This window comes from Dendronephthya gigantea, unplaced genomic scaffold, assembly GCF_004324835.1.
Source record: "Dendronephthya gigantea isolate DGI-Jeju-01 unplaced genomic scaffold, DenGig_1.0 000072F, whole genome shotgun sequence".
Taxonomy (NCBI): domain Eukaryota; kingdom Metazoa; phylum Cnidaria; class Anthozoa; order Malacalcyonacea; family Nephtheidae; genus Dendronephthya; species Dendronephthya gigantea.
In genome coordinates this window covers 1,062,448-1,178,441 of record NW_021163082.1, presented here as the reverse complement: position 1 = coordinate 1,178,441, position 115,994 = coordinate 1,062,448, and the positions used below count along the sequence as shown (strand labels likewise).

Below are 115,994 nucleotides of genomic sequence, written 5' to 3'. Positions count from 1 at the left end.
GTAACACCAATGTTGACAAATTCGCATATTTAACACGTTTTTGTTGTTAATTTGATTGTTTTGTGCGTTTTTTGCCATTGTGTTAAAAGTGTGTGTAACTGCTGTAAAACTTGGGTGTATTAACACTAATGTCGACAAAATCGTATTTGTCACGTTTTTGTTCCTAATTTACTGTTTTGTGCGTTTTGTACCATCTTGTGGTAACAGGGTGCTTAACTGCTGTAAAACTATGGTGTAGTAACACCAATGTTGACAAATTCGCATATTTGTGACGTTTTTGTTCCCAATTTACTGTTTTGTGCGTATTTGTACCATCTTCTGGTAACAGGGTGCCTAAGTGCTGTAAAACTATGATGTAGTAACACCAATGTCGACAAATTCACATATTTAACACGTTTTTGTTGTTAATGTGTTTGTTTTGTGCGTTTTGTGTCTTATTGTGGCAACAGGGTGCCTAACTGCTGTAAAACAATGATGCAGTAACACCAATGTTGACAAATTCGCATATTTAACACGTTTTTGTTGTTAATTTGATTGTTTTGTGCGTTTTTTGCCATTGTGTGTTAAAGTGTGTGTAACTGCTGTAAAACTTGGGTGTATTAACACTAATGTCGACAAATTCGCATATTTGTCACGTTTTTGTTCTTAATTTACTGTTTTGTGCGTTTTGTGTCATCTTGTGGTAACAGGGTGCTTAACTGCTGTAAAACTATGGTGTAGTAACACCATGTTGACAAATTCGCATATTTGTCACGTTTTTGTTCTTAATTTACTGTTTTGTGCGTTTTTGTGTTATCTTGTGGTAACAGGGTGCTTAACTGTTGTAAAACTATGGTGTAGTAACACCAATGTTGACAAATTCGCATATTTGTGACGTTTTTGTTCCCAATTTACTGTTTTGTGCGTATTTGTACCATCTTCTGGTAACAGGGTGCCTAAGTGCTGTAAAACTATGGTGTAGTAACACCAATGTTGACAAATTCGCATATTTAACACGTTTTTGTTCCTAATTTACTGTTTTGTGCGTTTTTGTGTCATCTTGTGGTAACAGGGTGCTTAACTGCTGTAAAACTATGGTGTAATAACACCTGTTGACAAATTCGCATATTTGTCACGTTTTTGTTCTTAATTTACTTTTGTGCGTTTTTGTTATCTTGTGGTAACAGGGTGCTTAACTGTTGTAAAACTATGGTGTAGTAACACCAATGTTGACAAATTCGCATATTTGTCACGTTTTTGTTCTTAATTTACTGTTTTGTGCGTATTTGTACCATCTTCTGGTAACAGGGTGCCTAAGTGCTGTAAAACTATGGTGTAATAACACCACTGTTGACAAATTCGCATATTTGTCACGTTTTTGTTCTTAATTTACTGTTTTGTGCGTATTTGTACCATCTTCTGGTAACAGGGTGCCTAAGTGCTGTAAAACTATGGTGTAGTAACACCAATGTTGACAAATTCGCATATTTGTGACGTTTTTGTTCCCAATTTACTGTTTTGTGCGTATTTGTACCATCTTCTGGTAACAGGGTGCTTAACTGCTGTAAAACTATGGTGTATAACACCAATGTTGACAAATTCGCATATTTGTCACGTTTTTGTTCCAATTTACTGTTTTGTGCGTATTTGTACCATCTTCTGGTAACAGGGTGCCTAAGTGCTGTAAAACTATGGTGTAGTAACACCAATGTTGACAAATTCGCATATTTGTGACGTTTTTGTTCCCAATTTACTGTTTTGTGCGTTTTTGTGTCATCTTGTGGTAACAGGGTGCTTAACTGCTGTAAAACTAGGGTGTAGTAACACCAATGTCGACAAAATCGCACATTTGTCACGTTTTTGTTCCTAATTTACTGTTTTGTGCGTATTTGTACCATTTTGTGGTAACAGGGTGCTTAACTGCTGTAAAACTATGGTGTAGTAACACCAATGTTGACAAATTCGCATATTTGTGACGTTTTTGTTCCCAATTTACTGTTTTGTGCGTTTTTGTGTCATCTTGTGGTAACAGGGTGCTTAACTGCTGTAAAACTGGTGTAGTAACACCAATGTCGACAAAATCGCACATTTGTCACGTTTTTGTTCCTAATTTACTGTTTTGTGCGTATTTGTACCATTTTGTGGTAACAGGGTGCTTAACTGCTGTAAAACTATGGTGTAGTAACACCAATGTTGACAAATTCGCATATTTGTGACGTTTTTGTTCCCAATTTACTGTTTTGTGCGTTTTTGTGTCATCTTGTGGTAACAGGGTGCTTAACTGCTGTAAAACTATGGTGTAATAACACCACTGTTGACAAATTCGCATATTTGTCACGTTTTTGTTCTTAATTTACTGTTTTGTGCGTTTCTGTGTCATCTTGTGGTAACAGGGTGCCTAAGTGCTGTAAAACTATGGTGTAGTAACACCAATGTTGACAAATTCGCATATTTGTGACGTTTTTGTTCCCAATTTACTGTTTTGTGCGTATTTGTACCATCTTCTGGTAACAGGGTGCTTAACTGCTGTAAAACTATGGTGTAATAACACCAATGTTGACAAATTCGCATATTTGTCACGTTTTTGTTCCTAATTTACTGTTTTGTGCGTATTTGTACCATCATCTGGTAACAGGGTGCCTAAGTGCTGTAAAACTATGGTGTAGTAACACCAATGTTGACAAATTCGCATATTTGTGACGTTTTTGTTCCCAATTTACTGTTTTGTGCGTATTTGTACCATCTTCTGGTAACAGGGTGCCTAAGTGCTGTAAAACTATGATGTAGTAACACCAATGTCGACAAATTCACATATTTAACACGTTTTTGTTGTTAATGTGTTTGTTTTGTGCGTTTTTGTGTCTTATTGTGGCAACAGGGTGCCCTAACTGCTGTAAAACAATGATGCAGTAACACCAATGTTGACAAATTCGCATATTTGTCACGTTTTTGTTCTTAATTTACTGTTTTGTGCGTTTTTGTGTTATCTTTCGGTAACAGGGTGCTTAACTGTTGTAAAACTAGGGTGTATTAAAACCAATGTTTTTTCCCTTAGTTAACTAACCTGAATGTCAGGCCTTTATTTTTTCCGCCTTAACGTTAAAAGGGGGAAACCAATAGACCCTTTCGATAATTACATCCCAACATTACCGTTTTACCAATCCCAACATTACCGTTTTAAATTTAGAACCAACTTAAATGAGATGTATTTCAAGTTTTACTCTCACAAGCTATGTCGAAAGATGCAAAACATCCTTCTTCAAGACATGCATGAAAAACAATTCTTCTTTTTGGCAAACAAGTGTGAAAATAAACCGTAACACAAGAACGAGGCTGCTGGTCGTTGCCTGGTAGTCTCGTTTTAATGTTACGACTTATTTCCACATTTATTGGTCAAAATTAAAAATTATTTTTCATGCATGTTTTGAAGAAGGATGTTTTGCATCTTTCCACGTAGCTTGTGAGAGTAAAACTTTAAATCCATCTAAAACTTTAAATCCATTTAAAACGGTAATGTTGTGACGTAATTATCGAAAGGCTCTATTATATATTGAGTTTAAGGAAATGTAAGGAAATATAATATTTTTATCACTGAAATTGGAAGTTCTAATTTTGGTACTGCTTGGCCGGCCTAAATTAATCCAAGTGAACTTCGTCGTTTTGTAATACCTGATTTGTTTCTCTGTGAAACTTTATTTATTTTTTAGATGGTGAGTTTTTCAAATTATAAATTGATTGTTATAAAGACAGCTATAAGATAAAGATGTCGTTGTTTCTGTATTGCCGTATATCTTATTTATTAAAATATGCACAGTTCTTTGCATATATATTGAATATTGCTCTGTCCTCATTGGACAATGTCAATTTTGCTTTAATATTGAATTCACAGGGAATTAAAAGATATATCCCTAAAGGAGAGTTCTATAAATTATATATTATATTGAAGCAACATCTATGGGGACTATGGCTTCTTTGCCTTCAATTAGAAGTTGTGTGAAGTAGCTTCACACACAGATTTGAATATCTAGTTACACATCTATAATAATGACTAGGGTCTTGCAGTATTGAATCAATTGATGTGAGCAGGAATGAGCAATGTTGTCTTGCCCTGTTGCCCACATTATTCAGTAAACTGAATGAAATCCCTGAGTAATTGCATGGATAATGAAACATTTAATTAGCTTATTATTGAGCTTTCATATATCTTTTAAATTGAGCTTTAGATATAGCCTTTCGTATAATACATTCTGCAAACCTTTTAGTTCATATTTATGACCACCATTATCTAGTGTTATATTTGTAGTTTTTGCCTATAATTGCATGCAAAATGGATATAAATTTTCATCTACATTTAATTGTTCTATAATGTGTTTTGCAGGCTAAAGGAGGAATTTGCAAAGTAAAGAGTTGCCAAAAATATGGGAGTTATCTCAAACGACTAGATGTACATCTAAAAAGAATTCACCCAACTTTATCAGCAAAAATGCACAGATATTTACCTTTGCCACCTACAATGACTGGTACACCAAATCATATGAAATACCGAAAGAAGGAGACTTGTAAACTATGTCAAAAAACACTGTTATTGTTACCACATCTGAAGAGGTGTCATAAAATATATTCAATGGAGGATTACAACAAACTACCATGTGCTAAAAAATGCAAATCAGATAGCAAGGTAACTAAAAAGAAAATAATCAAAGAAAACCCCCTCACTCCAGCAATACTACCTCATGTGAATACAGAAAATTCCAATAAAATGCAAAGAAGACTGGGTAAAGCATGGCAACATTTGAAGGGTGAGACCTCACTAAGGGATAAACATGTCATAATGGGAAAACAAACCACAAGTGAGCAATATTGTTGTACTGGTGGTGGAGTTCTGCCTAAATTGAAGTCAAAGCTAAAAAGAAATGAGACATCCTATAGCAAAAAAGAAATGCACTCTTTAAAAGAAATGGTTAGATACTTTGTCCATAAAATGTACCCTTACCAAGTTATAGCATTGGGATTGGTGGCAAGAAAGAATGGTTACAAAAGTAAATCTACTATTGCTTCTTATATGCATAAGACATGCATGAATAATATAGACATAGATGACTGCAAGCTTGCAATTGACTACCTGCAATATCTTTGTCCCTATTTTCGCTTTTGTGCATTGTTCAATTATCCTAAGTTTAAATGCATTTGCAATGGTGGTAGTTCATGCAAACCTCTCCCTAAAGACTTCAGGCTTTATTGCAAAAGAACATGTGCAAATTCTATGAACTGTGGATGTAAATTATTGGACAATTCCGCACATGCATGCATTGACTTTTTCTCTTGTAAAGTATGTGACAGATACTACAAAAGTACGGCAAAAGAAAGTTTTGTGAAACTTTAAGCTAATAACTTAATAACAATAGAGATGTTATGTTCGTATATTGTACTATATTTGTCCCTGTTTGCCACGATCAAACACTGTCTTTCATGAAAATGTGTATTGCAGACATCATTTATTGTGAAGGCAAAACTTCGATAATGGTATCGTTGAAAATTGGGGGTATCTTCCAAATGGAACCAGAGGAAAGCTTTGAATCACAAATATAGTACAATGGTCCATGTTCAGTTTTAACAATATTTTTCCCAAATATTTTGGTCTCATTTGACATCAATTGGTACACATGTTTTTGTGCACCACAACTATCCAACCAAAAGCCAGTTTTTTTGTAGTAGATTTTGAAGTCATTACAATATCCAACTTTCCAGGAAAATAGAAGAGCCAATACGGGTCTTTCGTTGCATTGTAAACAGGAAGAATAATTCCAGTGGCATCTAATCTATGTTGTATATTGGAACCAACAGCACACCAGGCATCTTGATCGAAATAACTTTTACAAGAAAGATACAAAATTAACCTTTCATTTTGATTTAAGGTTAAATCGATAACCTCAACATTTTCCTCTGAAGCTACCATTCCACCATAGAGAACATTATTTGCTTCTTTTTTACCCAGAATCTTGGAGAGAACCTGGCTTTTCCATTGCAGCTTTTTGGACATCATGAGAGTAGTTGTTCTTCCTCTGGTTGGCAGTCATGTTGTGGTGGTGGTTGTTGTTGTTGTTGTTCTTCTTCTTGTCGTCGTTGTTGTTGCTCTTGTTGTTCATGTGGAAATTGTTCATGTGGAAGTTGTTCATGTGGATGCTGTTCTTCTGACTGCTGCTGTGGTTGTTCTTGTTGCTGTTTTTCAGGCAGTTGTTGCAAGCCTTCTTTTTCTTTATACTCTAAAATACATAGAAAATCCCCCAAATTTTAGGTAAAAATAATAACATCTGTTAAAAGCACATATACTAATTATACTTAGGCTCTTAGCAACTAAAGGGAGATTTTGAATGGTTGATTGGTTGATTATAACAGCGCACTATACGTTGTGTCCGGCGCTGTCCGCCCTAAAAGTACCCCCTATCGAAGTGAAGCTTTTGTTGCAATTTGAATGCATGGTCACGCACTGGTTTGTACTTTAAATATAACATAGTATACAGGGTGTCCCCAAAAAAGTAATTCTGTAAATATAAAGTTTGTTGGCTAAAAACAAGCCGGAAATTGGTAGACAGAGTGAGCTTCTGAAAAGTTGTCGCCTATAGAAAATCTGCCCTTCTGACTTCTGTAACCTACTAGAGTAACACACATTGTTTTTTTGTTTCTTGGCGATTGACTTCCAGTTTAATTTAGCTTCGTGGGTTACGAACAATAATACCCAAGATACAACAACGTCACTTAAATCTTTATGTTGACAAATATATAACTATCTACAGCGAAGACCTGATTAATACCAAATAAACAAATGCAAATACAAATTTGTCACAATTTGGGAAGGCTACCATACGTAGTGAAATCACTTGCATGATGAACAGTTTATATATTCTAACAACCATGCAGTGATTTTGGTGGAAAACACATTAAATTAACCAGCAATTTGTCTCTTAAAGCATCATTTTCGCCTCTTAAGTTTGGCGCAGAAATTACCTTCAACCCATTTTATAGAAATGACCTTCTATCCATTTTCTTCCACGTTGAAAGAAAATTTAGAAGAAATGTTTAACATTGTTTTTGTTGAAAAAAAGAAGTCAAAAATCTTCAAAAGGAATCACACATAGATTTATTCACCCTTGCGTACTCCCGGGCGCTCTCAGGCTCTCAGCTGCTCCCGGGCACTCTCGGGCGGTATTAAGGACTTTCACAGGAAACTCGAAAGGGGTGCAAAAATTAAAAATGCACAAAATAACCTAAGAGGACCATTGTTCATCACAAGCTGTCTGACAATGTAGTTTTTGCTCCAAAGCCAAGGAATTTTTGAATTTACTTTATCTTTGGTGTGAGGTGCTAGCAAATAGAATAGGAATAATATTGTATTGCACATATGCTTGTCCGTCATAACATTTCGTATTTACCTTCAATGAATTTTCTAAATAAATTGAGTGCTACTCGACCACCTTCGGAAGTCTCTATGGTACTTTTGTTTCCGATGAAAGAAACTCCAGCTCCTTCCGTTCCATAGAAAGTTAACGTATCGCCACTTCCATGCTTGTGATGCATTAAAATGACAATATCACAGTTGTTGTGGATGTTCAGAATATCAGCCTAAATGAAAAACAGCGAAATGTGATTTTGCTTTATATAGTAACACAATAATACTCTACACTATATACTGTATAGCTATGTAAATTGTTCAAATTTGATTAGATATAACTACAGTGGAATTAGTTTTTAACAACAGGAGAAATTGCAATTATCACTCGTTCTTCGGATTCGTACCCTTTTATAGCCTTCGAGACACTAAGGGGCTGTTTACATGGTCCCACTTAGCCGGGATTTAACGAAGCATGAGACGACATTGAGGCATTGAAATGAGTATATAACATAATATCATGTGCTTGTTTGGTTTCATAAAGACTTATTTCAATACCTCATAACAATCTCACACTTCGTTGAATCTCGGGTAACCAGGCTCATGTAAACAGCCCCTAAAAAATAGAGGATCTGCACAGTCATGTGACAACTTCCTAAACTCTTGGAAGTGAAACCGATAAAACTGGCTGTTCAACTTATTTTGCATGTGCGTCATACGCAATATCCTCACTACAATCATTCTTCACAGCTTCACTTCCAGGACATGACTGTGCAAAAATTCTAAATTGCACTCAAATCATACTTTGAGATATCCCAGCTTGGACGCTGTACTGTAAACATACTCGTTTTTCCATGTGCTTCCTTTGTTGCGTAATGTTCGGATTGCTCATATTTTTTAAAGCATCCAAATTCTTCTCTTTTGTTGGAAACCTCAAAGAACAACCTTGGTTCTTGCAAACCTTTTTTGCAATCCCTTGTTCCAGTCCACACCCAGAGCATCTCTAGGTATATATAAATTCAATTATGATTCTTTTATTTTAATTAGTTGGCAAGTGTAGTAAGAGAGGGGGTTTAAATACCACATCTATTTATTTTATTTTTGGGTTAGCTAAAAACTTACAAATAAGGAACTGCATGTTACCTAAGAACTATTTGATAAAAAACACTGTTCATTTTCAGGTAATGTTGGCAAACTGAGCACAATAATCACGTGCCACTAAATGGTTTTACACAACATTTGCTGTTAGTCATTAGATAAAATCACAGCCCTTGTATATGAAACATGAGTGGTAAAGAATTACTTCATTTCAGGTAAGAATGCCAATGGCAGTTGCAGGTGACTTAACACACTAATTTGCATTGCTCAATGATATGCCTAATTGTACTTTAGTTGTTACAGCTAAATTCATCAAAACCTAAGTCTGTCTGATCATGATTTTGAAAAAAACCCCACTCTTGTTCATATCTTGTAAAATACTCTTGTGTTAGACAGAGTCAATAAGTAGCTGCATGTATTTTAAAAGCCAATAAACTTGATAATGCATACATAGGTTTTGGGGGCAATGGTACATGTTGTGCTATACTAAATTTACTTGGGTAATTTTAAATTGGGTAATACTCAATTTTACCCAATGCAAATCTGAGAAAGACTGCACACACTGTACAGTTGCATACTAGACTTGCTTGGCACTTAGCTGGATTTCATCAGTCGTAGCAAATTAACATAATAAAAACTTACTTTCATCCCTTTTTTAAGACAGGTGTTGACTGTAATTGAATCTAAAAAAACATTTATATTTAATGTGGAAAATAAGTTTGTTATGAACGATTAGTGTAGATTCACCATTTTGCTTCAAAAAAGATTATTGGGGTCTTAGGGATCATATATAAAGTTATTTATGAAATTATTTTCCATTTGCATGCAAAATATAAAAAGTTCATAGTAGCCGTAACATTTTTAAGCTTAATTGCTCGGTAGTAGCTGTAACATTTTAAGCTTAATTGCTCTTCAGTAATTTGTCTTTTGCTTATCCCTTAAATTGCAAATAACAAGGGAATCTTAATCTAATATATTAATTGCCATTACATTCAGAAACCGTAAATTAAGAAAAATTTGATGGTCAAATAATTTATATTGTCATTGATAACTTAGGAAGGAACAGTATATACATAATAGAGGATCATATGTTTGCTAAACATCCACAAATTTGAAATTTCTGATCGCAGTCATTCACAGAGGTATTGGTATAAACGTATAAAAAATATCTGTGGCGTTACTACACGAAAATTGCACTTGGCACCACGGAACACAGTATATAAGTGCTGACATTCTGCGTTAAGACTGAACTTCTATCTACTAAAACGAATGCTAATAACGATATTAAATTATATAAAATCATCAGCTGTTAATAAATGGGCTTTTCTGACACTTCGCCGAGGATAGCCATCAATGATCAATCCATGCATTATTGTCTTAAAAATAACAACGTTTTATATCAGAAAGCTGAGTTAATATCACAATCTCGCTTTGTCACTCGTTAAAATACAAACAGCGGAATTAAAATGATAATGCTAAAATATTCAAATATGCAAATAAACGATAACTTACCCACGCACAGTGAACTTCCCGCGCATTCCTCGCTTTCCGCCATCTTGCTCGCGCTACATTAATTTAATCACCAGGCTGTATCGCCAATGGGCGCACTCGGCCACGCGTCGCGAAATTATTGTTTTAGTAATTTCGGATGTGTTTAAGAATTTATTGATATAATAAATTTAGAAGTGGAGCTCATGTTGGGGATTCAAGGAAAGGAACCATTCAGGAACAAAAGAACAAACAATGAGAAGAGGCGGAACTTCCACGAATCTTGAACTCCTGTTTCTTATATTCCTATAGCTTCTGAGATTCTGGCTAAATTCATTCCTAATATTGAAGATTGCATGACTCGCTCATTAAAATTTCCTAGATTTGCCATTCTACGAATTCTAGTTCATATAGAAAACATTTTCCGTGTATCTATATAGTTATAATAGAAACACGCGTGGGAGTTTGGGAGAACGAGAAATAATCAGTGCACGTTATTTCTAGTTCCCCCAAACTCCCACAAGTGTTTCTATAACTGTATAGAAACATAGGAAAAAAATTTCTATTTCTTTTATAATGTAACTCAATAAAAAGATTTTGTAGAAATATTATAATTCGACTCAATTACAAATTCTCATTACATTCGGCTTCGCTTGTCAAGTTCGGCGGGAAAATTCCCGAGTCTCAATACAGTTATTGAAACACGCTTCTCGATCAATTAGCACGCGCGTACTAAAATATAATGTTATATTATAATATAATATTTTAAATATTATTATACGGACGGGGATATTTTACTGAGAACTAAAACACCCGTAGAACTCATAGGCCACTACATCCGGGGTACAATGCGCGTATTTTCCGTATGTCACGTATATAAGTGACATAACGAGTTTCAAAAATTTTCCCGCCATTTTCATTGTTGTTGTTGTAAAAATACAAATGGCCTTTGTTCGTATATAAAGCGAAATTAATGTTGGAAAAGCAAACGAAAACACTCAAAAGACATATCTTTAGATGTTTAGGCTATAAGTTTAAGTTCCCTTCTTTCAGCCCTTATGTTATAATCTCAAATTTTCAATTCTCATTTTGTTTGATTGGTTCATTCCAAACACAATGTGCCGACTTACATAATTAAAATATAGAAGCGGTACTTGTTAGGTATATCAGATAATTTTTGTTGTTCTAATATTATTTATTATTATTATTAACATTATAGTAGTAAAAGCAATTTGATTGGCTAATTGTTGACAGATAAATCGCGCAATCACGCAAAATTCGCTTATATTGCTTACCTCGACCTTGATAACTCTGCATATCACAAAAACCTCATCCAATAATTGTTTATTATAGCACCGAAATTTATAATTTTACCGGGATCCGGACACAACCAAATCAGCAACAAAACAATAAAACCTCTAGAATGAAGTATATATGCGTTAAGACTTAAAAGAAAAACAACAGTCCGCGTATTACCGTTGAAGTTTCCACGCACAAATCAATGTCCACATAAATTATTATCATTGAGATTTCCACGCACATTATCAATCGCCCCAGTTGCAAAACAATACATAATTAACTTGAAGACCTTTAGTCTGTAGCTTTAAACGTGATCACGTATTATACGTATTATATCAAATATGATCACGTATTTACAGCTCAGACAGCGCTCTCGCCTACGCCGGGTGGTGTTTCCAAGTGGCAGTTACACTCCTTTTGCACCATTAGCATACGTAATAATTATATATGTCTCACGTACCAACTATTAATGTCACGTTTCTTTTCTACGCATGCTAAATTTTAGTTTATGCGCCAGCGAGATTGGTTAGAGTTAACGTTTGCCAAACCTAGAATACTTGGATATTGTCCTATCATAAACAAACCTTAATACCTTGGTATAGTCTTAGACACAACTGGTATTAATATTGTTTAAGTTAATATGCTAATTTAGTTTTGTTTGAGTGCACAGAATGTTTGTGGGGCGTCGTTTGGCTTTGATAGCGTACGCAGAATATGCGTGCAGTGTCGTTCAACTTTGAAGGAGCACGCATGCAGAATATGCCTACACTCGTTTAGTTTTGAATTTTGGTCGATTGCACAGAATATGCGTGTGGTGTCGCTTAGTTTTATATATTATAAACAATGCGTACATTCGTTTAGTTATGATCGAGTAGACATGCAGAATATGCGTGCAGTGTTTGCTTCGATCGAGTACAAAGAATATGCGTGAAAAAAGTCATGCGCGAAAAAAATTCATTGAATCGCGCGTTGAATTCGTTATTTAATGTTATTAAAACTGTAAGCAAAGGAATATGAGTTTATTTTTTATGTCATTAACAGAAACCTCTTAAAACTCCTAAATCGCGCCCCGCTCGACAATAGCTGAATGCTGATCGATACGATATGAGGATACGAGGCTGATGCAATAGCACAATGTCCGTGTATTCTCCAAAATGGTAAAATATGAGTCACATTTTTTAAAATGGTAAAATATTGACTCAAACTTTGTATCCCCAAGTTTATCCTGCATTGTTATATATGTGTTGTATATTTTGATTGTGCATGATTGGTTCATTCGTGGTCACATGACTTTAAATAAATTCAATGTTTTGCGTCAGGGAAACACGTGAAAAATTGTTGCCCGCATCATAGCAAATAAAAAACAACGTTTCTCAAGCTTGTCAATCGATGAAATTCAACTTTTGATAGAAACAAAAGGATTCATGCAGAAAACACTCGGAACACTTGCTGTGGCCACCTAGGTTTATAGCATTTTGCAAAGAAATTTCTCCAGACGAATCTCCACCCAACGACCTTGATGACCTTGAAGGATTGTCGAAAGAAGAACTCGACAAACGTTTAGCTGCTTTTTACCAAAATGTCAGGAAAAAGAATAGCGAAAACTACAAAAAACTGCTCTTATGGGTTTAAGGTTTGGTCTTCAGAGGCATTTTTTACTTTAAAAGAATATCAACATTTGCTAAATCAAATCATGACCAAGTTTATGAAGTAGCAATTGTTGAACTGAAACGGCAAGTTTTTGGCAATGTCGAACATCACAACTCCATTTCGCGCAAGGATCCCCAAAAAATACAGTTGTCCTATAATTCTGCTGTTCCAGACCCAAAAAAGTCTTCAAAGATTAGTTTGGCTCAACGTTATGCTTCGTCTAATACGTAGAGGACCTTCCTCTACGTGACTACGTATCTCGCCGACGATCGTTGTATTAGGGCGACAGCTGCCTCTTTACTTGACGACTGTATTTTTTATGCGTGTCTCTGGGCGTAAGTCTGAGAGTAGCATTCGTTCGTATTCAAGACGACGCTCAGAGATGAAACAAAAACAAATTTCACATTCGCTCAGTAGCGCTTGCTTCACAGAAGCTAGTACTGCAAGTGAAATTGCACTAAACAAAGCAGACGAAATTGTTTGTAACTAAATTACAAACAGCTGACAGCCACCTATATTGACTATATTTGCCTTCCACAGCCAAGAAACGGTCAATTTTAACTCTGGGGCTTTTGCCGGAGCAAATATGACCATTAACTTCTACAAAAACTGACATTTAAAGGCCAAAATATTGTTTGTAATTTAATTTCATCGTTGGCTGCATGCTAATTAAGGTTTGAGAACGCTTGTTGTTTCATTATGAAGTCACATAGGCTTTGTTGATAGTAATGTGTTTATGAATTATGATATAAAATTAAAGTGTAATCGTTCCAAACTGACATTATATTTATATTGGAGTCAGTTTGAAACCGTTAGACAATCATTCCACGTCGCGCTTCTTCGTCTGCTTCGGTAATAGAACGCCGCTGAAAACCATCAACAACGACAGGTTTGGCATGTGACGTTGTAAATAGACGGTAAATAAAACAAACAGTGAATAACAGAGAGTCGGATTTATTTAGTTCGGCGACATAGGCTGCCTTCAGACTGAGTGCCCGGCAACGGTGCCCAAAGTAAAAACTGGTTCATAAAACGTCCTGAGCACAGTGCCCTTGTTGAGTACTACGTCTGGAGGTAGTGCCCTTTCTTGGGCTCCGTGCTCAAATTCATTTGGAAGCGTCGTATTCAACTTAGGCGCCAGAAAAAGCGACGGGCTCCAGCTCAGTCTGAACGCAGCCTTATATACCCACTAGCTCGTCGCATGGCTTCGACGTATCCATCATTCCCTCAATTGGTATGGTATAGTTTCACTTTCATTTGCTCTGCATTTGCAGAGATGTAATGTAAGTAAAATTTGGCAAGTAAAATCGCAAGTACAGCAATACTGATGCCGGAACGTGTTGATCGCTTTGAGTAAGAAAACAATAAAATATATAATAATTAACTAAAGAAATTCCCTCGTACCTTTTCTTGTTTGAATATGAATATGTAGTGTTCGTTCTTGCACAGAGATTCCGAGAGAAGTAAGTTTTATATAGCTCTGATAGATAACAATGTATATAATTCAGCTTAATTCAGTATTCCAGCTAAATTTGAGTGTATTCAATTTCTAAGAAATTAGCCGGAAGTGAAGGAACGTGTTTGTTAGTCATAAATTTTGTAGCTATATAATGGGGGCCTCTTTGAGTAAGATATTCCAATTTTTACGTGCTGTATTCTACAGGAAATGATCGTCGGGGTAAAGCGCGAAGCACGATAAAATCTTTTGAAATACTGCTAGATCGAAGCAACGTACTTCTGGTATGACATGGACGCAGAGACGTAATGATCAGGTACCACGCGAATCAACCTCGCAACCCCCATACCCTAATGCCCCCTAACTACTCTCCCTCCCCCCCCTTACTCACTCCCAACTTCTTCTCGGACAAAACGTTTTGGTTTGAAATTAGGGCAATAAAGTATGTTCTTGCCCCCGCTTTTAAACATGGAGGAACTGCGATTCCTGTTTAACAGCACTGCTCCGGGTAACAAATGAATATTACCTTATGTGCACTCGTGCAGCGATGCAATAAGCGCACAATATTTCAATATTGATATTTGCCATAAAACCTGCTTGTTAGCCAAAAACACTCGAGACACTCAAGAACATTCAGAAAAAATTTATAGCTGCAGACATTTTGTCCTTAAATATTAGAGAAGAAATTATTGGTCTGCAATATAGTAACTAAGGAAGAACAACATCATTCTAATCTGTCAGTTTTTCCGTAAATGACAAAGTTAAAGAACAGGATGAAAATTTTGTTCATAACGTTAATATATTTACTGCATGGTATTTGCACCGAATGGCAATGCTCTGTTGAAATCATGCCTTCCCTTTTATTTCATCAAAATTCACAAAGGCTAGCGTGTGTATAAAAATTAAATTGTGATTATAAGCAAATATTTTTAAAAGAACTCATATTGAAAACAAAAATTGCAGTTTATACATTTGCACAACCTTACAGTTTCGATTAAGATGATTAATATCGAAAACTTTGAAATGCATGTATAAACCAATTTCAGATTCAACAAAATTACGGGAATGCAATGGACCGCTCAAAATTCTTCTCAGCCAATCACTGAGCTCCATTTCACCGGAAATGACATTTTCCATATATTAAGAATTTATTATTAAATTGCTTAAATTCATCACCGCCCTATCTATAAGCGCCCTGCATAATACATACTACTTGCTTGCATGCCTGGCGGGCTACTGTAGAAACACATATACCTGCGCAATCAAATATCAAATATGTTCTGAGCCCCCTTCTGACGTGCGCCCCCTTCCTAGCCTCAATACCTTCCAAGGTATAGCGTCTTCTCCCGATTTGCGCTTTTTTCTCTCTTTGTACCGTCAGAATTTCGGGGCTATACTCAATAACTCCTGGGCCGAGGCTAATTATTTTTGTCTGTTAAATTATTGGAAAACTGCAGTTTGAAAAACTCCTAACTTCCTGTTCATTGACCCATCAGGATGGCTCGAGAAATAAATTCAAATTTGGAATGGACAATTTGTTGCCCAATAAGAATTGCTCAATAACAACGGCAAAAATTGATTGGTCACTGAAAATACGGTTACATGCAATAAATAAGGAGCTCAAGGAGTTTACTGAAAAATTTGATGAACTCCGTCAACAGACAGCCGTAAGCCAATGAATTGCTCAATATTTTTTGGAGCACGTCTATTGCCGCGACAGGTAGGGGTTTAAATTGTTTATCCCGGTTTTTCTGTTACGAGACATTTTATTTTTTATGAGCTTAGTATTTTGCAAAGACATAACGGACTAAGAAGAGCTATCACAGCATCCCGTCTACGGCTAAGTAAAAATGCGCAGAATATTGTCGAAAAGAAATTAATTTGAATATCTTTGTGAGTATAGACACCGGAATGCCGTCAAGCGCTTGAAAGTGCAATATATTCGGGTTATTGGATGAATGGTTATAAAGGGATTGCATGATATACGAGTAAATGTGTTAAGGTGTTTCGTAATCTCAAATTGCCCACCATAGCAACTGCATGTATGCTTCATGAAGTTTTCCGTTTTCCCTTTTTGTACTCTGTTATCGTTCAAATTGTATGAATTTTGCAATTGCATCTCATATTTCTGCCGCCATTCTGGGTATTGGGCAGGATACACAGAGGAGGAATCAGAGTAAAAACTTTTTAGGCATGAATGACAAGCGTTGCTAAGTGCGTGCTTAGCGTGTGATTGGAATGCTGTTACGCGGTTAAAAATATGTTAAAGAAGTCGCTGAACCCATCTCCTAGGAAATATTTGACTGCAAAATTAATTCCTGACGTAAAATTGGTTGATATTTGTTGGCATTATTGTGAAAGTTTGTACAGTAATACATTATGTAATAGGCGTGTTGTGAACGTTTATGTAAAAAATTACAATGCTGCATTTTCAAGCAAGATATCAAAATAATCAAAAAGCTGAATGAATGTATTGGTTTCTTTTGAGGTTTTAAGTAATATTCAAACTTAGGCTTCTTTGAGATTATATATTGAATATCTCATAGAGTATATATTGAAAATATTAAATAATTAATAGCTAAATCGCGTGTTGAAATAGTTATTATCGAAAATTGCGCTGTGGGGTGGACATATAGTCACATCAGTATTCGTATTCACAAGGCGTGAAACAACAATTTGAATCATGTAAATAAGCTCCCCCCCGCAGTTATCAACCTGCGACGTACGCCACTAGCAAATTGGCAGGGTAACGGGCAAACCAAACTGTGTATCTAGATATTGAGGGATTTTGTCTTCGAAAAGGCCAAGCAATTTTTAATAAAATCACCGGTTACAATGAGCCATGCAAACATTTTTATCAAACGTTATTGAACTCGACAACCATTAGTTTTAAGGTGTAGATGCTTATCTTTTCTTCTAGATCTCTTTCTCTATTCCGTAAGAAAGCTTTCAGGTAGTAAATGTATACGTTTTTTATTGCCTTTATTTTCGACAACGTTACAGGTTTCGTAAATTTTTCTTCGAACAAAAAAATAAAATTAGATGTAATAATGCTTTAGACACTAAAGACGTAAACTTCATCCAGACACAATTTCGTTGGAGCCAATTAACTTCTGATGGATGTTTCACAGTCTGTTGTCTTGTAATGTATATCAGCATCAAATCCACGGAAGCCGATGCACTACAGCTTCATCAATAGCCGACTATATTTCATACGTCAAAAGTGAATTGGATCCAACAAAATTGGATCGTGTGAACGGATCTTTACGGAATATCAATTCATTCGTTTTAATAACATGCACATGCAGCTGTATCAGTGTAGACTGATCTGATCATTATTATTAATTTTTATACTATAATAGTAAAGGTCATTAATAAATAATTACATGTATTCGTCAAACTAATCAATTCTATATCTAAACAAACCGTACGTAATTGTTTTTATTCTACGTAAATTCATTATAGTGCGAACATTCAGCTGCTTTCGAAACGTAGCGACAATTTTTCTGCGCATGCGCGGGATTGTCGGAAACAAGATGACAGTGAAAAAGTTTGAATTATATAAGACGGACAGGACTAAAAAAGTTTGAAAAATTTTAGAAAAATATCCACATCATATTGTAGATTAAAAAAAACAGCACGAATGAATGGCATTCATTTTATTACAATAAATTTGTTTAACTGAATGTTTTCATAAACGTTTCACTAGCTTTTCCGGCGAGATCCAGGCAATCAGTATCTCAACTGTTTATTCTTCTCCTAGCCGGTTTATTTATGCCAATGCCAAACAAAAGGATATTAATTTATGAATACATGCCATAAAAATTCCAAATATTTATGCTCAAAAATGGGTGGATGCAAATTACCGCCAACCTCTATATACACAGCAATTAAATCGCAAATCGCCAGTTTTCTCCATATAATATATCAGCTACTTTAATTAATTGCAATGTGCATAATTGCTAGCGGAGGTTTAGGGTAGAGGTGGGTTCAACTTTATACCAGCCGTGTCTTCTGCGATGTCACGCTGAATCTGACAGTTTCTGGTATTCATTCTTGCTAGTTTTCAAATTGTTGCTAGCCATTGACCACCTTCCTATATTATCATCATCATACCATATTATATCATCTTCGGCAAGGCGTACCCCCTCTGGGGTTACACCTTGCCTTGGTTGTCTATTTATAAAATCACATTACATAAATTTCCTATTTTTTTGCAAATATTTTGTTTTACTTGTCATCTTCGCGTATATTTTTGTTATCATAAGTTTAGTCCGTATAACACATAGTTGTCCATATAACATATATTTGTCCATATTTCACTTCCACCTACTGAACTTCTCTAAAAAGCCACTCATTGAAATATTGTTTTTTGCCATTCGAACATAAATTCCATAATTTATTTTCTCGCATGCAACTATATACTATCCCATATTTTCTCAGCCTTAAATAAGTACGAATTGAAAATTATTGCTCTTCAGAAAAGCTCGAAAAAAAGAGAAACTGCAGGTCAGGGTGTATGCATTTCTTTTTTCAAGGAAAAGCAATCACTCAGGTGAATTACTGGATTGAACAAAAAAAAAACAGAATGAAGATCAGTTTGCTGATAACATTATCCTGTGGACTGGCATTCTTGCCGAATCGTAACGCTCAAATTATCACATCTCTCTACTTCATCAAAATGCGTAAAGGTTAGTGCATAAATACAAAAGTGATCATCGAAACCTGAGGCCACTGATTGGTCGAACGACCTCGGATTATTACGCAATAATCAACTGTGGCCACATGTCAAAAAAGCAGTGTAATTGAATTAAATATGCCAGTGTGTGTGAAAACATTTTGCAACAGGTTCGTTTTCTTACATTATTTGCCTCTAGCTCAGTGAATATCACAAGAAACGATAGTAATTCTCAGTTAAACTGGAAATCATCACTAGTTGTCTAGACTTAAAAGCCTGCATAGGTTTCTAGCCTAACATTATTAAAAAAAACCTTTGTAATAATTACAAAGCTGTGCATTGGGGAAAAACAAATAAATAAATAAATATAATTACAGAAGTAATTAATGAATACTCATTAATGGACACTCCTTGGTTGAACCATTGGGATTATTAACTTTTTATTAACCAAGGCACAGACCGCACAGTGGCCTGCGTGCGGCCTGACTTTTAGGGGAGAGGAGGGAATAAGATTCTGGCTGCACGCATGCAGGTTAGGTCAGAGTCTCATACAAAATTTCGACAACAAAAGTGAAAATTTTTAACGCCCGTATCCTTGTTATAACGAACAATATGAGAGTCCTACAATATTTATAGTTTTAATCAATCGAAAGGTAAAACGCTAAAAATCAAGACTTTAATTATACTAGTGGAACCGTCTTAAAATTGTTAATAATATGTGTCTGATTAAGATTTCGCAGTCAATTAATTGTTTGACACATAGTTAGTAAACTCTTAGGATGTAACCGGTGTATGTTTCGATATCTATAAAGTTTGTACTAACTTTTTGAAGCGTTTTGTTCTGCACTTAAATCTACAGCTTAGCCAAAAATTATCTAGATTTAGGTATAAACAATAAATTAATTTCCCTCATCACTATAATATTGAATATAAAGTGTGTCTCGAATTTCAATATGCAGCTTTTAAGAATGTAGCTTTCGCGTAAATTGTGTTGTTTCATTTAATTATTTAGGTGGTCAATTGGCAAAATCTGCTGTTCTATCAGCACGAATTGTTTACTGTGTGGAAGAATCCACTAAAGCATGCCTTGAAGAACCGTGTTGTTTTGGGTTTAACTACAACACAAGGATAACAAACTCTTACAAAGAGAACTGTCAACTCAGTCATTTGAGCTTGAAATATATTGGAATTTTTGAAGGAAATGATTGGACATTTTATCAGACAATTTCAGCAGTAAGTAAAAATTAAATATCGTCAATTTTTTTTGCCATGTTTTTTCATGTTTTATTATAGCCACAATATCACATGCAGTATTACAATAATATCTAGAGAATGCAAAGTTTCATGAAACTGGATAATTTTCAGAGAGATATTTTTTGCGTCTTCCGACAAATATTATTACTAGTGGACACTTCTGTGAAAAACTAAGAATTACCGAAACAAAAGGCACTGCATTCACCCAGCGTACACCGTGAGTGTTTACAAGAAACTATATTAAGCATTGAAATAACAAGTTCAATTTTGTTATTTTTTGGGTGCTAAATCTGTCAATCATCAGCGTTAATTACTAAAAAATGAATAGCAAAGTGGGAAAAAGACACTTTTGACCACTTTTTCTTCAGACGTTTGTTTCCCCGCGAATTTTAATGAGGGCGAAATGAAGGTCTGTGTTCAAGCTGAGATAACCTGTATATCCTGACGCTAAAACTCAAATAATTGAACTACATAAAATAAATATTCATATCCTAAAGCTTGAGAATCCGTATACCTATAACTTAATACATAAAATTTCAAATTTTTACAGGGTGGACAAACTGACACACCGAACAAAGTTTCAGATCAATCGGAATTATGTAAGCCAAATACCATGAGTTTATTGTTATTTTTTCTTACAATCGGAAACCCAATGTTATCTTCCTCACCTCGAGGAAATAATTTCATTAAAATTCAATTCGAGACAATTAATTTTTAGCTTTTCTGATTTACGGAAATTCTCACCAATATCCCTATATTTTTCATTGCATCGCGTTTACAATATCCAAATAGTAAACTGTTTCAAAAACTTTCTCAGGCTCAAATTGTCCTTCCAATTGGGAGAAATTTGAGGGTCGCTGTTACTACTTCAGCCATGAGGCAGTTATTTCTTGGTCTGCTGGACAAACTGAATGTCAAACACGAGGTGGAGACTTGGTGGTACCCACGAGCATGACTGTTCATCAATACCTTTACAACGTTATGAAGAAGAGAAATATACACAGAGCTTGGGTCGGGGTACGAAGAGGCGCTGGCAGTCAAAGTAATACGTTTTATACCGTGCATGGTGACAATCTGTCATTTACCAGGTGGTTTTTGGGCGAACCAAGTAATGGTTACGGGCAAGAAGACTGCGTAGAAATGTGGTACAAAGTAGAATGGGCTGGGTATCCTGACGATCTTCTAGGACAGTGGAATGACGCTCAGTGTGATTATCAAAATCTACATTATATTTGTGAAATGGGCTATTGATTATACAAATTTATAAGTTTATACCTGGTTAATTTCTTAAACCTTAAAGTTATTATACAATTATTGGATGAGCTTGAGCATGAGGTCAACGTTATCAAAGAGGTAAAAGGTGATTCCTGTGAAAATAAAGATTCTCAATAAATTATATACCTACATACAACCAGAGAAATTTTACTAAGATAAAGAGACCTTCGTGCTCTACCTTGAAGTAGTAATAGTGGGACAATGACATGAACACCATCGTTGAGCATTGACCGTAGCTTCTTTTCTGTTCATTAAAAACTGAGCCAACTTTATTATGTAAAATGTCCACTTGTTATTGAGTAAAAAGTATTTTTATCGAGTAATTTCGATTTTCATAAGTATAGTCTGACTATAGTGTTTTTTATGTCTTTACTACAAGCAAAATATACAAAGATTTCAATAATATGAATGCTTACGGGTCAACTTATGTCGTTCTCTTGCAAAGCTGGAAGAGATTGCTTTGCCCTGTGAAGCGAAGAGATCGTTTGGATTTCTTCAGCTGAATATCATAGCATCATCGTAATTAATTTACACAGCTGAATATCATGGAATTCATGATTAAACACTTCTATAACAGAAGAAACCCTACAGTTAAAACTGTAAAGAAATAACGTTAAAATAAAATTGACACGGTTAAAAACAATCTTTCTGCCCGTGTACGGGTGTTTACTTTTCAGCCTGCGAAAGGGAATGGTAGTATTCCTGACGTAACCTTTTATAATACTGTTCGGTACATCAATTTTTACTCAGATTGACAATGATTCGATTTATTGGTTTTGACTGGGTAAAAATACCCATTCAGACCACCTGGCTTCTTGATTGTTCCATTCACCTTTGCATTAAATTTGTCTATTGATCGGGCACTGAACCTTGGGTATTATATGCAATTTTGCTCAGACTGCATGAAGAGAAGTTATCAGCATTAGACCGTGGTGTCTAGTCATCAGTGCTAGGTTTTATGATACAGGAAAGTGAAAACCTGCTTAAACACCTGATTGGACAGGCCTATTCTCTGGAAAACGCGAAGTACTTCGCTTATTTCTTTTGAATTGTTGAAATTTGAATACATAACAATTTCTTATTTGTACTTGATTGCTCAAAAATCAAAAGAAGAAGGGAAATATTTAGTAAAAACTTTCGGTGGAACCAGGGCTTGACACGGCTTACGCCATTCGTACGTTTGCTGCAACTCGGATATAAAAGCACGGCAGGTTTTTAGAACCTCGGAATGGCATTGATTTTGTACTGATTAAACACTGCATGATTGTTTGATATTCCCACTCGTATTAAATGGGTTGTCGGCAAGGGACCGTCTGATAATCGTTAATGAGATTTATTGTATATAATATAATGACGCCTGAATTAAATCTCCTTCTTAATTGAGCGTTGATATTTACTTGTAGTGAAATAGTTTTCTTATCAACCCGCCTAAATGAGCTCCTGTTACACGAGCATATTAATTTTCCTTTCGAAGTTTAATTTGAAACTGAAAATTAACAATGGCCTTGCATTCGATCCAAATTATCGTTTCCACAATGGAATCTGATCGGAACTTACGTTATATGATTTAAGACATTATAGCCTAGATGCATGTAAGTTGTAGCCGGCAATAATGATGTGTAAAGTCGCGTTTACACTACGTGCTTTCACCTGGCCTGGACCAGGCCTTTATGTGATCGCTGTTTACAATTAATTTTGGTTATGTGAACAGGCTTTACATAATCCTGACAAATTTTTAAATTAATAGTATGATTTGTTCGGCGTGTTTTTGGCTCTTTTTCCAAGTACTTTGTTAAAGACAATGTGAACGTAGCACGTATTACCTGGACTTGGCCTAGACCTGGTCCAGATCAGGTCTAGGCGTGAAGTGTAAACGCGGCTTAAGTTTGCAAACATAATGTACAAATACAATGCTATCAGTCAAACCCGATCTCGTATTACGTTTTAACTATTGAACTTCTTAAGCCATAAAAAATCATATTAACATTATTTATATCAGCTCACAACCTTAACAAACAATTATGCCATGCAAACCTCATCATATTTAATTCCTTGTGACGATTAGTAATCTTCACTTTTTTCGATTCTTCTGTGCTTATCATAAATAGATAGATAGGCAGATAGATAAAATTTTATTTAACCAGGACAAGATCCTGCATGGTCAGCACGAACTACATGCTGGAATTCAGTAGGGGTCATGCAAAGTTTAAAAGACTTATACATACAAATACAATTTTAATACATTTTTTTCATGCTTTATTAGTTTTTAATCTAATTCAGCCATAACGAATGGCGATTCCGTTTACCCAAAGTTTCCTTTTTTTGGCGAATTCAGTATTTTTATCTTCAGATCTGTGCTACTATAACCATAGTTATTGTTCAATTATTTTCACCCAACGATCTCTTTTCAGTTCCTCGGCGCATAATGTATGCAATTATGCATAGCAATTCCCTACCTCGAAGTTATTTTTTTATGGCGAATTTATTTTGTCTTTAGACTCTTTTCTGCTAACAATGGTTAATACTTATTTAATTTATTCTCTTCAGCAACATTCGCAATATCCAGAGTTTATAATCTGCCTTTTTAACATTTTCAGTGACGAACGAAAACCTTTACTTCGAAAATAATACACAACCGGATCAATAATTGTGTTCATAACTATCAAGGGCGAAGAAAAGCAGAATGCGCGAAAAAATAAAACAGCATCCTTCTTCCTATCAAGGATTATAGTTGTCATTGTCATTGGCAACCAACATGCCCCAAAACTTCCAGCGATCATGAACAACGAACGTAATGTTCTAAACTCGTGCGAGGCCGACTGTAGTTGACCGGTGACAGCAAATGCCTGTTGAGCCATGCGTTTGGCGTGTTTCCTGCCCAAATTGTACATGTACACACTCAATATGATAGTTGATGCAATGTAGAATGCGATAATGTACCGCGAAATCAATAGAACAGGTATCTCGTCGAGGATTAAGCTCACTGAATCGATGACAGGGACAGTGATGGCGATCAACCATGTAACTCCGACCATGATAATAGATCGTTGGAAGGTAACAATGTTAGGATATCTCAACGACCTTACTATAGAGATGTAACGGTTGAGGGTGAGAAGAAAAATGCTTCCTGTTGTTGCTAATGCGAAAACCTTGCTAACTGTAAAAGAGATAGTAAAGGAGGAATAATAGGTATTGTAAGCATACAAAAAGGCGCACACACAGTCAGTCAAGACATCTGCCACAGCCAGACTCAATACAAATATATTAGCTGGACTTTCTGAAAAGCCATCGGTCAAGATAATTGAAAAAATCAGGAGGACATTTAACATCAATCCAACGAATCCAAATGTTACGACGACAGCAACCATGCTTATAGTTTCTTCACTTAAATATTGGGACAGCATTCTACGTGGCTTGAGACAGGTTAAATGTATTTATTTCAAATCAGAATGTTTTTTTTAAGTTTATCCCCTGGAGATGTAAATGTTCTTATAACGAAACTCTATGTGCACCTTGAAAGTGTTGGAAACTGTATTTAAGGACAAATAATGCCCACGACGCCAATTAACTCTCAAAGGAAACAATTAGGTAAACATACGTCACCTTTAGTAGCTAACAAACTGCCTTATACAAGTTTACTATGAAGAAAGACTTAATAAAATTGCAAAAAATCAATCGTGGGCAAGTTTATGCGCCAGAAAAAGCTACAATGATCGTATAGTATTTTTGAATTGCATAATTTAATTTAGTTTCAAACAGGATTCCACAAGAGGTTTTTACTTTTTTTTAGCAGTCCGTCTTCAGGATACAACTTGTTAAGAAAAAAAAGTGCTGTAATAGTGTTTTTCGTTTGAAGTATTTTTCGCCTATGAAGGAACACTAAGGCTGCGGTCTAAGAAATTTTTAACCGCATAGTATATATAGCTTTAATTAGTACTATAATACTATATTCTTAATATTTTCTACTTTTCATATTGGTTTCGTTTAGAAGAAAAAAATTACAGTCACCGAGGTTTCTCATACCAAAACAATCACAACATTAAAGTTGCAAAGAAATAGCAAAAAGTTAATGCAATGAAAATTCTAAAACCGTTGCGGCAAAGCGTTATATTTGTGCCAGAGGTTGGCAACAATTTCTGGAAGTATCTCTTCATGTCTGCATATTGTGCACGAAAGCAAAGAGTCTATGAATAAAGTTATTTGTCTTTTAAACAACGTGCCCCGGATTCAATGTCCAACATTTACGTGATAGTGGAAAAGCGTTAAAAATCTATCCTATCAGAATTTCCTTTGCCTTCTCTGTTACTTCACTGACATAGCGGGAGCTTTCGACAAAGAGTTCAAAATGACAAAGCAATCATGTTATTGAAGTTTTAAAGAGAAAGCGTGGTCGTGAGCACTTCGAAAAACAAATGAAACGAAAACAGGTGAGCACATCGTAAACTTGCGGCAGACGTTGGATCCTTAAAGCAAGACATCAAAACGATAAAAATGTCTATGAAGAGTTGTCGAACGTTCGAATAACAGGCTCCAGTTCAAACAACACCTGTTTCCAAAGGACATTTACATGAAAGAGAAATTAATTTTTCGGCAAGCAACCCCGTAATGAGCACTTTATAAGAAAAATTAGGTAATTCCGCACTGAATGAGTTATATTCTACTTTGTCGGCAAAGGATCGCGCTCAGTAATCACTGACAAGGTTTATTATCATATATTGGGCTCGCAATTGAATTTACCGTCAAATGTGCACTTCATGTTTCATATTATACTTATTGCGAAGTGATTTTCTTAGCAAAGGACTGCCGATAGTCATCAATAAGTAGGTCATCATTAAGACATATTGTGTTGAATCAAGCTTGTATTGTTAAAGCAATGTGTCTGTTTGAAAATTTTTCTCACGTTTATAGCAAAGTGATTTTGCCGACTTATAGGATCGCCTATTTTAGTCATCATGCATGCATGCATTGAAATTTTTATTTGATATTGAGCTCTGAATTAATATTGAGCTCTTGAGCATAATTTTCATAATTCTATTGATCGCGGTTTTGCGTTGAATGTTTCATATTTTATATTACTCGAAATGAAATGTCTTTGCCTCGAAGGGACAGCGTGAGCGACGCGTGAGCGACAGGATTACTCCGAAAATTCGGCTAGGTTTTGTTTTGTTTTTGTTTCTTATTTTTTTTATTATTTTTCGTCGTCCCAAGTATGTTTTGGCGCGAAATACACTAGTATTTGAAAAGCGTATAATTTTATGACCGTATTTATATACGTCACAGTTTTGTCTCCCAAGAGTTGTGGTGAACAGCTTTGGCTAATTTTTCGATGGGCAATTTGATTTCGCTCGCATGATACGGCAATTCCTCCAAGAACAAATGAACCGTTCTTTTGCTGTTGTTCGATTAAGTTCAGATTTAATTGGGGTCAGAATATATTTAATACATGTAGATTTTGGTCCTATTTGAATAATATCGCAGCTATTTCGCCGTTTAACAAGATGATGTGGTCGTGTATGGGCGCGTTGACATGTCGTAGTTTGTACACTGAGGATTGGAGATTTAATATAACTATATAAGCGCGAATTTCAAAGGCAAAGTGTAAGACAAAGCGAATGTATCATGCGGTTTATTTACATTTTTGAACAATTGAACTTCTATACTTTTTAAAGTACGATGTTCTTTCTGAATTTTGCGATCGAATAACATTTAGGCAAGGAATCTAAATTAGTATGAACTGTATTATGCTCAGAAGCTTTATATTGAGGACTGGTACGGCGCGGCACGCCGGAGTTAACTCCAGGGGCCGGTTGTATCAAGCCCGTTTAGCTTAAACGGTGGTTAAGTTCAAAATAGAAAGCAAGTCTATCGTTTTATTCAACAAGCGAACTAAATGTTTTTAACCTTAATGCAAAGATACTGTTTACAACTACATATTTAGTGCATAATATTCAAGTTAACTCATTCAAGAGAGGTGTAAGAGTGTTATTTAATTTTGACTTATCCACCGTTTAAGCTAAACGGGCTTGATACAACCGGCCCCAGAACAGGAGTCTTGTTACTTTTAGCCAACTCGTTCTTCATATTCTAGAGACTTTACTTACGTTGCGCCAGCAACAGGTATAAAACAATAATTAGCTATATACAGTTTGATGTCCTACGTCATAGCTGTATAACGATGATGTCTCGTTATTTCAAACTTTATTTACTGCTTGTCCGAGACAAGTCCGAGTCACAGTTTTAGGGACCTTTGATGCGTTGCGTCTCCAGTCCGAACGAGTTTTAACAGTGAAATCTCCATCACCAGAAATTCAGGACATTTAAATTATCATAATGCCAGGATTTCGCAATCAAAGATGACTGCCATGTTATAATAGAATTATATAAGGCACGAGACAAAATTTGAAGTTAAAGCAAGTTGAGGAGTTCGATTTAAAACGGGCAGAATTCTTTTTATTTGAAGAATATGGAAAAATTGTCATAAAAGTACTGAGTTTCTGCCCGTCAACTGCAATATGTAAGATGGAAGTTGCTTTAATTTCAATCTCGTGCCTTATATAATTCTATTATAACAAGGCAGCCATCTTTAATTGTGAAATCCTTGCATTATGAACTTTTATGGTCTAAAATTGAAATTAGTAGTTTTAACTATAGTTAGTGGCAGAATTAGCCGATTAGAACCGTGTATTTTCTAGTTAACTACGATTTAACTACTTAAAATTCAGTTAAGAGTTTTATACAGTCGGCCCCTGAATTTCTAGTTATGATGCATTCACGGCTCAGTCGGTTCATGACTAGTACTAATCCGACACACAACTTAACATGAGCAAAATTGAATGCTTTCACTGCACATTCCTAACTAGTCCGAGACAAAGTTCAATAGTGATATCTCATGCTTTCACCCTCATTCACGACTAGTGCGAGGCACACTTCGATAGTGACGCCTCACGCCTCGTTCATGCAATATTAGTTCGAATTACAGTTTAACAATGGAATTTCATACTTCACGCCTTATTCAATATAGTCGAGTCACAGTTTAACATGGAATGCATGTTCACGCCTCATTCAATACCAGCCCGAGTTTCGAGATAGTTTAACAATGGAGTTTTATGCTTTTACGCCTCATTCATTACTAGTGAGAATCACAATTAAACATTGAAATGTTATGTTTTCACACTTAATTGATGGCTAATCCCAGTTATGGCTTAACAGTAAAATGTCATGCCTTCACGCTCCAAATACGTCATAAATTAACGAGAACCCCCCATGTATTGCAATAAGTAATGCATGTATACAAATATATTTTCATAGCCCAGAAAAGTAAGCAACAAACTACATGCAAAGAGGAGAGTGCGCCATGGGGAAACGCAAACATTTTGATGTCTGGCCAAGACACATGCATAAACGAAATCAATACCTCTAGTTCGCCCTACTGATGCAAGTGGATTGGTGGCGTAGCTTGATCTTGAACTTACGGGGCGTTCAATGCCGTGGCTTTCATGCCATTACTCCATGCAGGTTCAGCTACCTTTGGATATTCTACATCTTGCTGTTCGTTATCCATTGATTCGTGCAATGGTTTGACTATGCATGAAACCGGCCTCTGATAAGCCCTTAGTTATTAATTCCTAGTATTCGCTGAAGAGAAGACTACTATTCACAACACTCATAATGAGATGCGAAGCGGAATTAAGGCTAAGTGCACATGAGCGTCGTTTTTCGAGCAAATTCAAAATCGTTTCTGTCTATTTTATTGTTTGGACTCCCTGTCCACACAATCCAAGGAAAAATATGCTTAATATTTTATATTAACTTTAAATTCTATCGGTAAATTGACGGTGTTTGAAACCGTTTTGGCATGAAAACAAATGGGAAAACGCTCGAAAATGTTAACCTAAAGGTCCAGGAGCCGGTTCTTCGAAAGGCGTTTAGCTTAAACCGCGGACAAGTTCAAAATGGAAAACAAAATGATCCATTCATTGAATAACTGAACTGATATATTTCAATATAAATAGATTAATTGTCAATAGAAGTACATATTTGATGCATAAGATGGAGATAGTCATGCATGCTTCACAAGATCTATGAGGGTAATTTAAACTTGGCTATTCACCGCTTTTTAAGCTAAACGCCTTTCGAACAACCGGCCCCAGAGAGCTAGGAAATGCGATCATAATTATTTAAAGGCATATGTATGAAGGCATACGTAGAAGATATATAAAAGCGGTACACGCCCGATCATACTTGATCAATTCAAGAGTCTTTCCACCCTGAGCAGACTAGAGCGGGTACGATCATCGTAAAATAGACGGCGGATGCACCGGTTTATTCTACGGTTTCTACTATTTCATTAGCAGCTTATAACTTTCATTTCAGAATACTATTAGTAAATCTGATGGTCACGGCTCGGTCTTATCTCCGGACCTCTCATTGGTCACTTGCGGGTACGAGTATACTCCGATGCGCAGAACATACTTGATTTCCACTTTAAAATATTTGAGTGACATTTTTACTATTGATATAGATTCTTATCTTGATATAAAAGTATAAATTTTTTTCGGTATTGGTAGTTAGTTTATTACCATTTGTGTTCAAGTATGAAGCGTGAACTATTTAACGGGTTTGTCTATACGTTTAAAACAAAACGTATATATAAGGGTTGCACAACAAGTATATGCTAAAGTAATGTTTTATTTACTTAACGTTTAAAACATGCATAGGCACATATTAGTTTCCTTTAGTGCAGTAAGCGCGCTATTATAGTGCATTTAGTGCACTATAATAGCGCGTCGAGCATCGCTATAGTTACACACAAAATCAATGAGTTAAAAGTAAACCGTTTCGGAAGAAGGTATCATGCATGCAGGGAAACGTTTTGAGCCAAAATTTAAGCTCACGTTTTTTGACAAAATCATTATTGAAGGATGTGATGGCAGGGGTACATTCTTGTGAGTTATGCACGCACACAAGATTGAAATTGCCCGATTTATACCACAGACGGATTATCCGTCCAGACAAATGCCCGTCTGACAGGTAATAATCAGATCTAAACAGATCTGAATATAAACACAAGACAAACTATATAGACGAACCACATATAGAATCGCGCGTTTAGAAATTGGACGAACACACCGACGAATCTTTTCCTTGCCAAAGTTCGTCTAACGGATGTATGATCTGTCTCTAGTTTAGAGCAATTTACAGATTGGATTTTGTGTATCGATCTCTCTTCTAATGGCATATTATGATTCGGGTTAATTGTTCCATGGGAAACGGCCGAATCAGTCAAAGCAACTTGATTTTAATATTAGCATTATTTTATGAATATATAGGTTTATTAATAAATTGATTTTTAAATTCCGGCATTTCAGGTCAGATTTTTAACAAGTGCTTGTCATTGACGTCATAGAAGTTATTTCTAGTACACGTAATTCAAATTAAAAATGTCTGCATTTCGAAGAATTTCTTTTTTTGTAAACCACAATTACCAAGACATGTTTTCTTAAAAATATGTTATCAACTAAATATAAATATTTACTTCAGAATGAAGTAATTACACCCATCTATATTTATATTCCCCGAGCGGGCGCGGAGCGCCTGCGAGGGTACTAATTCCGCTCGGAGATTAGGAATTACACCCGGAACCCGGTAGAACATAGGCGAATCCAAAGTTGTCCAAATTCTATGTCATGGACAGTCGACGTTGGGTGATTTTGTAAGTTATGCGCATGCGCGAGTAATCAACGAACGTTCTGATTGGCTAAGACAGAAAGTTTGTATTTCAATGAGAACGTCAGCAATTTAACTGTCATTTCGTAAACATTTTTGTAAAAGCGTTTCTTAAACTTTGTGCAAAGAAAGTAAAAGGAGAAGAAACAAGATATATGAAGCATGACAGATAGCAAAGATGAACGTGGATACAGTCAAGACAAAGCCGTGTAAGAGGAATAATTCATAATCTGCAAGCTTATAAATGTTTTCAAAGACAAAGGGTTTAAGGGTACGTGTTTACTTTCTTTATTTCGTATTTGTTTCGCGGTAAGAATGAGCCGTATTTGTATACTTTTCAGCTTTGTATGCCGTTTATTTGTTAAATTTTCAGCTTTTTATGCAACTCATAAACCTGTCAAAGGCTATTACACCTTTGCTTTAACTTCAAAAAGTGTTTTTGAAAGTGTATTTGAATTTTGGTATAAAAAATACACACTATTATAAAGTATGAAACTTTTAGCCGCCGGCGTCGACTGCAATTACAGAATAAAGTAACATTTGAAGTTTTTTCTTTGTCTGTGAAGATTTTGTACTGTTTTATTGGTTTGAAACTTCGATTTTAAACCGTTACTTAATTGCTGGCAAGGTATAATGCAGCAAAATTAAACGGGCAATGTTTACGCTAGCTTTATGATTATTTTTGTATTGAATGATGGAAACATTAGCTATAATATACTCGGTAAAATATAATTTGATATAATTTAAAAGACTGATTTGAGTTTTGTGTCATTTCATAATATAAGTTTAGGTCAGGTTAACTCAGGAAATTGTGTGTATTTAGTTTAAAATAGCGAGGGGTTGCTGCATGCATGTATTTCTAGTTATTCCAAGAAGTTTTAGATGTTTCAAGCACGCCATATTCAGGCGAACATTTCGATACCATATTTACGTGCTTTGATAGAAAACGTTTTGCAAAATTCGATTATGTCCGCCCGCTAACGAACAGAAATTGTTGGCGCATTTACGCGTTGATACATCGCCAGCTTGGCTGCTTTGTTAGAATTTCCGCGCGTTTTCGAAGGAACATTATAATGGCTAAGGCCCTGTTTACACTAGTGCGTTTTCGTTTGAAAACGCATACATTTCGATGCGTTTAGGCCTTAATTCCGTTCACACTAATACGCTCGAATACGCTCAGCGTATTGACCGAAAACGCATCGATTTGAATACGCTGTTGAAAGTGAATACAAATGAAAACGCATACGTATCGTATTAAGGCCGATCTACACGTATGAAAAAGATTGGTAACGTCACTCTGTCTGTTCATCAGTTTATAACGAAATTTAAAATGTGACGTATTTACACGCCTTTATTCGAATACATACGCCAGCATACGAATCGTATGCGACTAATCGCATCGTGTAGATCGGCCTTTAGTGTACTACGATACTTTTGAAAACGATTACGTCACACGCATCGATTGCCACCAGTGATTGGCACTCATTTCCAGGTCTTAAGTCGTTATCCGCGGCATAATTCCAACCAAACCAAGGCGGACGAGCACGATATGGAGTCTCTCATGCTTCTAGCAAACATAATTGTTTGTTTGCAGTTAAATGTTGCGTTGTATAACGCCATGATGGCTTCACACCGAAGACAAATAGCTGTCTTACGAACATACATTTTATCTGGGCCTTCTACCATATGAACGCATGCTTGTTGTTATTAGCATTCTTTTCAGGTTTATTTTGCTGCGAAGAACTAGCCATAATCGACAATGAGCATCGGGAAAATCAGGCCTGGTTGCTAAACAAATGCCGAGCATGCGCAAATTACCGTTTTACGTCAGACTACGATTCGATCATCGTATTCAACGAAAACGGTAGTGTGAACGCGAATCAATCGATGCGTTTTCGGTCTTGCGAAACCGCATACAAACGAAAACGCACTAGTGTAGACAGGGTCTAATTCTTTATTCTGAAGTACACTTCTCGCGTTTGCAACGCCACCAATTTCTTCAAGAATAATAAATTTGTTGGGATATTTAGCGCGCAAACCAAGGTATAGCTATAGCTTTGTTGTGATGTGTTATGAAGTATAATGTTTCGTTTGTACAGTAGTCACCCGCTAACTCAAACTCGCTTAACACGAACTCCTCGCTAACTCGAACTAAATCAAAATATTATGCCGTCTATGTTTTCAAAATATTATGCCGTCTATGTTTTCAAAATATTATGCCGTCTATGTTTTCAAAATATTATGCCGTCTATGTTTTCCGGCAAAATATTATGCCGTCTATGTTTTCAAAATATTATGCCGTCAGTATCCGACCGCATTGTACGCAGCGTTCTTTGAATGCATAATTTAGTGCCTGTCATGACACTTTATGCAAGTTCCTGGCACAAATTGCGTTCCAAGAATTATTGTTGTCGTTAACCATAATTAACAAGCTATATTTTTCAAGCCAACTTATCTTTTAATACACACCAAGTTCAAATTCTAATCAGAAAAAGATTCTAATCCTTCGACCCAGTCGTCTGCTCCGAACTATAGAAATTATAGTCGAAGTCTGGATTTGTGTCCGTTCCGTCAAATGGATGACTGTCCATTTCCGAGGCAAAAGGTCGATAGTCAAGTACTTTTAAAATTTGAGGGAGTGAACAAAATAATACTGTATATGGGTGTATTAAATTATCACAGAAGATATAAATTTTCGGAACAGGGATATATTAATTTTCTTTCCGTTTTTACACAGAACATATACATCAGGTGATTAATCTTTATTGTTCAATCTCGACACTAAATAAGTCCGATAAAGGATTCCACACACTGGCGCTCAAATACAGATTTAGCAACCGAAATAGCGCGGAGATTATTAAAAGCATATAGTCTACAACTAAACGAAAGTTTTCACACACTAGATAAACACCAAAAAATGAGGCCGTCGACAACTAAATCCCTAGTCTGTGGAGGCCCTTAGAAATTTTGCCCGTCATTCGGCGCATCATTGTTTATCAAACGTAAAAACTGATATTCTTGAAACGTTCAAGTATTTCCATAGCTAATCATTGAATCAGTATAATACATTACATGTAGATTTAATTCTGTTTATTAAAAGTCGAGAATATCGGGAATTTCTTCCAGGAACCAGCAAGGATCATGTGCAGATCAGTATTATCGAAACTAATAAATAGCCGTTTCTGTTCAGCTATATATACTAGGAATTAAGGGCTTACCAAGCACGCATTTCCTGTTTAATTAAGTAAGGTCCCGACGTAATATATAAACTTTGTTTGTTGTCATAAGTTGATCATGCATATACATGATCAATTCATTGAATCTGGAGCAGACTAGAGGCAGGTAGGATCATCGTAAAGGCGGATTTCCACTTACAGCGAAATCGTTCGCTAGCGAAATATTTGCATATTTTCTTTTGAATTTTAGCAGTATAAATAAGTTCGACTTGACTGTTCTCAATTCAAAAGAAAATATGCAAATATTTCGCTAGCGAACGATTTCACTGTAAGTGGAAATCCGCCTTAAGATAGACGAGTGCGCCAGTTTTTTTTTGTGGTTTATACTATATATATTTTTCATTAGTATATGTTCTTTTTATTTCAGATTAACTTTTCGTAAATCTGGTCGTCACGGCTCGGTCTGATGGTCTGATCGCCCGCTAACTGGTTTCCTTGCGTCGTTGGATTTTCGACTGTGTCTTCAGCCGGATCTTATATCAACACAGAACTTCGTAGTCTCAATAAAGCAAGTAATATCCGAGGTAAAATAATTTTCTAGCACAATCATATTTTCCATGAAGACCTTTTAGTTGTCTCACGCACATGAATATATAAGAGTAACTAGCACGCAAGGCGTGTTAAAATGAAAACGCATCTTGAGACGAGTTAAGTTTCCCTACATGTGTACATTGTGTAATATTGAAATATTGTGTATCAGATATCAGTGGTGGAGCGAGTCAAAATAAATTACAAGAACGTAAGATGGGTATACAAGCTTTTTAATTCCATACGTGGTAGATTTCTATCGACTTGTAGGTACACCACGTAAGTATTAAATACTGCAATATTGCAGTATTTAATACTTACGTGGTGTTAAAATTTTCAAGCAGTCATAAATTCTCATCCAAGAAACTCATACTATTAAACACCTTACCTATTGTCTATTGACCGATTACGTAAGACGATCAAAGTTATATTTTCATACAAGGTCGATCTCACGATGTGCATTGTTATCTTGTCTTAAAACCAGTTTGCTATTATATTTCCGAGTGTAATCATTTGTATGCCCTGTATGCCGGTTATGTTACTTCCCCGAAAAAACATACAAGGCTCCGAGTAGTTTTGGTGGTATTTTGGGCGAAATAAATAACAACACTTATCAATTGGGTACGCAAACATTTCAAAATTTCTTTGAGAAAATGCCATAATTTGTAAATGCAAACCGGATACTTATTCGGTGCTAAATTTGATCTGAATTTCATCAAAGAAACACCATTATGAAGAGCAATAAGGTGATATACTGTAGTCAGTGCACAATCATGCAAGCTGGACTTGATTTGAGTTATATTTTTAAGAAGATATTGAAGGTGCTCACAAATTATGAAATTATTTTTTTATAAGAGATCGGTTAGGATCGACCCTAAAGAAACCCAATGGCTTTTGTTTTAGGCCCCTACATGTAGGTAGGTACCAGCATAGGTCTATTTGAATTGGAGATTTATAGCCGCTGCCCCGGTTTAAATAGGGACCTTAAGCATGTAGAACCCGAACGCGACGACGATGGGTCATTGAAAAGAAATGAATAATTAAAGACTTTGTCAGCTGATCAGATGACCTTTAAAAATGGTTGGCTCACTTTAACTTGCATTTTCTGTGCAAATACTTGGCCGATTTTAATAAAAATTAAACCATTTAAAAGAGGACATTGTCCTCAGCAGATAGATGTTTTTTTAGTTCTATATGTTTCAAATTCGCTAGGATATTTGTTTTAGAATGCATGCGATTTGGCTAATTTTCGATATTATACCTCAAAGCGGCCTAATCCTTAGAATATTGCCCAAAACGCAAACAAAAACTGGTTACCGTGATTTAGTTCACATTTCTAGGATCATTTTGATATATTTAGCTTCAAAATCGTGCCTTTAGACGATTTTTGCCGATTTTTTACAGAAACATTCATAATCTGCATCATGGTATGTATTATCGCATCGCTCACGGCAAGCATTTCACAATAATAAAAAGATTCACCAAAAATTTCGGGCAAAAAAAGCCAAAAAACGAACCCCTTGGTCCAATTTTACGCCAGAAATCGATTTTTGGAGTTAAAATTAGCCTAGGGGGTGGGCATCACAGACTTTTGTCACATTTTTGAACCGCGTGACAACATTCCGAGCAAGCGCTAAACACGCGCTTAGCAACGCTCATCAAGGCTCATCGCTTAGATCTTAAAATCAATAAAATGGCTTATTTCTCCGATTCTCTTGGACATCCTAAACCAAAAATACATCGAAGTTATAACAGAATGATAATAGGCAAAATTAAGACAGTCTAAAGCCAAAAGAAAAAAAAATAAATTGACAAACATGGAATTTCGAAAAGTTTATGGTTGCCATGGGCAAGTAATTTGATATAACAACACAAGCTAGTATTTTGGCTTATATTACAAGTGCGGCTTATAACTATCTGCCTATTTGAATATAGCATTTATATGATCTCTTCAAGCGGTATTGTTTGGTGGTATTCCGGTATCTTTAGCCTAAATACTTGCGGAGATATTCAATTTAAGCAAAGGTCCCTTCTATGAGACCCGACATTAGGACCATTCCATAATGAGTTAAATAGGGACCTTAAGCATGTAGAACGCGAACGCGACGACCACGGCTATCAATACACTGGGTCATTGAAAAGAAATGAATAATTAAAGACCCATCATGGGTTTTAGACGTCGTCTTGGTTCTGTTTACAACGGGAAAACGTCGTTTTTTACGTCTTGCCTAGAACGGTTGCATTTCAGGCCCTACCTCGAATTAGGCTCTATAGAATTGGCCTTAAACATAAACACAATGTTTTTAACGCTTTATATCTCACTGAATTGGTACAATTAATAATATAAAACAACAACTTTGCCATAGCATTTATTTAAAGGAGAATTTCAGCCGTGTCGTCGTCGTGTTGCCGTCCTACATGCTTAAGGTCCCTAATATCCATAACGGCGGCTCATACGATGCAATTCACTCTCTCGGATTCAGCTTCTGGTGGATGTTTTATAGACACGGACAGGCCAATTTCTAAAAGTTTAGAATTCTGAAAGTATTAATCGATGCGCGTTTTATTTTTTTTTGTAATCAGATTCAAGTCATCATCAGATCATGTTAAACGTTCATCAATTGCAATTGTTTTAAAGTAAATGTAAACGTAAATATATAAATATACACCGCACATAATTAAGCGGTCTAGCTAAGGCACTGATTATATATGCTAAAATTTTATAAAAAAATTATAGCCCCCCTTGAAATGTTCAATACCATACTCCTTTAAAACATTCCTAGATACACGGATACATTTTTAGACACGTTTAGATTGCACTGATACAACCGCCCCCAGGTACTGATCAAACCTTAAGTATTACAAGAATAAAGATATATAGATTTTAATACACCTGCATCTTACTGAAACGTGTTTTTCTGAATGTCATACACTAAAGTAGCCCGGCCTTAATGCCATAGACTGGGAAAACCCTACGATCGAGTTTCAGGCCCTCCAATTGTTATGCCCTAGTGAGGGTCTCTTGTCTAACATACAAGCAAAAAGGCAACAACTACTTCAGAAAAGTGCTTCAATACAATCTTATGACCCATTTCATGTCCAGGGGGTATTGAAGCGCTCCAAACCCGAAGGTTTGATTTGTTTTCCTCATTTTATTTGTGCTGTAAATACATCTGCCTATGTACCATATAATACCCACATTGCCTGAACATTTAAAGGAAAGCTCAAGTTGATTTTCCATCCCGACCAATATGGCCAATGTAGGACCTTCTTTTCAAGAGTCACGATCGGAAAATGAGGTAAATAAATATAATATTCCTTACTAGAAAAATTCGTTCAATTCGCGCAAGGGCTTGGGTCTATCTTGGGTATCCGCCCTATGTTCAGATTGTTGCGTTTGACTTCCAACCTAAGGTAGAGGGGAAAAAAGACTGATTTTCACGAGAAATCATGCAAGGGCCAAACATGATAATTATAATAATTGCAGCAAATCAATATAAATCAAGGTTCTATTTTCTAGCGATCCCCACGTTACGATATGTATTACTGTTTAAGTGTTTAGAACTTCTCATTTTGTAAAGCCCAGTTACCCATATCAAATATAGTTTCATGTAATCGTAATTCAAAAGTCACCACTATCTATCTCTCTTTCCGATTATATTCAATCTAGTTTGATGTCCAGGATAGGAATTACAAAAGTTTTAAATTGACGGGGACGTAGCCAAAAGGGGCAAGAAGGGGCGTCGACCCCTAAATCGTTTGAGAAACCATTTTTTCAAAACGTTGAAACGTGGGTACAAACGTTTTGTGGAGGGGAACGGTTTGTGGTGAAAAAAATGTATGCTGATGAGATTGTCGTCGCCTAAACACCCCTCCCCCCTCTTTAAAGTCAGGAGCATGGTGACGTCCCTATTTAAACAATACATTTCCTCTTAAAAGGAGTGTTTTTTAATTCAAAGGAAGAACCTAACAAAGCAGAAGTCAACATTCTTATCCTTGGAGAGACTGGCGTGGGAAAGTCAACTTGGATTAATGGCATGGCCAACTACGCGAAGCATAGCTCTCTCCATGATGCCATGGATGATCCTGAATTTACTGTTTTGATTCCCTCAAGGTACAAACAATTTTCGAACCTTTTATTTTCCAACATGAATATAAAGATTGCAAGGTGCTGGGAAATGAGTACATTTTCTTCTTCAGATAAAGCTATCAAAATTGCGGTTTTAAAATTTGTCCGTAATAATGTACGCTGCTGGAAACAGCCTTGCAATAAATTATAGATTACTTCATGGTTGGCAAAAAAATCGAATGTTGCATGATAAAAATCGTATAAAGATAAACCATGAAGTGATTTGCTTATTAATGGTATAGAGATCAATTAGACAACGAAACGCTTTTTACATACAAAAATAAGATGTCAAACAATCCTTTGATGTGCTAATTAAAGAGTTTACTATTTCGGCGTAAGAACAGCAAAAGTCCTTTCCAATACGATCTATTTCTTTGTCAACATATTAACACATCAAAATATTTTAGAGATTTTGAGAAGGTAGGGTTGGGCAGTGAACTCTATATAAATATATGGAAGGCTCGCTCTAGTACATTGCGTAATCTAAAAGTGAAGCCAAACATGGCGGATCATGAAGGCTGCTTGGGTACCGAACCAGACCTTCGCACACGCACGGTTAAAATTCAATGTGGCGGCAACGTGTAGGAGTTGAACTCGGTCAGTTTTGTAAACACAACACAAATATACGGCATAAGTTACCTCTCTAGAAAGAATAACATTGCTAGGTAAGGTTGTAAAAAATTGTATGTATTCATTTTTAAAAACGTCGTATTATCGAAACCATTAGAGTGGTAAATTGATCTCTCGAGATTTGAACGCGCGGGATAGATATTATGTACCACGTGATCATGTTTTTAGCGCCTTCGCGATAAGAATTTATGTACCACGTGATAAGAATTTTTGCAAGCGGCATCGAACAATTTCGACATGGCATTTAACTCGAAGGGACGGTTCTTTACAAGAGGGAAATGTGTCGAGGAATCTATACGAGGCAGTATTATTGATGATATTTTGAAAGGGGGGGGGGTTGTAGTGATACAGGACATTTTCCCGGGCAGTGGACTACAATTGGTGCCAAGTACAGAGTTCATGGGAAAACTGTCAAAGACATTTGGGAAAAATTTGTCGCCAGTCATTCTGTTAGTCCAAGGAAACGAATCTCGGGCAACCCTGCTAAATTAGGAGCGGGTGAGTTGATGCTCGTTGAAGCTATTAAAACGCAAAAGCCTTCCACTTCTTACAAGATCATTAAAAACGACTTGTTAGAACACGGAAATTTACCTGGCGGAACCTCAATCTCAGCCATTGGGCGAGCTGTTCGAGGTTCTATGAGTGAAGGTGTTTGGACGTGGAGACGAATGTGTCGAACTGTAAAAAACAAATTTAATCCTGAGAATATAGACTATTCTCAAGACTACTTGAATTTTATCAGTCAAATTGATCCGTACAGGCTCAAATTTTTTGATGAAATGGGCGTCAATCTGTCCGACTGCAACAAACGGTACGGCCATTCCCTAAAGAACACGCCGTGCATCGAAGTTGGTGGATTTCGTAAGTCCCAAAATATTACATTAAACTTTCTTGGTGGTCTGGACGGTGTTATGTATGCAAATACCGTTGACGGTTCCTCCGATACTGTTGAATTTTTAAACTTCTTCGCCGAAGCGAGCAGAAGCTTTCAGCCAAACGGAAATCCAGTATTAATAGCGGGCGATATTATTGTGCTGGACAACTGTGCTACACATCACAATGCAGGCGGATTTGCCCTCGGACAGTGGCTTGATACTCTAGGAGTTGACGTTGTCTATTTGCCAACCTACTCACCTGAAATGAACCCCGTTGAACTTGTCTTTCAGAAGTTAAAGATTAAAGAGGGAAGAGCTAGAGCCTTTAGTATCCGCTAATCTGCATGCGGCCGTTTATCAGGCCATGGAAGAAATTTCACCAAATGACATGCTTGGATTTTATAGACACACTAAATACATATTTGTTTGACTGTTTAATGAAAACAATATAACTAAAATTGAACTTCAAATTTTACGTCAATGTAAAAACACAACTGCGATTTTAAAGCTGGGTTGAACAGCGAAATATACATAAAATGTTTAACATGTCAATGTCAACAAAACTAAATATAAACCTGTTTGTGAGTACTATAAATAACTTTTAGTTTGCGAAAAAGTATTTGCACAGTTTACAAAATATTGAACACATTAAAACGATATTAGCTAATCGTCGGAATCTAACATTTCCAACGCAGCTTCTGCAAGGGCGTACAAATTTAATGTTGACTTACGACTCTGGGTTTCGCCGAAATTTCCCACGCATGATGCAGACGCTTCCGTATTTCTATTTGTGAAAGCTTCATCGTTTGGTAATTGATTAGGCATTTGCTGTGTCTCATTCGGATCGACAGTCTCATTCGGATCGACAGTCTCATTCGGATCGACAGTTTCATTCGGATCGACAGTCTCATTCGGATCGACAGTCTCATTCGGATCGACAGTCTCATTCGGATCGACAGTCTCATTCGGATCGACAGTCTCATCCTGATCGAAGTCTGCAGAGCTTTCGACGTTTGCAGAGATTTCTGCGGATTCAAAGGCGTCTAAATCAAACGAATCTGGCAATGTGTCATAACTCTTTTGCATTCCTAAAGCAAGCTGGTAATCGTCTTTAACGTATGAACTATTGCTTGCTAACGCGGCTTTTTTTCTTTGTGGAGAGCAAAGTGCAGGATCGTGCGTTTCCTTTGAAACATCACAGGCACGAGCACTGGTGAATGTACTACCAATTTTCGAGGACTTAAAATCACGGTTAAAGTCACGGGATTTGGGCCACGAAACCCCATGTGATTCCCACAACTTTTTATACGGCTCATGAACGGACGTTTTTCCTCTCGTATTGTGTGGAACCAGAGTTTCGACTGACATTATTGCCTTTCTAGCCTCCTCGGGAGTGGGAATCTTACCCTTGAATTCTTGTTCAAGTATTTTACTGTCCTTATTTATCATACGCCAGTTCTCGATAAATACACCGTCAATTTCAGTCGTGTATTTTTCAGGATTGCTCGCAATTAGTGTTTCTCTTGCTCGCGTAACATACCGATTTTTAACACTTTCATACGAGTGTTCTCTGCTTTTGAGGTCTTCTTTCAAAGACGATAAACGTTTACCCTCTTCGCTGATTCTCTTGTTAAACTCCTTTAGGGTTTGCTTTTCCTGCGGATGTTTGTCAATATTTTTGCAAAACGTTGACGATGAACAGAGATTAGGATATGGACAATTTAGTCTATTGTGACCCTCTTTCAAGTGACACTTGCTACAGGTTGGCATAGTCAGGGTAGACAACTTATTTTCATTTGGCGTTCGTTCTCGAACGAAATTATCGCGCTCTTTCTCGATGGAAGACAGATTTCTCTCCTGATCTTCAATCGCACTTTTTTGATGTAAAATATAAGACTGTAAAGGACTAACTGCGGATAAAGATGGACTCTCACAGCAGTGGTAAGTAAGTCCTTTTCTGGCTGTTGTCACACGCTTACTTGACCGATCAGAAGCTTTGTTTGAGGCTTCGCCTTTGGCTTTTGCAACATTTTGTTCGGCAGTATCAAACATATTTTCGACAGAGCACGAAGTACCCAATGACTACAAAACATACATAAAATCCAAATCAGCGTGTTTACACCAGATAGAGACAGTAATATTTTAAAGTTCAGTACCTTCGTTTTTAACATTTTGATTTGTTTTTCCAGCAATTTTCGCTCTCCAAGCTTTAGGCCATCCGGTTCAAAAATCACGTCAATGTCTCCATAATCCATTGCTGCAATCGCCCCCACAGTATCAAAACCATTATTCTCAAAGGCGAAGGATAAATGCTCTAAATTAAGATTTTTAAGCCATTTTTGTCGGCGTACGCCTGAAATCCATGCTTGTTGTTTGTCAGAGCCGCTTGCAAAAATTCTTATCACGTGGTACATAAATTCTTATCGCAAAGGCGCTAAAAACATGATCACGTGGTACATAATATCTATCCCGCGCGTTCAAATCTCGAGAGATCAATTTACCACTCTAATGGTTTCGATAATATTTTAAAAACTTTTTAACGTCCGAAATGTGAGTTTTTTTATTTTTTGTCAAGTTTTATAATTCGTGTTTTGAATTTCCACGCGCGGTTCGCGCATTTTACGCTTCGTGGGGGACTGGTTCCGTACCCAAGCAGCCTTCATGATCCGCCATGTTTGGCTTCACACTTTGAACTGGAGCGCGCCTTCCAAATATATAGAGTTCACTGGGGTTGGGTAATTTAACTGTTTGTGCATGCTTGTAATTTAAGCATGGCAAGTTCTAAAAAAAATAATCGTAATTGAAAACTTTCTAGATTCATTTTTACAAATGAGCAAGGTGAAGGAATTGACATCGCATTTGGCGCTGATTCAAACGAAGTTTTAAGTGCTGGACAATCCGCGACCCAGTCCCCCCAAGAGTACATGATTGAGACTAACACTACCAGGTTCCATCTCATTGATACTCCAGGAATTGGGGACTGTAGGGGTATTGAAAAAATAAGGAAAATTTTGAAAACATCCTGGCCTTTCTCACCTGTTATGAGAAGATTAATGCTGTTGTTGTACTCCTCAAGCCAAACAACGCTAGAATGACGGTGGCATTCAAGTTCTGCGTGTTGGAGTTGTTAACACATCTCCACAAATCTCTGGTAGCTAACATCATCTTTGCCTTCACCAATTCCCGAGGAACCTTCTATAGGCCAGGCGACAGCCTCCCTGTTCTAAAACACCTTCTTCAAAATCATAGCATTGAAATCGACCTATCTCCCTCAAATTATTTCTGCTTTGATAATGAAGCGTTCAGGTATATATTATATTAATAGTATTTAAGGATATTGGGTTCGGATTTCTTCTCAATGGATAAATTTTTTTAATTAATATATAGCAAGTTTTAATTAAAAGTTCTATTTGCTAAAAACTACGTTTCAGAATCTAATCGGTTAAAACTACGTCACGTGAAAGAAGAGAAATCCGAATGTTAACCGTAAAATCGTGTTTGAATTTCTTGTTGTTGAACCAGTTTGATCCCGGGTTAATACATTAACCACCGGGGTTTATTAAAAGCAGTAGTCGTTTTGCTACGCCACAGCACGCGTAATATGACCTTTGAACTGCAGTCGAATTATTAGTTTTTATTTTCTTAAAATTAAACTGAATTTGTCTGTTAGTTTTGCTTACTTCTTTGTTGCCTTAGAAACGTAATTGCTATAGTTATAATAAAGCATTTATTGACTGATCCTGGTCTGATTGGTGGTCTCGAGTTCACAAAACGTGGTGTTTCCCACGGATAAGTGAATAAGTCTTAATTAAACAGTGACTCTTGACCTCGTGACCATGCAAGTAATTTGCATAAGAAGATATATGTGTTGCTAATATGTTTGTTTTATATCATTTATATCATTTTTAGGTTCCTGGCTTGCCATAAAAGTGGAATTCAGTTCACGGCTGAAGAAGTTGACCTTTACTCAAAGAGCTGGATAAAGTCGTGTGATACAACTTGCCAAATGTTTGACCTCATTAAGAAAAAGAAGCCTCATGAGACCAAAAAGACCTTGAGTCTCAACGAAGCCAGAAATTGCATAATAGCCATGAGTAAACCAATGGGTCAAGCCGTTGAATTGATTTAAATGAATTTGAAAAAGATAAAAGTTGCCAAAGATCAATGTCAGGTATATAACGCTGACATTAAATCCTTTCAAAAAGAGCTTAATTTCAATGGCTATCAGTTGGAAGTAAATCAACTCAATTATCCCATGACGGTATGCGCACATATAGATTGCAAAAGGTATGTAACTATTGGGACTACAGGAGAAAAAAATACAGTCTATGATCAGATCTGCCATCATAGATGCAGTATATCAGGAGTTCCTGTTGAGACTACCAACAATGAACAGCTTCGTGGCTGTGCTGCTATGGGCGACACTGAGACTTGCAGGCGTTGTAATCACGACTACAGAGTTCATATGCATATGACCTACACTGTCAAAGTGGTGGAGAAGAAATTCCTGTCAAAAGAAGCCCGGGTTAAAATTAAAGAAAAGACTGACCTAGTCTCTCAGAAAAAGCTGTTCATGTCGGAAATGGAGAAAAGCATCAAGGAGCTTGAAGATGAAAAGAAGTACATCTTTGAGTGTGCTAGCTTTTTTGGTGCTTTTCTCAAACAAAATGCCATGATCGCTTACAATGATTCGTTTAGCGAGTACCTCGACATGTTGATTAAAGACGAGAAGACCAAAGAGAATGAAATCAGAGACGACAAGAAGATCGGACAGATGGAGAAAGACAAGCAAACGTACAGGGAAAAGAAGGAAATCATATTGAATAGCATTGGCGCAGAAACCGACAAAGATGAAATTCTCCCCATAGAAAAGATTTTTGAAATGAGGCAAAAGCTTTGCTCTTTGATACACAATGGGAAATCTCTTAAAGAAGCTCTAGGTATTTTAAAATGATTTGCGTTTGATATATATTAAACATTTGTTTGAATATGCATACTGAACAACCAATTTGCAAATAATGCTATCACTTTTTTCCTAATAACCACAAACAGACAACACAATGTCATATAGCTATAACTAATTACTTATTAACTTTGAAATGTTTCTTCAGTTGAGGACATGCAGTTGATTGTTTTTAAGTTGTTGGGAGTTCCAACATCAAAACTACAAGGTCAATTTTCTTTACCCGTTCAATGATCATTTTTATATATGAATCTTACTCTAATATACCGAACCGAATTAGTTTTATAAGCATTCACGTCAATAAGTTGCGCACAAGGAATCGAATTCATTCTGTCAATATACGATTCAAATAAACGCGTTGTGCAAACCACTATTACCGTGGTTAAAAGCCGCCGTAAACTGTGCTGTCTTATACTTCATATTTCTTACAATTTTTCCCGCTTGAATATTCTCAGCAATGTATTAATTTGTCATAAAATTTCAATTTTTGTGTATAGATGGCGTCATCTCAGCGAGGAAAAGAAAACACAGAGTAGAAAGGTAATGATCACCACTGGTAACCTGATAGTTGGTTGCTTTTAGTTGTAACGAATCGTAATTGAATAAATTTAAGTTTACGACCCTTCTGCCCAAATAGGATAGACAGGGTTCATTAATTCAATTTAGTTCATCACTGCTTGCAATAACTGAAAGCTTAATTAGTTTTTGTTGCGCACTAATAAGAACTTTAACAACAAGTAAAGTAAGCTCTTGCAGAAAATGTCCCTTTTATCGCCGAGGTAAGAAATTAGTCTAAAGCGCAAGTCGTCCAAACGGGCTGCAAACTCATATGAGAAAAATCTCCGTGCATGGTTTGCTCTGCACGGTTTGCTTCTATTTATACGCGCATGCACAGAAAGGTTGTTGAGAGGAGGCCTTCTGAAGAGTTTTCCGCCCAATCAAGTTGAGCTGCTTCTTAAATAAGCACTTAACAATTCAATTTAGTTTAAATGCAGGTAAGGATAATAATAAGCAAATACTCAATATCTTAGTTTATTACTTAAAAGGAGATAAAATGAAAAATATTTTTTCAATTTAGAAAGACCTGCGTACGTGCCACAACGGAAAAATGCTGGGACGTCAGGAACATGTTATCAAGTTGGAATCCATTCGGCAAAAGGAATGCCAAAAGCACCGACCGCATTTCCAACTACTAGAACTGGAGAAATTTCGCATTTCTTCAATTATTACATAATTTCGTTAATTGTTAAAACATAATTATTAATTATTCGTTATCATGAAGTCATTAGGTGAACGGTTGACTGTTGATTTTTAATGGAACAGTTGTCTATTAGGATAAAGACAGAATTTATTTTGTATTAATCGACGACGTATGCGTTTATTGTTATTAGTGTCTTACTCTTCAGGTACATTATTGTTATCTTTATATTCTTTAATAATTATATGTTAATCTTTTTGCGCATTTTTAACTACGACTTCACTGCGTCCTTCTATAACTATGGTAATCCACCTGCTATTTTCTGTACCCCGGATCACTATATTACAGTCTACAGACCTTTAGCTTGATGTTTACGACAACCCTTTAAAACGGCAAAGAGAAAAATTCATTTCGAATTTTCAAAACAAATGCTAGGTTTCCGAGGCCGAGAAAATTGGTGCATTATTTTCAAACATATAGAGTACTTTCTGAGACAAATTGTGGCCGAGAAAGTGCCAAAAATTTAATTTTAAATGTTATTTCAAATTAGCTGTTTGCTGTTCGCGGTTTGTCATTTTAGTTAAGCTAAAGGTATCTATTATTTACTTTCAAACGTGAGAGAACACTTCATGTATCTTGCGCATGCTCCTTTGTACTTTTCACTGCATGCCCACAGCTCGTTGATAATTAATTGCCTAAAAAAAGTCTCATGTTCGGGAGAAGCGTCTTTGAAATTATTGCTATCTAAACCTTTTTCCTGTTTTATATTTTGTATGATTATATCTATGAAAAATATTGTACAAATACGGCCTACATCACAACCCCGCCTCGCTAGGCAGCCTAGATTTCCTTCTCAAACAGATCTAAGCATCTAAAGCCGAAAAACGTGTCAGGAGTAAGGAGCGTAGGAACAGGGTGTGGGGCACATACTTTTCAAGAGACCAAAAGTTCCCTTTTTGTGTTGAAAAATGCCCTTTTGGAAAAGCTAATGTACACAGAAACGACATTCTGTAGAGTAAAATTAATATAAACCACAGTAGTGGTATCCTTGCAGCTTTTGCAATCAAACTGTTTCTGTGCATATTTTGCTGCTCTTTTTATTAACCGAAAGTGCCCTTGGAAGTTTGTGCCCCCCCCCCTCCCATCTCTGGATGCGCCCTACGCCCCTCTTAGGAGTTATGAAAATGTTGGGGCTTTAATCTTTTCTCCATAGGCGTACGGGACAGGGGGTACGGGGGGACACTTGCCCCCCCCCCAAAAAAAAAAAAATTCGAGTATCAAGACATTCGGGCAAAGTTCAGCCGAAAATTCGGGCAAACTGAAAAAGGGTTGCATAGCTAAAATTTTTCAAACCAAATTATTTATTTTGGTGCGATATATATAACCTATGTGTATTCTATTTGGCCATTTTGTGACACTTTCTTCTAAGCTTGGCCAAGTTTATTGTGACAAATCTGGCTAAAATTAAAATGCGGGCACACTGTATTATTAAAAAATTCGGGCTATTTTTTTTGCCTCCCCAAACAAAGTTGCGCCCGTACACCTATGCTTTTCTCCCGAACTCTACGGGAGAATACAATGATGCATCTGTTACGTTTCCATCACTCTGTCCTCAACTGACCGTTCGCAATTGGTTTACCGATTAAAGCTTGAAAAGAAAACATTGGATCAATTTAAACATTTTACAGTACTTTCAAAAAGTAGCTATTTTGAAATTTAAACCTCATGTTGTAACCGTACATTTACCTGTGCTTCTGAATAGCCACTTCCCAGGTCTGTAGAGCAATCAAATTTTTAAAACTATTGTTTGGCACCAACCATAATGGCGCTCGCCCAATCTTCAGCATCTTCCTACATCACGTTTTAAGCGATATGGTGCATAATTTAGTGCTTGTCATTTTATGTCATAGAAGTTATTTCTAGTACACGTAATTCAAAAATGTTTCTATTTCGAAGAATTCCTGTTCTGTAAAACACAATTAACAAGATATGCTTTCTTAGAAATATGTTATCCACTAAACCAAATATTTATTTCTAAATTAATTACACCCTTCTAGAATATTTGTTCCAAGAATGAATAATTCACACAATAAGTCACATGAATAATTCACTTGTGCATTTTATAACAAATTCGACATACGCTCTGAATTACAAAGTGACTACGAAATTGGCGCTAATTTACTCCATTAATGCACTGACGCCAATAGTTACCCTAAAACGGCAACATCATATCGAAATTGAGGCCTTGAGGGGACACAATATGTATTTCAGAAAGTCAAAGTGCAGATGCAGCGTATTTATACAGTGCTTTATCTTTCATTGCAACATTCTTGGAACAATAATGCATCTCCAAATAGTTTTCGCCGAATATGACACATTAGGAGTCTGCTTTTATTTGAAATCATCATTAATTGTTTCTCAGAACCAGATAAGGTCATATGCAGGCCAGTAATATTAATTTCAACCATTTCATTAATGATCAGCCATTTCTGTGTTAGATACTACCAGGAATGTACTGTAGGCCTTCCTTATCTTCAGTTATAAACGTCGCTTTTGTTATATATATCTGCTTGATCATACAGGAAGCAGGTAAGATCCTAACCTTTATAATATTTCATTTGTTCTAGCATATAATATAAGTTCACTCGTTGGCGAGCTGCATGCCGGGGAGGGGGTTTCCCCTTAATTATTATTTTATACTATAATACATATGCTTCTGAAATCTTGGATTTGCTTTCAATATTGGTATGCTTATGCAGTCCAACAAGAAAAGTGTCCCGTAAGTTTAGCACTTCATCTTTTAAAGGCGTTTGGGCAAGTGCCAGTGCATGTAATTTTATATGCATAAACGAATTTCTTACAAAACGTCTGCGCCATATAGTTTAGCGCATTAATGAATTTTAAATTTTAGATAAAACTATTCTTGTTTTCGTTGTACTTCAACATCTACAGTTTTCGTGTACATTCACGTCCACATCTACAATATTGTCCTACTATATTTTTGGTTTGGCTGGAATATTTACTACGAAAATAGTAACTATATAGGCATTTTTCAATTTTCAAAGCGACAACAACAACAGCCTTATCTGATAACAGTCTTCCATTATAGTCTACACTATATATGTCGTATACATATAGAGAGTAGAATTTTTTCAATATAATGTTTCTGCTACATACCCATCCTACGAAAGTTCAAAACAGTGTTATTATAAAAAATGAGCTTTAATCATGAAATGTTCAAGAAAGTAGTGAACAGATTCATTCAACAGTGCTGCATAACTTTGCAATATAATAATTATTTGACATAAACAAGACGCCTGCTCTACCTTTGGCATATTTATGTGACTTGGCGTGCGTGCCAGTCTTCGCAATTGCAAAGCTCCTGAACATAAAGACTAGTTTATATCAATTTAAAAACGTTGCAAATGTAAGATGTTGTTGGATATTCAGACAGCACGTCGAATTTTAAAAGGTATAGAAGTTCAAATATATAACAAAACCATTTGTTTACATACGCGGACATAACTAAACGTTAGCATTACCATTAATGTATGAATGTAACCACATTCAGTCCCGCCATATTTTAATCACAAAGTGGTACAACTGAGCATTAGTACAATGTAGAAGTCATTAGGTATGCTTCTCACTCACACTTCACTCAAAACCTGCATGAGCTTCCCTAGCCTTACTGAGTGCGAGTGCTGTCTTTGAACAGTTGCATGTCGTGTGAGTCTAGCATTATATCAGTGTGAGTGTGAGTGAGTGGACACTCATTGAGTGGTGCATGTGTTACGCCCGTTGCATGAGAATGAGCGTCCATATATACGTTGAGTGTGAGTCAGTGAGCTAGTTTATTGATGAATCACATGCAAAATTTGACTAGCAATATACTTACAAGATATCAATTTACAAAGGTAAAAAAAGGCAGGAAAACGTAAGGGAAAAACAGTATAATTATAGGAGGACAAGGGACAGTATGACATCGCGACACGATGCCAGTACGACATAGGTAGGAAAATGAAACTATAGTAAGATCTTCAAGTATCTGAGGTTAGCCTAGTGTCATGCACCAGCGTGGTGCCACGAAGCCTTTGTGTGGGAGTGTATACCGGACATAACAGGGTTGGAGGTCTGTTTTCCGGTTATGGGAAATTTTGCAAGTGTTATGATATTTTGATATGTAGCTATATAGATGACGCGTGGTGATGACCCCCGTACGACGCGGAGCAGCATCACCGACACTTGAAGAAATAAACTACACCAGATCTCTGGTACTTAGGAGCTATATCCTATGAATGGAAAGAGTAAGGAGAGCAGAAAATGATTTCAACATGTAAACATCCAAATGAATTATACAATTATATGATTATTCAATATAATCAATTCTATTACATGAATTAGATTCAGGTTTTTACAGCATTGAACATTTCATGTTACAATATCCGATAAGTATATCACGTATGGAATCAATTTATTTTAAATTCGAGTTGTTCCCATTTCGGGTGGAATTAATCATGAATATGTTATTAACCTGTAAACAAATTATGGATGGAATGTTAGTTTATCTTTTATAGAAACATTAATATGTTGCAAATGTGTAGCTTTTCCCACTAGTAAAATTAATATTTTAAACAAAATGTAAATACGGAAGGCAATGTACTCAACGACAAGTTCTACGATAAAGTCACTCTGACGGAATATATTCGAATATAAGTACCTTCAAATGATTCTTCGCCAAAGGAAACGTTCATAATACTTACTAGCCCATCGACGGTCGATTGCAGTAATAAAATAATATAAATCACAAAAAAAAATGAAATCGGTCAAGATTGTCAGAAATCGGTGATTTTCAGCCAGAAATCGGTTATTTTCTGCGTTAACTCGCTAAACAAAACCACCCCATGCATATGTTGGATTTGAGTTTGTTGTCATTCTCTTGCTTTCGATAACACACACCGCATATAACTTTTATATTATCTTTATTTGCTCTTCATACACTTAGACCGTGCGGACACACGACATCTATTAACACACACACAGGATGGTACCGTTATTTACATAATGAACGCTAATCTATGATTTGTAAGATCTTGACCAAATGTGTTAATCAGTTTTGTCTTCTTTCTTTGTGCCACTAGCAACATAACAATTATTCTTTGCCTATATTTACACGTGTTTCCTGATTATGAAATTGAAACATACATGACTGACATGGCTGACACCTTTATAATTTTACTTCCTTATTATTTTAGTTTGGCAGTTTAGGCAACACTCTAGTTTGCGTTCGGTACTTTGCATAACATTAAAATTTAAACATGCAGGGAAAATTTGGTGAAATTTGATGGGGAATCATGGATAACGCGGAAATTGATAAGACTTTCCACAATATTTAATTAATACTTAGACTTCCAATTTTGTGAGCAAAAAGATTTATAAAAACGCTGAAGCTTGCGCGCGGTAAAAGCGAATCGTCTGAATTAATATAACCTTGCGTCTACTTTAAGCCTCGAAATGGCCATTTCACAGCATTGAACACCAATTTCTGTGATCTTTTGTACAATACGTGTACAAAACATACCCAATAATACAGTACTTTCAAAAAGTAGCCATTTTGAAATTAAAACCTCTTGTTGTAACACATTTACCTGTGCTTCTGAATAGCCATTTCCCAGGTCTATATAGAGCAATCCAATTTTTAAAACTTTAGTTTCGCACCAACCATAATGGCGCTCGCCCCATAGAATCCTCAGCATCTTCCCTACATCGCTATGATACGTTTCAAGCGAGATGGTGCATAATTTAGTGTTTGTCATTATACGTACTGTCATAGACTTTATTTCTAGTACACGTAATTCAAAAATGTTTCTATTTCGAAGAATTCCTGTTCTTGTAAACCACAATTAATAAGACATGCTTTCTTGGAAATATTTATTTAAAAAGTAATCACACCCTTCTGGAATATTTGTTCCAAGAAGTTTTAGATGCCTCAAGGTCGACATATTACAAGTACATAAATCATGATTGTCACATGAATAATTCACTTTTGCATTTTATAACAAATTCGACATAGGCTCTGAAATACAAAGTGACTAGGAAATTGCCGCTAATTTACTCCATTAATGCACTGACGCTAATAGTTACCCTACATACATACATACATAGACTTTATTTCGTCACGCTAGCCTCAACAGTCATTAAGCTGACTGATTTCAATGAGGGGCATGATATTTTAAAAAAAATGAAGCGACAAAATTACATGGACGTAGGACAGTGAAATTAAGGACATGAAACAGAAACAGATACAGTTACAAACAAAATACAGGAGTATAAGTATGAAACATAGGCAAGTCAGTTTCAACTCATTCTTTGTAGTATAGATTTAAAGGAAATCACAGATTCCGCAATTTTAGCCTGAGGTGGAAGATTATTCCAAAGCAGGGCACCATTATAACTAAAGCACCTCTTGCCAAATTCCTTTTTTGGCATAGGTGGTGCTAAATCAGTTTCTCTATTCCTGAGATTGTATGAAATGGCTCTATCACTATTAGGACGAAAGAGTTCTTTAAGATTGGGAGCGGTGTGGCCATTAAGAATTTTGTAAATAAAGATGGATTTTAGGTAGTTTCGCCTAGATTCAAGAGGTTTCCAATTCAGTTAAACTTCTAAGTAGATCAACTGATCGAATATCGTAAGTGGCCCCAGTGATTACTCTTGCCGCTCTATTCTGAAATCTTTGCAGTTTATCTTTAAGACCAATGCCGCAATTGTCCCATAATGGGCTGCAGTAATCAAAATAAGGCTGTACAGCAGCATTACATAACAATTTTAACGTCGGCAGTGGTACAAAAGGTTTAACTCGTCTTATTGCACCAATACCAGCACTAACTTTAGAGCAGATAGATTCAATGTGTATTTCCCACGATAACCTTTCGTCAATGTTCACACCAAGGCACGAAAATTTATCCGTTCTTGGAATTGACTTATTATTAATTAAAATGGGGTTACAAATTACTTTATTTTGAAGGTTATAGGAAGATCCAATGAACATATGTTTAGATTTGCTAGGATGACCCTAAAGCGGCAACATCATATTGAAATTAAGGGGACACAATATGAATTTCAGAAAGTCAAAGTGCAGATGCATAATATTTATACAGTGTTTTATCTTTAAATGTGAAATATGGCACATCAGTTGTCTGTTTTTACTAGGAGCCATTATTTGTTTCTTAGAACCAGCAAGAGTCAGGTCGCCAGTAATTTCAATTTATAGCCATTTCTGTGTCAGGAAATACTGGGAAGTGGGAATGCACTATACGCCTTCCCTGTAGTATAACTTATCAATATCAGTTTGATCATACTGAAGGCAGGTAAGATCCTCGTAGAGTAGACATTTTGCGCCATTTTTTATTTCATTCAGTTGTATTATTATTATTTCAATTTTAGAATACTGCACGGCTTGAGACCGCAAACTGATTTCCTTGGGTCGATGAAATTTTGTAAAAACACAGTTGAACTTCGAATAGTCAATCTCAGTAAAGCAGGCGACATCCGAGGTAAAACGCGTACGTATTGAATCATTTGATGAACACGATCAGACTTCTTTATAGTTAAAACGGGAGAATAACACACCTCTTCAAAATCTTACAAGGCTATACTCATTTATATTATAGAAGTAAGTGCGTAACTGGCACGTTTTTTAGTAATAACACATAAGACAAACTGTTTTGCCCTGTATGGCTGTCTGTACGCGTATATTGTTTATTGTGTGTGAATGCATGTATCAGATATCAGAGGCGCAGCCGGATTTGTCAAAATGAATTACAGCAAATTCTTGCAATTTATTCGTCTCATTGCCTACGTTCTTCTAGCGTTTCCCAACCTAACTTTTATAATATTTCATTTGTTCTAGCATCAACTAATCTATCTTGCAATTATAAATTCATTCGCGGGCGAGCTGCTTGCGGAGGAGGGGGTTTCCCCTGAATTAGTATTTTATACTAGAAATACATGCATGAAAAGTTCCCTCGCCTGAAGCAATAAACATATATTTCCATCACTGAAATTCTATAATACTCGTTTCTGCCGAATGTTCGAAGTTGTAAAGTATAAATCCGATATCTTCGTACAATTATTAGCTATCCAACTCGACTATAATCAAAATTGTGCTTTGAATTGTTTTAAATACTACAATTTTACGAAACTTCAATTGCTTTTTAAACAGATTCACCTTAAAAGATAAATACTTTCTAAATCAAAATTATTTTAACGAAATTGATGAATAAATTCAAAGAGGTATACATGCATTTGTTTATCTAATATTAGAGTTCCATTCCGACAACGAGATATCTGTCGTTGAAGGAATGTTTAAAGTTCTCCAGGAACGACTACCACGAACACACAAAACCCTAGCGCGAAGAAGAGCGAAAGCTATCTTCTTACGTAACCAGTTGAGAACGATGGAGGTACTAAAGTTCTGTTTCTCAGCCAGTTTGCCTGCTAGGAACGAAAGGAAGTGAGAAGTCTCCCTTCCACATCCACCATAGGCACTAAAAACGACTGAGGTGAAGGAGCCATGTTCACACATGTCCAATACTGTCAAATAGACACGACCCGTACGACTCGTAAAATTGGACGAATTGAATGAATGTCTTTTCGACCCGTACGATTTGTCAAATCGTACGAGTCGTTACGACCCGGAGAAATGCGTCATTGATCCCACCAAATTCGGTTGGTCCGTAGCTACTATTGTTAGTGGGGAAATGCGTCATGCTGTGTTGCCCGATAGAGGAGTCTAACTCTATTCGTCGACCCGTACGATTTGTCAAATTGGACGAGTCGATTCGACCTGTACAAGTGGAGAAATTAGTCGTGAGTCGATTCGATCCGTATAAGTGGAGAAATGAATCGTGCTGGGCTGGACGCACAACTCAACAAATATAAATACATATTCGATTGCCTCGTTCTTTAAAAACCACACAGACACATGCAGAGTTCCACATGGCACATGCGAAATATTTCAATTACCAACGCACAACTCAGCGAATATAAATACATATTGAATTGCCTCGTTCTTTAAAAACCACACAGACACATGATTCCACATGCGAGATATTTTAATTAGCAACGCACAACTCAACAAATATAAAACATATTGAATTGCCTCGTTCTTTAAAAACCACACAGACACATGCAGAGTTCCACATGCGAGGTATTTCAATTACCAACGCACAACTCAGCGAGTATAAATACATATTGAATTGCCTCGTTCTTTAAAAACCACACAGACACAGGATTCTACATGCGAAATATTTCAATTAGCAACGCACAACTCAGCGAATATAAATACATATTGAATTGCCTCGTTCTTTAAAAACCACATATTATTCAACATAGGGAGTATTGTCTTTCAGTTAGCAATGCACATGCAACTCAACAAATATAAATACATATTGAATTGCCTCGTTCTTTTAAAACCACATCGGCAAATATAAATACACAGTTAGTTATAAAGCCACTACAGGCCACTAGCGATATTTTTCGCGCAAAGTGACATTCTATTTATGTCAGAGCTCCCAACTTTCATGTATTATAGGAAATTAGTGTTATTACTGATGGTCGATCTCAAAAAATTGATCTCTTTCATGACACGTGATTAAGTCATTTTATTTATCTGTGAAACGTGTTGCTAACAATTAACCTTCATTATTTATAAGTCATAACTCGCCTATTCACTTTGCCCGCTTGGTTATGCACTTATCGCTAGCAATTCAATATCTGTTACTCGTGCCGGAGACCCGCACTGATCATATCATAACATTGACATAATTACCGCTTCCGCAAGGCACCAAGCGGTGCATTCCGCACGCCAACCAACAAATATAAACTATACCCCGGCCGCCGTTTAAACAGAAAGAAGTTATTAAAACCATTTATGGCGACACAACAATTCCTTTTGCAATGTTCAAAAGCGCAAATTTCAAAATGGTAGAAGAAGCTAGCTTTATGGCATATACATGACATGCAAAGTTAAACCAATTCAAAGACGTCTTACTTTGTTTAACGCGTTAACGGCGATTTGTTTTACCCCATTTCCTTATGGCTTCACCATATGAAAAAGATCTTCTGGAGAAAACCGATTGGTGACCAACATACCTTTCAATTAACTCTTTTCTTGGTTGAAAATGGGTGTCCACCTTGGTTGGCAACAGATTGGATACTGACCTCAACTTTTTGGGACAAAACAAAGACAATCGCAAGATTTCATCAAATAAAATGGATTGTTGAAAATCGCGTGAAACACAACAAAAATTGGTTCTACTTCGACCTACATTTTAATAAATACGTCTACCTGGATGGAACAGACAGGCTCTTGCCTTAATATATAGGAGATTATATACAATTTAACATATACAGGGTGAGTAAAAAAAAACTGACACCTTTGAAATTAAAATTAGCCGCGAACTTATGGCTGGAATTTGACAATTCCCATTGTGTACAATCAACAAGACGTGGTTAATGAATGCGAAAGTGTTTATACCAATTGAACTAATTCCACGTTCTTTTTTATTACAGAGCTTAGAATGCATTTTAACAGGGAACAACTGACTTTATGTTCTACTTAATTAATTCACTCATTTGATATGCTTCGTATACCCATAAGATATTTTAGGCAACCTCTGTCTCATTACAGCCTATTACAGACTCATTGCAGCTAATTTGAATTTCAAAGATGTCAGTTTTTTTTTACTCACCCTGTATACTTATGTAATTAACAATTTAATAGCGCGTGAACGCTCTTCCGGCATTAAAGACAGTTCCTGCATGATCAAAACCGAGATATACTAACAACATTCCCGTCCCACAAAAGCCACTGTATATTTCAGAGAAGTTCATGGCGTCAATCTGTTATTGTGAAGAAAAAGACCTGGGTCAGTTGTACAAAAGCTGGATAGCGCTATCCACCGAATAGTGATTTTTTCAATCGCTTCAAAATTGCCAGTTGTTTGCTATAACTTTGATTAAATCTTATAATAGTATTTCCAAAACAGAGGATCCTCTTTAATAATTTTTGCTCCCAAAGCTGAAATTTGATTGCTATTCGAGGCTTTCGAGCATTTTTAGAACGGTTGAAAAACCACTATCCAGTGGATAGCGCTATCCGCCATTCACACAAGCAACCCCAGACAACACTTGCAACATGCCACGCACATATTGACAGAATATTTAACAGTCAAACGTTGTTTCGCGTAAACCGTTAGTTATAATCCTTATCCTTATACATCTTGTAATAATATGATTATAATAAAACAGTTTCGATACTATTATCCGCTCTTTTTACCCTATACCAAATGAAATTCATTGTGCGCGATAGTCGTAGAACAAAGTGGTAGCATTAGACTTTTCAAAAACTCTTTAAAAATATTTTTCTACAGCCACAAAACCTTTAAAAGGCCCGTTTTATACGTCAAAATATTCTTTATCTCTAATTGCTAACTGGGGTCGGCACATGAAAAGACGGAGTTATATGAAACGGGCCATACAATTACTTCATGATTGGTTCCGGTCATATACTGATGACAATACTCATTCTCATTATACTCAAGACACAAAAAAAACACCTCAATATGTATGGCAGCGCATACAAAATATAGGTCAGAACAGTTTTCTAAACTCGTCGCAAATTGTTTTAAATATTTACGGAATTCTTATGGGCCGAAATTTCCAATCAGTTACCCATATTTTTCAGCCCACAACACTCACTTTGTCACTCGTGACTCGATCTACGAGAAACGCATTCAAGTCCAGTTACGCGCACTTCACTTGTAATCATATGCCTTCGTTCCTCTAAAGCCCTGATTCCACGGGCGGAATTTTTAAGCGAAATGCGAAATATTTCGCCTGCTTCTTTTGAATTATGAGCAATGAAGCAGAAGTGATTTTTTAAGTGGTAGAAATTCAAAAGAAACAAGCGAAATATTTCGCATTTCGCCGAGAAAATGCGCCCGTGGAATCAGGGCCTAAGAAAAAATCTTAAGGCATATAATTAGCAGAAATCGTTCCACCGCGAAATACTGCAATTTAATTTTTTACTCTTATATGCCAACACATATAAACCGAGCAAGATACCGCGGTGCTTTTGTCGGAAATCTGACCACCTCACACTAATAAATAACACTTGCTACATCCTACAAATCAACGTTGACACGTGTATTATATCACAACTCACATGCACATAAAAGCGGAATAGCAAATACCTTCGACTCATTCCCAGTCGGAAGTTGATCTTAAAGTGCAGTGGTTCGCAAATAAAAATAACTGAAATGGCTAATCGCGTTCAAATGATGGACACTTCTTTGAAGACAAACAAAACTCGTGAAAAACATAGAACTTTTCCTTTACAGGAGTTGCAACAAAACCGTTCAAAAACAACAGACTTTTCCCATAGCTCACGAACCGCGCATTTTCGACTTCGATACTCTCACTACTCTGATTACCCATTTCACAATCATTAGCACGTTTTCTGGTCCCGGATAAACTGGAGAACTGGGAAACTTGCAAAAAGGTTTCCCCAATAACCTCAAATACAAAAAGAAACTTGGCCAACGCTGAAAAATCTTCTAAATAGCCGGCCATCTTGTAAACACAATTACTGACATGGCCATGCATAAACTCGTTCCCAGTAAAACTTGCGAATCGTACGGGTCGTCGAATAGAGTTAGCCCCTCTATTTCTAAACACATCAGGGTGCATTTCTCCACTTGTACGGGTCGAAACGACTCGCACGATTTGACAAATCTTACGGGTCGACGAATAGAGTTAGCCCTCTATCTCCAAACACATCATGATGCATTTCTCCACTTGTACGGGTCGAAACGACTCGTACGATTTGACAAATCGTACGGGTCGTCGAATAGAGTTAGCCCCTCTATCTTTAAACACATCAGGGTGCATTTCTCCACTTGTACGGGTCGAAACGACTCGCACGATTTGACAAATCGTACGGGTCGTCGAATAGAGTTAGCCCCTCTATCTCTAAACACATCAGGGTGCATTTCTCCACTTGTATGGGTCGAAACGACTCGCACGATTTGACAAATCGTACGGGTCGACGAATAGAGTTAGACTCCTCTATCTCTAAACTCATCATGATGCATTTCTCCACTTGTACGGGTCGAAACGACTCGCACGATTTGACAAATCGTACGGGTCGTCGAATAGATTTAGCCCCTCTAGCTATCTCTAAACACATCATGATGCATTTCTCCACTTGTACGGGTCGACGAATAGAGTTACATGATGCATTTCTCCACTTGTACGGGTCGATAAGACATTCATTCAACTCAACCAATTTTACGGGTCGTACGGGTCGTGTCTATTTGACAGTATTGGACAACCCTCGCCATGTTCAACTTCAACTATTCTTTGATTATAATGACGTTTCTTCTCACGTTCGTTGGCGTTAAACGAGCTGGTAAGAGTCTGGCGTCGATGTGTCAAAGCGTAAGGATTAAACACCCTGACATCAAAAAACGCTTTTTCACATCTCTGCCAGAAACCTCTCGCAGCTATATCCACTCTGGCGTCGTCGGCGGAATTAGCACTGGATGGAAGTACTTCGCCAGTTAAAGAAGCAAGAGCAGGTTCAGTAGAAACGTCATAGGCCACGTCATCTAAGGCAGAAGCGAGAAGGTCACGGATTTCGTCATATCGTCGATGAATAAAACCTCCTTTCAGGCACGACAAGGCATGGTCCACGGTGAAAGATTTTCCACAAGCGCAGAAGGATGGAAGGCGCTTCAATGGCCACCGATAACGCATATAGATTGCGTCAAAGAACTCTCGTTTCGTGAGAACATACCCTTCATTAGCAAGTGGCAGTGCTGTCAGCCAAGCTGAGGATCCCTTCAACTGGGCTAGATCATTTCCTCGAATTTGCTCTTCACTCATACTTGATCTCAAGTTCTGCAACACTAGCTTGTTTTGGGCATGTCGATGATTAATTATCTCACGGCGCAAATCGTATATGGATGCTCCATTTTCATTTGCTGGAGCGTCATCATTCTGATGGATGATCTTGCTTGAGAGATTTTGACAGATGGTCTTTGAGTTCTCATTTTCTTCATCGCACAGGTCGGAGAAGATAGGTATTCCAAAACCCACCATTCTCGTCGGCAGTGACAGTAACTTCCTCTCATAGATGGAAACACTACGGTGGTCTAGGAGTGCTGGCAGGAGCTTCAGGCTGATGGAATCATCCACCACTCGCATCGCAGTCTTGATACCTGGAACAGTGCGTATATGGTAAGTAAATCTGTGCCGAAACCCTGATACAAATGCAAGATATGCAGCTTTGGGCTCAAATTTGGCAATTTTACTTAAAACGTTGAGTTGCTGACACCATTTACTAACTAAAGACGAAATGTACTTATCTTTCCCATCTTCAAAGCCAAGATATCCTCCAAGGTACTTATGTCCTTCAGTTGTTATACGAGCACCAGTTCCAGCGAACATCTCTTTGGCAGTCTGCTCCAGCTTCACAATCAACCAGGATTTGTCAGCACGCGGATAGTAACCAAGACGGGGACCATAGATAGCAATGTTCTTCCACCAGGAACGCAAATGAGCAAGTCTACCAGCACCACTAAGGTCATTAGCAAAGGCAACATGTCGAACATCACTAGCTTCATCAGATTTAATCAACTGCAGCAAGGGTGTAATGGCAACAGCATACAGCGGCATGGCTAATGGGTCACCCTGTGTGGTACCTTCTGCAGAAGTAATTTCTTTCCCTCCTTGGACAAACAATCTTGATGCTGTGACACAACAGTTAAAGGTGTAAATTGCCATGGCAGGACAAATGTACTGAATGTTGTGCAACATGATTCTCCGGCTAATTGAGTTGAATGCGTTTGTAGCATCCACCAATAACACAGCATCCGTCGCATCTCCTGCATAATTTCTGACATGGCATGAACTGCCACCTCACAGCCAACTGGTTGTCCAGCACAAAGCTGAACATCACCTGCACTTTCCATGATTTGAGGCTTGATTGCAAAGATAATTGACTTTCTGATGATCCTACGATGCACTTCACCAATTCCGATGGGACGAACACCTGGGTTCTTATCCAGTGGTATTAGGCGACACACCAAAAACGCCTCCAAACTTGTGGTCTGATCTGGTTCAATATCAACATTTCGTGTTGCAAGTGTTCTCGCCATTAACGCAATCTTCGAAGATCTCTTCCAGCGTCCCCATAATTGCGAGACACTAAAATATGCCGCCAGCCAAGTGCATCAAGACCAGAAGGACCAGCAGCACCATGCGTTCTCAATGCTGCCTTCGATATGGCTGCTTCATCAATGTGGGCAAACAATACTGGATCAATAAAGGGTATCTCACCATCAAACATGATGGAAGAGTCCTCGGGTTGTGCAGCTGGATGTTTTTGCTGAAGGTCCTTATACACAACGTCATTTAGGGGTAGAACTCCACCAGAAGATTACTCATCCAACAAACACAGGGCTGCATTCACTTTACCACGGAGCATTAGACTAGCGAAGGTCTTGGAAAGTTGTTCAATGGAGACGGAAAGTTGTTCAATGGAGACCTTCCTAGAAGCAATCAGCGTTGATTGGATGGTCTTGCATTCCCGAAGCAGCTCATCAAAATCCCCCATATAATTCAATCATCCAACGTTTGCTAGTTACCAGTTTTAACTCATCTTAAACTCGTGCATGCGCATAACCTACAAAAACGCCCAACGTCCATGACATAATGGCGGACAACTTTTATTTCGCAGGCGTAATTATAATCTTCGGGCGGAATTAGTACCCTCGCCCGGCTCGGGGACTATTATAGCTACAACTGTTACCGAAATCTTGGATTTGCTTTCAATATTGGTATCCTTATGCAGTCTAGCGAGAAAGGTGTCCCGCAAATTTAGTACTTTACCTCTGCGTCAACATGCATATGTAATTTTTAGCGCATTAGTAAATTTTAAATTCTGGACATAACAAATTTTTTTTTTCGTTCTTCTTTTTCTATAAGAAAAACTTCGCCATGTCTAATTTCCCTACTATATTTTTGGTTTGGCTAGAATATTTTGTGCTAAAGTAGTAACTATATATGGTAGGCATTTCTAAGATCGGCAAAAACAACAGCTGTATCTGATTACAGTCTGGCAATACAGCCCATATGAGTATCTCAGACTAAATCTCTCTCAGAGTGCAAGTATCTCAGATTACAATTGTCTAATTTTAATGTTTCTGCGACTTGCTCAACCCACGAAGGCCCCAGACAATGGTATGATTAAGCAGTAGGTACGCAACGCTTACATGTGGGTAGCCTCTAATTTTATATAAAGCACTGGCTGCAATAAAGCTAAGCCTTGGCAAAAAATTTGTGTTTATTGTGATATAACTTTACTATAATTATTATGACAATTATTGCACTTCACACCTCTTGGCAATACAGCTTCACTTGATCTTGAAGTTAATTCAAAATAATGTGTAAGTTTCTGTATTCCTTTCACTGATATTAAACCAGAGTAACCCAATGCTTAGGGTCCTTAACTCTAGGTTATAGTTAAACGTAGGTTAAAACTGTGTTGTTCAAAGCACGTAGGGTTAGCGTTTTCAACCCTGAGTTAAAATTAATAAAAAAATTAACCTTGCTAGCTATAGGTGGTTTAACTTTTTAATCCTGCATGGGTTAACTTCGATTCCAAATGGATGATAAGGAACGGGAACACGTATAATTCTTTATGAATTAAACACTTTAAAAAAGTTTTAGGAAAAGTTTCGGACAGGATGCGCAAAAATTATTTAAGTTTGACTTCGTTCTGTTTCAGCTAATGTATTGATTTATTTATCTTCGATTCAATGCAATACAAGATAAATACTTACAACCGTACAAATAAGTAAAACATCGTAATGAAAATATTTGTTTCAGATGCCATTGGATCAAGTATCTTAGCTGATCATTGTATTTCAAACTTCAAAATCTCGATTCTCAGTGTGATTGATTGGCAGTGGTAAGAATACGTTTTTTGAATTTATTATTCAAACATTGCCTGAAATTCTTAAATCGATGGTTTATAATTTGCTTAATTTTATTTCATATCGTTTAACATACAAAAGCTAGTGTCTTTCGTTTTGAAACTTGCCAAAATTCCACGCACGGAAATTGCATTTCAATTCCAGTTCAATACAACGTTACTGACCTCACGACATATAATTTTTCGATTGACAATATTCCCTCCTCGGTTAAAGTTTTGACGCTCGTTTATTGACCAAACGAAAGCGTTCGTATATTCAATTTAGTCGTCGAAATACATGTAATCCTAGGTTTAATCCTGGGTTAAATAACCCTACCGCTAACTGGGCTTTCTGCAACGCAAATCAAAACTGAGGTTTAAAATTTAACCCTGGGTTAAGCATTTTTAACCCTGGGTTTGCGTTAACCGGCTTTTGAACAACCAACCGGCCAGAGGAAAGGGCATTACAATTGCAACAGTTCTCATACCAATTGTAAGCAAACAGCCTTTGAATCGCTGTATTGCGACTTAAAGGTGTAATTATTTATGTTTCAATCTCAGGGATATCAGTTAACAATAAATAACTTTGATTTACTGGCTGATAATACCATACAAACTGCTTACACTAGTACTGACTTTACTGTTTAGAATTGACTGACCTCAAAATTAATATTCAATATTTAATTTCTTTGTAAACAATCGCATACAATGACATTGTTACACCCTGTTTACCAGTACTTATACCAAATAATCACCCTGATTAAAATCTTATAGTCCTGTCCTGGAGCCTAGATTTTCCTCCACGTCATTTAACAATCTTAGTAAGTTACTAAAAATACATGCATGCAGCAAACCCCTTGCCATTTCAAACGAAGCAAAATATTTCCTGAGCTAGCCAGGCCTAACCTTCAATATTATGAAATGTAAATTCCTAAATGTAAAGCCAATAGCTGATGTTTCAAATATTTTGGAAACAAACACAGTCGTAAAGGTGAAGTGAAATCACCCGTTTTCCTGCTGCTTTCCGTTGAATTAAGTTATAGACTTTCACAGTTTAAGTGAGAGTTAATACTTCATTATAGCTAAACCTTCAAAACATCAAAACAGCCCAAATAATATAAATAACCAACCAGTGAACGTCGAATGTTGTTTTTCGATCATTAGATTCATGCAGTGATTGCAGTCGACTATATACAAACCTTTTAAGTGATATTTGTTATATTAAAACTCCGAATTACACTTTTAAGGACCCTTTGGGAGTTAAAACGATGATGTAAAGCCTTAAATAGTCGGTCACGTCTTTGCAAAACCGAGCAAAACGACATTCTGTACCAAGGTCATAAAATGTATTCGTACAGCAAACACGAAATAAACCTCAAACAAAATAGACTCCAACCATTTCAAGGATTATAATCGAGTTGTTCCTTTTCACCGCTAATTCCTCCAGTTCTGATAATATTTTAAACTCTTCCCAGTGTTCTATATCTTTTATTTGATTCCACATTTCATATTTTGTTTTCGAAACATTTTTTAAAAAAATAGTTAGCAAAATGACAGTTAAATACTTAAATTGCTGACGTTTTTCACTGAAACACAAACGTTTCGTCTTAGCCAATTAAGAAGTTGCTGATTACCAGTCTACACTCGTTCACATTTCGCGCATGCGTACAAGTACCATGATCATTGAACGTCGATGACATTTGAGCAACTTTGGATTCCGCTATGTTCTCCCGGGTCCCGGGTATAATTCCTAATCTCCGGGCGGAATTAGTACCCTCGCACGGTGCTCCGCACCGGCTCGGGGATGATAGTGATTTGAACATACCACAAGTACAATTCACTGTTTATTAATTGATGCAAATAGAATACATAGAACAATAGTAGAACAATAGTATTTGATTCCAAAGCCATTAATATGGCACAGCTTGTTTCGGCAGTCCTGGAGCGATAAACTTGAATAGTAACGGCCATGCAGTCGCCCATATTTGTTTATCAAATCGTCTTTACAATCGCCGTTCGTTCGACTACAATGGACAATTGAGCGATTGAAATAAACAAATATCGCAAAAAAATCTTATAAAGTCCATTTACTGATATTTTCAAAATCAGAATTTGGTTGTCATGGGAGAAGCAGCTTTAAACTCTCTGGCAAATCATGATCATTCAACATTATGGCAGAAACAGCAAGGGACCTAGAATAGAATCCTGGGGAACTATGCTTAATATTTCTTTTGGCCACAATACTGCTGCTCGCGGTTTACAGATATGAAGCAAACCGGCAAGCACGTTGAGAGTGACATATTGCCAGAGGCCGCGGAAGATCGTAGGGTTAGGGAGGCGGAGGGGGATACTCATATTGTCATGTTAGCAGACCGTAAAAGCAATCAATTTAAAAATAAACTAATAAACTGAACGCGGAGCTAAACGAAGCATAATTTGGAATTTATGTCTTTCTTTATGGAATTGAAGTTAAAGGTCTTGAAGAAACGATCATTTCTGCTGAGCTGCGCAAAATATTTTCAATTATAGCTCTTTTGATGGAACAAAATCTAGTACTTTGGACTTGATCTAACCCAAAATCTGTTCCAAAACTGCCTTGCGCCTGAAAAACCATGGCTAATTTATGTGCTCCTAAATTTTAGGTTTGCTTACAATTACAGCATTTACACCCCACACAATAATAGCATTCGAAAAAAACAACTCGAGTTCAGAATATGTTCGTATTCCTGATGTTTTCAAGTTTCAACTAATGTTGCGATACATCAACACTCGAAAAAGATTCGCGTAAGTTTAACATTGAACTTTTTAAGAAGTGTTTTTCGAAAATGAAAGTATATAGATTATAGTTCTAATCGTTAGTAAACATACTACTTCGATCACCACCTGCAGCGCAGAGCTACATTGTCATTGAAATTTCACTTCCTGTTGAATGTCTACATGCATTATGGGACTTATGAATTAGGCTCTACAGAATTAGAATATAAACTCAAAGTTTACAACGTCTCATGACTCGTTAAATTTGTACGACTCTTCACCATAGCATTTATTTAAAGCAGTATTTCAGACGCGTCATCGTCGTCGTCATGTTGCCGTGCTGCATCCTTTTAAGGCGGATTTCCACTTACAGCGAAATCGTTCGCTAGCGAAATATTTGCATATTTTCTTTTGAATTCGAAACAGTCAAGTCGAACTAATTTATTTATGCTGTTAAAATTCAAAAGAAAGTATGCAAATATTTCGCTAGCGAACGATTTCGCTGTAAGTGGAAATCCGCTTTTAAGGCCCACACAGACCGAACGCGATTTGCCAACCCGGCACGATTTTTAAAAGTTTCTCTTTTTCCAAAAGCAGATAAAATTGAAACGTTATATTCTTGTAGATTACTTAACGATAATACATTTTGACTACTCCGGCGTCCATAGATTCCAAGTTTTGCTTCCGGAAATTAATTTATATGCTTGTGAAAACTGAGAATTCGCGTCGCGTTGCCGCATCGCGTCCCGTCTGTGTAAGCCTTAACTGTCCAGCAGCGATGACGCTTGGATCAAAGGGTCAAGCTGCGTCTGACCGGTTTTCGATAATATTCTCAATACGCGTTTCTGTTCAATTATACTGAAAAGTTTAAAAAATATTATACCGTAAAATATTTATGCGATGTTTTCTCAATTACTTTACATCTCCATGAATGCATGTTCGTAATTCTGTTCACATGTGCACACAAGTGCATATTTTACAAGTTTATGTCTTACAAGGCTATTGAGAATAGGGACAACTCCGGACCAAAAAAGGTTCTAGAATCTAGACAAAAGTCAAAGAGGTCAATTACGATTTATGAAGGCGGTGATTATTAACCGGTTGCTTAACTCGAGTTACCCGACTCTTAGCTGATAAAGTCGTCTTTTGTCGTTGTCATTTTTATTTTTGGATTCATGTCTTTTCAAGTTCAGGATTTTGAATCTGTAAGTAATTCAATGTATACGTATATGCTTGCATGAGACTATTAAATCGAGTTGTTAGTTGTCAAATAAACGGGAAGCTTAGTATAATATTCTTAAATTACTATGAAATTCATTTACTATATACCGGCTGTGAAAGAGTATTATAAGGCCCTCGCTTATCACATACATTTACGTCATCCTCAGCATGTACGTTGATTATATATGTTGTACAATTTATTCATTCAAAGTCAGATTAGACTTTTCATTGGCATGATCTATAATACAGGAAGCATGCATGTCTAGATCTTTCAATAATATTGGCTTTGTTATTTACGGAATGGATGGATGTTAATCTGTTACGTTGTTATTGTGTTGTGAGTTATATTTTCGAAGAAATAAAGGTTTCACTGAATAAGAACGAGTATTTGTAACAGATTATTTGATTTGCTCAATTTAACTCAAAGAGTCAGTGTCAGTCTATAATATAGCATGATTTGGTATTCGCTCGACATAAATATGGATGCTTGTGGATATTATATTTATGATCCCACGCATGCATGTATTGCTTATAAGGGTATTGTTTCAGTTTCCTGCACATGTTACTTTAAAGTGCTGATGATCGCAAATCAGTTTTTAGTCACATAAAGATTATTTAATAACTTATTTTACTCTTCGACGTGGACTTCTGGTTAGGAAACATGCAAAATTTATGTGGGGCCGGAACAAATCAATTCAAAATGTTAAAAAAAATGCAAGAACCGCTTGAGTTGTCGTATTTAAATCTCAAGCCCCGCTCTGAAGTCCACTAAAAACGTTGCTGCCCCGCTACCGTCAGTGTACAAAGAAAGCTTAATATTTCTGTTGAAAACATGTGAACTAGTGCACTTTTTATATAATTTAATAGCTACGTTTTTATGCAACATCAAACGAAATCGCTAAAGTATGCAAGAAGTCTAACACTGCGACCTCTGCGGGTCTGAACTTCTCCTAAAGAGAATAATCCTTGTGCTGGCCTTTCACTTATAGTAGTTTTATCTCCTTCGTCACATAAAAATTCTGGAAATGACGAAGATGTGACGAAGATCTTATGCATATAGATTGGCCCCATAAAAATATATAAAATTTTATTGAATTTTTTAAGAAGTTGATTTAAGAGAATAGCCTGCATTAGGCTAATCTATACATACTCATATGAGAAGATTTTATTTTTGGTGGACATCTGTTAAGAGATACTATTTAAATAAAATTACCGGGGTATGGTAAACTAAAAAGTATGTGCCCCGCTGTGCCCAGCCTGAAAGCTGTTATACGGTTTCCAATTAAATATGACGTTATTAGATCGTGAATTGGTTGATACGCATGCAGTTTAAATAAAGTATAATTAAGTGAATAGTAAAACAATACACTTTTTCATTTTATAGTTTTGAAGTCGAATAAAATACAGAAAATTAGTTGCTCCTTCGGTTAGTGAAGAGGTAAAGGTCGTAAAATTAACTTTACTAATGCATGTACGCGACAGTTTTTGCAATCTTTCATCACTAAAATTATTGTCTTCCAAGTGTTGAGCAACTGATCTCCACAATGTGCCGAATACCTGCACTGACATTTTAAAATATTTTGTAGTAAAAATTTTCACGTCGATGTACTATTGAGAATTGGGGTAAATTTTTAACATTTTTATAGCTCAGGAAGCTTGCACACTGTGAGGAAATGTTCACTCGTGCACAAAATAGAAGCAGAATACAACACCGCGCACACTTGAGGAAACAGCTCAGCTAACAGTCAAGAGTGACTTGTTGTATTGCATGTATTGTACGCTCAGCTCAGCTGTTTCCTCCACTGTGCACCGGGCTGTAGGGAAGCGTTGGATCTTAATCCCCGAGCCAGTGCAGAGCACCGTGCGAGGGTACTAAGCCCGGAGATTAAGAATTACACCTGGGTATTGTGACAGAACATAGCGGAATCCAAAGTTGTCAAAATACTATGTCAAGAACATTTGGTGGTTTTGTTAGTTATGCGCATGCGCGAAATTTAAATGAGTTGAAACCGTTAATCAGCAACTTTCTCATTTGGCTGAAATTTGTATTTCAATAATAATGTCACCTGCAAAACAAGGAGGAATTTCGTTTTGAACAAATCATTTCTTCTGAGGCAAGAGCATTTCTCACGTTGACGTATGACGCATATATCACGTCGACGTAGCAAATTTGGGTCCTATATATATGGCAGAGCCATAGGAAACATTATTCTATTGCAAGGGAACTGGTAACTACTGACAGGAATATACTGGATATCAGGATTCTTTAGGAAATCTCTGGATATTTGCAGGCCCGACTGATAAAATTGCATTTAGCAGCTCTTGTTACGTTTAACAAACAGTTGAAATTAAAAAGAACAGTCGTATGACTGCATGATGATGTCGCTTCGCAGCAATGAAGGTCAGTGACAGTGTATCGATTGGAAAATCCCGTTTGCTTGTGAACAGAACTGGAGATGATTGAGGGACATTCTTTCAGTGATAAGGTATAAAGAGATTGCAAGGAGTCACTATTAGGAGTCACTAAGGCAAATTTAGTTTTACAGCAAAGGCCAAACATAGCTGTACGTAAAAATTCTTACACGAGCGCGACCGAATATTAATATAAACATATTCCCACTTACTATGGGGATGATTCCAATTTACATTAGCAATACTAGAAGGTATATATGTATAAAACATTTCGAAATCACCAGAACAATCGAATTCATCATTTAGGTCGAATAATATTGGTTTAAACGTGTTTGAAATTGGTTTAAAATAGATACGTCTCAGTATGTGACGAATGACGGACGGAAGCAAACAATTTCTGTTCACAGTTGTTCAGGACTAAGACTCTGCCTACACCGTTTCGGATTCACGTGCCAAAGACATCAGTTTAAGTTGTTTTACTGTATAGCTTTATTCTTCGCCTAGACTTTGCCAATTTCGATCTCGTCACCAAGTGCTGCAATGACAGACAAAAGCTTCATAATAATAATGATGATGAATGTCTTTATAGGGCATTTTCATTGGATAAATTTTAATGGAGATAGGGAAATCCCCTCTGGCTCTGTATAAAAATTGTTTGTGAGCTTATTATAGATTTAAAATATGCGGATATATTTGCCAATCAACAATATTGTGCTTGAAGCGATCTAAAAGAAATTGTATGCATGTTGATGGCTGTACGGCGCTATAGAGGAAACCGCAGATGCATTCAGAAAAATGTGTCATGCTTTCTGAAATTTTCTGCATAAACGTGCCACAACATGTTAATGTCCATGAGTTGCATTGTCTCAGCTAGTCTAGCCTGCAAGTCATGTATTCCGCTATTAACTTTCTTGTCTTGTTTTGTTTCAACCTGCTTTTGGTTTTTAAAACTCTATTAATTTATTATTGTAAGGGTGAACTTGAAAACTAGGATCTCACCAGCTTTAACTTGTTTTGTACGATCACCCTAATTTGGGTAATGCTATAGTTTCTGTTTAGTTGCGTGTGTCGTGAGCATGTCTAGGGCTGATATGATGAAATTAGGTGTGTGCAATCAACATTGACCAATTTGAAAATACAGAATTAAACATAAATTTACATTTGACTGACGTGAACTGACTTGTTCATAACTGGATGTAAAGAAACCAAGCTTAACCTCTAAAGAATCACCATACGATCTTTCTATGCTTTGGTTATGTTGTGAAGAGTTCACCACCAGGCACCAACATGCATTAGTATAACATTTTACATGTTAATTGTGCATCTGGTCAGGTATATACTACATCAGTATTGAATTACAGAATTCCAATGAGAAATAAATATTTTAATCGGTTTTCTCTCCTTTATAACCCAGTATATTTATAGTTTGTTTGCTTTACTGATTCTAATCCAGTTGCAGCATTGAAGGTTACTATTAGTTGTTTATTAATTTCTCCTTTCTAGGGCAATATCTTTGCGATCATGCCTGGAATAAAGATTACGAATGAAGATCGTAATAAAATTAATCCTAAATTCTTCTGCACGTCTTGTAACCTGCTGCTGTCAATTCCAACGCAGACTATTTGTGGTCACCTGATGTGTTCTTCTTGCATCAACACACTGCTAACGTATGTACCTAAATCAATTTCAATCCTATATAAATCCTAAATTCTGCCGGTGCTTACATCGCTGTGCTCGCATGCAGATTATGTCCATAGTTTGATTTTCAGTTCATTATCAGCTGTGTTTCCCTTGGGCTAAACGTAATAACAAAATAAACAGGGAGACATCGTTTTGTGCTTTAATTGTGAGTTCGAACACGCGAGAAAGCATTAAAACATCGTCTATCCTCACTTCCTTGTTATGGCTAAACGGCTCTTATACATTCCTTCCTGTACTTCCTGTATTAAGAATAAGGAGCGTCCATATTCTTCCTGCATGTACAACAAATACATTCACTTCCACAAAAATAAATTATTTCTAGATGTATCTAATTATAAATTTCTTTGCTCATGTCGAGGCAGTATGCGAAGATTCAGGCAGTATCGTCTCAGAGTAATTATTGAAGTGGTCATATATATACACACGGAAATAAAGTTTTCGTCGATTAGCGCCGGATATTTAGACAGCACATAGTTGTAAGTTACAGTAAAAATGCATGCAAGCCATTTGTTTACATACAGATTAGACTTTCACTTTGAGCACTTAGGACAAAATATTAATGGTTTGGGGCATGTTTAATCGGGATAGACGTTGCAACAAAATCGTAATTAAATAGAGACCGTGGGTAAAAAATCACGCCATTTCCGTATATGCAAAAAAAAAGGAACTGTTTTTATATTATAGTTTTCCTGAGTTGTATGACAAAACCGATGAAATTTAGTACTGACTCTCTCAAGACGCATTGAAAGGAATTGTGAAATTTATATAATTTTTTTCGATCTAAACTGGAACTTTACTTCGAGAAATATTGCATCATTTAATATTGATCGTTATTCAAAACTACAAGGCTGACAAATGGCTGACTCACAGTCAAATTACCTATTAAATGAGAGACCTTAAATCACGTCGTCGTCGTAACGATTGCTCTACAGTGTTTCTACACGAATAAGAGCTTCGTTTTCGGTGTTCACCTTTTTGTCTCTGAAATTATATGATTATGAGAGAGTGAGGTTTTTGAATACAGGCAATATAGTCATGTTGAAATCAGATTTTACAAAGCGAGCTTTCTGGAAACTAGCTAGGGTCAAGTGTTTTAAGCAACGACGACGAAATATACGTGTCTCTACACATGCAGTAGAGGTTGTAAGGGGCGGATAAAAGCCAATGTGGGAGCATTGGGCATCGTAAAAATCCAGTGACCATACAGCCATTGTTGCTGGTGGGAGATGATAATTTTAATAAATAAAGATTTCATTACAAACAATGCACGACCTTGATGAAAGGCTGCGGTGCAACCTCGCAGGCCAGGCTGTTCTTCCTACGCTTCACGGCCCTCCCTGCGGCAAAGACCCTGGTTAAGGCTGGTCACGTGATTCTTTTGTTACGCTTCTCCCGTGTGGGGATGGGTGGGACACAAGTAGCGCGTATAAATCACATCCGTTTAAACAGCGTGTTTCTAAGGACTGAAAACGAATATCGAGCGTTGTTGTACCGCAAAGCGAAATAACCTGTGTCGTTATTGTTATTTGAACTCTAAATTTGCTCATCAACGCTCAAATTCAGAAGATAGTTAGGACGGCCTTCGAGTTTCTGGATTTCATGTCAACTGAACTTGTAACGATCCTAAAACCGATTCTATCGACAATGATACAGTACTAATAGTAGCGAGTTGGCTGCGGTGCGCGGAGAACAAAATTAATGAGAAGCGTTTTAAGGTAAAACAACTTCAACATTCTGACACTCCTGACTTTCAAACTCTTTGGATACAAGTAAGACTTCCACGAGGTTTCTGCAACTGTTTACCGCCCTCCGAACGCAAATGACGGGAAAATGCTTAACATTTTATCACGGGATGTTGCAAAACTATCACTGACAGGATATTTAAACCAACCAGAAGTCGACAATTTGCCCCACCAGTTTTAGCTAAAGCAGTTAGCGCACCAAATCTTCTCCTTGCGTGAATACATTGGATCTCATTTTAACAAATCAGTTTGTCTATTATGAACCAAACTCCGTCATAATGCGCCCATCTCTTGGTCTTTCTGGCAACTGTTTCACCGCATTATATCTGAAGCAAAGAAAACACAACCCAAATACCGTAAATGATCGATTAATCGAATTAATAAAAGAGATACTGCGGACACAAATGCTTGGCAACTACCTAAGCCAAATTGACCGGCTGAAGACAAATTGGGCATTCAGGGAAGGTGAATCCTAATTAGTGGTGTAGGGAGTTGTCTCTAAGCTTACATATTTGGTCTCTCAGCTCCAACCAAAGATAATTATTTTGCCACAACTGTAATCAACAACTCTTTACTGGAGTTTATGCAAGATTTTCATGCCCCCAGCTATACCACATCTGGAGCAGCCTTATCGGTTGTTGACGTATCGTCAGTTGTATTAATAAAGAAGAAGAAAGAGTTAAAAAAGGAAATTAAGTAGCTACTATATGTATTCATTTTATATCAATATTCATTCATTATGGATCCTAGCCAGTTAATCTGCAATATAACACTCGCAATTCAGTTCGTGTAAAGTTTAACTGCAAACTGCAAATGTATGCTTTTTCTTGATAACCCTATCTGGTCTAACTGCTATATTAATTTCAGGAGCCCAGACCCTCGTTGTCCTAAAGATGGCACAGTACTAAGGAAGGAAGATGTGAGTTTAAACGCCTTGTGCATATGTGTACTCATACAACGCAAATTTGAGCTATTCACGTTGATAAAATTAATTTTAGATTTAAGAAAAGGCTGAATAACCATTATACACGTCCATCCAGTCCAACATTAACTCATTGTGTCATTATTGTGTTTTCTTAACAAACATTCCAATCAGAGTGTATAGTCCAGTGACCAATTTTCAAACTGGAATGGAGCTAACAAGCCTCTGTGGAAAAGGCATGCAATGGAGACTGTATAGATTTCAACTACATACCTGAAACAGTGACTGAATAAATTTAGCTGTCTTACATAGCATATTTTTTTTGAAGAATATTGAGATCAAAAGAACAAGTCAAAAGGTGGTTGACACTTTAGATGGTTACTGATTTCAAAGACACAGACTAAGGAATAAACAAAAGGATATTACGGATTCCTATATACCTAACTGAAAATAAGTCAGACTGGTTTTTTACTTCCTCAGTGCAATTTCAGTATCGACTTTAGAAAAGAGACTGTTTTTGCATAAGTTGACTCTGAATTTAAATTCTGTAGTTAACCTAAGAAGTGGCTAGGAATTTAAAAAATGATAAAAAACGAAAAAGTGAAGGAAACTTACGTAAAAAACAATCACAGAAAACTCGCGTACATTGGTTTTGCGATTTTTTGCTGGAATTTTTCTAGATATTCCAGGACAAGTTCACTGGCCGTGAGCTAGGAGCCTTGAAATTGCACTGCCCTAATGCAGGCTGTCGTTGGTGCGGTGTTTATATTGAGATTGAGGTGAGATTTCGGTTAATAGGTGATATAGAGAATTATTATAATTATAGTAGCACATATATTTATCCTTTATATCTCGATTTATTATGACCCGGAAATTAAGAGCGATACAATATTAATATTATAGTAGAAAGCTTCGTAAAGCATTTCTATAGATCAGTTGGACAGGCGTAAAACAAATTACTGTCAAATTAACGTATTTAACATTACTTCAACTTTTTTCAGTTTTTGTTTCTCGTCGAGCAAACGGTTATATCCTAACACTGCAAGTTAATTATAGTTACTCGATAAAGGCCGTCATTGTAAAAATCATCGGCATAGACAGATGTTGACTAGTTTGGCTGATGTTCGGAAAATTACGAAGGATTATTCAATAAAGAAGATATTTCGTCGTAATTTTTTGAACATTTAACAGCCAATCAGAAATATGCCGACGAATTTCCCATGATGATGTTTGTCGAGTAAGTTACATCTCGCGTATGTTTTTACCACTGGTTATATCATGTAATCCTTTTTTAATACAGAACCATTTCCAGGTCTGTGGGTATGCTATGATAAAATGCGTGAATTCTCAATGTCAAATGGAGTTCCAGCGGCTGCAACTAGATGAACATTTGAAAAATGAATGTGAATATCGTAAAGTTATTTGCAATTATTGCCCACAGAATGTCTCTCTTGCTTCACTTCAGGTAATACAATATGAGATTTAAGCATGGAATGTTTTTAGCAACACCGACGTCACACCACAGAATACGTAGGCTTATAATCAGAAATGTAACTGAGAATGTTTCCATGTTCTCAAATAGTTTTAAAATAAATATACAAAAATATTTAGCAATGTTTTTTGATGGAATGGAAAGGGAGTGGTTGCGTTTTTCTTACACAGCCTATATTGTTGGAGGCCGATCGCCGATGACGAAGAAAATTTATTCAAAATAACAAAAGACTCTTCTCCATTGATAATTGGAATGGCAATCACGGTCTGTCAGTGATTAAAGACAATCAGGCTTAAATTCTGTCTAGTCTGCAGTCCGTATACGTTGTCTCACGTGAGTTTGCCTGAGAATATAGTACTTCATATCTGCACTTATTTGTCATTTGTGTAGGACCATATTAGTACAAGCTGTGATGGTGCACCAGTAACATGTAAATTCTGCAAAACAGAGGTTGTGAGAAGGGATATTGAGAGACATGAACAAGTTGTGTGTGAAGAGGTTCCTGGGGAATGCGAATTCCACCATGTGGGTTGCAATCATGACAAGGTAATAGTTTGTTGTTTGTTTCGGTAGTAACTAGCAATTAATGAATTAAATAATATTCTTGTTTTCATTTCGTAAAATAAGAAAGCTGCCTTACGTTTTATGCCTTCCAATGCTGTCAGATTATCTATTGATATTTGACACCCTAGCTTATAGTAATACTAAGTATGAAGAAACGAACCCCATTCTGTGGGTATAAAAAAACTGATTCTAAACTGGGTTATAGCTAGACCGCTTAATTGGGGGGTGCATATTCATATATTTATGTTTATATACCGTATGAACAATAGCGTATACAAAAGGAACCAGTCAGCCACACCTAAGACGAATATATAAATATACACACCCCTCAAAAGCACTGTACTTTCTAAAGTAAACTCAAAGACCAGTTTAGGGCTTAGTCTGAAGAGCATTTTAAGTGAGGGACCTAAAGATTTACTGGACTAGTGTTTGAGTAATATTACTGATCTTTTATATTCAGGAATGTCTCTAATTTTGTGATTTGCAGACTGTGAAGCGAAGAGAGATGCGTCGGCACATGCATGATTCTGTGATCGACCATGTCCGATTACTTCTGCATTTTGTCCTTAATTTCGTCAGCCAACTAAGCAGCTACATTCCACGACCTGAATTTACTGGAATAATTCAGAAAGTTCGCAATGATATCTCCGAAGTTCGTTCAGGCCTGGCTGAAAACTTTGTCACCGTTGTCGGAAAATTGACTGGATTGGAGCGAAGAATCGAAGATTTGGAGTCCAATCGTGGTGGTAATACCCGGATGAGAGATGAGCTTGTTGAGTTTCGAAGTAAAATAGAGCAACTTAAAACAGAAATCAACGTTTTACGTGAACAGAATAGGACCTCCGAGAGACAATTGCGAGAGAGGGAATTGCAACTGGAACGGATGCGAAGCAGGATGGATCAAATTGACGAGTCTCTTGCTCTGAATACGGTGAAGATTGCCGATTTGGAGACCCAAAAAGGTCCACGTGCACAACAGTCTATTCACAGTTACAACGGAACCTTGCTGTGGAAGATTGAGGATTACCAGAAGAAACGACAAGATGCCATAAATGGGGTAAAAACATCCTTGTATAGTCAACCCTTCTACAGCGCTCAGTATGGTTATAAGATGTGCGCTAAAATCTACATGAATGGCGATGGATTTGGAAAAGGATCTCATTTATCACTTTTCTTTGTTGTCATGAAAGGTAAGTTGACTTGTATTATAATAGTTGTTCTAACTTCTAACTGATGCGTATAGTGTCGTAAAAGTGTTTTCAAAGTTCAGTTTGAAAGCAAAGAATGCAAGGACAAAAATTACGGGGGGTATGGGAGGCGACCCAAAAAAAATCGTTATTTAGTGGAAGTGGGCTAATATCAACGATCTTCCGCCGTCTATTTAACAAATAGATAACATTGAGCCGTTGTCTGTTCAGTTATTGATACACGCACGGTATGGCCACATACAAAAGATTGACCCGCAAAAAAATGTTTAAATGGAAATGTAAAACATGCCTTTAGACCAGAAAACTGTTATTCAAATGTGAATGGTAAAAAAATGTACGATTTAATAATATCAAAAAAATATACGGAAAACCCTTTGGAATTTATTCATCAATTTCGTTTAAATTAATTGGAATTGGAAAAAAGCAGTGACTGGTTTAAAGTGGTTTAAAAAATAGTTGAAATTTCGCTATTCGTAGCGCATTTTAATTTATTAGTTGAATTTCACAGCTCGAATTAATTGTACTTAATTTAATTTGCTTATGACTGGAATCATATGACTGGAGAAGTTGATCTTTCAGTAGTTACAAGTACAACAAAACTTCATTGTTGGAAATATCTCTTCGAGTGGCAGCACCCTGAGTGAGGAGATAGGTGAGCCAATTGTCGTTGTGGATGGACAAAAATCAATGAAGGGATGGACTCGTATGCAGTTGCGAAAAAGCAGTTTTCTGAGAACATGTCGGTACTAATGACATGGCAGAATTTGAAGCTTAAGCACTGTCGTATGGAGACGATAATTGGGGGGGACACATATTCATAATTATATTCATGTTAACAGACCTGTAAAGACAATGGATTTGAAAAGAAATCTATCTTGCACAACATTAATTATATGAATATGTTCTCCCCCCCCCCCCCATTATCGTCTCCCGTACGCCTCTGAGCTTAAGGATGAAGAAATCAACGAAGAAGTGGAACTATGGCTGTGTGTAGCTCTGGATGAGCCTACTAATTGTGCACGAGGTCATTAATTTCCATCACTCGTGACACTGCGGGGATTGAAGCGCATGGAAAATAATTGTTTGCTGAGTGAAGATAATTTACATGCACAGATAGAAAGTTAGCTATACCTAATAATACATGTTATCCATGTTCTATTAATCTTTTAATTATTATTCATTGATCTATTGCAAGAAGATTTCTTCTATTCCTGGTTCATTTCATTTAAGTAATAATAAATTCATATGAAGCAACGACTCATCCGACTTGTGATGATTAAAAAACGTCCAGTCATATTGATGTTATGATGAATGCAAAAATGTAGGAAAATTGATCCAAGAGAAAGCGGATGAAGAAAAAAACAAAGAAATTATTCTTATTTCTTTGATGTGGCGCGAACTCTGGCAAGGCCGCCTCAGATTGAAAATCCTCTCTCCCTACTGAAAGTACCTCAGCTGTCGCTTCTTCCATGACACCGCATACATCGAACCTAGACAAGCTTGCCGATGCTGCAAGATACTTCAACTCATCAGAATTTCTCGCGAGAGAGTTGTTGAAACGAAGGATCATAAGCTCTTTAAATGAAAACGAAATCGACGCAGATATGCTCGCATTTCAAACTCAGCAAGAATATTGGAAGAAATGCAAACAGAGCTCAATCAAACTTATTGAAGAAAGTTGCAAAGATCTAGAAAATAATTTAAAGTTTCGAAACTTTACAATTCAGAGTCCATCGATGTTGTTGTCTGGAGAAGTTAGGAGGTAATAACAAATGCGATTGTGAAACTTGTCTTTTCCCATTACGATATTGAATCAAAAGTGAAAACAAACGGCGAAGAAGTTCTTAAAATATTTTTACTTTTGTGTTTCTCTTTCCTCTTATGTTCATGGGAGTTGTTATGACGAAAACCAAGATTTTAACGAAACATCTTTACAAAGGGAAGCTTAACATTGTAAATGCACTCATTCTGATCGATGCTTCAAAGGAAAACCGTAGACATATCCGAAGTGACGAAAAAGCAAAAACATTTAAATGAAGAGTTTACACACTTTACAGTCACTAGACGCAAGTCCCAGGCAATTTAGTGAACACGGAGTCCCACCCAATCTTCCAAACCTGCACTTTTTTGCTGTTTTAGTTTGAACCAATCTTTGGAATTGCTGCCCTCATGCACCTTCTATGTTATTTATGTCTTTTCAATTTATTAACAAGAATCACCTTAATAATCCATAAGGGCCAATATTATTCACCCTTTTATCTCGTTAGACAAAAGCTAGTCAGATGATTGGATAAACCAAACAGGGAACCTTGTTCAAAATCATGAATTTTGCAAGATTAAAAAGGTCGAGGAAAGACACAAATATAATCTCAGATTTTCTCCTTTAAATAGCGTGCGTTTACAGACGTTTCGACATGAAATTTTTTTTCTTTGGGTACGAGACCAATTTCTTTCGAGTTTTAAATAATTTTAAAAAATTACGAAACTTAGTTTATTCACTTTATTTCACATCTCAATTTTTCGCGTAAGTTGTATAGAAAGATCACACTATATAAGTATCTGCATAATTTTATTATCTCAGTGTATATGAGAACTGATAAAAAATTATTGGATAAGGTTGAGCGTGATATACAATCTCTGTCTTGATAATTCTCAAAATCGCGCGAAAACCGAATTTAATAATTATTTTATTATTCATCCCAACTAAAATATAGATAAAATAATCGTAATATTTATTTTATTTAGTTAATAATTGTTTTATTATCATTTATATTTAAAAAACCGACTCTTGCTGTCGTGAACTATTAGAGAAACTTTCATTTGTTGATATGACGTCACAATTACAGAGTACGGCCATACTGAATATTAAATTGCACATCATGATTACAAATACCAGGGATTAATTGTAAGTGGCTAATAATAATAATAATTATTTTTAAAGGTGACTATGATGCTCTTCAAACTTGGCCATTTCAAAAGAAAATTACTATGATGCTCTTGGATCAAGGTAATGGAGATCACATGGTTGATGCATTCCACTCTGATCCTCAAAGTTCGTCTTTTCAACGCCCGAAATCTGATATGAACATCGCATCGGGATCTCCCTTGTTCATGCCTATCGACAGTTTGAGTAATCGTCAATACATCAAAGATAACGTTTTGTTCATCAAGATCATCGTTGATTAGTTAAATGAAATTAGAACGGCACAAAAGTTATCGATCAAAATCAACTTATGTTCAGAGAATATTACTGGTTTCGCTATAGCAACAATAATTATTACATTAACTTCCTAGGATATCCACACCACGTCGGATGAAGTAAAGTTTAATTATTTTCCTTAAACAGGCGAAGACAATTATTCCTAACATATTCTTGATGTGGTGGATATATCTAAAGGGTAAATCAGTTATGATTTTGTGGCACTTCACTCGTTGTAGGTAAATTCTGAAGGTTTTTAAAGGGTCTTAATTTCGAGTGTAATCATACACAACTTATCAATTCAAGCCAGAAATAAATACTTTTTAATAAATACTTTGTCATTATTTAAAAAAAAAATTCAAGCCAGGAACAGTTGAGAAAAATTAGTGAACTATCACCGGTCCACCGAGTAATACTGAATTTAATGAAGAACAGTTGCAATTTTTTCTACAAAAATGCACAAACTTTAACAGAGTATTGAAACGAATCAGCCGGATCATATAAGGGATATAATAAACAATTGTAAAAATTTGTAAAATATAGCCTAGAGAGGTATCGTATATAAGAGGATATAATGAATGTAAACCTTGTAAAAATAACGTATATATTTTGCTCGCACATTGTGTTTTAAGATCTATATCTATTATTATAAATACGCTTTTAGATGAAGAAACATTTCATCAATCTAATTAGTGAACATTTCTTGAATGATTGAATTAATTTTAAATCCCATTGAAATGACGAAATACAGAGCGAGTTATAATTCTGTTCTTGCAAACGCATAGACGCATTTAGATGATGAATATAAATCAAATATTTACACAATTTACAATAGCCTCTGAAAGTAGTATACTAACTTTTAGCACATAATGTATATAATGCATAATTGATAAAATCACAAAATGTGTCTTCCTATGTGAGTGTTCCTATGTCATTTTTACATAAGTGCATGATCAATATTCATTATTATCCCAAACACCTTTAAACTTGACCTTTACGGGTATAACCGCTAACATGCATCAACCTGCAAAACCACAGTTTTAGTTTTTAGTGCCTGTGTCGTGTTCTGCATCTAATTGCTGTTACCTACCCCCGTAAACATCAAGTTGAAGGATTTTAATGCCTACGTTTATAAATCCTATAGTAATAGTTGGCGACATTCCAATTACCTACTGAAGTATCTCATATTAAATTTTTGATTCCTCAAACTTAACATTAGCATATAATGCGCGTTTAGACATCTTTCTACCTGACGACGGCGATCGCGACTTCGCGAAATGAGTTTGAAGGCATTTTACGCAAGGAATTTGCCAGAATTTTTCTCTAAATTCAGTCGACACGATGATGTACAAATAAGGATTACAGGCGCTATTTGTTACTAAAAGAACATCAATACTGTGTAAAAAGAATAATGGTATATCATCTTCACCTCCCTTGATCCATTGCCACGTCCGACCAACTGCAAGGGGCAACATACAGATGAATAACGCAATCACAACAGGCCATAATAGTTTCAAAGCTTTCATATTCTTCATCAATCTGTTCACATGAAAGAGTTTTGAATGAATATCTTCAACAAAAACATTTACACGCGTCTAAATAGGGCGAGTAGTTTGTTAAGTTTTTCAATACGTAAACTATAGATGTGTGCACTCAGCATTCTTGAAATAAATAAACCCATCATAGTAAAATAAAATTTGAACAATTATTATTATATATAAGAGACGGGCCCTCGGGGGAAGCATTAATAAAAAACGGACACCTGTTTGTAACGCTATGAGTGTCATTATATTATTTTAGTCGGGTTCCATCTCATGTGTACTCATTAAATTTCTTTGTAATTTGATCAACCACACCGCTGTACGTACATTGTACGTTGTAATTTGTGAAGCAGCTTCTTTAAACGCCCACCTTTACCTTTCTCATCTTAAAGAAGAGCTCAGAATGCACCAAAAGCATAGAAAAGATAATTTCTACGTTGTCAATATCTTTTCGCATTTTCGGAATTCTCGCGTGAGTGCACGAGCAAGCAAATAGTTAATTTGTTAATCGCGCCAAACCTATCTACGCACGAATTTAGGGGCTGTTTACATGAGCCCGGTTACACGAGATTCAACGAAGCGTGATTTTGGGGCATTGAAATGAGCAGATAACATGAGCTTGGCAGTCGTATAATCACCACAACAATAGCATGTGTTTGTTTGGTGTCATAAAGATTTATTTCAATACCTCAAAGTTCTCTCACGCTTCGTTGAATCTCGGATAACCGGGCTCATGTAAACAACCCCTAAGTGATGTCGGCTACCGTTTGTGTCTGCAAGAAAAAAAATCACCCCATGCATTCTTCCTGCACACCAGGGGCCAGTTGTTCAAAGCTGGGTTAGCGCTAACCTGGGTTAAATTTTAATCAACTGTTTTTGTTTAAGTGCTTCTGAACCACTGTTCATTTTAAAACCGTTACAAAATAGGCTTTTGTCGGTCCATAAAATATTTATGTAAAATTATACTCCACTTTGTAAACGAGCGATTAAAATTATGTAAAATTATACATGTAAAGGTTTGCAGGGTTAAGCTAACCACCGGCTTTTGAACAACCGGCCCCAGCAATTTATGTGGACAAGTGTGTATATTTTTACATGCAAAGGATAACAAACACCTTAAAGTTTTGTATTCCTGCCAACCGGAAATGAAGACTATTTTATTTGGAATTTATCTAAGCAAAAACCAAGAGTTAGTTGGAGCTGAGAGACACGTTAAACATGCCCGTCTGGGCACGCCGTACTTCATGACGAATCTACTGGATCTTGGTCGAAAAACTGCATTTTGGTCGAAAAACCCTAAGAGGAAATTCTGGTTTTTGTCAGGCAATTTTAGGTTCTCGACACGAAATGTACTTTAATGGCGTCGCATTAAAGTAAATTCTCGCCACGAAATATTTCTAGGATCGAACAAGCACAGTGATAGTGTGCATATGTAGAGAATATTATACGCATGGTTTTGCGGAAATATGGAATTTATTTCGAGTGTTGAAGAGAATATTGCTCACGAGCGAGCGCAGGGAACGAGTCAGCAATTTTCTCTTCAACACGAGAAATAAATCAATATTTCCAAGCAACCATGTAGAATATTCTGTTTATTATATGAACAAATTATAACAACAAATTCAAAAACTGGAACGTTTTACAAGAGATTTTTTGATTGGTCAAACCTATTTCCTACGCGGTTTTTGATTGGCTTGCGAAAATGACATTTTTACACGAAAAAAATATCGCAGTATATAAATATTAAATGACGATTTTTCTCCGTGGCGTAAAATTCTATGTAACACTCATGTTCATATAATAAAATGCATTAGTCCTGACATGATTACGCCCCCAATATCAATTTATGCATGTTTTTATCAGTTTTGTCGAATTTGCAGGATATGATAGTTATCTAAACAATCGCGTGGCGTGGAATCATAAAAAAATATGCGAAACGTGGTGAAGGCTTAAACCATTAGAATTAAACTATTATAGTTCATCATATTTACACAGTTAAATGCATGGTTCTGTATTTTAGGGGCCATATGGCTTCAGGATAAACCACTTGTCCACATCTTGTATAAATCATCGGCTAAATATACATGTCTAATTAATTTTAATATTTTCAGCGTGTAACAAACATAAAGTCAAAGACAACAATATAAAAAAGTGTTTACCTTTTAACAATTATATCATCGCTGTAGACTTTCGAGAAACTAAGCAGAGATCTTCTCATTCGAATAAACATGATTATTATTACCAAGAATGCGGCGACAAAGTACAAATCCTCAAGTGCATAAAGTGTATATGAAACTGGTTTCGAAATTGCCAATTCACAAGACTCAGCCGTCGTGTTTACATTTCGCAATGGAATTTCGATAATGGGATAATATACAGCAACAAATGCCCAAATAGAAATCACCGTGAACCAAGCAGATCTGACCGATATTTCATTCAACTGCTTGATGTTTACAATCGCATTGCATCTTGAATACCATATCGCAACCAGTGTTAAAACAGAAGCAGGCATAAACATCAGCGAAACAGGCAGCAATATTTTGCAAGCAAATTCACCAAAGAGCCAACGATTGTGAGAAAATATCAACAGAAAATAGAAAGGATTGCGGATAACAAGGACTCCCATATCAGCGACGGCCAAATTGATAAACAATATTTTATTTGAGGTTCTCTTTATGGCCCTGTAGCGTAAAATAGCCAAGATAACCCAGCAATTACCCAAAATACCGATGAATGCAAACAGCCACTGTAAAATGAACAATGTAGTATGGCTGTTCATGATAATGTACGCTTGATAATATCGTTTAAAATGTATTTAGGGAACAAAGCGCACGACTATTACGATTATCCTCGTACTATAGTCTATACTGCAATATAGCTTTGATTTTGATTTCCGTTATAAAAAGTAGTACACTTCCTTCAGTTAGCCACAGGTATACACACGACAGCTTTAAGGAGAAAGTAAACCAATTTCTTTGAATTTCAAAGCCACTAAAGCAGGATTCAGTGAATGCAATTCATGTAATTTAGAAATATTTGGCCTCTTTGTTTGCTTTTGGCGCATTTGATGTAGGGTTTCAATCTGTAGACCATTAAACCTGGAATGCCAGCTTTGCTTCTTGCGTATCGTAAATGAAAAAAGTTTTAGATACAAAATTTTCCATCAGCTTCAATATATTTTAGCTTGATCTCGTGCTCTTCAACGAAACCAAATGTCAAGCAGACGTCTTCCGTTGCGTGTAATATTGAGTCCCGTCGATCCTTATTAATTTGTTCGACCACTCAGCGAGATGCCAAAAAGCGATACGACTCTAAAGTGGTGTGATTAAATTTTGGCTGTGAAATCCAAAAACGGATTAACTAGTTGAGAAGAATGTGCGGTGGGGAGTAACTACCTAGCTGTTGCTTTAGGAAATGTTTAACATTATATTGACATTGTTCTTAATAGATTGCCATGCAAATATGGCAGATACGAGGCTACTTGGTTGCCACGCGCTGTGGCAGTCTGCTCACGCGGCCAGTGACAATGTAAGCGACAAACGTAAGAGGCACGCTTTGATGGAATACTGGATTTGTCTTACCTCGGTTCGCTGTAAGCTTGCTTCTTCATCACTGAGTATTCGTTGAAATTGCAAAACGGGGCCAGCGTAAACAGGAACGGTGCGAAAATAGAATGTGTAACTTAGACGTTTCTAACTGAATAGCAGAAGTAGCCAGCGATGCAGACTGTCAACTTGAAGTATCTTAACTCAATCAAAAGCATACCACATGCTGAATCATTAATTCTCCGTGAGAATAGCCCGCAGCAAATTTTTGTATTCTAATAGTCGGCATACTTCTTAATATTTAACATTATCTCATGTATATTGTCGGTTTTTTATGTACAAAATACTTAAAAACCGGCAGCGATCGATCCATATCGTTGTCAGGAAGAAAATATTGGACAACCTGTCGCATTTTAAGATAACGATCATATAACAGCAGGCGTGGATGGAATAATAATACACTAAAGTATGTGACGTCAGCCAATCATATTGGAGCATAACGTGTATAAATTACACTTAGCGAGACACCTGCAGACAAAGTGGGAATCAATTTTAGTGAAATTTAAATTACAATGAATTATTTAACATCAAAGAAGACACGTTCAGTGTGTGTCTTCGTTGTCTCGATATACGTATTGCTAAAAAATTCGATCACTAATGCAAATAGCATATACAAAAGAAACATTTCTAAGACTGGGCTACGTGATTAACTAAATAATTATAACGTTTCATTGGCTTGTGTATCGCGCATAGAACAAAACATTTTAAAACAATATTAGTAAGAGTTACCTGCTCTTATAATTTGCATTTTTCCCCCTCCAAACTATAATAGTCTATACGCGAGAATATCTTTCGATGTTGTATATTGTAAATATTAATAGCATTTAAAGAATTGTGGGAATTAGATAACTTGGGAAATTCATAACTATAATATATACAAAGTTCATGTACGTAGTTTATAAATCTATGACTATAAATAAGACCGAACATATAAATTATGTACTCTTTCGCAATTCACGGGATGCAGTATTAATAAAAAAGTTAAAAGAAAATTAGCCCATTATATTTAAGAAATTCCCATCCCAAGTTCATATTTTCATTTCACTACTGCCATTCTTTGCGCGTTAAAAACTTGTCTTCGCGGGCATTCCCGAAAAAAAGGGAAATATTTAATGCCAAATTAGCACAGAGCACTACCATTATTATAATTTATTCTTGTCGCTGCTATACTGCATGATGCATCGCGTTTTTTATACACTTTAGATACTAGATATTCTGGAATTTTGAGGCCAACAAAAGTTCACAACCGCCGGTGTATGTGATTGAATAAAAATAACTTGAAAAGAGTATATGTGACGAAAATATCGATACAGCAGCCATCAATCATAGAACGTATCATTTTATCATACATAGATTAAGGACTATTTGAAGGAATTCTTATCTAAATGAGGATTAACTCTTATCACATTGTCATCCCTCGTAGTTATAAATGAATCATAGTCAATACGTGGGATTATTCTCAGCATTTTGACATTAAAATTTTTGCTGCAGGTGTTTATATAGAAAATAACCCATCTAAAATTTAATAATTATAACGAAACAACGCATCACAATATTTTTTTTTGAATGAATGGTAACTTTTGTTTAGATACTGTATTAGTCTACGTGCTTATATATATAACCAGCGTACCCAGCATACAGCAACTATTTAATCCCGCTTTGTGTGAGAAATTAAATTAATATATAATCTTATAAAACTTAAAATCTGCATAGCAAGACGTATAATAGCTTTTTACAATTGGTTCATCGCTACCTGCAAGATGAATTCCATTCTATACAATAAATTTGCCCCCTTATTAAAACAATTCAATTTATCTTAGGACCTTTTTCAATTGTATTTCTAGCAAAAGAAAAAAATATATATATTTGGGACAGCGGGTTTTTTTGACTAGATGCACTTATTCTTTCCCACTGCATAGAGATATCAGAGCTGAGAGCTGCTATATAAAGTTTTGCATATTTGATTTTTTACGCAAAACATTACGCTGATGCAAATTTTTTTGAAAATATGAAAGATATTCTTTGACACTTCACACGCTGATTGAGTTTTTTCACCACTTCAAATTTTCGATTCCGTTTTGTGCGGGGAAATGAATCCATTCAAACCATTCAAAACATCTTTCTCAAATTCTCCTTTAAAGAATCTGCTTAATTTCAGTTTTATCATTAGACTGGTACGATTTCCCTCTTTCGTACTAAAGATGATTATGATCTTCAGCATAAAAAAAATTAAATTTCGCGTGGAAATTTGACCGGCATCATTTACGAATTCATCACGACCAAAATGGATGGTTGGTGAAAAATATTTCGTAAATAACTCAACAGCAGATTCTCTCTTGAGGTTCTTCATAGAAAGGAATTGTATAATTCTTCCTTCATTATACCATTAATCAGGCTCAAAACCTGCAAGGGTGGGCAAACGAGCTCTCATATCTTCAACGTTGCGCAGTTTTTGTTGAGCCATCCTTAAGTCCCTCTGCTCCCGTAATGTGTGATCCCGACCAATCAGGAGTTCACTAAAAATATATCCAGAAGCTTTATACACAGGAATAAATGGTCAAATCATTTCAAGGAATTCATGTGTTAGCATAATTTAAATTATGGCTTAACAGAGATGCGTTGAGTGCGTTGACAGATATATCTGACAGGAATTTCCGAGTATTTTGATAATGTCCAAAATAAAGCTAAAAATAAAGTATATATTTCTAGAAAAATTCGTAACATGCAAATCCGCACTGGAGGTTATCATTAATGTACGTGAGCCAATAACTAGCGTAATAAAAAGCTTGAAATGTTTTATAATGCGTATGTTAAACGGGAGCACACGTTTGCATTCAATAATACGAAATATAAAACAGCACAATACCAACAGGTAAAGTGCATAAACAGGGCCGTAGCTGGACCGCTTAATGCACAGGTAAAGTGCATGAACAGGGCCATAGCTGGACCACTTATTTTCATATATTCATGTTTATATATCGTAGGAACAATAGCATACAAAAGAAATCAGTCGGACAGTAAGACGAATATACACATGCACCGCCCACAATGAACAATCAAATAACTCGGCAATAAGACGAATTGTGATCATGATTATTCATTAAAAGCATCCCCTTGTATGCAGGCAATATCAAAGCAAAAACAATTAAAACTAACCTGTACTCGATTTTTCCATTGTTATCAACGTCCAAATACTCGATTAAAGTGTCCAATTGTTTCTATATTAACACGTAGTCGGTTTTTGTCAGATTACACTTCCTTCACAATTTTCTTATAATTTATACTATCACATGCCTTGTGTAAAAGCGGCTTTCTCATTGGTTCTCGAGCAGGAATAAGCTTTTCTCGGGTCCTCATGCTAGTCCGAACTCACTAGCGAGTTCGGCTTTTTCAACGATGGCCGAAAAAAATATTTCGGCAAAATCCGTAATCTTTACGCTATCCATCTTAGACAGTGTGCATTTTCTCTTTCAAAAATAAGGGAGTAATTTGGAGTTTTAAATCTTTTCTTGGAACCTAAATTTGTTTGTTTACGTTGTATATTGTGCGCCCAAAAATGCCTGTCTGCATGAACAAAAAAAGGTAAGAGATAAGCGTAACTTTCTGAACACTTTTTCCGAAATGGTGTGAGATAATAACTATATAAACAAACTCGATATGCGCTGGGTGAGTTCGGGAAACTTCCAGCCTTCCTCGATGCGCAAAACCTGCACAAACCTATCTGCAACTATCTTTATACCTTTAACACAGAATTGGCCAATCAGAATTTATTTCGTATCTATATATATATATTTTAGAATCAAATACCTGTGTCATCTTCAATCCAATTTCTTTTAGGCCAACCTTAAATTCTTCTCTACTAATATCGCCACTCCTGTCTTTGTCAAAGCGGAAGAACCAATCAACTAACCGCAGGCGATTTACTTTGATAAAGTCCAACAGTATGGCCATTTGATGAGGCATTTGCTGTGGAATTAATTAACAAAAATGATGACACTGAGTTGTACAAATCGTCCAATCATGCAGAAGACTTCATATGTGCCACGTAACCGGGGTAAGAATTGTTTTGAGAAAACCACTGAATCTGTTGAAGAAAATAATTTCTCACAAATGAATAAGAAATAGCTTGGGTGTACGGAATTTCAAATAGAACGATGTTTCAATTCGAAACAGGGATACGCAGTATTCTAGAACTTTAGTTAGTTTACCAGTTACCACGGAATAATTTTAGGCCATTTTCTGCTTCAATTTGTTCTTCTATAGGGAGTAATTTCATTAGATTTACAAAACGACTCGCTCCATTTTAAGAAATCCGCTTGAATAATTATTGCGTAAAAAACGCAAGGTAATCCACCTGAGGTCGCTTGTGCCGAAATGTTCAAAACTAATTCGCTTCATTGAGAACGCAGTGTTTGATCTGCTCTGTGTTTTTGAAGTCTCTGAGGGCAACGATTTTGACGTTATGTATGTTTAGGTAAGGCAAACGTGATCAATACAAATTATATCGTTATTCGGTCGATCAAACTTAATTTATATACCTCTGGTTTCCTAAAGCTCCCCAGACCCCCAGTGATGATTTTAATTGCACGATTTTTCTCCAACTGTTGAATTTCACGAAATGCGTTCAATGATACCGGGATGTTCTGGAACAAAAATGAACCAAAAGTATAAGTAACAGCGATACGTTCAAAATAATGAACTGTTCTCTAACCAGCAAATTACCCATTGACAGGCTAAGGTTGATATATGAGAGAATTTGGCCTCTATCATGCTGAAGATTAAATGCTCAAATTTACAATACCAAAAGCAAATTAAAATACCATACACAGTTAACCAGGGTCGGTTGTATAAGGCGTACATTATTTTATTGTGTCATGCTAAGAAGAGTTATTTTCTCAACTGTAGTAAAATCCTTGATAGAACCACATGCAGATATTAATTGTGCAACAATTATGAAGTCTCAGTTAAGGCCTATAATTCTAGAGAAATACAGACACAAAAATCACAATCCGATCGATAATGCTAACCACCTTCTGTACAAACGACCAGCGTACAATATTGTTGGTAGAGGTGATATTGGTATAAAGTTGCAATATTATTGAAACCTGTATTAATTTTACCGTTTTTCCTGAAATTTGTTGGCCTATTCAAATTATATCGCTATTTCATTCAAATTATTTACTGTACGTCAATTTCCGCTATTCCGCAGACGTCGACTTCATTAACTCATCATCTGTACCGGCAAAATATAGGCTATAGATAGGTTTGCCCAACCATGCTTAATAGGTAAAACCTGTCGTAAGTTCATAAAAGGCATTCTTTCAAATCGCAATGCATCCTACCTCCAAATTAAGAATTTTCAAATTCTTATTAATTTTAACGGCCTTTAGTAGAGCCACAACACCATCGTCCCCCAGTGGATTGAGCCCAAGCTGTGCGGAAAAATAAAGTATACTTTTACAATCCTGCAGTTCATAAAGAATAATAATAACTAAAACTGCTTTTCCGAGCGGTGGGACGTGATTGATTGCTTTTCCAATGCACTATACCATTTGGGTCGCAAGGTAAATTAGCTCAAAAAAAATCCGACCTTTCGAAAAAATTTTCCCCTTGAATATCAAGTCAGGCAATATCAAAGTCTCTCTATGCTATTAAACTTGTGGCCAAGATTGTATTAATCCTTACCTTGATAGTTTCCAGTGAGGTATTTTTAGCAATTCCAGGACAGATTCTTTGAGCGCCAAGATAACCAATCCGATTGTTCCTGCATGAAACATTAGAAAGTGGAGGTGAAGCCTATATAAAAGCAAACTGACAAATCTCGTTTTTAATACCTCTCTCAGCTCAAAAACAATAAGAAATGCCCAGTATTCTATGAGAGAAACGCTGGGCCCTCCCTCAAAAAGATCACACCATATACTGTATATATATAGGCCACTTGATGAAAATGAAGTTACTGTATTGCCAGAACCTTCCCTCCCTGGATTATTCTGGGGGATGTAGATTAAAAAAGAGCGGAAGACGTATGGCGAGTCGCGTAAGAACGAGAGTCGAAAGATTTTCCCAAGGATTATGTTCCTTTATTTGGGAACTGAAAAGTTTTCTCTATAGTAGAGAAAAAAATATGATTTTCGAAACTTTGGAAAGTGAACATCTGAATAGCCATGTTTTCTCCCCTCTTAGGACTGACGTATTAATAATAGGATATATAACAGGATGATGAAAACAGGTTCATATCATGAAAAAATGGAAAAGAAATTTCTAGTACGATTTAATCCATAATACCTGAGATCGAGTTCTTTTAAGTTTTCGTTCCTGCGAAGGAATTTCCCAAGTGCCACACAACCAAGAAAAGACACGCCGTTCCACGAAAGATTCAGTGTAGTAAGCGAGTCATTTGTCTAAATTTTCAGGAAATATCATTATTATTATAAGTGTTGCAAAATAGGTCCCTATATATGAATATTAGCCCCCCCTCTTTAACGATCTTCCGCCCCCCAGGATATGATTACGGCAGGATATATTTCATTTTTCGCAAATTTTCAAATTTTCGTTGAAAATCTAGACAAAAGTACAATTTGAAAGTGGACGTTTGACATAATAATTATATCCTCAAAGCCAAATTTATATAAGTCAAGCATGTGTACATACATCATTACAGTTAATTCGTTACAATTCAACTTACAAATAACATTTAATTTTCTCAAAAATTATATGTTTTCACTAGACTTGTTTAAATGCAATATCTACCTTCATAGCTTGAGCCAGCGCTACTCCTCCCTTCCCACGAAGACAGTTCCAGCTAAGATCAAGATGTTTTAAACCGTAGTTTATTGCCTGAAATGCATGTATACATACATATTTAAAATTCGAAAATCTGTATATATCATATAAATGTCGGCAAATGTCGGCATATCATGACGTATATAGCTCAGATGAATATCATGACGCATATAGATTGGGTAAGTTGATAGAATTTTTCCCAAATATGAAACAAATATCTATGGCTTTATATACTTTTAAAAACAAAAGATCAACAGCATGTGACAGGTTTTTTACTTAGTGCATGGTTACCGATCATGGTGTACCCTGCAAGGGCCGTCGCTAGGGGGCGGGGGTGTGGGGGAGTGACACCCCCTGAAAACTAGTTGTTGGCAAATAATCAATATACACGTAAAGTACAGATGTCGAATTTCAAAAATTTAATTACGTGTAATAATGTAGTCAATTTAGAAAAACCACACCTATTGACCACGCCCATTTTGTCGGCTAATTCGTTACCCACACCACCACCCCCCCCCCTACTTAAACAGCTTAGCGACGGCCCTGGTACCCTGCATGTCATAATTTGCATATCTCAATCTGAGCCAATCATGGAAATTATTTTTTTAATTTTTTTGCAATTTACGAAACAAGGAATTCATCAGACAGTACCAGGCCTGCTCCAAGAAACACGCCTCCCTGTTCTCCAATTTCATTATGACTGAGATCTAAATGCCACAACGTTCTATTTTCACGAAGAGATTCAGCAAAACGTCTTGCAACTCGATCAGTTAAATGATTTGCTGAAACAAATGCAATATGACTATGATTGTAGAGCGGAAGACGCAAAGGGAAGAAACGGGGGTTAAGTAAGCTTAATCTTTTCGGTATTTTTTTTCACGCCCATGGCACAAAGAACATTGGCCACGGTAGATGAAAAATCTAAAAACACAAATGAGTTCGACATAAAAATGCGCATTCGTTTCATTTGCAAAGGCAAAGAGAAACCTGGCTTAAGCGCGTACGTATTAGAACGCGTATCTGTGCGTTTACGTACACGAACAGCAAAATATCTGGGACCTTAATCGATTACTTTAAAGGTATAAATGTATAAGCATTTCGACAATTCACAAGTGACTTGTGCGAAGTGTGCCCACACCCTACCATTGGAGAAGAATTTTCTAATAATTGCTTAAGGATTTCTTGTACAATAAAGCAACAATTTATTTACACCACAACCCCCTATACCACGTTGTTACACTTTTGAAGTATTAATTCATTATTTGCGCCCGCGCTGAGAGATCTGAGGTCAACATCTCAGCGTAGTGCTTATAATTATATAGGGCTGTCAAAATTGGCCGAACATCTCTCCAATTCATTGTGAATGTAGAAGATGTGAAAAAGTGAAATTAGATGAAACGTGTTTACTTACAACGTAAAGTTAGCTTGCGAAGAATTTGGTTTCTCATCAGCATTTCAGCCAGGACGATGCCTCCATCAGCACCAATAGAATTTTCTGAAAGATCCTACACCAATAATAACAGAAATTAAAAGGTAAAATCTTTTTCAGAAAAATTGTTCAACTCTCTTTGAATACATCGACGTATATGTAGGCTTGTAGACGTAGTTGATACGTCGTATTTTGGTCGCGTCAAAAAGGCCTAGATCCAACGTTGCTCTTCTCATGCATACAGCGAATCTAACGCAAATGACTTAATGTCTTTGTTTGAGCTCATTTACATTACGTTCGGCGCATGAGAAAGGCAACGTTTCATCTAGGCATATAAATAATGCATAAGATGACAAGCCTTATTTTTATCTCATTATCTGTTGTTTTACAATGCATTCGACGTGACTAAAATGGGACGTAAAATTGAACTAGGCCTAAGCTAACCCTATCTCACATGCATATCATCCTTACCAGTTGTGTTATATAACAGTTATCACCAAGCATTGATGCAATCAATGATGCTCCAATGTCCTCAATGCCATTATCAGACAGGTCCAACTTTTCAACATAAATGTTTTTCTAAAATATGCATACTCATTTTAGCAAATAATAAAAGATAATTAGACAATGTACTGCATTTATTGCATGGATAAGGGCTGTTTACACTTCAATTCGTAGCGTAACGTAGCGTATTTCAATGTTTCCGGAGTCTTTGACCAGAACTAATTATTTAAAGCAATAAGATACGCTATACGTTTCGTTTGAAGTGGAGAACAGGCCTAAGGCTGGAGCCGCTGGGTTTCCACTTGCTGAGAGATGGTTCGCTAGCGTAAATATTTGCATTTTTTCTTCTGAAATGTGGACAGTCAAGCTGAACTAATTTATTTTTTCTGTTAAAATTCAAAAGAAAATATATTAATATTTCGCAAGGAAACTCTTTCTCTGCAAGTGGAAGTCCATCCTAACTCTCGTTATCAACATTATGTCGAGGCGCTGCATATGACGTCATGATGAACTAGACGTTTACAGCTTAACTCAAATTTCAAAATTATAACTGGCAATAATGTAAAAGTTGTGTAATCTTCTTGTATAGTACTGCGAGATTGAAGCAGAATTGCTTTTTAAAACTGAATTAAATTCTTTACCAACAATGATTTGGCCAGAGGCAGGGTTCCCTTTGATCCAAGGCTTCGATGTTTGATTTCCATCACCTTTTCCTCAAACTTTGCTTGTAAGGACGACACTGGAAGAACATCTGCATGAAAAATAATATATAAGGAATGTTGATAACTTGTAACTATACAGTGATATAGTTTTATCATCAATTTGTAGAGAACGCTACCGTGAATTTTTTATATATACATTATGTATGCAGAGCTTTTGGTTAGTTAACCCGCGGACCTTCAACATACAGTGAAATACTGATATGGACAGGTTAACGGACTGAAAGCTCCTCATATGACCTGCATGCACCTGCATGATGTTTTCCAAAAATTGACGATTTAGTATTAATTCACCATGCAAAATTTCAGAGTATAGAGATATGGTATGGTGTTGGTTAAATACTTTTCACCATTTCTGGCACCTGCTAGCCGTAATACAAATCTGAAATGAAGCTAAAAGGGAGCTGAAACCTATAGATTTATACATAAAGATTATAGTTGGAACGAGGCGGCAATTTTTCCCATTTCAAGACTCCAGGAATTTCAAGTGTATAGTGAAACATAACTAAACGTTAAAATCTAAACATAATCATCATGCCTGATAATTAATACCTTCTTGCTTGCACACTTTAAGGTATGTGTACTTTCCTGACGTATCATATTGTTTCGGAGCAGCTAAAAACGAGAAACAAAATCTATTTAATCTGGAAATATCGTAATTGTTACTTCTGATGTGTATAATTGTTGCAGAGTCGTAAGGCATAATAATTCTTCATGTTGGATCACAGAATAAACAAACATGCACTTGTATGCAGGCAGAGCCCCCGGGAACATTGTGAAAGGAAAGGTATGCAATTTCGTATGCATGTATATTATATAGAAATGATATTTACACCCTGCATCTAAAGCTTAGTTATTTCTTCGTTTAATCAACAGTAATTTAGCTTGTAGGTACACCAAGTAAGCCGGCCTATTTAGACTACACGATAAGCTGTATGCAATCATCATTCTGACGAATGCAAAAGAGTGCTTATGCCACAATCTTCATTCAATTTTGTTCAGGTTATTATTTCACATACGCCAGGGTACGAATCGTATACGACAAATGGGCATAGGGTAAATAGGCCTAAAGTATTTAATACTGCAAATAAGCTTTCGGTCCGTTAACCGCCCGGGTCTTCATCACTGCAATACAATATACAGAATCATATTCTATTTAACAAATATAGCTACAGAATTCTGTTTGCTAACGAGAAGAGTCTGATGTAGATATTTCAAAAGAATATTTTCGCTAAAATTGCACTTACTTGGACGTTCTGTTTCAAGGTCGGTTTCATATTCACTGCCGCTGTCTTCAATGGAAATCATGGGTGATTGAAAGCTATCCCTGAGCGTTTCCACTTTCTGCCCCTGGTTCCGAGGATCATCATCATCATCCGATAAAGTATCTATGAGATCTTTATCTGACTGCCACGCAACTTTACGTTGAACTGGATTAAAATTTGATGGGCCAGCAGTGGTGTGTGGTCTTATGGAGGATTTACTTTGCTTGATATTGACTTTTGAATCTAAGGTGCATAGTTATTACGGTATAAGGGCCGTATAGACGCAGCGAAAGCAAATAATCTGTCGTATGTGTTTTGTTATTTAGATATCCATGGCTGAATGTTCTGTCAGAACTTGCGTATAAATCTATTATAATTTCAACTTGAACTAAAATTAGGAGTATTACAGTCTAGCCAAAACAAAATAGTTTCCTACGAAAAATATCCGCGAAAAATTTACTCGCTGGCCTCCTTTTTTCCATCGCGACGCTGGAATAGAACTGGCACTGGGTCATTGAAAAGAATAAGGATCGATAGACCTAGGCATATCAAGTTGATCATTGGGAGTGGCCATGCATACTCTTAGTTCGTGCCCTTAGATTGTCGCATTCTATTGTTTTCAAATTGAATATAAAAAATACAAGCCTCGATCGTCGAACCATGACTTGATTCAAGTCAACTGAAAGTTATTTCTCACAGTCCCATGTCAAAAACCTTTCCTCAATTAGTGTAAAAAAGATCGTAGGCAAAAAGAGTGCCTCTGCCACAGCGCGTGTTTCCTAATCAACTAAAATCTCATCGAAAAATTTAAAGCCCCCTGCCAATAAGCTAGTAGTAATTGTTTTTATAAAGAAACAAATTATCACGACTAACAACTTGCAGTTAAATTCGCTAAATTGTGTATTGGCTGCGCTCACTAAAACTACATTGACTTAAAAATGCATATACTCCAAAAGGAGGATTTTCCCATTCCTCGCCCAGAATCAGCAATTTGGTGTATGTTTCTCAAACATCAACAATTGGCGGGAATATTTTTCTTCGAATGGCGAATAATTGCATGGTTTAATTCAATCACAGTTGGAAGGTTGGTTTTCAAAACCGGTCAACAACAACATCAAAACCATTGACAAAGGTTAGGTAAGGTATTTATACATATTGGCTACATTTTACGGTAGAACAATTAGGATTTCTTCGAAAAGTTTCCGTTTAAACTATTTTCCAATAAATCTTAAACATTAACTGACGTGTTTTTTTATTAAAAGCATAAAACGTGTTCTAAATAAAACATGAAATGCATAGATTATTGACAGTAAAAAAAATTGACATCCAGCTCCACCTAGTTGTCCAAATAAACAGGGATTATTCAGAATAATTTTGTACCCGAATTGCTCTCATATTATACAAAACATGCAGTTTACCTTTGTTGGGTTTGCTATATTCACTCCGTTTTCCTGTCACTGAGGAGTCACTGCCACTACCAAAGGAAATACTTCTGTCCCTCGGCGCATGAAGACGGATAGCACTACTTGATGAAGATCTGTCATTCCGTTTAACATTTGCTTCAATATTATCCAACTTTCGACTATTATCGTTGATCTGACTCTCGTTTTGAGTGACATTTCTAAAAAAGGGTAAAAACTTTTTTTTTCATGCGTTTGATTTCAAACACAATTGCACTCCACTCAGTGCAATTACCAATATTAATAGCACTCCTATTCGTTCTATTACCATCATTTATAATGATTGAGTTGTGAAATTTTCAGCATGATTTTTTATTTAACTTGTAATTATTTCATTTTTTCTCAATAAGGTACAAAGAATGTGTAATATTATAAAAAGCCTGCCCTGATCTACAACTATGTTTATATATGTTCTAATTAAAATTGCCCCAGTTGATCAGATGATTTGCTTAGCACAATTAAGTGATTAATTTGGATCATATTTATATAGTGTGCCATTTTTAATCTAATATTAAAAATGTCTGCCAGTCTTACTGTTCTTCGATATCTGTTGTTTCACTTGTTCGATTACGAAGAAGAGCTTGAGATGTTTTAGGTCTTGTAATTAACTGCTTTGTATCAACTGATGATGAAAGAGTATTTCTTCCTGGGCCTTTTGATGTGAATGGTCGTACTTTGGAATCCGATGTTACCTAAAGAAGAAAATCAAAATATCTTAAAATAAAACATTTTTGTTTATATATCTTGTTTGCCTTGCTATATATGTAGCTGTGTATATGGCAACTCATGGATAGGCTACATATTATAAATGCTCAATTAATATTATGTATTCAATTTTAGAAGTAAATTGTATAGTAAATTGCATGAATTTAAACACAGAGTATATTTACAATACAGAATGTACCCTGTTATGAAGGTAGCTGTAAGTCAATTAATTTTGTAAGGGAAGTTTGCTGACGCAAATACGTATATATACAGCCCTTTCTACCATATCAATTGAATTATACATTTTGTTGTCATGTAAGAGGCATAACTTTGTGCTAACTGTGCATAGTAAGTTCACACTTCACACAGCCCTCTCAACCAGTAATCATAATTGCACAATGATTGTGACTGCTCACTTATTAGAGCAGCCCACCCTATTGCATGCCCTAAGGGCTTCCTAGCTAAGCTAGCTGTTCCTTGTTGTCTGGAAAACCAATTGCATACATAGGCGAAGAGGATGCTAGGGAGTGCGTATTCTTAACTAATCAAAGTAATTATACAATCTGTTGTCATTTGTCTTGAAAATATATATAATCATCAATATAAATGTAGTAAATCGTGCGAATGATAATTTTGGAGAAGATTTAACCTTATAGTCCACATTTGCATTTCTGCACATTGCAAAAATAATAATCAAATAACTTTAAACCAGCTGCCACACAAGAATGTAATTCAGAATATAACTTGTTTACTTAAAAGCGATATATTTCATCGCGCGTCTATAGTATATTTGAAAGTAATTAATAAAATATGTAATACGATATTCTATAAGAAATTTCGCCAAACAATCGCTAGACTCGCTATCCATAGCGAGTCTTTTGCACAATCGAAAAGAATTCCTTTTCTGATGAACTAAAATAATATAGAATAAAAATTCGTTCTATATTTGTATGCTTTGGAATGTTAAACAATTACTAATATTCTAATCCGTTGCCATGTAGCAAATTAGCAAAAGAACAAACCTTTCTCGATCTGGCAACACTGAAATTCCCTGGGGACGACTTTTTACTCTTTCTCATCGTCAGTATTTCTATCAATCATGTTACGACTGTGTGTTGCGTTTGTTTTACATTGTTTCGACGTGTTTACAATCCGTTATAACGGAGTTTTACACATTCAACCAACTCGTTGCTTTGGCCCATTGTTTACGATGTTGCTAATCCCGATTATTATTCTAATCTGTAGTACCATGAAGTATACAAGATAAAGGGAAATCACCCAAATATTTTCATTAATTGTGCGGGCGCAGGGTGATTATGCACTAATGGAGTAAGTAATGGTTTGTAACCTGGATCGCCATAAGTCAGCGCTGTACTTGGTTAAAGACAAAAATTGAAGCAATTTTTGACTTAAAAATTATCAAAAATAATTTGTATTTTACATGGTTCTAGACATTACTAGATAATTATTCTCTACGTCTGTCCAAAAATTCAAAAACTCAGCAAAACTACCTTCAAATTTGGCTTCAGAGATGGCGGCCAAGTTAGTGTTCACCGCCGAAGTGATTGTCATGGGGTGAAAACTAGAAGAGCCATATAGTTAAAATAGCAAGTCATGTCACATCAATTAGCATTCTTCCATTGATGGATTAGGGCACCTTCGCCTCTTGAACTGAACGGAGTGCAATTTGGTATGAAATCAAAAGCGTGATCACAAAATTCTCCTTTAGATGCAGAAATTTTATTTTTTGAGCTACCTTCCTATTTTTACATGTCGCCCGTAGTTTCTGTCAAAAAGTTATTTGTGTTTCTTTACTTTATTCATTTGGTGTTTATTCTTTTTAAATTTGATTTTCTAGTCAAGACTTGTTCGTGTTTAAATTGATTGGTTACCTCTCTTCTCAGCATCGTAAACATGTGACAGGAAGGCGCCGATCGAGTTTAGCTTAATGTCAGCTGAGCCTAATTATAGCCATTATAGCTACATTTCGTAAAATAATATTCCTTTATCTCCAAAAATGTTCCGCCCCTAAAAGCGCAATTACCAACGTTTGCCATTTTGAGAGTTAAAGAAAATAAGCCATCATTCAATATATGGCATCGCCCAAACGAGCAAGAAAACAATTTTGACAGAAAAATCTCTTAATTTTATTAATTAAAAACAATAAGTAGAACTGCGAGTAGAATGGCCATAATGCATTCCATGCAAAATGCCCAAGCAAATGCGAATACTTCAACATATGGCCGAGAAATGTTCGAGGCTAAGAGAAAGTTTACAGCACGCTATGCGTTAAATGAAAGTTTCTTCATGATTTTCTACCTTTCGTGGCCCCGTTCATACGATACTGGACGAATTTGGAACCGACCTGAAATTCCTCTGCGAGGGAACTTGAAGAATTTGGAGCTCCTGATGGAAGGCATTATTTAGAGGCTGTTTACATGAGCCCGGTTACCGAGATTCAACGAAGCATAAAATGGACTTAATTTGAGGTACTGAAAAGTCTTTTTGAAACAGAACCCAGCTCACATGCTATTGTTAGGATGATCACACGACTACCAGAATCACGTTATTTACTTATTTCAATACCTCAAAGTCCATTTTACGCCTCTTTAAGTCAGGTACGTGGAAACAGCGGAAAAGACTTCAAAATCCTTCCAAGTTCCAACCTCGTGTAAACGTTCTCGAGGAAGTACTTTTGATTATAAAGTGAAACCAGAGGCCCAGTTTACACTATACCGGATTACTTCCAGAGTGGGGAAAAATTTGTGGAAATTAAAATTTTACTGTCAGATATCGAAATAAATATACCAAATCTATCAAACTAATAAACATTTGCTACTAACCAAACAAAGATATCGTTACAAGCGAATCCGGTATAGTGTAAACGGAGCCTTATAGTAATACTTGTACCAATTTGATACCAGTAATTAAGGCCCATTTACACTGTACGATTAGTCGTATTGGATCGTGTAAATAAGCCTTGAAGGATCCTCCAAAAAATAGGCCTTTCCAGGAAAAATATACTTCACTGTATAGAAAATAAAAATCCTTTTAACCCCTAAGCACTGAGAACGTATTCCTTTAATGTCCATGATTTACTGCAGATACATATAGAAGAGGGCCAATGCCAATGGTAGCCTCGTGAGGGACGAAGTCTGAGTGATTGATATATCATCTCTTACTGTACACCGCTGTGGCGCATCTTGTTCGTCTCTAATATAAAGTTTATCTCATTTTGTACTTTGTTTCCTCCTCAACCTCGCTCAATTCTCCTTGAAACTTCACTGAAATATTGAAGTCAAGATCACGCTAAAAACAGAGAAGGAAATTAGGTTTCAAACGACGTTTGTTCTATGGACGTCTAGATGTTGTAACGTTAGTTCATCGATTCGATATTCGTAATAAGTGTTTTTCAAACAAATGAGAATGATTCAATCAACTTTCAATCGATTGCTAGACAGAATTAAGGGACGTCACTTCCACATAGTCTCAAACTTTCAATCGATTGCTAGACGAGAAGTCACCTCCATATAGTCTCAAACTTTCAATCGATTTCTAGACGGAGGGTCACTTCCACATAGTCTCAAACCTTCAATCGATTGCTAGACGAGAAGTCACCTCCATATAGTCTCAAACTTTCAACCGATTGCTAGACGGGGGGTAACTTCCACATAGTCTCAATCTCTTAATCGATAACTAGACGGGGGGCATTGCAAGTTGTTTACGATAATTTTATAATACTCACATTATTTCTAGTGTTTTGTTTTAATGCGAATGTTCCATTAATCTGTTCGCCATGTTTGACGGTTAAATAGTCATTAAGATAAAACACAGTCTGTTTCCAATGAGTATATCTTGCGTCAGGACCTAGGAAACAAGGTATGTATACGTTAATACTACATATGTATGTAACAGCACAAAGCAGGTTCTTGTAGATAGTTTTCTAGACAACTAGGTCTATAAAGTACTGTAATGCGGTTAACCAATCTATATACAGAAAATGTCGCTATAACCTGCGTTTAAACAGGCTTGTGCCTGCATGCAAGTGCTTATCGAGAAATTGTTACTGGTATATGTAAGTCCTAGAACCGAATGACACTTGATCAAACAACAAAATATCCGTTGAATACCAACGTCTGCTAACGATATAGCGAAGATACAATGTAATTAATACGAGAATGAATCATCGCGTCATTTATGCGAGAGAGAATAAATGAGATGCACGTATGTCAATGACTTGATGGAGAATAATCCTGAGAAAAATCCAATTCGTAGCAATCTACAGTACGTCAGTATCAACATTTTTGCTAGTACCTGTTGAAAACCCTGTTCTCTTATGACAATGAGAAAATTCGATGGTGAAATACGAGACCAAAGCTTGAATATAATCATCTCTCTGAGAGAATAGCTGATATGGTACATCAAATTCTAAGTCTTCCTTAGTCACTGTTTCAATGTTGATTTCCTAAACCAAGACCATTGAAATTAGCAATAGTGCTACGTTTAAAACCGAAGTAATAAGTAATCTTTGTATTTAGCTATAGCATACCTTTAGAAGACAAGAATTAGTCACGATCTGTTTTGCCTCCACAACATCAACTAGAGGTTCAGTAATTGCAACCTTTCTGATACAACTCATGTCAAATCCATACACGTTGTCCCACCCTGGAAAAAGGTTCAACTAAATCACTGCAATGTGAAAGGCTTAACTTTGGGCTTTAAAATAGACCATCTTCATGTGACAATATGTTTGAGATCAAATATGATTAAAGACAAGAAAAATATTCGAAAATATTGAAATCTACCGCACGTTTTCAGTAACGATTGGCCTTTGCGTACAAGATAAACCTCGTACTCAATGCTGCCAGGGATAGATTTACTTGGGGAGGGCATATTATTATATACCGATGTGTTAAGCCCCGTTTACACAGTACGAACTTAAACCGGTTTAAATCGAACTCGTCTAACTGGCACCATAGCTACGTTTACATGACCACTTTAAGAAATTTAAAATTAATCCGCGTAATTTAATCCACCTCGTACAGGTAGTGCAAAGTAATCCAGCTTAATTTACACTGACTCGAAAAATCAAAGATCAAGTTAAACCAGATTAACTGTGAACGTGTAAACAAGCCTTTACATTAAATTTTTTGCATGTATTAAATTCATCAAACATTTCTTTGGCAATCAGAATAATCTTGACAATGAACTTACAATAAATCTTTTCTTCCTTATACTGTCTGTCTTCAATGCCACAGATATACAAACTTGCTTTATCAGGAAACATTATTCCATCTTCGCCCTGAAATACATCTTATAATTACGAGACAGCATATGTACACTAGATAGCGTTTTCCACAGAGTTAGAAATCAACCTCATGCAAAAAAGGCAACTGTAGAGGTTTTACGTTTCGTATAAAAATATTTAAGATCTAGTTGATGAAGCTGAGCAAGATATAAGAAAATCTTGAAAGGCTGACGTTCACACTTAAATAAACGAGAGAATCAGTTACAGGTGTTCAAAAAAGTCTTATGCAGCAGAACATTGAAACTACTCTTTCACATCCATCAAAAGAAGAAAATCTCAAAGAGAAAAAAAAATTAGACATGCCTTATTAGTGGCAGCCACGTGTCCTAAGGCCTGCTTAGATACACTTGCAATTTTTGCTGCAATTTTCCTTCTTTGATAGTTGTAAATGAGTAATAAGTTACGACTAATCTGATGTAAAAGAGCTCTTATTTGAACATTAGAAACTAATTCACAATCTAGTTCACATCAAAACAAGTACATATTTTAATGTTATAAAAACTTTTACAAAATATTTATTCACTTACCAGCCATTTATCTCGAGCAAAGAGTACGCTATTCAACATGGATTCGTAAAATAGACAATATCCCATCCATTCACTTATAATTATATCAACTTTCTCCACTGGCAGCGCCACCTCCTCAATTTTTCCTCTTATAAGTGTTATGGCTATAATAAATGGCATGAAATAAAATTATTGTGTAAAATAAAAATAGCATTATTTGATTGTAAATGTACAATTTAGCAAATATATACAAAAATTAGCGAAATTTTCTCTTATTTTTTTTGTCGGTGGTTTCAAAAAATCGAAATATAAACTTAGCCTTTGAAATTGTTTCTGGATTTTACATGACCCCACATAAAAATGTACAAAAAATTACTAAATTTTGTTGTTTTAGGTATACTTTAAGTTTGCTTGTTAGGCTAATTCTTAATTAATATACTCTTTCTAGCTGAGGTGGTTTATTACCATCTTCATGACAAAATAAAAAATAGTACAATGATACTATACCAAGTACGTACAATTCTTCATGTGGTTTGACTCAATTATGGTTTGAGCATGTTCAATAATTGATGAAAAATCAACCTGCAAAAATATCAATAATCAGGCTAAGAAACAGATGTTGAAGCAACCTCACCTAAAATACTATAAAACAAGACTACCAGTCACACGACTATTGAAAAGTTTATAAAAGCTGTTATATGTACAAATTAGAGATTTCCAACAAGGCCCCTGCTTGTTTTAAGACACCAAACATTCTCAAGTAAAAATTTTCAAAACAGACAAGTGAGACAACCCTGAATGGCAATGTTAATAAATTATAAAGAAAACTAAAATTTTGTTAACGAGCAAAAATAAGATTGAGGAGGAGTAGGCTGGTTGCTACCCAGAAAACCACCAGCTGTTTGTTCAAAAAAACACTACTAAAATGAGATGCTAAGGTGCTGTTTAGACTACAAAATAACATAGAAATGTGACAGTTATGTGCAAATGTGACAGTGCATTACCCCGTAAACATGTTTTGCACCAGCTTTGACAGCAAACATGGATAATATTCCTGTCCCACAACCAACATCAAGAACAACTTTGCCTCGGAAGAGATGTTTATTGTGATACATTGCATTTCTGTATGTAAGTGTCCGCACTTCATCCTTCAACATTTCCTGCAAAGTTATATCACCACATTAGTTGCCAAATACCACAAAATGACCATTTTATTATAAGCTGAAATTTGTAAGGTAAGGAACCAATAAATTATATATTGTAAACCAAATTAATAAGTAAAAGTGCAGGGCTACAAGTTCAAATCATACAAATCTTTTGAAGAACCTTTTTCTCAATGCATGCTTACTCAATTTTTAGTTATATATAGTAAGAAAAGGTTTAGATCGCTCTTAAGGTTAACTTGTTTACTTACCTCATGTATTCCTTCATTATTCAGCAAATATAAAAAAGAAAACATTTGACATTAGTTTTAATTGCTTTCTATCATCACATATGCTGATGCAAGCTGGTAAGCCAACAGAATATAAGCAAGCAATGGTGTGCATTAAATGTTTGGGAGCAATTATAGAATACCCTGCCAACCCAACTCTTAACAGTGAATGCCACATAGTCTTATTGGACCTTAATGCATGAATTGGACTTCCAGAGAACAAGAATAAACAGTATTTTTAAAAAACGGGGCATTTTTATACTCTAAAATTGATCTTTAAAATAATGCACTATTGGCAGGGTATTCTATAATTGTACCAATGTTTGTATCCAGAAAATTAAGAATTTTGTAAATCAGCAGGTCACCATTTCATTATGAAAAGAATTGATGCACAGTAGCAATAGCATTGTTCTATCAACATATTATGTGTTTAATAAGCAAGCATTCAAGTGGTGGTATTCATGATATGTAGTTCTAATTTAGATACAGTATATTATATATTTATGTATTTATGGTTTATTTTGCGGCTTTGGGGTTGCACCTTTCACAGGACTTCGCATCATATTTGTGCACATTTCATTTGATTTAGTTACTAACTTCAGAAACGTGTTATAAAATACTAATTATATATGTACCAGGTGATTCTCTGGTCACAAATGTGACACTGCTATTCTTTTTTGTTACAAGTAATACATGAAGCCTGAAGAAACAGCAATGTCACATGTGTGATCAGAGAATCACCGTACTGCAGTCAAAAATATTTTCATATAAATAAGATTGATAAGCAAACTATGCTGATAGTAAATATGCTTTTCAGAGTGAGAAAAGTTTAAGAAGTTGTGGCAACGGCACTATTGATCATGATTACATTAAGAAGCCATCTTTCCCAATGATATATAAAAACATACCATAAGTATATAAAATACCTGTTCTTGATAAATTTTGCATGAATAAGAGGGTAAACTTACAACTTAATAGAGTACTGGATACTATTAATAAAACCAAAAAGGAATTTACTATATAAGATATGAAATTTCTTTACCAAAATGAGCGTATGAATCAAAGTAATAATCAGCACTTGTCATTTGATCAGGTGCCAAACTTTCATCTTTATCAGTCAAATTTTCACATTCCCCATTAACTTTAGCCTCAGATTTTGCCTCCTGTCATAGAACATTAACAAACAGAAAAAATGTTGATAACTTTCGCATCATATATGAAATTATTTTCAAATTACTTACGTCTAAGCGCGGAAATTTTGTTTCAACTGGCTCCATTTTGCGTTTCATACTTTGTTGTGCACGTGCCAAGATTTTGAGCCCGCAAAATTCGAGGGAATTTCATGACAATACGTCATGTAGAGGTTCGAAGGGTCTTAAATTCGAGTTGAATTATACACATTTAAAATTCAAGCCAGAGGAACAGTTGAAGGAAAAATGGGTAATAATTCCATCTTCAGTATACACCAATATACATACGACACCCTTTTTTAAACATCTATTGCATCCTATCATATCATTTAGCATGGAGAGTTTTCCAGTTCATTGAAAAGGCATCTATTTTTATGGCCTGGGGATCTGGTTTCCAGATGACAAATTGCGGAAGTTGGTGCGTGAGACGAGACGCAAATAGGTCTATCTCTAACGGACCCCATATTCCTAAGATTATTTGGAACAGAGAAGGATTGAGTTTCCAATCGCTGGAGTCGATCAGAACTCTTGATTCCCTGTCTGCTCGTACATTCAAACTTCCTGGGAGATATTGAGCTGAAACAACCAACTGGTTCTCTAGACACCACTCCCATAAGACAATAGCTAGGTTGGCTAACACCTGAGAGCGTGTGCCCCCCATCTTGTTTATGTATGTATGCCACTGCTGCTGCATTGTCCATCATAAGTCGTACATGAACACAAGCCTTGGTCTTCGTGAATGTGTTGAGTGCGAAGAATCCGACAAGCAGTTCGAGGCAATTTATATGTATCCTTTCTCTTCTCAGCACCATGGGCCCCCTGTGCTGACTCCCTCGCAGCATGCCCCCCAACCCTCGCGAGAAGCATCTGTGTCGATTAAAAGGTGATTTTTTATTATGTCGCGTATTTTGGCGGGAAAACGCTCAAAACCTAAAATCTTTTCGGCGTACCGCTCAAAATTAATTTTTTTTTTACCTTTATTCTTTAGATTGTGTTGTGAATTAAGTTTTGAACTGTATTTGGTGAATGCAAAACACCAAACAACAGAGTTATTACAAAATATAATGCGGCTATCAACAATGTTATAATGTCAACTCCATTATAACTGAAATGAATAAAATGAATACAAAAGAAGCTTCGATTCAAGTGTCATTTTCTTCTCGGCGTATCCCGAGAAATCTTTTCATTTTCACAATATTTTGAGATTATACACAGTAAACATACCTTGTGGATGCTTTTCAGGTTTGCAAAACATTTTTAATGCTGAAAATTTTAGTGCTGTTGCATGAAGATATAGCTGAGGTCTTGAAGCATTATTATATTACGCGACATAGAAAAATATCTCCTCTTAATAAGTCTATCGTGTGTTGGAACAACGCTCTGCCATTCCAGACTTGGAGATGATCTCTCCACCACATCACCTCGTCCCTGGCTACTGTATCCAATGTCACTGGAGCCTCGTAAGATTGATTTGTGCTCAGAGTTACATTTTTCAGCCTTTGAAGGTGTCTGTAGTGGAGAGGGGCTGGGAATACGGCCTGAATAGAGGAGGTTAGGAAGCCCAGGAATTTTGACAACTCTCGGACTGAGATATCTACTGCATCTGGTATGCTTTGACATTTCTTCCGAATTTTTTGAAGTTTCTCCCTTGGTAGTTGCAGAGTTAAATTTGTGGAGTCCCTTTCCAGAGAAACCTCAGATACTTCTGATGGTCCCTTAATATTGGCACCATGAGGTACGCATCCTTGAGATCGGTCTTTGTGAGACAGTCGTCCCGTTTCCAAAGATCTCTCAGCATGCGAATGCCCTCCATTTTGAAATGCTCGTAAATGAGAAACTTCAAACTGGTTTAGTGGTTTCAAATTTATAATTGGACGATTTCCCCACAAAAAATCAAAGATGAATAAATATAATATTCACATGTACCAAATAATGCTCTTCTTCGTCCATTCTCCGTCGACATTTTTCGTGTCAAAAATAATTAAAAGTGCAAGCTTGTTTTTGTTAAAAAATATGAGAGTTGGACCTTTACTACGGCAACGGTCTAATACTGCGGGATTCCAGACCTGCAAAGAACCAATCAGCGCACGCCATTTCAGTCACGAGACCGCGTACCATATAATAAATTACGATACTATATGATGCAATATGATAGAGTATGATACGGTATGATACAGTATGATACTATATCTATATAATGCTATATGATACAATATGATACGGTATGATATGATATGATACGGTATGATATAGTATGATGCAATATGATACAGTATGATACGGTATGATACAGTATGATATAGTATGATACGGTATGATGCAATATGATACAGTATGATATAGTATGATGCAATATGATACGGTATGATATAGTATGATGCCATATGATACAGTATGATACCGTATGATAAAGTATGTACGGTATATAGTATGATGCTATATGATGCAAATATGATACAGTATGATACGGTATGATATAGTATGACGCAATATGATACAGTATGATATAGTACGATACAATATGATGCTATATGATGCTATATGATGCGGTGTGATATAGTATGATGCTAAATGATATATTATGATACAATAGATGTTTAAAAAAGGGGGTCGTATGTATATTGGTGTATACTGGAACATGGAATTATTACCGCAAATTGCTTTTTCTGCAAAAATGTTTGCATATTGCCTTAAACTCACAATTTAAAATACTCCAAAATTCCCGTCGGAAGAGCTCCTAATCCCTAATCAATAACGTCTGGTTCCGTCGAAAGAGCTCATAAATCGAAAATAAATCAAAATTCATGTCGGAAGAGCTCCATAACCCCTGATGAATAACGTCTGCATCGTTCCAAAGAAGCTCAAATTGCTTGTTCTGCAAAAATGTTGGCATCTTCCCCAAAACTTACAATTTTTAACTCAAAGGGCTCCGGTAGAATGTTTTGATGTGTTTCAAAACGCTTATAATCGTCTTCTATATGCTGCAAAAAATAGTTCAAGATTCTTCTCGCAGAAAATTCAGGATGATACAACAACATAAATGAAATTGGACAGCTATCAACCAATATTGCCATGCTGGATGAAATGGAGTTTCAGTCCAAACTTTTTATGTCCCAATCTAACAGCTGTGCGAGTACTCTTTTTGGATTTAAACTACCTTGCAACATTTAGTCCATATCGTAAAAAAAATGGAAAATATTCTGTCCTAAAAAATAGTAAATTCCGCATGAAAGGCCCGACCCTTTGGTCTTCCGTAGTCGCAAAACGCATTCTGGCATTGCTAAAGCATGGCTTGGTTCATGCTTGGCTTTTCGTGACAAATAAGGGTTCCGGTAAAATATTTTGATGTGTTTCAAAACGCTTATAATCGTCTTCTATATGCTGAAAAAAATAATGAAAGATTCTTTTCGCAACCCCAGAAAATTCAGGATGATACAACACCATAAATGAAATTGGACAGCGATCAACAATTATTGCCAGGATGAAATGGAGTTTCAGTCCAAACTTTTTATGTTCCCAATCTAAGAGATTCGCGAATCCTTTTTCGGATTTGAAAATACCTTACAACAATTTAGCCCATATCGTAAAAATGGAAAATATTCTGTCATAAAAAAAAAATTCACATGAAAGGCCCGACTCTTTTTTCTTCGGAAGCCGTAAAATACATCGTGGCATTGATTAAAGCATGGCTTTCTTTATGCTTGGCTTTTCATGATATATCAAGGTTCCGGTAAAATATTTTGATGTGTTTCAAAACGCTTAGTATAATCGTCTTTTATATGCTGAAAAAAATAGTTAAAGATTCTTTTCGCAACACCAGAAAATTCAGGTTGATACAATTATTATAAATGAAATTGGACAGCGATCAACCATTATTGCCAGGATGAAATGGAGTTTCAGTCCAAACTTTTTATGTTCCTAATCTAATCAAATCGCGAATACCTTTTTTAAATTGGAAAACACCTTACAACAGTTACTCCATTTCGTAAAAAAGTTGGAAATTATTCTGTCCTATAAAAAATAATAAATTCCGCATGAAAGACCCGACCCTTTGGTTGCGAAATACATCCTGGTATTGATTAAAGCATGGCTTTCTTCATGCTTGGCTTTTTGTGACATACCAGGGTTCCGGCAAAATATTTTGATGTTTTTCAAAACGCTTATTATAATCGTCTTCTATATCTGGCCTTTCAAGAAGAATCTGGGCTTTCAAGCGGAATTTATTATTTAGGACAGAATATTTTCCATTTTTCTCCACCATATGGACTAACTGATGCAAGGTATTTTCAAATCCAAAAGAAGTATTCGCGAATCTCTTAGCTTGGTACATAAAAAATTTGGAATGAAACTCCATTTCATCCTAGCAATGTTTCAATGTTGGCTGTCCCATTTTATTTATGGTCTTTTAACAACCTGAATTTTCTAGTTTTGCGAAAAGAATCTATAACAATTTTGTTCAGCGGATCGAAGAGGGTTATATAAGAATTTTGAAACGCATCAAAATATTTTACCGGAACCATCATGTATCAAGAAAACGTGCATGCAGCAAGACATGCTTTTAAACAATACAATCAACTGCAGAGAGATTATTTGAAAATCATTAGTCAAGAGGAACCGGTGTACCCGTGTTAAACCCTCTCATGCACAAAAAAATTAAACACGCGATTCCCGTAGGGTACGTCACTGCTGAAACAATGACATATTCATATAATATAGTCCTCAGAATTTAACTTAGGCTTCATGACAGATTTCGTCCACGAAGACTAGCATGGCAAGCAACAGAGATCGAGAACATAAGAAAATAAGATGCCATATACCAGTACAAAATATCATCAGTTTAAAAAAAAAAATTACCGTCCAGTTTTCCTGCGGTCATAGTTGACTACATAAATAAAGACAAAATTTTATCTGACAAAAATGTAATCTCAGTGAATCATGCGCTGGTTCTAGAAGGAAGCCCCTTCACAGTAGGTGCAGTATAGGTATAAGGAAAGGATCTAACAAAGCTCTCATGATTTTGTCGCTAAGGAATTTCCAGCATCACTTTATAGCCATTGGGATTGTCTCTTCGTTCTCATTGATATTCAACTATCTCGTCTTCATCTTGAGAATTAGCCAAATGATACGGATGAGGTGGTGAATAAGAGAACGTCTTGAAGTCTTGAAGAACACTTATTCCACGTCTGAAGTCACGTATCTAGAGAATGTGGTCGTTCTTTTATAAGCACCAGGATGAGGAAGGTCTGTATTGAATTTCCATCGGTGGCTGTATCACGTCTTTCAAAATCAGGGAAGTGGTCATCAACTATTATAGTACTCGTCAAGTGAAATTATAATCTAAAGACGAAGAAGCTTTGCAAGAGCAGTTCATCGTGAGAAAGAACAGTGTTCCGGGAATTGAACCCAGTAACCGTGTGTACAGCCAGCTTCCATTAAGTTTTCTAGTCTGAGAGCGTTTACTTCAGACATTAAATAGTCTACTGGGTTGCGAAAATATTGTCTACTTTTTATCGAGTATAACGAGACTTACCAAATATACGGATATAAATTGTCAATAGAAAATGTTTAGCTTTCAAGCATGCAATTTTACTCGTGAAAAGTTAAATTTTCGTATGGAAAACCAACCGTAAACGCGGTTCCGAACACACGGACACTGTTTTTTTACGAGGGAAACCAGAGTGCCTGGAGAAAAACCCTCACCGAAAGCCGGAATCAACGACACAAAGTACACAAGTTTGAGATTTTATTAAAACAAAGTCATGTATTACAACAAAGTGCATGTGTTAATTAAAGATATTGAAATCAAGAGAGCGGATAATTTTGGTCTTATTTTTATTAATACTTCACCGAACATGTATTACAAAGCGTGTGTGTTTTTTTTTTACATATAGTACATCATTAATATATACGAAGACATTAAATTATATCTAAAACCGGTTACAAAGTAGGTGCTTTTAAGATCATGACATTTAAATTTATAGAACAGTGCAGGTTAAATGTTTGGCATATTTAAGTATAAATTTTGCATGTCTTTTTACAGTGTACCATTGTGTTTCTAAGTTATCGTGTATTTTTTTTGTTCAATATAGACTTAACCTACTAACTCTGGTAGAGAGCTGAATAAAGCTTATGAGATCGATGACCTAATATAGTAATACATAAAAATGCCTGAGTTCAGAGCACTTAGATTCAAGTTACGTTCGTCAAAAAACTAAAATAATTTTGCTGACAATCATAGGCAGTGTTCCTAATAGTTTCGTTTTAAGCTGTCAAACTGTGCACATATATTTCAAGGATCGAGTTAACTAGAAGATATTTCATGAGCCCTTATAGAAACAGCATGAAGATATACACAATTGTCCTTGAAAACTTCATTGCACATTATAGAGCTGAGGCATATAGCCAGAGCATGCTGCCCTTGCAGAAACAAGGTTTAGAAAAAAAATACCACAAGAAATTGACTTTATATTTTTGAGGCTGAGGCATATAGCCAAAGCAACAAAGTGTCGAAACCAAGGGCAGCATCAAGTGTTAATAGTTTTTTTCAAAAGATTCAGTGAACATTTTTTGAACCATGCAAGGGATATTCCCAAAGCAAGCTGCCCTTATATAAACAGCCATATGCGGGAGTACATTTTTTTCTTTGAAAAACTGGTTTAAAAGCTTTTAGAGCTAAGGCATACAGCCAAAGCAAGCTGCTCTTATAGAGACAGCAATGAAAATAACACTGCAATGTTATTAGATATCCCAAGATACCTGCTAACACTTCGAACCACATAGCAAAGTCAAACAGTACAGACAAAAAGTGGCGCCTCACTTTTTATAAGCACTGCTCGACGAAGCTAAATGATTGGAAATCTCACAGAGACCTTGGAAAAATAATAAAGTTACAATGCCACTGCCAATGTTTGTCTCGTAATTGGTTTCTAACTATAGTAGAAATAGGGCATGTATATATCGTTTCAAGATAACAGCATGCACCCCCCCCCCCATTCCCTATTTTTTTGAAGTAAATTCAAATTCATTAATTGAGAGCATGCATGTGTGTGTTAACTTTGATTGCATAAATTCATGTATTTCAGAATAGCAAGACCGTATAAGACATGCCGTAAAATCAATGTTTCTGGCTTGAATATTAACTGTATATAGCCTTAAGTGAATGCAAGAGATAAGAGAGATATAACTTGAATTAGAAGCCATTATATAGGCCATGGTTTGCATCAATGTATTTACTCGTGTGCGTGTCTATTTTATGTGCAGCTACAAGATCATGAGGTATAGTGCATGATGTTTTGTATCTGTTGATTTTTTGATATAAATCATGTTTTTTCATAAATACACTACACACAATATTACATGTTCAATTACAAAATATAGTAAGGCAAGATATAATCGTATATTTACAATGTTTGCCGAGAAATCAAAAACGTATTTACATACACAAATAATTTTACAACCAGACTGAATAGTGACCCCATAATTATCAATTTTTATAAAGTTGATTCCGAAAGCCGCAATTGACCGAATTTTAAGAGCCGAAGATGATTCCATGCAATCAGGACAAGATAGTGAAAGAGGAAAGAACCTATGGGATTATGTCTGCCATTTGTGCATGGCTATGGTTTGTGTTATTGTGTGTGCATGGCTTTTTAGCCATTTCTTAGGTGAAATATGGGTATATATAACAGTTGTGATATGTTTTCAAGTTTTAACAGACAAATTATCAACCTAAACCTTAGCGCAGCCCTAAGCACAAGCGAGCAGTCCTAAGCGCAAAACCGATTAAAATATTTAACCGAATTTAAGAAACGTTTGCTCACATGCATCATGCATTAGCTATGTTCCTGGTGGCCAGAACTTAGTTAACTGAATTTAAAACTTTATTTAACTTAAGTTCGTTAACTAAATTAGTTAACTTCGTTAAGTTAATCATGCACAGACTAACCCCTGCATGCACATTTTTTGACCACCAGGCTACTCTAACCTGTACGATGCTCGGGCATCGCTGATGCGTTGCTGTTTGGCGTCGATTTGGCGTAGTTATGGCGTCCAATTGGCCTACATTAGGCGTAGATTTGCCGTCGAGGTTGCCTACATTAGGCGTAGATTTGCCGTCGAGGTTGCCTACATTAGGCGTAGATTTGCCGTCGAGTTGGCCTACATTAGGCGTAGATTTGCCGTCGAGGTTGCCTACATTAGGCGTAGATTTGCCGTCGAATTGGCCTACATTAGGCGTAGATTTGCCGTCGAGTTGGCCCACATTAGGCGTAGATTTGCCGTCGAGGTTGCCTACATTAGGCGTAGATTTGCCGTCGAGGTTGCCTACATTAGGCGTAGATTTGCCGTCGAGGTTGCCCCACATTATAGGCGTGGATTTGCCGTCGTTTTGGCTATTACTCATCAACCTGAAATAAGATTACAGAAATAAGCAAACTATATTTTTTA

At 36.3% G+C, this 115,994-nt stretch overlaps 6 protein-coding genes and 1 pseudogene across 10 annotated transcripts; 3 read left to right on the top strand and 4 right to left on the bottom strand.

Annotated features, from left to right (window-relative positions):
- The first annotated feature begins 3,605 nt into the window (after positions 1-3,605).
- Positions 3,606-5,514, top strand: LOC114531465. The gene is made up of 2 exons (XM_028553074.1): positions 3,606-3,689; positions 4,358-5,514. Exons 1-2 carry the CDS (start codon positions 3,687-3,689, stop codon positions 5,360-5,362), a joined length of 1,008 nt encoding a protein of 335 aa, XP_028408875.1. The 5' UTR covers positions 3,606-3,686; the 3' UTR covers positions 5,363-5,514.
- A 504-nt stretch (positions 5,515-6,018) lies between these two features.
- LOC114531492 (regulator of nonsense transcripts 1-like) lies at positions 6,019-10,154 on the bottom strand. Its single transcript, XM_028553094.1, has 5 exons — positions 9,977-10,154; positions 9,107-9,147; positions 8,211-8,369; positions 7,410-7,599; positions 6,019-6,242 (listed from the first exon to the last, which is right to left on the bottom strand). Exons 1-5 carry the CDS (start codon positions 10,017-10,019, stop codon positions 6,019-6,021), a joined length of 657 nt encoding a protein of 218 aa, XP_028408895.1. The 5' UTR covers positions 10,020-10,154.
- A 24,839-nt stretch (positions 10,155-34,993) lies between these two features.
- Positions 34,994-46,847, top strand: LOC114531491 (annotated as a pseudogene).
- Positions 46,848-67,619: 20,772 nt separating this feature from the next.
- Positions 67,620-81,629, top strand: LOC114531436 (TNF receptor-associated factor 3-like). 4 transcript variants are annotated; one of them, XM_028553042.1, is made up of 9 exons: positions 67,620-67,846; positions 69,247-70,348; positions 71,778-71,941; positions 74,585-74,636; positions 75,320-75,418; positions 75,940-76,104; positions 76,522-76,677; positions 77,183-77,885; positions 78,486-78,729. In XM_028553042.1, the coding sequence occupies exons 2-9, from the start codon at positions 70,319-70,321 to the stop codon at positions 78,545-78,547; spliced, it is 1,431 nt and encodes a 476-aa protein (XP_028408843.1). In that variant the 5' UTR covers positions 67,620-67,846; positions 69,247-70,318; the 3' UTR covers positions 78,548-78,729. The 4 variants fall into 4 exon arrangements, with proteins under 4 accessions (XP_028408843.1, XP_028408842.1, XP_028408844.1 ...); XM_028553041.1 differs by having other exon boundaries at positions 78,483-78,729; XM_028553043.1 differs by lacking the exon at positions 78,486-78,729 and adding an exon at positions 80,171-80,214 and having other exon boundaries at positions 67,621-67,846.
- Positions 81,630-81,709: 80 nt separating this feature from the next.
- Positions 81,710-86,635, bottom strand: LOC114531437 (neuropeptide receptor 15-like). The gene is made up of 3 exons (XM_028553044.1): positions 86,225-86,635; positions 84,803-85,954; positions 81,710-82,641 (listed from the first exon to the last, which is right to left on the bottom strand). The coding sequence occupies exons 2-3, from the start codon at positions 85,420-85,422 to the stop codon at positions 82,290-82,292; spliced, it is 972 nt and encodes a 323-aa protein (XP_028408845.1). The 5' UTR covers positions 85,423-85,954; positions 86,225-86,635; the 3' UTR covers positions 81,710-82,289.
- A 99-nt stretch (positions 86,636-86,734) lies between these two features.
- Positions 86,735-100,324, bottom strand: LOC114531435 (leucine-rich repeat-containing protein 74A-like). 2 transcript variants are annotated; one of them, XM_028553038.1, is made up of 17 exons: positions 100,136-100,324; positions 98,943-99,100; positions 98,367-98,569; positions 96,931-97,191; positions 96,236-96,298; positions 95,606-95,715; positions 94,932-95,039; positions 94,443-94,536; positions 93,683-93,813; positions 92,999-93,085; positions 92,534-92,649; positions 91,934-92,012; positions 91,591-91,680; positions 90,787-90,891; positions 90,056-90,214; positions 89,405-89,466; positions 86,735-88,764 (listed from the first exon to the last, which is right to left on the bottom strand). In XM_028553038.1, exons 1-17 carry the CDS (start codon positions 100,190-100,192, stop codon positions 88,635-88,637), a joined length of 2,013 nt encoding a protein of 670 aa, XP_028408839.1. In that variant the 5' UTR covers positions 100,193-100,324; the 3' UTR covers positions 86,735-88,634. The 2 variants fall into 2 exon arrangements, with proteins under 2 accessions (XP_028408839.1, XP_028408840.1); XM_028553039.1 differs by having other exon boundaries at positions 96,931-97,193; positions 98,372-98,569.
- A 571-nt stretch (positions 100,325-100,895) lies between these two features.
- LOC114531499 (protein arginine N-methyltransferase 1-like) lies at positions 100,896-107,681 on the bottom strand. Its single transcript, XM_028553104.1, has 11 exons — positions 107,601-107,681; positions 107,402-107,522; positions 106,342-106,352; positions 105,932-106,087; positions 105,446-105,509; positions 104,949-105,091; positions 104,328-104,415; positions 103,663-103,778; positions 103,428-103,578; positions 102,859-102,980; positions 100,896-102,422 (listed from the first exon to the last, which is right to left on the bottom strand). The coding sequence occupies exons 1-11, from the start codon at positions 107,646-107,648 to the stop codon at positions 102,339-102,341; spliced, it is 1,104 nt and encodes a 367-aa protein (XP_028408905.1). The 5' UTR covers positions 107,649-107,681; the 3' UTR covers positions 100,896-102,338.
- Positions 107,682-115,994: the final 8,313 nt, after the last annotated feature.

Excerpts from the sequence above, each read along its gene's own strand:
- LOC114531499 (XM_028553104.1), bottom strand. The coding sequence starts at position 107,648 with ATGAAACGCAAAATGGAGCCAGTTGAAACAAAATTTCCGCGCTTAGAC. Across the intron at positions 105,092-105,445 it reads GTCAAACCACATGAAGAATT|CCATAACACTTATAAGAGGA; the intron begins GTACGTACTTGG and ends CATTTATTATAG. Across the intron at positions 104,416-104,948 it reads TTGCTCGAGATAAATGGCTG|GGCGAAGATGGAATAATGTT; the intron begins GTAAGTGAATAA and ends GATGTATTTCAG.
- LOC114531436 (XM_028553040.1), top strand. The coding sequence starts at position 70,319 with ATGATTGAGGGACATTCTTTCAGTGATAAG. Across the intron at positions 71,942-74,584 it reads TGCATCAACACACTGCTAAC|GAGCCCAGACCCTCGTTGTC; the intron begins GTATGTACCTAA and ends TATTAATTTCAG. Across the intron at positions 74,637-75,319 it reads CAGTACTAAGGAAGGAAGAT|ATATTCCAGGACAAGTTCAC; the intron begins GTGAGTTTAAAC and ends GAATTTTTCTAG.
- LOC114531437 (XM_028553044.1), bottom strand. The coding sequence starts at position 85,422 with ATGAACAGCCATACTACATTGTTCATTTTACAGTGGCTGTTTGCATTC. Across the intron at positions 82,642-84,802 it reads GATGATATAATTGTTAAAAG|ATTGATGAAGAATATGAAAG; the intron begins GTAAACACTTTT and ends TCATGTGAACAG.
- LOC114531435 (XM_028553038.1), bottom strand. The coding sequence starts at position 100,192 with ATGAGAAAGAGTAAAAAGTCGTCCCCAGGGAATTTCAGTGTTGCCAGA. Across the intron at positions 93,086-93,682 it reads TGTTTCTTGGAGCAGGCCTG|GCAATAAACTACGGTTTAAA; the intron begins GTACTGTCTGAT and ends CATGCATTTCAG. Across the intron at positions 92,013-92,533 it reads TTAAAAGAACTCGATCTCAG|GAACAATCGGATTGGTTATC; the intron begins GTATTATGGATT and ends TGTTTCATGCAG.
- LOC114531492 (XM_028553094.1), bottom strand. The coding sequence starts at position 10,019 with ATGGCGGAAAGCGAGGAATGCGCGGGAAGTTCACTGTGCGTGG. Across the intron at positions 9,148-9,976 it reads GGGAAGTTCACTGTGCGTGG|ATTCAATTACAGTCAACACC; the intron begins GTAAGTTATCGT and ends ATGTTTTTTTAG. Across the intron at positions 6,243-7,409 it reads ATTTAGAAAATTCATTGAAG|AGTATAAAGAAAAAGAAGGC; the intron begins GTAAATACGAAA and ends TATGTATTTTAG.